General features: G+C 40.2%; 5 protein-coding genes across 9 annotated transcripts; 2 read left to right on the forward strand and 3 right to left on the reverse strand.

Moving 5' to 3' along the window:
- Positions 1 to 1,998: 1,998 nt before the first annotated feature.
- TIMM8A (translocase of inner mitochondrial membrane 8A) lies at positions 1,999 to 4,838 on the reverse strand. Its single transcript, XM_004000710.6, has 2 exons — positions 4,620 to 4,838; positions 1,999 to 3,075 (listed from the first exon to the last, which is right to left on the reverse strand). Exons 1-2 carry the CDS (start codon positions 4,749 to 4,751, stop codon positions 2,914 to 2,916), a joined length of 294 nt encoding a protein of 97 aa, XP_004000759.1. The 5' UTR covers positions 4,752 to 4,838; the 3' UTR covers positions 1,999 to 2,913.
- A 620-nt stretch (positions 4,839 to 5,458) lies between these two features.
- Positions 5,459 to 37,965, reverse strand: BTK (Bruton tyrosine kinase). Of its 2 annotated transcripts, none has more exons than XM_045050819.1 (19): positions 37,813 to 37,965; positions 29,109 to 29,279; positions 28,463 to 28,561; positions 25,141 to 25,209; positions 23,501 to 23,582; positions 17,373 to 17,501; positions 16,993 to 17,060; positions 15,868 to 16,055; positions 15,379 to 15,441; positions 14,749 to 14,803; positions 14,391 to 14,470; positions 14,105 to 14,232; positions 13,233 to 13,307; positions 12,351 to 12,522; positions 11,614 to 11,830; positions 10,286 to 10,350; positions 9,358 to 9,476; positions 8,683 to 8,840; positions 5,459 to 5,958 (listed from the first exon to the last, which is right to left on the reverse strand). In XM_045050819.1, exons 2-19 carry the CDS (start codon positions 29,247 to 29,249, stop codon positions 5,887 to 5,889), a joined length of 1,980 nt encoding a protein of 659 aa, XP_044906754.1. In that variant the 5' UTR covers positions 29,250 to 29,279; positions 37,813 to 37,965; the 3' UTR covers positions 5,459 to 5,886. The 2 variants fall into 2 exon arrangements, with proteins under 2 accessions (XP_044906754.1, XP_044906755.1); XM_045050820.1 differs by having other exon boundaries at positions 29,109 to 29,354; positions 37,813 to 37,962.
- Positions 37,966 to 43,005: 5,040 nt separating this feature from the next.
- LOC111559192 (60S ribosomal protein L36a-like) lies at positions 43,006 to 45,489 on the forward strand. The gene is made up of 5 exons (XM_023249779.2): positions 43,006 to 43,158; positions 43,569 to 43,674; positions 43,863 to 43,930; positions 45,017 to 45,139; positions 45,417 to 45,489. The coding sequence occupies exons 1-5, from the start codon at positions 43,048 to 43,050 to the stop codon at positions 45,435 to 45,437; spliced, it is 429 nt and encodes a 142-aa protein (XP_023105547.1). The 5' UTR covers positions 43,006 to 43,047; the 3' UTR covers positions 45,438 to 45,489.
- Positions 45,490 to 46,974: 1,485 nt separating this feature from the next.
- On the reverse strand, positions 46,975 to 54,663 carry GLA (galactosidase alpha). Its single transcript, XM_004000723.5, has 7 exons — positions 54,361 to 54,663; positions 51,749 to 51,923; positions 50,531 to 50,708; positions 49,837 to 49,928; positions 48,191 to 48,352; positions 47,785 to 47,982; positions 46,975 to 47,383 (listed from the first exon to the last, which is right to left on the reverse strand). The coding sequence occupies exons 1-7, from the start codon at positions 54,552 to 54,554 to the stop codon at positions 47,120 to 47,122; spliced, it is 1,263 nt and encodes a 420-aa protein (XP_004000772.2). The 5' UTR covers positions 54,555 to 54,663; the 3' UTR covers positions 46,975 to 47,119.
- A 136-nt stretch (positions 54,664 to 54,799) lies between these two features.
- On the forward strand, positions 54,800 to 60,580 carry HNRNPH2 (heterogeneous nuclear ribonucleoprotein H2). 4 transcript variants are annotated; one of them, XM_019824075.3, is made up of 3 exons: positions 54,852 to 54,966; positions 57,780 to 57,849; positions 58,324 to 60,580. In XM_019824075.3, exon 3 carries the CDS (start codon positions 58,377 to 58,379, stop codon positions 59,724 to 59,726), a length of 1,350 nt encoding a protein of 449 aa, XP_019679634.1. In that variant the 5' UTR covers positions 54,852 to 54,966; positions 57,780 to 57,849; positions 58,324 to 58,376; the 3' UTR covers positions 59,727 to 60,580. The 4 variants fall into 4 exon arrangements, with proteins under 4 accessions (XP_006943929.1, XP_006943928.1, XP_019679634.1 ...); XM_006943867.5 differs by lacking the exon at positions 57,780 to 57,849 and having other exon boundaries at positions 54,800 to 54,954; XM_006943866.5 differs by lacking the exon at positions 57,780 to 57,849 and having other exon boundaries at positions 54,809 to 54,966.
- The last annotated feature ends 54,911 nt before the right edge of the window (positions 60,581 to 115,491 follow it).

Below are 115,491 nucleotides of genomic sequence, written 5' to 3' on the forward strand. Positions count from 1 at the left end.
ATCCTAAGACAGTGCCTTAGGCACCACAGGGGTGGGTGAAGTGGGGGTGGGGGTGACAACAGCAGGCCTCCAGATATCCCCATCACTGTTGGAGCAGCTTTGCTTCTCTGTTTTATACATTAGGCTTCCAAGTAAGATTGCATTTCGGGAACAGCCTGCTAATTCATTCCTTGTATTTCTTTATGTCTTAAGCATTGTACCCTGAATATTGAAATGAGAACTTTGAATGTTATTAGGGCTGACACTACCACCTTTCTATCAAGATCCTGAAAATAAATTCTGGAGACTGACAAAGCAAACAAAAGCTTAAATTGTTGCTCTGGTATACTTAACTTCCTCGCAGATGGGGACAAATGTTCGACCTTTTCTTTCCTATTATCTTGTACCTAGCAGTGTCACACATATACTTGGTGCTCAAGCATGTTGTATCAATCTGACAGACTCTTTCTCATTATGTACACTAGCTGAGCAAGCAGTAACACTGTAAAACAAAATGGTTAACTTTGTGTCTAAATGTGAGAATATTTTAATACTAAGTGAAGCAAGAGTAACAATGAATGAAATAGCTAATAAATAATGACATAATAATATATAAGAAAAAGAGTAAGGAAGAATTAATAAGAAGGCAAAGACTAAAAGACCCTCCCTTTATGACTTGAGGTTTTATGAGAACACACTAAACTCGGGGGGGGGGGGTGGAAAACAATAGGGATATATAGATACAAAGTATATGCTAGATACCTACCCTAAGAGCCTGAGTTCTCCTGGACTTCAAAATGACATTATTATTACTTCTCTACATGTACATGTTCTCCAAACAGCAGCCAGATCCCCATAAAACTTAAGCGATATCACATCACTCATCTGCTAAAAACCCTCAAATGGCTCCCCATCTTGCTTGGTAAAAACCAAGTACTTGCAATGGCCTACAAAGCCCTGTATGATCAGTGCACATCCCTGCCTCCCAGCCCCAGTCCCTCTCATGCATAGGTCTCTGACTTTATTTCTTAGCATTCTCCTTATTCATTTCACCCCAGTCATACTGACCTTTTGACTAGTCTACTTTAGCATCACAGCATGCTGCTCTGACCTTGGGGCCTTTGGACTTTCTGTAACCTCTGCTTGAAATATTCTTCCCAGATACCAACATGACTTGGTCACTTAATTCTTTCAGGTCTCTGCTAAAATGCCATGTTCCCAAAGAGGCCTTCTCTAACCATCTTATGTCAAATCACAATACCCCCACAAACATTCCCTGCTTTTTCTACATGGCACTCCTTTATTTTTTATGTACTCCTGAGTCTCTGGCAAGAAAGTATCTGGCACAGAGTAATCACTTAAAACTTTTGTTGGGGGTGCCTGGGTGGCTCAGTCTGTGAAGCATCCAACTGTTGATTTCGGCTCAGATCATGATCTCAGTTTGTGAGATTGAGCCCCATGTCAGGCTCTGCGGAGCCTGCTTGGGATTCTCTTTCTCTCTCTCTCCCTGCTCCTCTCCTGCTCATGCTCTCAAAATAAATAAATAAAACTTAAAAGAAAAACTTTTGTTGAATTTTTTCATCAGGATTTTTAAAAATTTCCTTATAGTACATATATGGTGGAAAGCTAAAAGGACTTGAGGCTTCTAGAAATGTGTATTTCCCCAACCTTCGTGGACTTGAACCAAAGACTCCCAACAGGCAGTTCCACTTTAGGTCTACACTCCAGTATACTACTAGGATTTGAAGTTGGGGGGGGGGGTGTGGAATCCATTCAATATAACCTCTTCTACTACACTCAAGGAATGGACTGTCAACAGTGAAATTTCCCCCATCTCATCTCATCTCATCTGAAGGTTCTCTTTTTGTCACATAAAGGTCAGAGATTCCTGGAATACCATGCTGTTCCTTGCACAGAGGAGGTACCTGGACTGATTAACCTTCAGTCTTGGAACCAGACTACACCAAATCTCTCCAGGGTGCAGGTGATAACCAGAATAGAAAGCCTTCTCAATCAGAGTTTAATTTTGTAGAAGCTTTTATTTCAGTGATTAAAAAGATGCAACCAATGGAACCTATACTGATTAACATTAGACATGCACCTCTACCTGAAACTGCTGTTAGTTCTTGACTGGCCTAAATCTTTACAACATACTTAGGCACATCTTTGAATTTTTTCAACCCTGATATACAGCGTCAATAAGCTTCTTCCTTGTGGCAGTTTAGTAATGAGTATTATGCTCACTGGCTACATTCCTTTATAACCAAAGGCCTCTAGACACTCAAGCTACCTGTACTACCTTGAGACCATACCTTTATATATTTAAGTAAATCACAGCATAGGGGAGATTATCTAGAAAGCTGAAGTGTATTGTATGAATATCCCATCGATTTTTTTCCAACACTGATAGTCAAAACACTAGATAAGGAGGCCTACAGTTAAGTAGCAAATTACCCTTTACTCATTGCTGCCCTTTCTGAGAGACACAAAGATGTATAACAATCTCCCCAGAAATCCTAAATGAATCCATGCAAATGACAGGTTGTACCTATGTGGTCCCACTATCAAATTAGAGAAAGCAGTTCCACTGTCAAAATTATAGAGAGCAATTAATGGGACTTTGAGAAAGCACAGTCCCACATACAGTAATATGCATCTAGTAGAGTTTTCCATTCATCTGTCAATTGTTTTCACAAGATTAGCATTAAAAAACACAAATACACATGTCCCTCAAAGCGCGCACGCGCGCGCGCACACACACACACACACATACACACACACACAAAACTGGTCTTTGTTCATTCTCAGATGACAGGATGTCCCAAGAGTGACAAAGGTGGGAGCCAATCCCCCCATAGCCTTTTCTTCAACTATCCCATCAACAGCTCTTCATTTCTTGGACTACCTTCCTTTTCCAAAGAGGTAATGCTGAGATCAGTCAGAAAGGCTTTCTGAGAAAACTGGCTTGGTTTTCTGGGTCTGTTCCAGTCGATTCAAGATGAACTGGCTTGTATCAATGAAGCGCTCAACGCAGTTCACAAAACAGGCCTCAGCCCGACTATCCAACTTTGGCCCAGGCTTGTCCATGCACTTTTCCTGCTCGGGACAAGATACAGAATCACAAACAGGACAAGATACAGAATCACAAAGAGAACTTGGGGTAAAAAAAGGGGGGGGGGGTAACTTCTTGTTATTTATAGGAAAAATTTCACCTAAACCCAGTATCTGTTATGTTAATATTTCTCATTTGGTGTATGGCAAGCAGTTATCTACAGCCTTACATTAAATTCTCACAACAATCCTACCTAATAGATACTATTATTAATCCTCATTTTACAAACAGGGAAGCAGTGGGAGAGATACTTTGCCCAAAATTATTGGGCCAGAAAATGGTGGAGCTATTACAGAGCAAAAAGGGGGGGGGGAGGGGCAAAATACAAGTGAAGTAACCCTTGGCTGAATTTGGCTGTAACTCCACAATGCTGCCACCATTAAATGCCTTTAGACTAACTGCCAGGGGGAAAAAAGGGGGGTGAAAGCATAAATCACAGCAGTGACACCCTGAAACCTATCAAACAAAAAAAAGACATCTATTACCCAAGATGCTGTAACCTTGTATACTTAAGCCAGAAGTTCTTGAATCCTCTCAAGATGAATGGAAAGTTGTATGAATTTTCCTAAAGGGCCCACAAATTACAGATTCTTAGAGGAATCCTCAACCACACCTCCTCCTGGCCCAAATGTAATGAATTACAGTTGTTGTTGTTGTTGTTTTTAAAGAATGAAAATACCAAGTAGTACAGGACTTAAGTAAGCATTTGTTAGGGGTCAGAGTCCCACAATAACATAAGTTTATGTGAAAGGGACTATGGAACCAATAACTGTATATAGTTCAAGTTATTTCAAATGAATTTTATTAGTTATTCTCTGCTGTGTACACAAGCGTCAGACTCTCCACTTCCAAGGAAAATTATCCTTGACCTCTGAATTCTATGAGATTTTTTTTCTCAAGGCAGGGCAGTTATGCTGTCCTTGGCAGGTAGAGAACACTTTGATCCTAAGCTGCAAATGCCTTTCACCCTTTTGCCAAGTCCCCTCACAAGGCATATTCAATTCCTCAACATTGAGACCCGAAACAGCTTGGTATTACACAACAACCCAACAAAAAAGCAAATTTAAGTGTGTGGGGGGGTGGGGGGAGACGCTACTTTTACAGTTAGTGGGCTACAGCGACTCATTTGTCACAGACAACGGTTAAAGCAACTGGGAAATCCAGGTTAACCCCGAGGAGTCCAGGAATGGGAGACTCGCTTCCTGGGAATCGGGGCTCCAAAAATAAGAGCTCAGTATTGGTGACCAGCACCAGGCAGCGTCAACCTCAGGTGCCTAAAAGTGCTGCTCGGGACAAGTGTGATCCCCAGTCCTCTGCACCAACAAAGCCGAGGTCTGGCGTGAGAATTCCCCGAGAAGCGGGGTCACCCTCTCACCCCTCCCGCTTGGTGTGAGAAACCGAAGGAAACCAAGGCAAGATGCTACCGGGTCCTCCCCGTCCCCGAATCCTGGACGTCCTGACAAGTCCCGCCCGGAAGGGGCAGGGGGAAAGCAGGGACAGTGGCTAGGTCCCAGCCCCAGCTCCTCACCCAACAAAGTTCCGTCATCTGGTGCACCAGCTGCTGGAAGCGCTGCTTCTGAGTCTCCACCTCGATGAAATGTTGCAGCTGTGGGTCCACCGAGCCCAAACCCGCCGCGGACGAAGACGAGGAGGCATCCATCCCAGCGCCGCCACGCGTGCCGAGAGGAACTCCGCAGCAACTCACCGACCTTCACATGTCTCCGCGACGGAACCGGAACCACAATCCACCGCCTCCAGACCCGCCCCGTGACTGCAATGCGCCGGCGTGTGGCCCCCTACCCCCGCCCGCCGCTCCTCCCAGCCGCTTGCGCTCCCCGCTCTAGCTCGCGACCCAGCGGCCGCTCCCTACGTCAGCTGGGAGGCCTCCGGCCTTGTAGCCGGGTGTTGCGATGCGGTCGAAATGCTATTCCAAAGAGAAACGGCCAAAAGTGAAAAAGGAAGTTACTTCACACCAGGTGGCCGGTTCAGTCTGCCCAACAATCCCTGGCCCTGCCCACTTCCAAATTGGCCCGCGCTTTTCCTGCCGCTGTGACTGCTAGGCCCGTCTCTTAGCGATCCTGGAGCCCCAGTTCTTTGATGGTGTTTTGAAAGAGGCTCCTGCAGAATTTGTCCCCAACTTTCAGAATCATTCCGGTAATGCTGCATGCACTGCTGCTTTGCTTGTGAGTTTATCTCTGATTTAGAGCCAGAATTTTCCAAGAGCCAGAGGAGTTAATTGCCGTGGATCTTGCCGAGTTCTCAAAGTAGGAATATGGCAAACCAATGCCACACAACAGTTCTCTGCAACACTGAGATAGGGCGCTTCAGGGAGGTTGTGTGATTAATCGACGTAGCAAGAAACCTTCGTGCTTTCCAGTAATTTTATTTTATCAAAACACCCTGCCCTCCCATTTTTATGACACCATTTTATTCTTGCCAAATTGTGCCTCCCGCCCCCCAAGCTCTAATGCCTACCCAAAGAGCTGTTGGATCCCTTGTCAGGCTATTTACATCCCTCCCTCCTCCAAACTTTCCATCCCAAATTCAGTCCTGTCTTAATACTCCTGGAAATTATTTTCTCTGAGAACAATACCAGGCACAAGAATTCCTTGGCTTTTGCTCAGAAGGTACTATCCCAGAGAATCATAGAAGAGTCATTCCTAGATGTAGAGAGGGGCCTTTGTGTATTCAGCAAGAGCACAAAGGACCCAGTGCCTGTAAACCTGGGATTTCCTCAGAAATGAAATTGGGGCTTGTGGAGGAGAGGGGTAGAACCAAGAAGCTTATTGGTGAGCTCAGGATTCTTCATCCATGACATCTAGGATGTTGCTCAGAAGAATTTTGAAAGTAGGACGTTCCTCTGCTTTCTAAAACCAAACAGAAAGTAGAGTATAACAGCAGGCTAAAATCCAAAATTCAAGGGAAATGCACTGAGTAAGCAGCAAATGTTTATCAAGTGTATACTATATTCCCTATAGCATAACCTGTCAATTACACATGAAAGAAAGAAAGAAAGAAAGAAAGAAAGAAGAAAAGAAATGGAAGTGCTCCATAATGTCTTTGTGCACTTTTCATCTTTAGTAACTCAGGTTATTAATGTGATGGGACAATTCACAAATTAAACTCACAAACACTGATTAAACTGAGGGTAAATTCATTACAAAATTGTACATCAATGCATCCTTATTGTGGATCCTCAAGTGAAAAATGGCTACTGAACAAGTTTAAATGTTTGACAGAACTGAAATTGTAAGCTTTCAAATACAGTTTCTATCATCCCACAAAGTTCTACAAAGAAATTAACATTTCAAGATCATGGGCTGCATCAGTGGGCAGAGATCCTCAGCACCTAGGACATTTTTATTACCACTGTCTGGCCTCTAGACTAAGACCCTTTGTGACCACCATGGTCCATAAACCCCTGAGGTATTTCGTGATTCAGGGCATATTCATGCCAGAAAGGTCTCAATCCATCAGAACCAAAAAGTCATCAATTTCTTGTCCCTTTGAATCAGTGGTTCTTAAACCTAGCTGAGTATCAGAATTTCCAGGGATGTTTAAAAAGACTTTTCTGGGTGGGGGGGTACCTGGGTGGCTCAGTCGGTTCAGTGTCCAACTTCGGCTCAGGTCATGATCTCATGGCTCATGAGTTTGAGCCCCTCATAGGGCACTGTGCTAATAGCTCAGAGCCTGGAGCCTGCTTCAGATTCTGTGTCTCCCTCTCTGCTCCTCCCCCACTCGTGATCTGTCTCTCTCTCTCAAAAATAAAATAAACATTAAAAAAAGTTTTTTTGGAAGACTTTCTGAGTTCTGCTTCAGACATACCTAATTGGAATCTCTGAAAGTAAGGCCCAGTTATCTGCAGTTTTAAGAGTTCTCCAGGGATTCTGATATGCCAATTTCATGAGTATTACTTTTCTTTAAATGTTTATTTATTTTGGTAAAAAGACAGAAAGAGAGACAGAGAAAGACAGCGACAGGGCATGAGCAGGGGTGGGGGGTGGGGAGCAGAGAGAGGGAGAGAAAGAATCCCAAATAGGCTCCACGATGTCAGCACAGAGCCCAATGTGGGGCTTGCTCCAAGGAACCATGAGATCATGACCTGAGCCAAAATCAGGAGTCAGACGCTTAACTGACTGAGCCACCCAGGTGCCCCTCATGAGTACTACTTTAAACAGGCTCTGCAGAAAGCACCTGTATGAAACAGTTAACTAGCAGAATGAGGATGTCCTAGTTGGGAAGGAGCATTGTCAATCTCCCTTAAACCTGCATGGCGCAGGAGAGAGAAGGGAAATGGTGTCCCTTTCTCCATACATCCTTTGTGACTTCAGTCATTTGTTGAAGGGAAAGGAACCATGCTTTTATCCAGATACCCACTTTTCACCCCACCAAGAGGACTCCAGATTCACATATATGCTTGTTGGACACTGTCCTTTCCTGTTTCTAGTGGCACAGAACTAAGCCGAGCATTCATTTCCTACTAGAGATTTAGGGTGCCAAATTAAAGTTGCCAAGGATCTACTGAAAAGTGGAGAAAGCACCTCTGAAAAAACTCCAGGTGAGAGCAGCAACACATTTTATTTTATTTTATTTTTATTTTTGAGACAGAGAGAGACAGAGCATGAGCAGGGAAGGGGCAGAGAGAGAGGGAGACACAGAATCTGAAGCAGGCTCCAGGCTCTCAGCTGTCAGCACAGAGCCCGATGCGGGGCTGGAACTCACATACCACGAGATCATGACCTGAGCTGAAATTGGACGCTTAACCAACTGAGCCACCCAGGTGCCCCCAAAACATTTTAGTAATAGTGGGACAGGCTCCTTATTTTCAAAATACCACTACTATCCACATACCCCATGATGCATTATATTTAAAAAAAAAAAAAAATGACCACTACTGGGGCACCTGGGTGGCTCAGTTGGTTCAGCATCCGACTTCATCTTAGGTCAGTGGTTCTTGAGTTCGAGCCCCACATTGGGCTCTCTGCTGTCAGCATGGAGGCTGCTTCAGATTCTCTGCCCCCTCCCCCCCTCCCCTGCTTTGCTCGCTCTCTCTCTCTCGTGCTCTCTCTCTCTCTCTCTCTCGCTCTCTCAAAACACTAAATAAACATTTAAAAAATTAAAAATGACCACTGCCTATTTTAGTTCCTTTCAGGATTTTTTTTTAATGCCATTTAGGACCACAGCCAGAAAAGGTTGGCAGTTAGTAAAGTAGAAGAAAAAGCCAATGACTTCCAAAGGAATCAACACAAATTTTAATGACTTTTCTCTTCATTGTAAGAGTCCATACATTTGCCTGAGTACCGTTAACTGCCTGCTTATGCTAGGTGACATGGGCCCACAATATCCCCTCTCCCTAAAGCTGAGTTGGTAATGGAGTCTGTTAATGATACCCTAGGGAAAACTGGATGAGCCTGGGAAAGCCTCTAGCCATCAAAGGACTGGGGTACAGGCTGGGTCCAAGAATGTGTATAGCTATCGGTGTGTGCCCAGCCGCCATGTGGCCAGGGAGCATGGGGGCTGGGTGCCTGGCTGGCTAAATGGGAAAGTACAGCTTGAGGAAATCACTTAAGAGGTCCCAACAAAACACTTACCTCATGCCAGCAGCTGTACATGATGCTATATACCCTCTCTGAAGCTAGATGAGGCCTATAGAGACGTAGACCTTGGGCAATGTGTTCAGCTGTTTCACTGTTAGTAAATCTTTCATATGGCATCTTCCCCAGAGAGTAAATTTCCCACATCAAAACCCCTAGAAAATGAAAAAATGTATTAAGTCGATTTGCAGTCTTTTCAGGTAGTTGGGACACTAGTCTTCCTAGATCAATGTCAAATATTAGATGGAGCTGATTCCCCACACTTTGAATTTTGCATTTGGTCCATACTTCTCCTGTAGTACTGACCACACTAGAGGGTAAACAGGGTCTTACTGGACTATTAGCTCCTCTAGGAAAGAGACAGATTCTTATTTGTAATTATAGGGTCTGGTAGAGTCCCTTGGTACATAATCAGTATTCAGAAGCTGTGGAATACTGAATAAATTGTTCCTCTCAATATATTGTGAGTTCTAAGAAGGCAGGAATCATGTCTATTTTACTGTTTTTAGCCCCAGGAACCCCTGTGGTGCCTGACAATAGTAAGCACGCCCGAAGGATTAGAAGAATGAAAACAACAAATAGTAACCTCTGTGTGCAGGTTACAAAGTGGCAATTTCCCCACTGCTTTCCCTTCCTTTGAGCTATATAATCTGTACAATTTTATCCACTCACCAAAAGCCCAAATGTCAGATTTGCTGCTGAACTTGCTATACATAAGGACTTCTGGTGGAGACCACCGGACTGGAAATTTGGAGCCTACTGAGCTTGTGTATTCATCATCCAGGACATACCTGTGGATGGTTCAAGACTTGTTACTGTTAGGATTTGGAGAGCTTGACATGTGCTTAAACTTTCTTGGCACAGTCATATGAACTGCACAAATGCATGCCTATGGGCCAATCAGTATGTTTTTAAAAAGTTATTTTTAATGTAATCCTGTTTTCTTATCTGAATTAGCTTTCTTAATTAATAATATGGTTACAGAAAGTATGAAGTGAAATAATACTCCCTTCTTCTTCTCTGTCCTTCTTTGTCTTTTCTCCTTCCTTCTAGTCTGTAGTTGCCCGTGGGAATTAGACTAATTAGTAAAGAAGGAGGCTCAGGAGTAGAGACAACAGGATTAACAAATCAAAAAAAACATATTTGGAGAAATTGGCTAAAGAAAGAGGGAATGACAAAATAGAGGAGAGGGATACAAAGGACAAAAGAAGTGACTTAAATAATTCAGAGAAAGAAAAGGAACAGGAAGACTAGAATGAGGGGGATAAAAGAAAGGGAGAGGGTGAAAAACAATAATGCTGCCTCATGTTTGTGCTGTGCTATTTTTACTTTTACTTTTTTTAATGTTAATTCATTTTTTGAGAGAGAGAGAGAGAGAGAGAGAGAGAGAGAGAGACGAACAGGGGAGGGGGCAGAGACAGGGAGACAGAATCTGAAGCAGGTTCCAGGCTCCGAGGTGTCAGCACAGAGCCCAACGCGGGGCTTGAACTCACGAACTTCAAGATCATGACCTGAGCCAGTGTCAGACACTTTGAATGATTGAGTCACCCAAGCACCCTTATTTTACTTGTAGAGGGAAAGATGAAAAAGATACACTTACCTGGACAGGCCGAAGTCAGATACTTTAACAACTCCTTGATCATTTACCAAACAGTTTCGGGCTGCCTGTAGTACAACAATTACCAGTGAGACTCTGGCCCTGACATACAGGTCACAAAGGTACAAAGCTTCTGCCCACCAGGGGAATGAAGCCAGGGAAGCTTCATCTCTTTCACTCCAGAGACACTTTCCCACCCAGCAGGAGTCAGCTGTTGCCACTGAGAAACTTGGATACATTTCCCATATATCTAAAGCAACCTGCTATGTAGACATAAGTAAAACATTGAGGGCATGCAGAATGATTCCATTCACAGTGATGATTCCATGACATCCCTTCCTCTACCAAAATGTTGAGAGAATTAGGGAAAACAGAAGGCAAGTTTGTTTTGTTTGGTTTGCTTTTCTGCCAGTGGGCTAAGACAATTTGAGCCTTGGCCTCCCTGAAATAAGCAGTGGCACAAACTCTGATGCCTCTAGAGGCCAGGCAGGCACAGGCAAAATGAGAGAGTGAAGTGGGGAGGGTAGATTGCAGGAAAATGCAAGGCATGCAGTTGGTCTGAAGGAGGCAGCTGTTCCTCAGCACCAGTTGACTGTTAGCATGGTCTGTGAGAATGGGCCTGGTGTTTCAAGATGGTCAAGATTTTCAAGACAAGCTGGAAATTCAGTTTTTATTTTTAATGAAAACACTTTTTATGTTTATTTATTTATTTTGAGAGAGAGAGAGCGAGAGAGCGCGAGCACAAGCAGGGTAGGGGCAGGGGGCGGGGAGAGAATCCCAAAAAGGCTCCGCGCTCTCAGCACAGAGCCTGATGTGGGGTTTGAACGCCCAAGCCGTGAAATCATGACCTGAGATGCAATCAAGAGTCAGATGCTTAATCCATTGAGCCACCCAGGTGTCCTCAGTTTTTTTTTAAATGTGTTTTTAAGTGTTTGCTAAGTAACATACAACATTTTTTTTATAAAAGAACAAATGCACCCAAATGTACAAATGTACTCTGATGTAACCAAATGAGGTTCTGTGCCAGGAACAGCCCCAATGGGAAGCAGGGTTGCCCTTCTGTCCTGAAGGACCCCACCATTTTTACTTGCTGCGGTAGGGGATGCGAGTGAGTGACAGCTCTAGCTACCACCATGGCAGAACTTGTGTTGGGGCTAGAGATCCTTGACTGGTTGACCACTGGAGCATAGGTTCACCTAACTCTTAATGCCTTCTAGATAAAACTGAAATGATGATTCCAGCAACCCTCCTCATCCATGTACTATATATATTCCTCTGCTACTTTCACCCCCTCGGTCCTTGGTCCCAGGCCAATCCTTCTGAGGTCCTACCAGGTCTCGGTGAAGAAATTGCTTTGACTCCAGGTATTCCATGGCTTCACAGACATCCTTGCACATCTCCAGCAGCTGCTGAGTCTGGAGGCGGTGGCGCATTTCCCTCAGGTAGTTCAGGAGGCAGCCATTGGCCATGTACTCAGTGATGATGAAGATGGGGCGCTGCTTGGTACAGACGCCATACAACTGTACCAGCTTCTCATGGGAAAGATTCCTACAGGAGAGGCAACAAACCAGTCCTCCCTTTCTGGCTCTGCATACTAATCAGAAAGGGGCTGGAGAGGAAAAGAGTTGGCCTGGAAGTAGAGTATCAGGTAAGGGACCATGATAACAAGTTGACTTTCCTCCTTCCCACCCTAAACCACAAATATGCCTAATATGTGAGAGTAGAGAGGGATTTGAAGCCTGTCAATAGAACAGAAAATAAGCCCAGGGCTAACTGAATAATAAGGGTAATCAGAATCAGTCTTCCTTTTGAAATTTTCATTTTTCACATTTATCCTTAAATGCTACTGAGATGGTACAACCCTGTGATCAACACTATTATCAACCAATATCTAAGATAAATAAATGATTACCTCAGCAGTTAGTATTCCCACCAATCAAAGATTGACCTCAGGCCCAGGTCCCAAATCTCTCCTACTCTAAGTCACCTTAAGCCACAGTGGAAACAGTCCTGGTAATTCCTAGACTCCAGCAACTGGATTGAGAGTTGAGTTTGGGCTGTAACTCACATCATGACTTTGGCTTCTTCAATGAACTCATCCTCGGACATGGAGCCTTCTTTGATCATCTTGATGGCCACATCATACTGGCCTCTCCATTTCCCATATTTCACTACCCCAAATTGTCCAGTCCCCAGCTCCTTTAAGAAGGTCAGGTCCTTTGGATCGATTTCCCATGATCCTATAACAACAAAGCCTTGATACGATTCTTTGGGAGTCATGTATGTATAATTCCTACAATAGATAAGAATCTCTACTAGGGGTAGTAATAGGCAAGTGGTAAAAAGGAAATGTTCAGGAGTACTAATGTCTCTTTGCCTGGGAAAATCTCAGGGACAGGGTGGTTACTGGTTGAAGGAATTGGAATTTTAGGTGCCAATTAGCCATAAAGGAAGGAGAAACTAGACAATCTGTTAAAATTCCTTTATGGTTATTTTTTTAACCACAATTAAAAAATAATCCCTTTATGGGGCGCCTGGGTGGCGCAGTCGGTTAAGCGTCCGACTTCAGCCAGGTCACGATCTCGTGGTCCGTGAGTTCGAGCCCCGCGTCAGGCTCTGGGCTGATGGCTCGGAGCCTGGAGCCTGTTTCCGATTCTGTGTCTCCCTTTCTCTCTGCCCCTCCCCCGTTCATGCTCTGTTTCTCTCTGTCCCAAAAATAAATAAACGTTGAAAAAAAAATTTTAAAAATAATCCCTTTATGAATCTGTTTTTGCAGTCCCAGTAGGAGCCACCAGGGCAAGAAGAATTATTAAATAACTTGTTTGGCTTTGTTTTAATCTTCCTTGAGGCAGCTGGTGCAGAACAATGTGCTGCAAGGTCTAATTGGGTCTGCCAAAGGTGGTCCTTGCAACTGATCAGTCCACCCTACCCTAGAGAAATAAGAAGTTACCGTAGCCCAGGCCTGCAGTGGAAGGTGCATTCTTGTTTTGTTGAGACACTGGATATTTGAGCCTAGATATGAGTCCTGGAACATACAAAGAGGGTCATGCTGCTGGTGCAGTGTAGGAGGTGGGATGTCATACACACCCTCGCTTAAAGCCTTACACTTCTGATATTTATCTTTCTGGTACATTTTGAATCCCAGAATATCTTCACGAGCCCAAATTTTTCTGGAAGTTTCTCCTTTCACAAAAGGATTTTCAGAAAAAAAGAGATAAATACTAATTGAAATACACTCCCCAACTAAATATATCCCCACCTCCAAGCCCAGGCTTAGCTCACATTCTACTTCTGCTTTTGATACTGAAAAGTGTAATTGGGACCCCATAAAATTATAGCCTTGACACTGCCTTGCATGGGGATAGCAGACAGCAACAAGTCTTCTCAATGTATTCATGCCCTCATCAATCTCCCAGTTTTTCAAATGCCTACCAGACTTAGAAACTATCTTCTGATATTTTCTAATCTGTATGTTCTTTGAGGGCAAGGACCTTGACTAATTACTGTGTTCTCCTCCAGTATCAAGAAAACTGCTGAGGACACAATAGGAACTCAATGAATACTTGCTGATTTATTAGTTACCAGTATCTTCTATGTCTTTCCTTACCACTGAGATTCAGTCACCAAATAAGAAGTCAGTCTGTACTGGGTGTAAAGTCTGCCTCTGCCTCTTTACTTGACCTCTACCCAGCATCATAAGGGTTTTCTTTCACAGCTAATTTGCACTGCTTTGTGAGGCTTTTTGTCCCCTCACCACTTTGTCCTGAATTGCTTCTACTGGTTCTTGTCACACCCTTCTTCTCTGGTACCCCTGATACTCACCTGCAGAGTTATGCTGATGGTAGTTAATGAGTTCAGGGATGGTGCTGAAAAGGTGCTTCTCAGCCAGGTAATACTGGCTCTGAGGTGTGGAACACACAACATAATGGCGTATCACCCCTTGAGAGTCCCTAAGGAAGTGGGTGCTGAGTCAGCAACTTGAGAACAAAGGTCAGCAGGACCCAAAGTAAAGTGAATTTTGAGTTTAAGGCACACAGGTAGTAGGAGAGGCACACTATTAAAGAACCTCTCCCCTTTGTCCCCAGGGCCTTGGAACAGTAATGCTCACCCTGTAGATTTAGCAAACACAGACACAGTATATTTTCCTGCTTTGCTGGAGTCTCTGACAATGAAGCCTCCTTCTTTCCCCTGAAACAATGAAAAAGAAGCTGACTTTAAGGAGGAAGTGGTGCTCACACCTGCATCCCACCTGCCCAAACCTGAGAGAAAACTGAAGCCTTGATTTTACTGCCAAGTTCCATGTTTGAGCTGCAGCCTCATTGCTTTTGATACTGAAAAGTGTAATTGAGACCCCCCCCCAAATAAAATGACAGCCTTGACACTGCCTTGCCTTGAGGTGACAGATAGAAGCAAGCCCTCACTTGTTGTGCAAGGAGAATGCCATTTGCCTGTGGTCACACACTTACCTCTTGCTTTAGCAGTTGCTCAGCTTGACTCCGAGTCATGTGTTTAGAATACCACCTGTAAAGGGAGAATGCTTCAGTGGCTCTTAGGCCACAGGGTTAGCAGCTTAGAGGTTAGAGCACTTTTCACGGCTCGTCTATGCCAGTGGTTCAGTCAGTTCAATCAACTCCTATTTATTGAGTACCTATCATGTGCATAGCACACAGCATCCCTTTCCCAAAGACTGGTTGGAAATGAAGAGCACAGGACAAAAGGCAAAGGGGTTCAAGGAAGGGATTAGGGACAGGACATTCAAGGATAATCCATTTACATGATTAGGGAGAAAGGAAAACAACAGAAGTTTGACGTTTTCACCCTTTCTTATCAAATTGTCAAATACTTTTCTTTGAATGGTTCTTCTGAATTTGGGTAGGTGAGGTTGTGTGATGACCTCTCCAGCTCTCATAAGAAAAGAGTGTTTGGGGTGAGGGTAAGACATACCCACTGACTTAGGGTGGTGGCATCATTTGACCCAGTTGGCAGTGGCTTTAGTAAGTATCTTAAAATAAAAATTTTACTGAAAGTATAAGAATGTATACATTATATTCCATTCGTCTGGGAAGACTGTGTGCTGGGAACATAAGCATACTCACTCATACATTTCTATGGAGTCTTCTGCTTCGGTGACATAGTTACTAGGGATGTAGCCTTCTTGCCTGTAGAGGAGACAGTGTGGTATATCATCCAGTACTTCCCATCCTGGCAGGGGCAGGGGATACAGATTCATATGCCTGTATCCCCTGGCTCAGAACAGATCTCAAATGGAGGTATATAAACCACATTCCTCCCTCAAAGAGGATCATGTCACTGATGCATGGCTAAGCCAGTGAAGTGTGTAGCTTCTGCACGTGCAGCGCTGATTATATGCGCATGACAACATATGGGCCATACCTTGTAGGCTCCAAGAGGTGGCCACAAGTAGAGCTGCACTCTGGGAAGTACTTGGCAGGACAGCATAGTCACTTTGGTGTGGGAAGAACAACTTCTGATTGGGATACTGAACGGGGGAATCATGCTGCAAGATTTTGCATGTGTGTGGAGAAGGTGGGCACAAGGCTCCAGAAGGGCTGGAGTGGACTCACCCATTTTTATCCCGCGCTCTCCACCAGGGTAAGTTGCTCTCCTCCAGGATAAAATACTCATCACCCTTTCGTAGCTGTAGATCATTTGCATTCATTGGCATATAATCATAAAGGGCTACAACCTTTTTCAGCTCACTTGTAGAGGCAGGTGCTGCTGTTGGCTCAGGGGGCAGAGGCTTTTTCAAGATCTGTGTAGTTGAGGAGGAAAAAGTAGGGGATTTTGGCTAGATATCAAGCCCTCTCCTCTTCTCCCCCAACTCTCAGGCTTACTAGAGACACCAGTCTAACCTAAATCAGGAATAAAAAAAATGTTTATTCAGCATTTATTCAACCAGTTTTCAAGTATCTATGCTGGCTTCTCAGCCTGGAGTGCACATCAGAATCATCTAGAGAGTGGCTAATAATCATAGGCTGTTTCCTATATCAATAGTGTCAACATATCTGGGGATGGGACCCAGGCACCAGTATTTTTAAAACTTCCCAGACAAAAACCATGAACAGTCATGATCTAGAAACCTTGGCATTAAACAAGTACATGGATCTACTAAGTGGCTCCAAATCTTAGTTTCCTTGTTTGTAAAATGAGCGTAATAACTCCAGCCCTGCTTACTCATAAAATATGAGAAAGAGGTTTTTAGATTTCAAAAAGTAACCAAAAAATCAATAATAATATACTAGTGGTAGGATCAAGTATTGGGTATATGGGTTTTCACTGTTAAATTCTTACAACTCTATGTTTGAAAATATTTTTCACTTAAAAATATCAGGCTTTGTTTTGTTTTAAAGAGGTGATTGGATTAAATCATTGCCAAGAGCTTTGCAATAGCCCTCTATCTTACCACTGAATAGGAAGTCCTAATTAGGACAAATCCCATGTTTCCTCAAGAACACCAATTAACATTGCTAAGTCCCCTGGGAGTTCTAAGACTAGTGTGCTTTTAGGGTGTGACTGTAAGTTTCTCTTTTTTTAATTTTTAATTTTATTTTTAAATTAATCTCTACACCCAACATGGGGCTTGAACTCATGACCCCAAGATCAAGAGTCACATGCTCTACCAACTGAGCTACCCAGGTGCCCCTGTAAGTTTCTATTTAAACAGTAGCAGCACCAATTTCCCTGTATACCTGGTCCTCCTCAGGTGTGGGAGGAAGGGGCTTTTTCGTCTTTCGGTGAGAACTCCCAGGTTTTAAACCTACAAAGTAAGAAACCAGTTTTGATATAGAATGCATCTTAGGAAAGGGCCCAGGGACAGATTTGATTAGGAACTTAGCTTTTGTATACATTACCTTTAGGAAAGTTATAAAAAGTCTAAGTGCGTACAGCCCTGTACCAGGTTGCACAGCTTGGACAGCAGAGTGCCAGCAGGATTTCGGCCCCAGCTAAACCCCTCTCCCAGGCCCCTTTGTGCAGTGGGCAAAATGTACAAACCTGGGTTTGACAGACCCTTGAAAGGGTGGTGGATAGGGTCAAAAGAGGGAGAAGTTATATTGATCAGATCTCTTACTTCCATTCCTATTCTCCAAAATTTGGCAGCCCATAGCATTTTTGGCTGTCTGAGAGCAGCAGAGATACTGCCCATCGATCCAGAAGCAAGGATGGTATTTCTGTGCCAGATCACTGTTGTACCGGATTACTGTAATGGGAGAGAGAGAGAAAGAGATCACATCTGAAATTCCAAAGAATCCACCATTTGCATGTTTTCCTCTTTGACTAAGGTCAGTGGTGAGCTCCAAACAACTGCCCCTTCCTCAGGACCAGTTGGCTCATATCCCTGTCCCTGGAGAGTTCTTGTGCAGTCCTCTTCAGTGGTCTCTCATGATGACTATCTCCTGACTACTGTGGTAAGAATATCTATGTGTCCAGAGCCCAAGAACAACAACAACAAAATATATATGTTCTCTGTTTTCCCAGTAACCATTACAATATTCCTGTAAGGCAACGTGTTGATTATGGTGTTCTTTTCCAGATACAGGAAACAATAAGCCCATGCCAAACTCACTCCAGTTCTCAATATGCCAATGTCCCAGCTACCTGAGTGGTCTTTTAGAGATACCTACTTTAGTGAGATTATCTGCATCAGGCTTTCCATGTTCATAGAATAGACAATAGAATGGAGCTCAGGAGCAAATGAAGTGATTCTGCCTCTAAGAATAAACATGGTTCCAGTCTTCCTAGGGCCACCAAGGTGGGTTCAGCTCATTGTGGGAGATAAACACAGCACCTCCATTTCCTTCACAGAGTCATGAGGTTCAAAATGTCTCCCAGAAGCCAAAGTACTTTGCAAAGAATAGAGTGGTTTGCAGATAGGAGGAATTGGTATTACTGTTTTTAATACTGTGGCATCTCAAGAACCTGAGCATGAAGTCAATTAGATAAGTCATCCATGGGATCAAGTTGTCAGATAACAGATAGAGCCAAGACAACTGAAATAATTGACAATAGCTATCATTGGGACAAAAAGACTTTGGCTGGTCTAAAAATATGCACATTTGAGGACTTGCACATTTCAGCCTTTACTGCTAAGGAAAAGCCCATGTAACTTTTTTTTTTTAAGATAAAAACAAGGCAGGGGTGCCTGGGTGGCTCAGCTGGTTGAATGTCCAACTTCGGCTCAGGTCATGATCTTGCAGTTGACGAGTTCGAGCCCCGCGTCAGGCTCTGTGCTGACAGCTCAGAGCCTGGAGCCTGCTTCAGATTCTGTGTCTCCCTCTCTCTCTGCCCCTCACCTGCTCATGCTCTGTCTCTCTCTGTCTCAAAAATATATAAATATTAAAAAATTTTTAAAAAACAAGGGAAATTTTTCCTCTGTAGAGACCAACTCAAGTCCTTAAGAGCTTGCTAGTCTCACTCCATTCATTCACTTAAGACTTTGAGGGAAGCCTAGAAGCTTCTGGTGGCCAGGTGCATTTCACAGGCAAATTAACAAAAGTGCTGGTTTTTTTAAAGTACTATTGTGATGCTTTTCTAAACATGGATTGGAGGACTTCTAACCACTGTTCCCTGCTTAACCTCATCCTTTACTTTCTCAGCACTCCCCTTCACCATCGTACAAGGTACAGGGTGGTGGGACCTAGTCATATGGAGGTGAAAGCTAAGGGGCTGCATTGTCTCTAGAGAATTTTAAAACACTAGTAAAACCAACCAAAAGTCTGTCTTTTATTATTACCAGGCATTGGCAATTCTGAACAACATTCCAGATGTCAGCCAGGACTGATCACTCTCACTACCTCCATTCTCTGCCCCTCTCTCCTCCCACCATTAGTCTTCACCCAGGGATTTGAAGGCCCTCTGGTGCAGGCCTGCACACTGGCAGACCAGAATTCTTAACCAATAACTGGCTGCTCTACAAAACGAAGCTATGCTAATATGCGGATGAAGGCACATAATGCTTTCTGCCCTCTCTCCCTACAGAAGACTCAATAAGAACTCACCCTACATTGCTAAATAATGCCTGCCTCTTACAGGGTCCCTTGAAGATGACACCCTTTCTCTTGCTGGCTAATCCAGAACTGGTATTTCCAGCTACCTAGGAGGGAATTTCAAAAACATTCATCTGTTATGGACTAAATGTTTATGTCCCCCCTGCCTTGAAATTCATATGATGAAGCCACTCAATGCGATAGTATTAGGAGATGGAGGCTTAGGGAGGTAATTAGGTCATAAGAATGGAGTCCTCATGATGGGATTAGTGCCCTTATGAGAAGAGACGAGAGAGAGATTCTGTCTCTCTCTGCCATAGGAAAACAGAGGGAGAAAGTGGCCATTCTGCAAGCCAGGCAGAGGGTTCTCACCAGAAACCAAATCCACTGGCATATTGATCTTGGACTCCCCAGATTCCTGAATGGTGATAAATCAACGTTTTTTGTTTAAGCCACCTGGTCTATGGTATTTTTTATTACAGATGAACTAAGGCAGTGTCCAAGTGAGAGGGCCAGGAAAGACTACTTCACCAATGCATAGGGCCAACTCTGTCTGGGAAGCACTAATGGTTGGTGCACTTTTTCCAAGTACTTGATGGGCTGGTCTCTCGTGTTCATATTTATCAGGATAATGTCTAAAATTCTGTTTCATTATGAATGAGTTCTTCCTCCCTATATTAGTTGTCGCAGTTTTGTCAATGCCACTCTTTCTTTCATTTTTGGTGAGGTCAGGAATTTTGCTTATTTTTGAAGTTGCAATTAGGAGAGGATCTATTAAGCTTGTCCAAACCAATATTCTAGAGTGAATGTAGACACATATCTGTGGTACTATAACATTAAAGTGCCCACTGTTGTGTTCAAGGAAATGGAAGGAGAGAGCCCAAGTCCTCAGGGATACAACCTCTGCATGGAAAGTGCCACTGAAAAAAGAAGGCAGCTGGATATGGGGTACCTGAAGCCCTACTTTTAAATGGAGGTATAACTTACACATAATGAAGTGTGCAATCTAAGATATACAACTAGCCACATTTGTCTACAACCATTTAACCACCACTCTGATCCAGGACCTCAGAAGGCTCCCTCAGGCACTTTAATAGCCAATAACCCTGCAGAGGTAGCCAGTACTCAAATGAAGTCTCCTTCTCATGCCTGTGATTTTCAACTGCTGCATTTTATCCTACAGTGGGATAACTTATCCCTAGAGTAGGACTTTATGCCTCCTAGATTATCTCACAATTGGCATTGAAGAACCTGGGGCTGTCTTGGTATTGTTACGACTTGCACCTAAATCCCCCAGCAACTATGGTATTTTGTTGCAAGTTGCCTACTTTTTTGGGTCATATTGTCAGCCCAAGCAGGTTCAAGAAGACATACACCCAGGTGTAGAACAACTGGAAATGAAATGCCTTCAGAAACACAAGAGAAGAAAAGGCAAAATTGTACCTTCCCACACTACCTATCCACACTAATAACCCAACTCAAATGGTAGTGTTTTCTATTTGTTTTGGCTTTATTTTTACTGTTGTTGTAGTTTTACTTACCTAATGAACTTTAATAGTAGTGCATAATCAGCATTATAAGTTTGCCATTTGAGTTAATAAGCCAAGTTTACAAGCTGGATATTCTTTTTTTTATTTTCTTAATGATTATTTATTTATTTTGAGAGAGAGACAGAGAGGAGAGAGAAAGAGAGAGAGAGAGCTCAAACAGGAGATGGGCAGAGAGAGAGGGAGAGAGAAACAATCCCAAACAGACTCTGCAGTGCCAGTGTAGAGCCCAACACCAGGCTCAATCTCGCAAACTGTGAGATCATGACCTGAGCCAAAATCAAGAGTCAGACCCTTAACGGACTGAGCTACTCAGGCGCTCCACACACTGGATATTCAGTCGTTGCTAATACCTTGAATATAGTGGACACTCAGTAAATATTTGTTAGGCTAACTTATGACTGGTTTTGAAATTAGTAGTTTAAGTGTAAGGGAGTTACTAACTTGCATGTGTCACTTTTTTTTCTCTTCTGGTTCTTGCTCAGTATGTCCCACTTTCCCCTATTTCCAAACTAACTCCTAGCTGTCCATCAACATGGAGCCCTAGTTAGTGGTGGCTGTATACTCTTACAGAAAAATCAGTGAGCATAACCATTGGTCCCTTTCTGCATTCAAGTCACTGTATTAGGCACTGTGGAGAGAAACCAAAGAAATACAAACATATATGCCTTCTGTGTGCTCATTTTGTACCCCTAGGGCTAAAGCAGGCCTCTTACCTCAAAACATGCCCCCCCAAAAAATCCCAAGAACTGGACTTTGTGGTATAAGATATCACCAATTTGCCGTCTCAACATGGCCTTACTCTAGAATATCTTGCAGCTAACTACAGGTATAACTTCTGGGCTTGAGAACAAACCAGCATGAAACTATGTACTAAACTTAGGCTCTGGAATCATTCAGACCTAGGGATATGGTAAAAATCCAGGCTTTACCATCAAGTGTGCCCATGAATGTGACCATGAGCAGGTTACTGAACCTCTTTGAACCTCAGTTCCCTCATCTATAAATAGGGGAATAATACATACTTCATAAACTTATCATGAGAATTAAAAGCTAGTACATTTGAAGCACTTGGCACAGAGCCTGGTACATAATAAGTGCTTATTAAGCGTTATTATTTTTTTTATTTTTAAAGTTTATTTATTTAGTTATTTGTTTTGAGAGAGAGAGAGAGACAGCACATGCCAGGGAGGGGCAGAGAAAGGGAGGGAGAGAAAGATTCCTAAGCAGGCTCTGAGCTGCCAGCACAGAGCCCAATTCAGGGCTCAAACTTATGAACTGCAAAATCATGACCTGAGCCGAAACCAAGAGTTGGACACTTAACCGACTGAGCCACCCAGGCACCCCTATTATTGTTGTTTTAACCCACGGTTGCTGTGAGAATTAAATGAGACAATAAATATAAGGTACCTAGCTTGGTGTATGGCACATAGCAAGAATACAATAAATGACCCCTTTCTTCCTTTCTCCTCTCCTCTTTCAGCTTGAAAGATTTGGTGATTTTTATTTTGGCCAATCAGACTTGCACTCAAGGGAGTGAATAAGGGTGGTATGGTGAGCCACCGAATATCAGAATCTACATGTTAACAAAAAGGGCTGTCGTGCAATAACCCAACCATGCTGTTATCAGTCTGCCATCCTTCCTGTTTCTCTAGGCAGCCTTTCCTGATGTCAACTCAACCAGTTAATCTCTCAGTCACTTGACATGTGGCTATATATACACACAAATATGTGTGCATGCATCCTGTGCTGCAAGACTTTAGAGTCAAGTTTATCTGAGCATGTTGTATGGTCTTTGTGAAATGCTGAAACTATGCAAGTTTAAGTCCTCACAAAACAAGGAACATGAAATAGTTCCTTAGAAAATATTTACCCATGAAAGAGATGTACCATGCTTTCCTATACAGTGTTTTATAGTTTTCCATGTGTTTTCATAAACATTATATCATTTGATCATTAAGACAACCCTGGAGGTAGGTATGGCAGGTACCATTATTATTTCTATTCCAGAAGAAGAAACTAAGCTTCAAAAGGAGCTTGTTGGCCTACTTGCTAGAGGTCACCCAGTTTATTAATGGCAGAAGAGGGCTTGGAAGAAGCTTCTCTGCTCTGACTTCAAGCATTCTCATAATCATCTAAGTTTTGGGAACTAGATATTTTATAGTTAGGATTTGAAATATTGCAATAACCATTGAATGCCATACCACCCTTATAGTTGGTGGAAAGAGTGGGACTATTTTATAGATAGGGAAATAGAGGTGCCTACAACTACAGAATTGCACTAGAGAGATAATGGTGGAACTGCATTGAAACTCTTTGTCTTGTACGTTATCTTTTATTCATATAATGGAAGGAAACGAGTTTAATAACTCAATTGTATCACTAATATTGGATAAAATACAATTTATCGTCTTCTTTCCTTCCTCCCTCCCTGTCTTCCTCCTTCCCGCCTCCCTCCTCTCTTTCCTTTTGTCTCTTCCACCTCTTCTCTTTTTTCTCTGTCACCTCCCTCCTTCCATCCATTCTTCTTTAGTCTCTCCTTTTCTCCCTCCCTCCATCTCTCTTTCCCTGTCCCCCTGCTCCTTTCTCTCTTCTTTCTCTCCCTTTCCCTCTCCTTTTTTCCCTTCTTTCTTTAAAAACTAGTTTATTTTCAAAATAATTCTCACCATTTTTGAGCTGATGAATCCAACGCTTCCTCAGTTCTTCAGTTGGGGAGAAGACATAAAGAGGCCCTTCATCATATACAACCTGAGGCAATGGACACACAGACTTCAGCAGTTAGGATTCAGAAAAAAGAAGAAAATTTTTGAAAGAAATAATCTTAAGCTACAACTTTGTATATTCATAGTGGAAAACAAAGAAAGTTAGGGTCTTCAGTCAGCAGTGGAGCTGGGGTCATGTGAGCTGTCTGATAAATTCCTGAACAAATTAATATCCAGGGTAGTAGGACTTAGGGGCTCTTAGCTTTTTAAATGGTCCTAGATCCTCTTGACCTGTGTTTCAATTTGTGTGTAAACATAGTTCATAATATTTCCCTCTACTCATGATGGAGACAGGATTTGTGTTTATCCAACAAAAAATATGTTATGATCTTATTAAACTTTGTGTTTGTATAGGAGAGAATTGAAGTAATGATTTGCATAACTTAAGTCTTCATCGGTACATATGGATTATAATATGTAACAAAATTTTAACTCAGAGCTAATTTTCCTCCCATGCCCTAGTGGCCTCCCATTGCCAAAATAAACCAAGTTTGGAACCACAAAAGAGTAAAGTATATATTTACTTCAAAAAGAGTAAAGTATATATTAAGCATTGTCATCAAATCAAACAGTATTTTTTAAAAACTTCACATGTACAAGGCATTGTGTTTGGTATTGTAGAGGTGCATGAAACATGTGGTTCCAATCCTCACAGACATTACATATTGGATTCTGAAATCAAATGTAAATTAATTTGAATTAATTAATGGTATTATCCACTAGCCCAGCCAAACAACATCATCTTGTTGAAAAACAACAGTAGTAAAAATGATGTCTAAAACACTCCTCCTTCATAGGTTTTGTAAATTTTGATACAGTCAAGGATGTGAACAAGATCCTTGCAAATTTTTCTTTTTGCTTGTTAGTCTTGCTGTGCTCATAAATCCATGACAGAAAGCCCCCTCCCCTGAGACTTTCCACTTCCTTTTCTGGCTTTCACTGTTTGCAGAGGCTGCTATATTCACAACATATGACCTACGGAGTTTTCAGGATGTAAGCAAGCCAAACTGAAGGTTGAATCTGAAGCTCTTGCTCTCCCTCATGGATTAAAATGCACCTATGAAACAGATATCTATGTGGCTTTTCAGTTATTTCAGACTTGAATAGAATTTAGGTTTATGCATAAGTCTATTAAGCCTTCCCCATACTGAACTTCCTAATACTACTCCTTCCCTCCCCTTTTTTGTCTTTTCAACCCACATGACCACCATTAGACAGATAGGCAGAACCAGAAGGAAGTGAAATGCTCACTCAACAGAGCATCTTTCTTAATGTAGTTACCATAGACAAGACACGCCATAATACAATTACTGCCATTATGGATTCTCTTTGAGGTGTAGGAACTAAAAGGTACTGTGTTAAATTGGGAAAATAGAAAAAAAAAAACACTCTTAGCCCATGTCAGTGTCATTTCTCACTTGAGTGTCCTTATCCACCTCAACTTCTGTTCACTGGGACCTAGTATTTTTCACTGTGCCCTGCACCCCATCCCTAATTATTACATTACAGGTACCTTTGAGAGCTGGTGAGAGAAAATACCTTACCTGGAAGGGATAAGGGAACCTTTCAATGATAGAAATCTGCTCCATTTCACTGGATTCTTCACCCCTTCTCTGCAATGAAAGAAGAAAGCACATGCCACTGTGGAAAACAGTATGGAAGTTCCTTAAAAAGTTAAAAATAGAACTACCTTATGATCCAGCAATTGCACTACTTGTCATTTACCCAAAGAATACAAAAACGCTAATTCAAAGGGACACATGCACCCCTATGTTTATAGCAGTATTACTTAAATAGCTGAGATATGGAAGCAGCTGAAGTGTCCATCCATTAATAAATGGTTAAAGAAGATGTGATATATAGATATATAGATATAGATATAGACATATAGATGTGTGTGTGTGTATACACACACATACAATGGAATATTATTCATCCATTAAAAAGAGTGAAATCTTGCCATTTGAAGCATGGATGGAACTAGAGAGTATAATGCCAAGTAAAGTAAGTTGGACAGAGAAGGACAAAAAACATATGATTTCACTCAATATGGAATTTAAGAAACAAAATAAACAAGCAAAGGAAAAAATGAGAGAGAGAGAGAGAGAGAGAGAGAGAGAGAGAGAGGGAGAGAGAGAGAGAGATTCAAAGCAAGAAACAGATAAGTATAGAGAACAATTTGGTGGTTACCAGAGGGGAGGTGGGTGGGTGTTGGGTTAAACCGGTGATGGAAATTAAGGAGTGCACTTGTGATGAGCTCAGGGAAAGTATGGAACTATTGAATTACTATACTGTACACCTGAAACTAATATAACACTGTCTGTTAGCTAACTAGTATTAAAATAACAACTTAAGGGTGCCTGGGTGGCTCAGTCGGTTGGGCATCCGACTTCGGCTCAGGTCGTGATCTCATGCCTTGTGAGTTTGAGCCCCACGTCGGGCTCTGTGATGACAGCTCAGAGCCTGGAGCCTGCTTTGGATTCTCTCTCTCTGCCTCTCCCCTGCTCATTCTCTGTCTCTCAAAAATAAACATTAAAAAAAAAACAACTTAAAAAAGAAGAGAGCATGGTTGTTAATTGATACATTGCTGTCTTTTGGATTTCCTTGGGTACTGGGAGTCCTTTGCAGTGGCTCCAGAAGACATTCCTGCACAGACAATTCTTATTAGAGATTGCTTCCTTTAACCCAATAGGGACACATATCCATAAGAACCAGCACATACGTGTTCAAAACAAAAAAAAAAACACATTTCAAACCATCAAGGAAAAGGAGGTCACTCAATCAGTGGTGCTGGGACAAACATTTTACCACTAATATTGGTATGTGTGTTGAGGGAGAGTTAGGTGGCTATTTCACACCATACACCAAAGTAAATTCTGGATGGATTCAAGAGGTTAATATAAAAATGGAATTATGAATGACTGAGAAAAAAAACATATTGACTGTATGTATAATCTTGTGGGAGACAAGGCCTTTCCAATATAATGCTAAAGGTTAGAAACATTAGGAAAAAGATGAAGTAATTTGATGGCATAGACTTTAAAACCCAGTATGGTAAAAATGAACAAGTAAAAAACACCATAAAATTAAAATATAAATGAAAAACTGGGAAAAATATTTTCAACACATATTACAGTTAAAGGATTAATACTCTTTTTTAAAAAAAATGTTTATTTTGACAGAGAGAAAATGAGCAGAGGAGGAGTAGAGAGAGAAGGAGACAGAGAATCCCAAGCAGGCTCTGCACTGTCAGCACAGAGCCTGACATGGGGCTTGAACTCACGAACTGATCAAATCAAGAGTCAGACACAACTGACTGAAGCACCCAGGCACTCTAAGCATTAATACTCTTAATATATCAAGATCTCTTAAAAAGTACTAAGAATAAGGTAAACATTTGGGCAGAAAATTGGGCAAAAAAAATGAGCAGGCAATTCACAGATGGAAAAATATAAATAAGCTGTAAGACATAAACATTCAACCTTATGAGTAACAAAAAATTGCAAAATAAGTCAGAAATGAAATATCACTTTTCTTGGCTGCCAAATTAACAAATATTTAAAATGTCTGATACTGGAAAGAATGTAGAGAAATAGAGATACTCTCATACATAGCTTGTAGGAGTGCATGAAATTTAAATTCCACTTCTAGAAAATAGAATATAAAGATAAACATAACCAAATTGTACAAATTTAATAAAGGGAAGAACAATATTTTACTTCTAGGAAGTTATTTTAAGGAAATAAATAGCAAATGTACATAAAGATGTATGCAAGGATATTCTTAACATGGTTATAATATAAAGTTGGAAACAAATGTGTAGTAATAGTTCAGTTAAACAAATTGCAATATATTCATAATAGAGAAAACCACATAGTCATTAAAATCACGTTATTAAAAAGTATCTATTGTCATGGGAAAATATTCCATATATTGTTAAATTGAAAACGTTACAAAGCAAGATGTTTAGTATGATTCTATGTTTTCAATACCTAACATATGGGTGCCTGGCACACTTAGGCAGAAAAGCATGTGGGTCTTGATGTTGGGGGTGTGAGTTTGAGGTCCATGTTTGTTGTAGAGATTACTTAAATAAATAGGCTTAAAAAATAAATGTATAACATACATATTAGTATGAATATGTGTGTTGCTAGTGGAGAAAAACATCTGAAACTCTGTATACCAACATACAATAACTGTTTTACCTGGATAATGGGATTATGCATGGTTTTATCTTCTTTATTGTGCTTTTTATTTTATAGAGTTTCTATAATAAGGAAAAATAATAAATGATATTTTTTTAAAAAAATTCAATCTGAAATCTGTAAGTGTTATGCCTTAGAGAGCCTCTGGGAAATGAGAGGAGACTAAACCTTGAGTTATTAAAGAATCTCATGACTCAGAGCCCTAGATTCTGGCCTTCAGACTAACTCAAACCTATAAATCCGATCCTGGTATCTGAGACAGTAAAACTAATAATCTCTGATCAGTTTGAAAATTTTAAATATTGGGGCCTCTCTCTGGCTGGCTCAGTTGGTGGAGCATGTGACTCTTGGTCTCAGGGTTGTGAGTTCAAACCCCACCTTGGGTGTAGAGATTATTTTTAAAAAATAAAATCTTTACAACAAAAAGAAAATTTGATATGTCGTCTTAAAATTGGTGTTAGGAGCTTTCAAGGTTAAGTGAGCTGTTCTGCATCTGGGTGGAAAATGCTGAGACTCAATATAACCAATATGTGGCAGAGTGAAGAATTTTATAAGGGAGATTTACCATATTGCACAGCATCACCATTTTATTTGCAGAGAACTGAAGTGTTCCAAGTTTCTTAACCACTACACTCCTGCTCTGACAATGGCCTCTACTTACCGGAATCTGTCTTTCAGGGGGAGGATTTTTTTCAGGAACCACTGTTTCAACGCAGGTGATCTTCTCAACATCTATTGAACCCTTCTTACTGCCTCTTCTCTGAGAAAGAGAATGAGGAAGAAAATGGAGAAAGGTTAAGACTGATTAAGCAACTAGATGATTAGATTTTGTTATCTAATCATTCAACATAGTGAGGTGACACCCACAGTCTACATCAGTAGGACCTGTCATTTTGAAAAAAAAAAAAAAAAAAAAACTTCCAGATCTATTAATCTAATATTTTTTGACTATCAGATAAAGGAACATACTACAGAAGTGTGGATGACTGTGTGTGGCTTTACCATAAAAAGTAAGAAAGTAATTTTCTAGACTTGGATTTCATTCTCAACATTTAATGAATGATCACCAATTACAAGATTCCATGGTAAGATTTCATCCCTCCCACCCCTGCCAGCTTCTTAGCACCTTTGAATTTTTGCGCCAGCATGGCTGTAGTTAGTTCAAGGATAGGAAACATTTTCCTTACTTTGAAATGTACCCAGGTCCCTACCACCTCCCTCCTCCAAACAGAAAGGATCTACTTCCTTCTCAAGGAAGATCTAAGGCCAGGTCCTTGAAACTCAAGTTTCACAGCAGAGAAACTTACCCCACGTTCAAAGTCATACTCATAATAGGAAAGTTTATTCACAGTCAAGAGAAAGAGGCGCTTCTTGAAGTTTAAAGGTGATGTTTTCTTTTTCTGTTGGGATCGCTTGAGAAAGATGCTCTCCAGTATCACTGTAGCCATCGCTTCTTCTTTCTGAAACTCACTTGGGTGCTGTTGATAATGAAAGTTCTTGAGGACCCAGATCTTTAATCCTCATCCTTCCTGGTTTCCCCTCAGCCTGGCCATCTAGTTTCAAATGGAACAGAAATGTGCAAAGCTAACAAAGATCCTTCTTCCTACCTTGACATCTTCCTTCCACAGCCCCCACCTCTGTCAGTTTTCAGGTTTAATGAATGCACATTGAACTGGAGGACTGGTTCGACGTTGTGAGTTCACATACACTGGCTTTTTGTATAAGGCAATGGAATGCTCTGGATGTCAAATGACATGTACTTGTGTGCTTGGTAATGTCTAGAGGCAGCTTTATACTAACCACCCTTTTATGATATCTGTTAACAGCAAAAGCCTCTGTGCAGCTGTTGACTCTGATATTCCCAGAAGGGATAATGCAGGTGCCAGAACTCCACTGAGGCAGATATTGGACTTTCAGTTCCCAGTTTCCTAGACAGCGAATGTAATTTTTTCAAACACTGTCCCACTGGGGTCTGTAACCGAGGGGTCTAATAAGGATATGGAGGCTGCACCTGCAGGTATGGACATGTACTAACTGCCGCCCAACTGATTTTGCCCATCGGCCACTGGCTGAGCTACAAAGGATAGAATCTTTGTTCTAAAATTGAAAACCAATTTCTGGGGAGGAAGTTGTTTTTGTTTTTTGGTTTTTCCTCCCTCCTTTTTTTTTTTTCTTAGATTGGTTCTTTTAGACAGTGTCATACAAAAGTGATGCAACTTAGTCTTATGGATGCCATCTCTGTTTATAAAAAGTAACTTATTTCACCCTCTCCAAACTTATAATACTCCAGAAAGATTCAGTTTAGGTAACTGAAGTATGGAAATGCAAAGACAGTTACAAAAAGTCACCATTTTTTTATTTGCACAAAACACGTTTTTATATAAGTTATTTGCTTGGTTTATGCACAACTGTATACTACTAATTCCATACCTTCCTTAGACAAAGTGAAACTATAAATACTGCCACAAAACAGAGCACAAATAAGTGCTGAAAAAATCACCAACCCCTCTCAAATTTGTTGCAGGTGGGTTTTTTCCTTAAGGGGGGGTGGCATTTTAAAAAATTAAAGTCCTTAATGATTTTGGTGGCACCATGGATGCAAAATAAAGTCAGCATTTTTTTATACCTGTGAAGCACAGATTATTGCTCACATCAGGAGAGCAAGGGAGTGGTTTTTATCAAAGTCTGAGGCTATCCACACCATTGTTCTGCTCTTTCCTGTGGTGGAGAAGGTTCTATTATCATACTGGGGACACAAAAATAGGTTAAAGGAACACCACAGATGTTCAGAATGATCACTTATCCACCATGTCAATGCTACTGTCTTTTCGTGGTAGACTAATTCAATGGTTCATAACTCAATTGTTTATAAATTGTGAATGGTTCACAATTCAATGGTTTATAAATGATCTTTTGAGAAAAATTAGGCAAAGGAGCAAACTTTTTCCCATATCATGTCACACAGCTCCCTGACTCCCTGGTTTACATGGTCTCTCACAGGAGTGACAAAGTTTACAACCAGAGTCCTCTTTAACACAGATTCAGCTCAAAGCCCACAGAAATTTCCTTCAACATTAAAACTATTCACTTTCCCAGAAGTAGCGGTAGCCCAGTAATAATTCTATATTCTCAAGAATTGTCACTCATCAAGATCCTTGTAACAATATTACTTTTTTTTCCATGGTGAATTCCAATTAAGTACCTTTTCACAATCAAAAAGATTCAAATTACAGAAGATAAAATAAAAGAAAGTGAGCAGCATGACCAGTAAATTGGATCAGAAGCACCCCAACAAACTGCAGCCAATTTTGCTTCTTTTAGCTGAGTAAAGCACACCCATCATTTTACCTTTAGCTTTGTTGCAAGCTCTTGATGGACACATTCCCTGCTCTGACCTGGCATCCATCCACTTCAGTCTTGGCGTCTGCTCTTACTTCCTATAAGATAGGTCCTTCTGGAAGCTGCCTCTGCTCTTTTTCTTTTCAGAACAAATCCAATTTGTACAAGAGGAAGCCTTCTTCTCTTTCAAATGTCTGTGTTTGGTTAGGGTTTAGTGCTGGTCTAAGTATGAGGAAGTAAGCAAGCTTCTCACTAGCCATCACCCCTTCAAGCAAGGGGTGAAATGGCCTCTACCTCTAGATCATTGACCTAAAGGATTACCAGGATTTCCAAGGGCTAGCTGCACCCTCTTTGGCAGATTTCCTCCTATTCCTTGTGATCCAGTCCCTGCACACACAGCCTGAAAATGTGGTAGTTCTTCCTTAGTCATCACTGATCCATCCACCAATAATGTGAAAGAAGGTGCATCTGTCCTTTATGTCTTCCTGAATGTTGCTTCTTTAGGTACTTATTGTGGAAGGTTCTAACTTTTTTTTTCTAACTATTTCTGAAGCTGACAATTTGACCACAAAAGATGCACAGTGAGGGCTGACCCTCCAGTTCACTCAGGGAGTGGGGGTGGGGGTGGAAACCGGAAGTGACATGAATATTACACACACGCAAACACACATACATACTGCTGTTCATATAAAGAAAGAGGAGGAAAAGTAAAAGAAAGACACAGAGCTCTTCATTTAAAATTTGGAATTCCAGTATTATGTTCTCTTTTTTTTTTTTATTTTTTTTTCAACGTTTATTTATTTTTGGGACAGAAAGAGACAGAGCATGAACGGGGGAGGGGCAGAGAGAGAGGGAGACACAGAATCGGAAACAGGCTCCAGGCTCTGAGCCATCAGCCCAGAGCCTGACGCGGGGCTCGAACTCCCGGACCGCGAGATCGTGACCTGGCTGAAGTCGGACGCTTAACCGACTGCGCCACCCAGGCGCCCCTGTTCTCTTTATTAAACTACAAATGCAAGGATTTTCACGTGGACACCTTTTGCAGCCTCCCAGCTCCCTATGGAGCAGCAGAATTCAAAAAGTGGGTGCTTGTTAGTAAGAGTTCAGCCATCTTACAAACTGCACTATCCTAAAGAACTAATATGAAAAGCTCCTACAGGATGGGTACACTAAACCACCTTTGGTCCTATTATCGCTCAGGCTGAGGTAAACACTATTATAAACAACACCAGAGCAATGTTCAGAAGACTACACAGCCTGCCTATGATTGGGAAGAGTCCAAGATATGCTAGTTAGAAATACCCAGTCAGTCATAGTTCAAATAGCTACTTAGCCAGAGTATCCAAGAAATATCATTCTGTCTTTATTTCTCCTTTAAAGCATTAATTGCCCCAAGAGTCTGTCTATTCCCTTTTCCTCCCAGGGGAATGGAAGGGAACTCCTGTTTCTCTCAATGCAGTCTACCTATCAGGCATTTTATACTCATTATTTCATTTATTTCTCACAACAAACTGATGAGGAAAGTGAGACTCATGGAGGTTGTGTGACTTGCCCAACCTCATCCATCTGTGAATCCACAGCCCTTATTGTTTCTGTGACACCGACCTCACTCCTCCCAGAGGCATTTTTTTTTTTTTTTTTTGGCCTTCAATGAATTGTGGTGCTATCCACCTCAGCACCTTGTCATCCCCCCTGGCTATCATCAAAGAGTAGTTGGGACAGACCCCTCTGCATCTTATAGGAACATTTGGCAAAAGAGGAAATGGTGGTAATTTCAGGGGATAAGAGAGAGTACAGGACCCTGGGGAAATTTTCCTCTGCAATAATCCTCCAAGCTAGAAAGGATGATTTATCCCTATTAACTTTCAACTGTACTTTTTCCCACATGTGGACTCTTCTTAGTCCTACCAGATTTTCTTACATTTTAAATCTTTCACAAGGAGATCCTAACTAGTTCAAGATTTTTCATTGTTGAGATAAAAACACAAGATTTAAGTTGAACCCCCATCCACTCTTTGTCCCTAGGGTTGTTACTGCACACTGTGAATACAAAATTTTGATTGAATGTACTTTCTTTTATATTATGAAATGTTGCAAATAGACAGTACAGAGAATAACACTATACTTAGAAATGCACCACTTAGCTCTATAAAATCCCAACATTGTGCCATAATTGCTTCTGATGTTTTTCACAAATAAAATACCATCCATAGAGTCAAAACCTCCTTGTATACTCCTCTACAATCAATCCCCTCCTTCCTCAGAGGTTACCAATATCTTGAATTTTGTGTTCATCATTCCTAGGCATGGGTCTATATTATTACTGCATATGTAAATATCCATAAAAGATATTTAGTATTGGTTTGCATGTTTTACATTTCTATATAAGTGTTACACATTCTTCAGCAACTTGCATTTTTCTCAGCTTAATGTTTTATGATTTATTTTCCTTGGTAGTTCTAGCTCACACATTTTTATCTATTTTTATATGCATAAAGTATTCTATATCATGAGTACATCACACTTTATTTATCCGTTCTCCTACTGATGGATATTTAGGTTGATTGTTTTCAATTATAAACAATGCTGCCATGGACATCCTTGTACATGTGATCATAGTTTTCCACTCTAAGAATGAATTCCCAGTTACTCAAAGTGGCAAACCCAGGTCTGGCTTATCTGTTGGCCTATGTGCTTTGCGTTATCCCTTCTTTCCATTTCAGCCCTATCTTCCTGATGTTTTACTATGAAATCTGGTAGAATTATCAACTGTCTGAAATTAGAGTAGAGTTTCATGGGCTAAATTTAGCTCACCAAAAATCTCTTCTCAGTTCCAAGAAGCATATCATAGGTTCTGATTGAGATTTTCACTGAGAATTTCCTGGAACCAGAAGAGAAGTCTTCTTTACAATATAACTGTAGCAACAAAGAAACCTAATTGCTCTTGCTAAGTTCCCAAGAAGCTCTATTCAAGCACCAAAGAAACGTAATTATTTGATAAGCTTCATGCTCAGCACTATAAGGGGTGAACTTTGTGATGAAGTCCTCTAGCCAAAATCAGTTTTCTGGCTGCATGTTAACCAGGGAAATTCTCATCTGCTATAGTCCTCTCCAAGAGGCCTCAGGTTTCTGGTTCTTCTGGTTCTTCATGTTAATATTTTACATGAGAGCCAGGTAGATAATCTGTAAGTCTGCACTCAACATCAGATTGGTGGTAATACTTTCAGCACTGTCCCTCAGCTCTCAGGGTGACTACTGGGGTCTTTCCATCTTTCACTCCAGACTTGAGTGGCCCTTTGGCCTTCTTTTTCGGTTTAGTTTTTGTTTTCCCTGGTTTAAATATTTTATTTATTTTATCCTTCAATATCAAAATAACACATGCTCATTATAAAAAATGTTTCAAGGGGTGGCTGGGTGACTCAGTCGGTTAAACCTCTGACTTCGGCTCAGGTCATGATCTTGTGGCTCGTGAGTTTGAGCCCCATGTCGAGCTCTGTGCTGACAGCTTGGAGCCTGGAGCCTGCTTCAGAGTCTGTGTGTGTCTCCCTCTCTCTCTCTGCCCCTCCCATGATCACCCTCTCTCTGCCTCAAAAATAAACATTAAATTTTTTTAATTTTACAAGAATATTAAAAAAGAAAACATCATTGGGGCGCCTGGGTGGCGCAGTCGGTTAAGCGTCCGACTTCAGCCAGGTCACGATCTCGCGGTCCGGGAGTTCGAGCCCCGCGTCAGGCTCTGGGCTGATGGCTCGGAGCCTGGAGCCTGTTTCCGATTCTGTGTCTCCCTCTCTCTCTGCCCCTCCCCCGTTCATGCTCTGTCTCTCTCTGTCCCAAAAATAAAAATAAACGTTGGAAAAAAAAATAAAAAAGAAAACATCAATTATAAGTTCACTATCCAGAGGTATTAATATTTGGGCATATTAACTTCCATTTTTCCTGTGCATTTTTCTTATATTTGAGATCATACTGCACATGCAATTTGTAGTTTACTTATATTTCTTAACATTATCTAGCTATCCATCCGACCAACACACGTTTTCCCCAAAATATCCAAAGGTTTTGTTTAACAGTATTCCTGATTATCTTTCCATGATATTAGGATCTCTATATAAGCATCATTCACCAAGTTAAAAAGTATATGCATTTTGCATTTTGAAATACATTGACAAAATAGTTTCCAGAAACATTTTACCAATTTCCACTCCAGATATTAGTTTTTGAGAGCCTGCTTCCCCAATCCTTTATTTATTTTCTGCTCCATTTCTAGTCAGTTTTATACTCTGTTTTTGTTGCAGACTAATCTGTGTTTTTCATTGAGCCAGTGATCTTGAACTCCAGTGTATTCCAACCTCCAACTTGTGTACAGTTTAACTTATCTTGACTCTCCAGAATTTCCTTCTTCTAGGAATCAACTATATTGACAATCGTTTATTTTTCTTTTAGGGAAGAAAGGCAGTGATCTTTCTGAGGTTCAGATAACCAACAATAACTCTCAGGGTCTCTGATGATGGCTCTCAGAGAGTGAGAAGAAAAGCCTGCAATTAAGGCTTTTGTATTTCCAACACCCTCCCTCAGTGCACATGAACCTCTGTAGAAACTGAAAGTCACACGTGGCCCATTTGTTTCAGGGTCCTCAGAGGAGTTCTCTCACCCCATCCCCTGATGGCTTCATTTGCATAACCAAGAGGCTTTGGGATGAATTAAGTCAAGGTCTTGTCTCTAGCTTCTTGTTGAGCACTGACTTACTGAAAATTATAGCTCTCCCTTATTCCCAGGAATTATCGATCTGATCTCAATACAGCATCTTTGGTCAAAAAGCAGCAAGTATCTGATGACTCTTTGGAGAACATCCAAACTGGTTTTCAAAAGGCATATCTTCCCCTTATACTAAGTCACTTCCTGGTATGGGTCTAGTCCACTGAAAGGAAAATCTCTATAGGAAATTTGCTCAAATGGAAATAGTAAATCATAGTGCTGATAATTTCAAATTGCACTGAGACCCTAGAAGCAGACGGGAAATTGCATCAGTTCTCACCATAAAGAGTTTACAAAGGATTCTAGCCAAACACATCACTGGTCAAGAACAACAGGAATTTGTACTTTAATGCAGTTTAAATATCTGAATATAAAGGGGGTCAGAATAGAGCACACAGGGCTAGCCTTAAGAGATACTGTTTCGGTATAATGCTTTACGTTCCATGAGTATTTGCATTTTGTGGCTTTTTTGGAGGGTGACATTGTTTTATCAAATAACTGAGGCTCCAGAGAGGCTATAGCACCCTTAGTTCCAGGGCTTGGCATGCAAAATGAGGGAAAGAGTAGAACTAGCACACAACTAACAGCACAGAGGACAGTCCCACAGCTTTATAGACCCCTGCCTCTAGGCTTTGCTGCTGGCCTGCCTCTGGAAATGCACAGCATGGCATTGAGATTTTGAGCTTGGAGAAATGAGTGACCAGGATATGGGACCAGGATTCCCTTTGGAGTCTAATAGCCCACCCAAGGATGTCTTGATCAGGGTCAGCAATCCATTTTATTCTAAATGTCACACCATTTGCTCTAGGCAGGCCCTCTGGGGACACTAGCAGGTCTCAGGCAGAATAAAAATAATAGCAAACCTGGAGATGCTAGTACTTACTATTGCCAGGCTTTGTTTTAACTGTTTTATATATATTAACATGGTTCCTACTCATAACAATCCTATGGGGAAGGTAGTAAAAAAGTAGTGGGAGAGAAAAAATGGAAAAAAGCAGGGGAAGAAAAGGGCAAGAAGAATCCAATGCAATTCAACAATTATTTATTAAGCACAACTCTGTTCTGGGGATATGGTAATGAACAAGATAAAGGGGGGTGTAAAGGGGAGTACAGGTAGAGAGAGGAGGAGGAGAGAAAGGAGAAGGGGGGTGGAAAGGAGGAGAGAAGAGAAAAGGAGAGGAGAAATAATGACAAGAGAAAGGAAAGCTGTGCACATGGCAGGCAATGGTAATAGGAAAAACCTTCCCCATGACCTCAGGGGTTGGCCACACTTTCTGGGCTGAGGCTGAGGCTGTTTTCTTCTGGCCCAGGCTCTTACCCTCATTACCATGAGGTTGGTGCACACATAATCATTCCAATAATCCAGCCCACTCCAGACAACATGGGCCCGATGCAGCCCAAGGCAGGTAGTTTACACCCTGGTTTAGACGGTGCTTTTCCCCAGTTTACACAGGTTGATGACCTATTGTGGCACGTGAACTTTTACTGTTTTCTCAATCTGCCTCCTACTTTTTCTTCTTCTAAGGGCCTCAGTGACACAAGTATACATTTTGGGCCTTCAAACAATATTTTACCAAATGGTTTATTTTTATCCTACTACCATCGACAATATTACTTTCCTGCCAAGTTTTGCCAAGGTGCCCGTTTCCAACATTTGCTACCTGTTCAGATGATCACTTCATGCCACTTTTTTCTCTTCTTGTTCCCCCCGCAACCCTACTCGGAAAGGACCCTTACATCCCATTCTGATCATTGGAAAGGACCACCAGGGCCTTGTGCTGATGACACTCCCACCCTCTGTCAGCCTTCTCTGTCAGCAGAGGATATGGCACCAGCCACGCTTTCTCGCCAGCCTTTAGGGATCCCATGAAAAATAATTGTTGCTGCTGCCCAGCCTCTGCCATGCCCCAGACCCACCTCAGTCCTGACTTAATGCAGGTAGCTTTCCAGATGCATTGAGATGCCAGGACTTTGAAGGTGTGACTCGATCTCAGAAGACACTGGCCCTGGAGACATATTCTTACAGTCCAGAGAGGAAGGACAGTCTGAGCAAACCCCACCCTTTCACAGCCACCCAGTTCCCTTTTTTTGTTTCCTGACTTAAACCGATGTCTTTTTTTTTCTTCTCAGCAGCATGGTATCTGGTTCCCTGCCTCTGTTCCTATACCACCTCCCCCTCCCCGAGCCCCCAGCTGTCCCCGCCCTTCATTTGCTTGGGACCTCTGACACTACTATCTTAAGTCTGCTCTGAAAGAAACCTCAACATTACTCGGGACAGTGAGACTCTAGATGGGTCTGGGTTGAGCAGACAGGTCATCAGGCTGACCTCCCCAAGGTGAAGGGACGACATGCCTAAAAAACTGTGGGGATATTCAGCAGAGAGAGTGGAGACTTACAGGAAAGAGGAGAAATGCAGACCTTCAAAGATGTATCAAAGGGTCTAATGAGGAAGAGTCTTTACAGTCTCATGTCCTTGAAGGCAGAGGTTCAAGGTCACACAGTTAAACTTGATAACGAAAGATGGAGACTGCTCACAAGGGGACCCCCAAAGTGCAGAGCCTGAGAGAGGTAGAGACAAGACTTCCCCCTGCTGAGTCATTTTCTAAGAAAGCATGTTTTTCTACAGATAAAAATGTACAAATGTAAGCCCTCACAAAGACCTGTGCCCTTCCCCATTTTCTGCGGATGTTGATTTTCTCCATTTCAGATTCTGCCTCAGGGATTAACTCTTTTTTTTAAATTTTTTTTCAACATTTATTTATTATTGAGAGACAGAAACAGAGCACGAGCATGGGAGGGGCAGAGATAGGAGGAGACACAGAATCCGAAGCAGGCTCAAGGCTCTGAGCTATCAGCATAGAGCCTGACTTGGGGCTCGAACTCACAAACCACGAGATCATGACCTGAGCCAAAATCGTACACTCAACCGACTGAGCCACCCAGGTGCCCCTCAGGGATTAACTCTTAATTTACACCTTTTTCTTTAATTCTGTAAGTCTATAAACCAGACTAAGTGTGTTAATTGAAGCCTGAATGTTTCAACTACTTCTTAGCCTGTGTTCTGGCCACAATCATCTCTTGGAGGATTCTCCTAGGAAATGAAGACAGTACTGGCTGCAGACCAGGATGGCAGCAGAGCCCCTGCTGACTGGTTGGCTTTCCCACCTTGACACATCAGGCACTGTCATGTTTCCTTGCCCTACATGCTGTATCCTAAGATCACAGATCTCACTAGAAGTCTGTCAGAAGTCTTAAGGCAACAAAACTTTTTAAAACACATTTTGTAGGGATGGTAGAGTGGATAATAGTCACATCTGCAGAAGATAAATATATCCTTTCACTAGTCACTTCTGAACAGCTGCTCTGGTCCTCTGCCTGAGAGTTGGTCACAGACATTCTCCTCCCCTCCCCTTTTCGTCAGTCAGATGCTACCTGTTGTCACATGGCCTATCCCTTCTCGAGGGCCATCTTGGGGTGGAGACCGGAAATTGATAGGCATACAATGGGGGATCTGGAAAAGGGAGAGTGAGACAAGGGGATAGGGTAAAATAAACCTATGCACTTGTTTACCATCTGCCCATGAGCCTTTCCCTAACACACTTCTCTAGATGACAGAAGGGCTGCACCCAAATAGTGCAAATAAATGGCCTAGTGTCGCCTCAGAAGATTCCCGATGTAATGTAAGGATTTTTTGGGTGATATCCTGTTGAACATTTTTTAATGAACTTTGAGGAAGATATAGGAAGTAGCCTAGCTAGTCTGGGAATGGTGCAAGGCTATTATGAGTTAGATTGGATGACAGAACTGGAGCAATCAGTTTGCAAAAAAGGTCTTGGTCACCTGGTGTGATAAGCCAACTTCAACCAAGTGTATTTTACCAAAGCTAAGGGATGTGTCCCATAATTGGGCACCAAATTAAACTTCAAAGGACTCCAGGTGAAAGTGGGATTGCAGTAGCATTTGTGAAAATGGTTCATAGGTTTTTGCTGATAATGATCAAGAGAAATGTCAGGTCAGTAACATGGCTGCCAGAAAATCCAAGGTCATATTAGGCTTCCTTGTATAAGTAAAATATCTAGACAGAGGAAAGTGAATAGGTCACCTACTCTGCAAGGTGAGGCCATATCTAGACTCTTGTGTTAAGTTCTGAGTGCCTTGTCTTAAGAAAAATTAAGCAGGAGTATGTCCAAAACAGAGACCAGGATTAGTGAAGGAAATCAAAACCAAAGCCATGTTACACAAGGTGTAATAGAAAGAACTAAGGTTGATTAGACTAACAGGGGCCATGTTCATTGTCTTCATTTTTCCATTTGACTAATGTCAAAACCCTGTAGAAACTCTTCAAATGTCAGTAAGACTGCCTAAGAGCCCAAAGAGAAGAAGAAAATGTCAAGACTATGGGCTGGCTGTTTGGCAAAGAAAGTTTTAGGAAATGTAGCAGGTAGTGGTAATGTTTTTATTGTCTCCTTCCCAGAGACCATCCAACAAAAAGAGGATGATCAGAGAATCAACTCTGTACTCATGGGTATTCCTGGAGAGTTATGCAAGCATGAGATCCTAGGCTTTCATAGTTCCTTAGCCCTTAGTCACTGGTACCCCTTCCAGAGTCCCTGATCAATTCTCTCACTTCATCATCCTCTACCCTGCAGATGCCCCTGCTTCCCCCATGTGATGTTGTGGTTAGGTGCAAGGCTGTGGTGTTAGAACTACCTGGGTTGAGATTTCAGCTCCACAAAATAATCACTTGTATTGTGCCTGAGTTTCCTTACCTGTGACATGTTCATAACAGTACACAATACATGGATTGTTAGGATTACAAGAGGTAGTATATAAGGTGTTTAGGAAAATGCCTGGTATATAAGAAGTCCTCAATAATTGTTAGCTATTATAATTACCAGGCCACAACAGCCATATTGTATAATGTTAAAGAAACCCAGAATCTGGAGTCAGATCACCTGTGTTTATATCCTGGCTCCACTAAATACTATTAACATTGGGCAAAATGTTGAATATACTATTTGACTAGCTTATGGCCTCAACTTTCTCATGTGTAAAATGGGAATAATAGTACTCCCTACCTCTTAAAATTACTGTGAGAATTTTATGAAACAATCAACTTTAACTTTTTTATTAAATTTTTTAAATATTTATTTTTGAAAGAGAAATCACAAGCTGGGGAGGGGCAGGGGGAGAGAGAGAGAGAGAGAGAGAGAGAGAGAGAGAGAGAGAACCCCAAGCAGGATCGATGTTGTCAGCACAGAGCCCCATGCATGGCTTGAACTCGCAACCTGGGATCATGATCTGAGCCTAAGTTGGAGACTTAATGGACTGAGCCATTCAATTTAAATTTTTAAAAATTTTTAATTTATTTTTGATACACACACACACAGACAGAGCATGAGTGGGAGAGGGGCAGAGAGAGAGAGGGAGACACAGAATTTGAAGCAGGCTCCAGGCTCCGAGCTGTCAGCACAAAGCCTGACATGGGGCTTGAACTCACGGACTGAGAGATCATGGCCTGAGCGGAAGTCGGACGCTCAACCGACTGAGCCACACAGGCGCCTCTGAGCCATCCAATTTTATTTATTTATTTATTTATTTTTAATTTTTTTTTTTTTATTTATTTTTGGGACAGAGAGAGACAGAGCATGAACGGGGGAGGGGCAGAGAGAGAGGGAGACACAGAATCAGAAACAGGCTCCAGGCTCCGAGCCATCAGCCCAGAGCCTGACGCGGGGCTCGAACTCACGGACCGCGAGATCGTGACCTGGCTGAAGTCGGACGCCTAACCGACTGCGCCACCCAGGCGCCCCTTAATTTTTTTTTTTTTAACATTTATTTAGTTTTGAGACAGGGAGAGACAGAGCATGAACAGGGGAGGGTCAGAGAGAGGGAGACACAGAATCTGAAACAGGCTCCAGGCTCTGAACTGTCAGCACAGAGCCTGACGCGGGGCTCAAACTCACGGACCGCGAGATCATGACCCGAGCCAAAGTCGGCCGCTCAACCGACTGAGCCACTCAGGCGCCCCAAGCCATCCAATTTTAAATTATTTTTTCAACGTTTTTTATTTATTTTTGGGAAAGAGAGAGACAGAGCATGAACGGGGGAGGGGCAGAGAGAGAGGGAGACACAGAATCGGAAACAGGCTCCAGGCTCTGAGTCATCAGCCCAGAGCCCGACGCGGGGCTCGAACTCACGGACCGCGAGATCGTGACCTGGCTGAAGTCAGACGCTCAACCGACTGCGCCACCCAGGCGCCCCTCCAAGCCATCCAATTTTAAATACTCAGTGCACTGAAGTCTTTCTCTGCTAGACTCTTTTTTTAATTTAATATTTATTTTTGAGAGAGAGAGCAAGCGAGCAGGGGAGGAGCAAAGAGAGAATCTGAAGCAGGCTCAGATTCAGTCACTCAGCCGGAAACAGGCCCAGGCACCCCTCTGTTGGACTCTTGAAACCTATCACATGCCTTCTGCCAGATACACAGGAAGGGAAGAGCGGTGGATACTTTCTATCTCTGCCTGTTTATTGCTATTGCGGTAAGTGAAAAGTTTCATTGTCTCTTCGGAACAGCAGCCAGCTTGCTCCTTCAACAAACGGGTACTTTTTTTTTTTTTTTTTTTGCAAAGTACAGTACTTTGTAATTATATATTTATGAGAGTGTATTTGATTATTTTATTGTTGTGTCACTCTCCTAGAAGAGTGCCCAACACAGAATAGGAATTCAATAAACATTTGTTGAATGGACCAAACAGCCATGTGATAAATGAAATAGGGCACTGGCTCCCTCCAAGCCAATCCCTCCACCAGCAGTTCACTGTCAAAAGACATTCCCAGTGTCCTTGAAGTGGGACAGTAATGTTACATAGGTGAGTAGGGCCGTTCCATTTGGCCCTAGTCCTTTTTTTCCTTGGAGATAGGGACAGGGAAGCCCAAGGGTCTAGAATGAGCACTGCTTCCTTCATTTAACGCTGCTACCTAGCGGCGTCCACTGAAAGTGATGAAGTGAGGAAACATTGCAAAGCGGGAAGACCGGAGGAAGTCAAAGACAGGATCCGCCTCCGGCCGAACCCTTTCTTAAACTCCCGCCCACGGCTACCAAGCAGGTCATCTCAGTCGCCAGGGGGCGGTGCTCACAGAGCCTTAGACTCTATGGTCATTCTCGCCCACTCCCATGAGCAAGAGCGACCAGAAGCCTCCTATATACTTCCGTTTCCGGCCTGGCCTCTCTCTTTCCGTGCCGATAGCCTTCTCGCAGCCATGGTAGGACCTTGGGGAGGGTCCCTGTAACATCCAGTTTAATCTTCTCATACCCTTTGACGGTGCCGTCCCAGGATGGCTCTGGGCCCGCGCGTGGACTCGATGTACCAAAGAAACCCAGTGTTGCTGGGGTCGACCCCGGAGGCACTGGGCTTTGGGGCCAGGAAATGAAGCGATGGGATCAAAGAGGTAGTTAGGTGGGGGTGGAAGGAATGTGCTGACTTTGGGGCTCACAGGAGGCCGCTGTATGGGAAGCACTTGCGGCTGTACCACCTTCTAGTCGAGTGTTGTGTGCTAGCGAGGAATCTTGAGAGTCGAGCTCTCATGGGATGTCTTAGCTTCAGCTGGGTAGGTCAAGGCATTGTGCAATTTTATCTGATAACCCTGCTCATTCTAAACTGTGTGCTTACTAGGTGAACGTTCCTAAAACCCGCCGGACTTTCTGCAAGAAGTGTGGCAAGCACCAACCCCACAAAGTGACACAGTACAAGAAAGGCAAAGATTCTCTTTATGCCCAGGGTAAGACAGTCTGTACGTAATTTGGTTTTAATGCATCATTCGTATACTAGTATAAGAAATGAGCGGTCCCGTGCGCCCTCTCCCCTAATTTGAGTATTGATAATTATGCTGGTAAGAAAAGAAGACTTTACCATGTGGCAGTTGTGATTATCTTTGGTATACCATAACAAATAACTTTATTCTCCCAGGAAAGCGGCGTTATGACAGGAAGCAGAGTGGCTATGGTGGGCAAACTAAGCCGATTTTCCGGAAAAAGGTTAGTAGTAATTACTGTTTGACATGCTGCCCACCTACTGTGGTAAAGACATTGCATTTTTCTATGGCCCACATTTCTCCAGTACAGGTGTGTGTCAGTGAAGTTCTCTGTTAACCTTCAGTGACCTGTCCAGTAGGCAGTGGAGCTGGGAATGCAACCCAGGGCTGACCCTAGTCTGCAATACTGTATCATCTCAGTGTTTTATTCTTTTTGTCCTTCCCTTACTGAAAAGGCAAACAGCAAGTTAAATGAATGTGTCCTGCCTTCCTAAGAACTGAAGTTTGAGTACATCACTAAATCTTTTCCTTTGCCCTGTTTCCTGTCATGCGTTAGTGAATCCTCAGTCTTTGCTTGCAGTAAGAATTACTTGCTTACTTTGTTTTTCAGCTCAGAAGCCTGCAGTCAGCTACCTATCTCATGAACTTGTAAAGCTCTTTAAAATTGTCATTTAGGCCTTCCACTGGTCTGAATTCTCTGTCATTCTCATCCAGGCCAAATGAGTTTCTTTTCTGCCCCAGGTGATTGGCTACCCCTTAAAGTACACAGTGCCTGGAACAGCATTCTTACGAACACAGCATTTCTTTTGGTGCTTTGCTCATTCAGCCTAGTTTCAGAAAATATCAAGGAATAACTAGCATTCATTTAGGTGCTGTAAATGGTTTGATCTCGAGGTGGTAAAAGGAATACCTGATAGCCTTTTCACATTCAGCTAATTTGTTTAAGATGGGGAGATTCTGCCTAGGTTTTGGCTTTTTTGTGAACTGTGAACTGGTAGCAGTAGGATTCTTGTTATAGGAGTAGGCTTAAAAAGTTTATTAGTGGACCTTGAGTTAAATGATACAGCTGAATGCACATAAATTGTATACATAGTTTTATGTAGTCTCCAGAGAATTAATAGATTAAGTAACAATTATTAGCCCTATTCAATGAGAAAGTTGGGTTTATTTCATAGTTTCATGCACTTGGTTGATCCATTTCTGTCATTTGAAAAAGCTTTCCTTTAAGTAGTACTTAACCCAACAGTGCTATTTTTGAAGAAAGATTTTCTCTAGTGATTTATGAAGGGTTTGACTTAATTTTTTCCAGGCTAAAACCACAAAGAAGATTGTTCTGAGGCTTGAATGTGTTGAGCCCAACTGCAGATCTAAGAGAATGCTGGCTATTAAGAGATGCAAGCATTTTGAACTGGGAGGAGATAAGAAGAGAAAGGTATATAATTATGGGTGGAGGGTGCAATCTTTTCTACTGGAAGAGGTGAACATTTCTCCCCACTTACTGATTGTGGAATCAAGAATTGGGCAATCCTCTTAAAATACCTAGATCCATTAGCTGAAGGTATGAGGTTTTTGGTGTTGGTTTTGGCATGAGTAGTAGAAAGATAATGAAAAGTGACTTAAAAGATGGTGATCACTTTAGGGACAGAGGGTCTACTTGGAGTAAAGGTTCTTTGCAACATTAAAAAAACTTATTTTCTGTTCCATTACAGGGCCAAGTGATCCAGTTCTAAGCTTCATATTTTGTTATGAAGACAATAAAATCTTGAAGTTATGTTCACTTCATTTGGTTGCAGTTGGTCTTTTGAGCATGAAATAAACTAGCACCCTCAACAAAATTCCGTTCGTGGGGAAATTTATGGTTGATGGTTCTTTTGGGTACTGTGCTCATTTTGGATTGAATCTAAACTGGTTGAACTCACATGAGACATGATTTCTCAGTTTTCACCTCAATTACTTGGGGTTCATGGGATTCTGTTTGCTGTTAAAGGTTATTGGTTACCATGGGACATAAGTAGAGATCTGTATTCACTAACATGGTGAGATCAGTAACGATTACACAGTGAATGTAAGTTTACTAAGAGTGAAATTCTCATATACCCTTGCTACTGCAATAATTTAATGAGGAAATTAGGCCCAGTTTTTTTGGCATAGTATACTATATTGTGTCTTCAGACTTACTCTCAACATTTTGATGTGCCCTGTCAAATTTTGAAGTAGACCTAAATTCTCATGTACAAACCACTGCAGAAGATAAAGTTTCTAGTGAATTGAGCTGCTCAGTGGAATTTAACAGGTATCTGTCAATTAAAGATGTCTAATAGTTGTAAGTTTTACATTCTTTTCCTTTTTGTATACTATTGTATACTTGATTCTTCCTGATGTTAAGCTTTTCATACTTGTGTAGCAAAACTGGAGACAAAGTATATAAGCAATATATTTTGGTAACTAAGTACATCTCAATGAGATGGGAGTTTTCTTACAGATTACCTTGTTTCCATGAGTGAGGAAGCCTGGGCTTGCCAGTTTTAGCAACTGATGATTATTCCTCCAGTTTTATTGAAAATGATTGGTAATCACCTGACAGGCAAAGGAATTAACATGTACTTTGTGGGCCTTTTGTGCCCTGCTAGTTTTGTGCTGTTGTGCATTAGGATGGGTGAGCTGCATGCCTTTGGTCATGTTGGAGAAGGGGGATTGTAAAAGGGGAGGTGGTGAGGCTGGCTGGAAGCTTTAAGGTTTGGTAATCAGGCAAATGAACTGTAGGAAAGGGAGGGAATTGTAATGTCTGGAAATTCCTTTCAAATGATTCACTCCCACATACCCAAGTCTGAAGGTCATTGCCTCATCACATTCTTTAGAGGAGGTGACTTAAAGGGGGGAGGGTGTTCTGGCCAAAGGCCTGGTACTTTAGGTCACAATGTATCAACTATTGCTGGCGAAAGTAAGTCATATGCATTTGTTGGATCTAGACTGCAAACCACCTTGGGATTTGGAAACCTAAGTGGTGGGGTGTTTCTTGACAAGATTATTCCAAGCAACTCAGTACGTAGTAGTGCAAGAGTTAAAAGTCTGGGCCGAAATCCTGGCTGAAGTTTATAGTGGGTAAGTACCTGCCTCAGGGTTGTTGGTGAGGATTAAAATGAGTCCATATACTTTATGCATCTAGAAGAGTGCCTGGCAAATAGAGTGTGCCCAATAAATTACAGCTATTATTTCTCATCTGTTAACATTTGTTCAAAAGCTTTTTCACAAAATGTTCTCTAAAGATACATTTGGAAGTTCTTAAACTCCACTGGAAAATTTTATTCAAGGAAATGATGGCTGAAGTGGGAATGGAAGAAAAAGGAGACACCAATGGGGTAGTCCCTTTGGCAACAAGATACACATTTAAAAGAAAGCTTTGTAATGTGGTCTAATTTGCTGCCAGCCGAAGTAAAACCGTGCCTGTGGGATTTATCTGAATTTTTAAATCTGAAGTCCACTGATAAAACCCAAGTTTTCTCTTCACAGGCAGGAGCTGTGTGATTATGCAGTCAGGAATACAGGCCATCCCTTGTCCCAGGGAAGCAATAGAGATGGTATAGAAACGAGGTCCACCGATCTCCTGCAGGTTTACCATTGCCACAGCCCAAGCTAAATCTGATAGTGGGCGTTCCCACACTTCAATGTTGTCTTCCTGAAAAGTAAGCCAAGAAATTAGGTGTGATAAGCTTGGTACCTAGCAGTAAGCTGCCTTGTTAGTAGTGGCATTCAGTATTATTGTCAGAACTATTGAGCACTTCTAGAAAAACTTAAAATCCTACAGCATGTTTTGGAAATAAAGTAATGGTTAGCAAAAAAAAAAAAAAAAAGGAGCCTCATTGCTGATTATAATATGAAGATTAAAAGCAAATATTCTTAAAAGATCAGTGCACATCCTCTTATATAACATATTTAGGCCCAGGACAGACATGGTACTTAGGCATAAAGCCATTCCATCTTTAAACAAAAACATTTGGATGAAATGTAAACTAGAAGGCAAGAGAATATGATCCTGGCCAATTCGGGTTTTCTCCCATAGAACATTATTTACTGTACCTTTCTAAGCCGGTACCCCTGCTTGCCTAAGGGGTCTTGATTGATGGCAATTACATCCTTATCCTGAAGGAGGGCTTTGGCCTGAGGGCTGATGTGTCGGAGGTCATTGGACATGAGTAATGGAGCTGCCATGATAGCCCACAGGGCCATCTGAGTTACCTGCTGATCCCAGCTAAGGCCAAAGTTACCGATCACTAACTGGGACAAAGAAGAACAAGAATTTAAGAAAATGAAACAGTCTTAGTCGCCTAGACACAGAGATGCCACTTTCTATGGCACCCTGCTCTGAGTAGTACTCTCAGGTAAGGCCTGCTTCCAGGAATTTTCCCTTCTGATTTACCTTGAAAGTCAAGTAGGCAAACAGGCCCACTGCAGGGGCTTGAACAAGGAGGGCTCAGATTCTTACCATATCTGGGTCATTCCAACCCCCTGGTCCTGCGACATCGATAATTCTCTTCTGGTTAGAAGATGTCCAGTCTAAGATATTCTTTATACTTTGCCAAGAATCATAAACATCATCAAAATTTCTCCAGTGATTGCAGTACTGTCGGATTTCTGTGTAATTGGGCTATGGAAACAAACAACTCTTCTGTTTACTTCTACTAACATTGTTGCAAGATGAAAATAGTCAAGTTTAAAGGAGGCACCTGTAGTGTTCTTTAGTTTACAGATTAAAGGTCTCTATGAGGAGAGCTAAATCCCTATTATAATGGAATTTTATTGTAAGAAATTTGCTTCAGAAACAGGACATATAACTTGAAATCCCTACTTAAAATGGCTTTAACACTTTATACTGGAAATATACCAAATAGTAACTAAATATTGGGATTATGGAAAGCTTTTAATTTTTTTTCACAACTTACTGTATTTTCACACTTTCCTAAAATGGAAATGCATCCCTTTTGTCATCAGAAGTAACTAAAATCTTTATAAGTAAAAAGCTGAAAAATTACGTAGGACATACAAGCTCAGGATTAGGCAATCTGAATCCTAGGCATATAATTTGTTAAAGGAATGAATAAAAGTTTGTAGATAGGGAGGTAGAATATCAGGTTTACAGTGTTAAAAAGAGGTGAGAGAGTATTTTGCAGGATTAGAAGAAAATAACAGGGATTCATTCTGTAAGTAATTATTCAACACTTACCATGAACTAGGGATACAGTGATAAAGTCAGACAAGGTCCCTGCCCTCCTGGAGCTTACATTCTAGTGGGGAAGACAGACAATAAACCAGTCAACAAATAATTCCATACAGTGCTAAGCTCTTAGAAGGAAATTCACAGATCAGTGTGATAAAGAATAAATGGATAGAGGGCTATTTTAGAGTAGAGAAGAGGTGTCTGAATATGTGCCATTTGGTTTGAGACTTCAATGTTAAGAAGGAGCCAGCAATTTAAAAATCTTGGAGAAAGAATGTATCAAGCAGAAAGCAAAATTCAAGTGTAGAGTCTCTGAGGCAGGAGTAGGGTTGGGTGTTTGAGGGACAGGACAAAAGCCCAGTGCAGTCATGGAAAGACTGATGGGAGGTTGGAGACAGGCTAGGGCCAGATCAATAAAGTCTGATTTTATTCCAAATGCAATGGGAAGCCAGTTAAGGGTTTTAAGCAGGGGAGTGGTATGATTTACATTTTAACAAGATCACTGTGGTGCTGCTTGGAAAATCGATAGGAGTAGGACAGTGGAAGTAGATCAGGCTGATGATGCAGTCTGGGTAGAGATGATGGTGGCTTGGAGGACCAGGGTGGATGCAAGAGAGATAGAAAGAAGTGGGCTGATTCAGGATGAATTTTATAGACAGTACTGATAGGATTACTGGTGGACAGGTGTGAACTGTGAGGCAATGGGAAGAATCAAAGATGACTGATTTCCTAGGTAATGGTAGCTTAGACTCCAATTACAGCAGTAGAGATGGTGAGAAGTGGTGGATCCTGAGAGAGATGGTAAGATAAGACTGTTAAGGTTGGACTTTGAAGGAGACCCTTTGTCTCCTTTGTTCTCAAGTTCTGAAAATCTATCGGCAAGGCTCTATTGGATTCTGGGCTCACTAGCTCACCTTACGAAAAGGCCACATATAAAGGGGCCACTCACAGGAATACACAATGCTTCTGCCAGTCCTGTTCAGGGCCAAGGACATGTGCTTATAACCTGTATATGAGAAAACAACGGGTAAAATAAGGGAATGAAGGGAATTTCCAGCTGGCACGGTGTTACTTTTTAAAAGGGGACTGCCTGAAAAAAAAATAAATAAAAAGAGGCTGCCTGGAATGTCTGTGGTTATATTTTAAACTAGCAGCAGAGACATGTGGCTGCTCTGTGCTTAAAATTGTGTTTAGTACCTCCCAGACTGCTGGGATTGTTGAGGAGGTAGTGTGGGATGGTGCATATACTAAGGAAAGGTGGGAATGAAGATGTTCTTCTCTGTGACGGACAATTCTGGATGCTTTCCCCCAAGTGATGTTATGCAGAGTTACAATTATATTTGTAACGAACTCAGAGCCCTCTTGAATGAAATGTGCACAATATTAGCCATGATTAGGCATGCATGGATTTTACACACATGCATGAATGAATGCATGGACAAACTGAAATAAGAGAAGAGGTAGGAGCTCTGGCACATTAAGAATAATTGTTTCCAGTATTGTGATAGGGCATTTAAAATGTGAAGATTAGCTCTTTGGATGTTCCAGTTACCCTGGCCTCCAAGTTCCTCCCTTTGCTCATGGCTAAATCTCTTTAATGAAACATACCATTTTCCAAATGTTCCATGCTGTCACAGTGACAACCATCAAATTTTAGTAGATCTACTCCCCAGTCAGCAAAGGTCTGGGCATCAATGTCATAGTATCCAAAACTCCCAGGAAAGCCTGCACAGGTTTTATTTCCAACATCTGCATAAATTCCGAGCTTCAGTCCTTTGCTATGGACCTGAAATGAGAGAAAAGGATCACCACAGTAGAAGGGCAATTATGAAGCAGAGAGAATCACTCCAGGCTGGGGGCAGAGACAAGTATACTTCACTATGTATCAGGGACTTTTTTTTTTTTTTTACAAGCCCCCAAAATTATCCAGGTGAGTTAGTTGGGAGACAAAGTCTCCAATTCTGCTGAGTTCAAACTATATATGTAAGCTATAACGTAGAACTAAAGGGAAAGCTGTCAGTCACTTTAATCTCTCTCTGATGGGATCCTAAAAGTTACCTTTCCAGGGCAATGATACAATTATCTGGACAAAGTTTCTCACCATGACCATACCTTAGGTTCTTCTGTGCCCTCTTCTCAAGTAGGCCTCATGTTGTTTCAGCAAGAATTCTGCTAAGTCATTCCCCTACCCTTGATATCTGATAAAGTTCCTCATCCCCCACCCCTGATATCTAAGTTCTTGGCCTGCCTTTAGCATGAATCCTCTTGCCCTTGATGTCTCCTCTTGGTAATTTTCCTTCCACTGACACTTTCAAGTCTGCTCACGGACTATAAAACCCCACTTGTCTTTGTTGTATTAGGAATTGAGCTTGACTATTACAATCTTTGTTGTATTAGGAATTGAGTTCGACTATTACAATAGTACTGAATAAATCTATCTTCATTGCCTTTAACTGTTGTCCAACTCTATTACACCTTAATTTTCAGAATATAGTCCTTCTATCTTGTAAAATTCTAGTTTATAGTACAATTGCAATAGCTCCGCAAAGCTTAACATGGAAATATATGCACACATGTCAAGAGCCAAGTTCCTTTTTTCCTCTAAGAGAATTCAGTGGTTTTGGCAAAAGGAGAACTTCTTCAAGATAGGCCTCAAGAGCTATTGCAAAACAAGGATCTGCTGATGGAATGAAAATTCCACCTGATAAGTCTTACAATTTGATATTCACATGATGGCAGCTATTTTACCTTCTAAGTCTTTGTGAACAAGTTTCAGTACAGAAGTGCTTTGGGTCTCTTTAATGAAAGAATTATCTATAAACTCACATAATTAGCAAGGCCTTGGATCCCACCAGGAAAGCGTTTAGGGTCTGCCTGAAGTCTGCCTTTTGAATCTCTTTTGGGAGCCATCCAACAGTCATCAATACAGAGGTACTCATAACCTACATCCTTCCACCCATCTGAGTCCATGAGTTCTGCCATCTGCATGAAGAGCTTCTCGCTGAAAAAGAAATGCCAAGAATCATTGAAATTCATTAAACAAATGATTAGTCATCTTAGGGTTTTGCAATTTTTTTCAACCCAGTAATAGTTCAGTAGTAATTACACTCAGTGCAAGGTAAAATGGACTGTGCTTCTTTCCTCCTCGCCGCCCAAGTACTTCCACCCAAGAACCTCAAACAATTAGGAATGAGAAATACATGACATTGAAAAGGCTATTAGAATTAAGAAAAGGGGCGTGTGGATGGCTCAGGTTAAGCCTCTGGCTCAGGTCATGATCTCACAGTTCATGAGTTCAAGCCCCATGCTGGGCTCTTTGCTGACAAACATGAAGCAGAGTGTGCTAGGGATTCTCTCTCTCCCTCTCTCTCTGCCCCTCCCTGCTGGATCTTTCTCTCTCTCTCAAAAAAGGAAAAAAACCCAAACATTTAGAACTAAGAAGAAGGTTCAGTAAAGTAAGAAACTACAAAGTTAATATAATCAACAGCTTTATTAACAATAACCTATTTGGAGAAAAAGATACCGTTCACAAGACCAACCAAAAAAAAAAAAAAAACAAAACAAAAAACAGAAAAACCTAAAATACCTAGAGATAAAATTAACACATGTGCAGGATCCATATGAATAAAACTATGATGTTCCCAAACGACTTAAGTGGAGAGATGTTATTTTGCTCTGGGATAAGAAAACTCAACTTTAAAACACACCTTTATACATCGAACAAACTCTGAACAAACCCCAAAAGGAGTTTTTAAGGAACTTGGCAACATGATCCAAAAGTTCACCTAAGAGATTAAACACATAAACATTCTACAAAAGATAAATGAAGCTGCAATATACCAGTAGCATTAGAATACACAAACCAATGGAATTAAAGACAAAGTTCAGAAGAAGATCCTTCTGGCCATTTGGTACCATGGAATTTAGTACGTATTAAATGTGGCATTCCTTATAGTAAAATAAAGTCCAGATGGATTAAAGATTTAAATATTTTAAAAATCCATAAAAAATACTACTAGAAAATGTAGGTGACTCCTATTATCTCCAGGTAGGTAAAGACTTTCTCAGCATGATACCAGAGCCAGAAATAATAAAAGAAAAAATTGATGTTTGATACATTCATAGCAAAACCAACCTAAGCCAGAACCACCACATTATTCATAATGTATTGACAGACCACACACACACAAAACCCCAAAGCCAAACCCAAAATATTTCAATTAAAAATAATAAATGGAAATAAAAACGATTGGCAATGTTTTAAAAGAATCAGAAAAATGGAGTGCTGGCCACAGTGTGGGGAAACAGGCATTCATCATACACTGTTCTTGGGAATGTGCATTTGTTAACTTCTGGGGAGGACAGTTTAGTACATAACAAAATGGGCATACATTTGGGTCCAGTAATTACACTTCTAAGAAAAGAATCATATGATGTACAGGAATGGTTAACACAGTTTCACAACAATAAAAAAAATTGAAGAGCCTGAATAGATATCAACAGGAGATTGCTTAAATAAATCATCGTACATACATACAGTTTGCATTTGTGAAGCGCTTATTCTGTGCCAGGAAAACTTTATTTTCATTATACTCTACTATGTACATTTTTTGCAATGATTATGCATTAGTTTTATTATCATGTAAAAATAAGACAATCACTACTTCGAAAAAAAGGAAAAGACAAAAAGAAATATATGATGGTAACTGCATTCAGCATCTCAGTATTAAGCCACCATGGCTTTGAACTGTGTGAGCATCTGTGATTTATCTCCATTTATTTTGTGCATCAAAGCCAATAGAGGTTATTTTTTGGGTTTGGGAACGCTCAAAATTTTTTCCATATAAATTAATGGTAATTGCTTCATTAAGCCATTTCGGCTTACAGAACACGTTACTTTCGGATAGTGGGGGAAACCTTTATAAAGTTCCTCCAGGTCAACCTCCCAGCTGGATCCCACATTCTAGGGCGAGGGGGGGAGGAGATCCGTGACTCCACGGTTCCTCTAAATTCCCTCCAGTTACAGCCAAGGAACTCCTGACCCAAAAAAGGAGAAGTTGCACGTGTTAGTCCTCTGTCTCGCCTACTCGCCCCAGCTGTGCTCACTACTAGTACCTGGCAGAGGCAGAGCGGCAGTTCACAAGAAGGATCTGAACAGAACTGGATGGTGAATGGATAAAGTCCCCAGTTGGGTGATGAGGCACAGAGACACGAGAAGCAGGGGCTGCTGACCAGACTCCCACCACAGGAGGGGTCACGCAGCAAAAGTTTAGGGCTAGTTTCCATCCAGGGAAGCTTGCTGGAGACGACGACAACAACAACAACAACGCAGCAGCAGTAAGGGAACTCTCACTCGGGCTCAGATGTTCCCTCTATCTCGCCAAAGAGACAAACACATTGAAAGGCGAACGCAAGTGGGTGCTCAATATCTCTGATACCTGATACAAGAATCTGGCTCTTCTTGGCAATCAACATTGCACATGAAGCGCTCCCAGTGCAGCCAGCCCATGGTGGGGGTCATCGCCAAGCCATTGTCCAGGGCCCTGGCCCCAGGGAAGCTCCAGAGAACCAGGGCCAGGAAGCGAAGCGCCAGCAGGAAGCCCGGCTGCTGAATTCCGTTCTCCAGCTTCATCGCCACTGTAATGCAGTACAAATTTCCATCGGTAACCTGGGTTTTTAAGCTTAACTTTAGGGGCGGACCAATCACCTGTGAGTTATTAAATAATGACGTTATTGTTTCTCAGGCAACTGGGACGGTTATCCCCAGAGGCGGACCAATGATCAGTCACGTAAGACACACCACAACCAGTCACACTCTTCGTTTCTTGATATTGGCCCGCCCCATTTCCATACCGGAAGGAAGTGCGGCACTTTAGAGATCCCGAGTTTAAGCCGAGAGTTGCTCACGTGACCGAGATCTCACATGACGTAGGTGATCACGTGATCACTCGCTTACGTGAGCAGAAGTAGTTCTGGTCGTCGTCTACCGTCTCGCTATAGCCGTTTGAGGGAAGAAGGAGGAAAATTATCCGGTATCGTTAGAGGTTGGTGTGTGGGTGGGAACTGGGGACCCGAGGGTGGTGATGATGAAGACCAAAGCAGGATCCGCGGGCCACCTCCGCCTTTTTCGTTCCGTGCTTTCCCCTCCCCCGCTCCCCCCTCCCCCCTTCTCAGTGCCGGGAAGCCGCCTTTGCTGCGCCTGGTGGGGAAATGGTGGACGTTCGTGACTGTATGTGTTTTTGTATATCTGTCTGGGCGGGTCTCAGGGGACCCTTACGAGAAACCGTAAGGTGAAAACGCTTGAAAACCATGTCCCTGGATTAAGAAAAACAAATATTCAGACCAGTGGCCGGAGTGCTGGTCCATCCATTCAGGCACTCAGTCCCCACTGATTGTCTGTAGGGGGAGGCACCAAGTGAATTATATCTGTAGAGTCACACCTAGGCAAATGCTGCATGCCTTACAGAGGCGCCCAATAAATGTTTTTACTGTATTGAATATTTAAATAACGTTTGTTTTTCTACTTATAACAACAATCTACATGTTCAGTTTTGGACGTTCTGAAAATAAGAGTATACTATAAATTTAAAAAAACACAAGTAATTCATCACCAGGAAATAACTACTCAGCATTCGGGTGTATAAAAAGTATGTGTATAACACGCATATAAATACACAATTTCTTAACCCACAAATGGAATCCTGGTTCCTACTTCAGCAGCAGAGTCCTGGTGGCCTTCCCAGGAAATACAGTAATGAAGCGGAATCTCCCTGCCACTACAGAGGGATATTAATGTCTAGAGTGCTGCAGGGACATGACATGGGATTGTACAACCAAGAGATAAGGCATGCAAAAAACCAGTGCATAAATATGTCACTCAAACCTGAAGATGGCTTATAGGGAGAGTGTTATTTGCAGATGCAGTGTGCCAGGCCTATGACAGGCAACTAGTAAATGTTTGTTGAATCTTCAGTGTAGTTTTATGGCAGTTATTACACTTTGTACTTTCTTTCCAAGAGGCCCAGTGTTTCCAGACCATGTCAGATAAGCCATGCACATATACAAAATTAGAAAATTTTATAATATTGCTATAGAGCAAATCCCAGAAAAGCAAACATTTAAATTTATTTTTTTTGCTAAAATAAAATTACTGTCCACAGAAAACTAAGAATGCACAAGAGATTGAAAAAATAACATTGAAAAAGTCATAAGCCTGCCACTGAGAGCAATCACTATTAACATTTGACATATTCCCCATGCATATATTTTTTTCTAACACTTTTTGTTCCAGTTACAGTGATTTTTAAAAATTAAAACTATATAGAAGTAAATTGGGTAAAAAAGTGAAAAACTACTTCACTCTAACCTCCAGTTCCTATTTTCTCAAAAAACAGATTTGTATCCTATGCTTTCAGATTTTCTATGCATTTACATACATATATACCTGCATGCTTATATTTTAAAATAGGATCATACTATGCATATTCTTTTATTTAATACATTTTGGAAATCTAGGTCAGAAGCTGTTTTTTGTTAATAGCTGCATAGGATTCCATTTTAAGGATAAAGTATATACTGTAATTCATTCAGCCATTCCCCTATTGATGAATAGTTAGGTTTCTAATTTTCTGCCATTACTAACAGTGCTGCAGTGAACATTTGTGAGTATTTCTGTTGACCAGGTTCCTGGAAGGAATTTTAGCAGGGTCAAAGGATATATGAACATACATGTTTTTTTACATAGTTGAGATTATAAAGCAGCTGTGATCTTGGTTTAAGATTATAGAATATGTAGTTCCTCATGTTATTAAATATTTGTATCATTTTAAAATTAAGTAATAGTCTTTCTTAATAAAGTACCTTTTGAAGAATACGTAGCTCCATAAATCTTTGTCTGAAACTTCAGATCATCTCTTTAGGGCACATACTCTGAAGTGGATTTACTATATCAAAAGGCATGATACATGTTTACAAGTTGCTTTCCAGAAATACTGTGTATACTTTTCACTCCTTAGGAGTGTTTGCAGACCCTGAATATTAGCATTGACTTACCCTGTTTTTCACTGTCTTAGTGGGTGAACAATGTTGATTAATTCTGGTTTTAACTTGCATTTCTGATGATTGGTGAGATTTGAACATTTCCCAAATAACTCCTCTGTATCCTCACATCTGTATTCTCCCTGTATTTAATCTGTTATCAAGTCCTGCAGAGTCCACTGCTTTGAATGCGTAGATCACCTCTTTCCTTTCTTTTTTAAAAGTGCTATTGCATTAGGTGAATCCCTTATGCCTTGAAGAGACTGGGATTCTAACTGATCTTGCTAGTGTCACCCCAACCCCCCTCTGTTTGAGTTCCACACTGTTGCTAGCGTGATCTGTTTGAAAGGGCTTTGATGACGTCACTCCCCTCCCCTTCCGTCACTCCCCTGTTTAAAACCTTTTGAAGGCCTTTCTCATTTGTCCATCACATAAGGCCTTTAAGATATGATTTCTACCTTCCAGCCTTAATGTCTTGCCTGGCCTCATCCTATTTTATGCTCCATCGTAACTTTTAAAATTCATTTATGGATCCATGAACTGGTTAGTCTGTTTTATTTAACAATTCTGTGCTGTTAGAATTGACCAAGCGTCCCTGCTTTGTGTATCTTTTTACCCTGAACAGGATTCTGTCATAGCAAGGATAATGTTTATTTGCACTTTTGTCTTTAGTAAAGATGTATAATGCTCCTGGACCATAAATCCTTTCTGGGCTTACTGACTTTTGTATCCTGAAGCCAAGTACTGGAGTTGGCAACTGAAAAATAGAAAATGAATGTATGAACTACCCATAATGTCTTTTTTTCCATTTATCTCTTAGGCCTTAATATTTCCCTGATTTTATTAATTGGCATGAATTCTTTATATAATAAGGATATTCATGTATTGGTGTAAGTATCTTCTCAAAGTGTATTGTTTGTCTTTTAATTCTGTTTTATTTTACCTTTGATGTAATTAAGTTTTTCATTTTTATGTAATCGGGTATAGCCATCTTGTATTTGTTCATATCTTCCACTGATATTGTTGCTGTTAATTTTTTACGCCTTTCATTTTCTGACTATGATGTTAATATATGCTGAATATAGAAAACTTAGAACATACAGAAATGTCCAAAGAAAACAGTCCTTTAAATAAAAAGTTCCCATAATCCTACTGCCCAGAAATAACCACTATTAATGGTATCTAACAAATAAATAGGTATTGAGTAACGGTTGGATGAATGAATTAAAAATTTGGTGCGGTCTTATTATTTATACAAATGTTTTGGAAAAAAATCAGTGTAATTGAGTTTTATATTAGTTTGCTTTTTTCCTACTTGTATTGTGAACATTTTTCCATGACAATAGTCTTCTAATTTTTTTCAGCTACATCAAAATCATAGTGAGCCAAGCTTGCCACCAAGAGCCCAACAGTCACCATGATGCTGAGCACGGAAGGCAGGGAGGGGTTCGTGGTGAAGGTCAGGGGCCTACCCTGGTCCTGCTCAGCTGATGAAGTGATGCGCTTCTTCTCTGATTGTAAAATCCAAAATGGCACATCAGGTATTCGTTTCATCTACACCAGAGAAGGCAGACCAAGTGGTGAAGCATTTGTCGAACTTGAATCCGAAGATGAAGTGAAATTGGCTTTGAAGAAGGACAGAGAAACCATGGGACACAGATATGTTGAAGTATTCAAGTCCAACAGTGTTGAAATGGATTGGGTGTTGAAGCATACAGGTCCAAATAGTCCTGATACTGCCAACGATGGCTTCGTCCGGCTTAGAGGACTCCCATTTGGCTGTAGCAAGGAAGAGATTGTTCAGTTCTTTTCAGGGTTGGAAATTGTGCCAAATGGGATGACACTGCCGGTGGACTTTCAGGGGAGGAGCACAGGGGAGGCCTTTGTGCAGTTTGCTTCACAGGAGATAGCTGAAAAGGCCTTAAAGAAACACAAGGAAAGAATAGGGCACAGGTACATTGAAATCTTCAAGAGTAGCAGAGCTGAAGTCCGAACCCACTATGATCCCCCTCGAAAGCTCATGGCTATGCAGCGGCCAGGTCCCTATGATAGGCCAGGGGCTGGCAGAGGGTATAATAGCATTGGCAGAGGGGCTGGGTTTGAAAGGATGAGACGTGGTGCCTATGGTGGAGGGTATGGAGGCTATGATGACTATGGTGGCTATAATGATGGATATGGCTTTGGGTCCGATAGGTTTGGAAGAGACCTCAATTACTGTTTTTCAGGAATGTCTGATCATAGATATGGAGATGGTGGGTCCAGTTTCCAGAGTACCACAGGGCACTGTGTACACATGAGGGGATTACCTTACAGAGCCACTGAGAATGATATTTACAATTTTTTCTCACCTCTTAACCCCATGAGAGTGCACATTGAAATTGGACCTGATGGCCGAGTTACTGGTGAGGCAGATGTTGAATTTGCTACTCATGAAGATGCTGTGGCAGCTATGGCAAAAGACAAAGCTAATATGCAACACAGATATGTGGAGCTCTTCTTGAATTCTACTGCAGGAACGAGTGGGGGTGCTTATGATCACAGCTATGTAGAACTCTTTTTGAATTCTACAGCAGGGGCAAGTGGTGGTGCTTATGGTAGTCAAATGATGGGAGGGATGGGCTTATCCAACCAGTCTAGTTATGGGGGTCCTACTAGCCAGCAGCTAAGTGGTGGCTATGGAGGTGGTTATGGTGGTCAGAGCAGTATGAGTGGATACGACCAAGTTCTGCAGGAAAACTCCAGTGACTATCAGTCAAACCTTGCTTAAGTAAAGAAGGAACACTAAACAGCTGTTACAGAAATAAAAGCTGTGCATTTATGGGAGTTGTAGAATGGGAGGGATGTCTAGCCTATCCAGTGTGATTGGTAATTGGGAAATATCATTGATTCTGATCACTCTTGGACAACTTCTTTTTCTTTCTTTCTTTCTTTCTTTCTTTCTTTCTTTCTTTCTTTCTTTCTTTCTTTCTTTCTCTTTCTTTCTTTCTTTCCTTTTTTTAAAGAAAACAAAAATTAAGTTTAACAGTTTCGCATTACAGGCTTGTGATTCATGCTTACTGTAAAGTGGAAGTCAAGGTTTTAAAACTTCAAGCTCAGTAATTTTGAACACTGAAGCATTCACTTAGGATGTAATAACAGCGTTCAGTATTGACCATAACTGTTAAAACAACTTTCAGCTTTCCTCAAGTTAGTTATGTTGTAGGAGTGTACCTAAGCAGTAAGCGTATTTAGGTTAAAGCAGTTTCACTTATGTTAAATGTTGCTCTTATACCACAATACACTGAAAACTTTGGATGCATGTTGAGAAACATGCTTTTCTGTAAAACTCAAATATAGGAGCTGTGTCTACGATTCAAAGTGAAAACATTTGGCATGTTTGTTAATTCTAGCTTTTTGGTTTAATATGCTGTAAGGCACGTGACTGTACACTTTTACTTTTTTTTTTTTTAAGATCTGGGACAATTTTGAGATGTAATACCAATACTTTAGGAGTTTGGTCATGTCGTTTGTATGAGATTCTGAGGCTTTGATTTAAATCTTTCCTTGTATTGTGATTTCCATTAGATGTATTGTACTAAGTGAAACTTGTTAAATAAATCTTCCTTTTAAAAACTGGAAAAATAATCTTGTACAGCTTGATTTTTTTAAAGAAAATTTATTTAAGTAGTCTCTATACCCAAAGTGGGACTTGAACTCTCGGCCCCAACATCAAGAGTCACATGGCCTCTGACTGAGCCAGCAGGGTGCTCCTAGCTTGATTTTTTTAATGCTTTATCATATGAAAATTTTCTTTTATTCAAGTCTTCTGCACTTGAAATTTAAATTGTTTTTAATTTTTAAATTTTTATAAACTTGCATTAGCATTTTATACATACATTGTTGTATATATCACAAATTATTTATTTCTAGGATATATTCCTAAAAGTGGAATTGCTGAGTCAAAGGTACAAACATTTTTAAGGCTTTTGATTTGCATTATCAGAAAGATTATGGTACTTTGTGTTTGTACCAGGACTGTATGTCCCCCTCACCCCATAGACTTCTCAATGATACATATTGTTATTGATCTTGGCTAATTTGTTAGTTGAAAAATGATATCCCATTGCTATTTTATTTTTTTAAGTTTTATTTTCGAGAGAGTGCAAGCAGGGGAGGGACAGAGAGGGAGACTGAGGTGAAGCAGGGTCTGCACTGACAGCTGAGAGCCTGATGCAGGGTTCCAACTCATGAATTGAGATCATGACCTGAGCTGAGATCAAGACCTGAGTTGAAGTCGGATGCTTAACCAGGTGTCCCTCTCATTGCTATTTTAATTTCTATTTAATTACTTTTGGGGTGGAGTATTTTTCTGTTTGTTTTTAAATGTCTCACCTCCATGTCCACAGGACTAGAGCTACTCTGGAATCTATCAAGACAGCATTCTCCAGAATCCAAGAAGTGAAAGCAAATAAATCCCATTCCTTTTGTTTAATCATATAGAAGATCTAAGGCCAATTTATATATTTTAAAAAAGAATTAAGTATATGTTATTAAATAATACAGTCTCCACCATGAATTTATTAATAGCATCTCTAAACACCTTTAAGGTTTTTTGGGGCATTTAAAACTTGTTCTTAACCATTGGTTCTCAAACTTTAGCATGTACCAGAGAATCCTCTGCAGGGCTTGTTAATACATTGATTACTGGGCCTCACTCTTACAGTTTTCGAAATTTGGTAATATTGGGGTGGTGCTTAAGAATCTCCTGATGCTGCTGGTCTCGTGGCCACATTTTGTGACCCATCACAGCTCTCTGATTACTAAATGCCCTAAAATAGCTTTAAGAAGCAGCTTCCTTCATGATTCCTGATTGTCTCCCCTTACATTCCTATGAGAAGTAATTTAAACTTTATGTTAAAATACAGATTGCATATGATTGTTTATAGTATCTTGCACCTCCTATGAGGACTTCAAAGGCCCATGACACCAGAGGCTTTCTTACATTTCTGTATATGTAGTAGCTGTTAACAATTACACCTTTCAATGACATTCAGGCCTGGATGCCCTCGGGTCACTATCAGCTGCACCTGAACTACAAATCTTTTTGTGGATCTTGTGACTAGCCTGGAAATGGATTGTTACCCTTGCTCTGCTTATAGCTTAGGGTCCGGAGAAATGCTCTGAGATGGGAAGCAAATACCAAATTGGTATAACCTGACAATTTTATTCAAGAACACTTTTTATTGAGTATCATTTCTACAAAATCATTCACACTGAGGATACAGTGAGAGGGGAATTCTTTGATACTTCTAATTTCTGTAACAGTTGCTAAGAGAGCAAGAAATTCATTTTGACTCGTGCTACTGAGCCAGTCATTACCTTGCCCTCCTGAGCTCCTTCAGGAAGCCTTTCTCAGGGGGTTCACGAGTACATGTTTTTGCTTTCCAGACTGCTCAGTTAATTTTCCAGAAGGTTCTATAAGTGTGAGCGAAGATTCTTCAGTTAGCCACTAGATGTCACCAAATGCCAGGAAAGAATTGGCTGAGACCTGAGATCAAAGGTGTCTGTTGCTTCTTGCTGGGTAAGAAAACTCCCAAGGCCAAAGGAAGCAGTGAAAAGAGACCCTGGAGAAGGTCAGCAGTCAGAGGTGTGGAAACGGACAGTAGTACCTGTCAGGGAAGCAGCACAGATGTGCACACATACACACCCCTGTAACTCTCAAATCTAATTGTGTAACACTACCAAGGAGAGTTTGCTGGGAGGTAAAGTGTGAAACCCACCGATAGACCTCCTGAGCACCAAGCCAGGGGATTCATTTTAGACTGTACCTGTAAGCTACTTGGCAGGATCAGGCTGAAAGTTTTCAATCACAAAAATCATACCCTAAGGGGGTCTCCACTGATGGCTTATGCCAGTGGTTTTCAGAGTGTGCTTCCAGGACCAGCAGCGTGACCTGGAACTTGTTAGAAATGAAAAGTCTCATACCCCTCCCAGAATGACTGAATGAGAAACTCTGGGGTGAGGCCACAAATCTGTGTTTTAATAAGCCCTGCAGGTGATTCTGATGCACAGAACCATTGGCTTATGTAGGCATTCTGTTTTCCACCCATTTATTTCTGCATTTATTTTTTGAAAAGCTTCTAAATATTTTATTTACTTTGAGAGAGGGTGCACGAGCAGGGGAGTGGCAGAGAGAGAGGGAGAGAATCCCAGGCAGGCTCTGCACAATAAGCTCAATCATGAACCATGAGGTCATGACCTAAGCTGAAATCAAGAGTCAGATGCTCAAATGACTGAGCCATCCAGGCACCCCTATTTCTGCATTTATTCATCCATCCATAAAGGTCTCTATTCCAGAGACAATCTTACCTGTCAGCATGACACAGCTTCTGTATCCTCCTTCCCAAACTGATAGGGAAAAGCATTGAGAATTCACTTACAAATCAAGGTCCTTTTTCTTTAGGGAGAATTCCTAAAATGTCAGCAAAAAGGAAGATTTCTTCAAGATGTGCCTCGAGGGCTATTGCAAAACCAGATTGCAACTGGTGAAATGGGATTCCACTCACCGCACCTGACACTAAGCTGGGACGGAATGGTCACAGGGACCATTTCACAACCTGCTCTCACAGTGACTGAAAGTCAGCTTTTCTGAATGCAAAGCAAGCATGTGTGTGGGGTCACCAGGTTAGTGCGGTGCAGGGCCCCATTCAGAAGGTTAGCTAGTGTTGGGAGCCTGTCTGTGGGAGCAGCCCTCCTCCCGGCCCCGCCGCCAGCAGTGATCTGCAGATGCACAGAATGCACTTCCGCCAGCATCTGAGAATGACTGCACTTTATCCAGTAATTATTTTCTAAACTATTTACCTATTCCAATGCTCTGTCTGACCAACATACTAATTAGGACATCTACCTGCATATTGCGAGGGCCGTTTTCCAGGGTTCTTTTTCTCATTCCAGCACTTGCTCCTCCTGCCTCCCCTTGTTTGCGCGGGGCTTTTTTCTCATACACGCGATGCTATTACGTGTCAATGCCACCACCATTATAGAGATGCGGAAATTGAGTCTCAGGCAGGGTGAAAACCAATCTTGTGTTTGGGAAAGAACCAGAATGCTGGAGGGGAGAAGGAAATGATGTCTAACATGGGCAAGAGGACACGGCTCAGGTCCGAATGGGATAGAATTAAGAGTAGCGGCGCTCTGGGCCGCGTGTGGTAAGGGTAGCGGGGACCCGCGCTAGGTCTAGTTCCTCCTCTCTGGCTCCTCAGCGGGTAGTCCCGTTTTCCTCCTGCAAGCCCGCCCAGAGGTGAGTAAAGTCGGGCGGAGGGCGTGAAGCTCAGGGGGGCGGAGAGAGATAGTTAGACATGAATCAATTCCTTCCTTTCCCCTCTCGCTTATCAGAGACCATCAATTCTCCTCCCCCCCACCACACCTACAGTGTTTTTCCTGTGTAGGGATCAGGAAGAGGATGCCCGCGTAATGGCGGCCGGCTGGGCGGGGACTGGTGCGGGCCTTGACGCAGGGGGCGTGGTTAGCGCGGCTGTGGGCGGAAGGGAGCCTGGGGAGGGGAGTCAGTTGCGTGTCAGTGGATCTCTGAGAGGGGAGACCACCACCCCGATAAGCGGGGTCCAACAAGTTAAGGCTGGTCCAGGAACCTCGCTCCCCCTCCCAGCCCCCTCTCACTTCTTCGGGTTCAGTTGGGCGCTGGGAGCGGGAAGCCAAGGCCGAACCGGACCACGGGGTCGAAAAGGAACAGCCCTGGAACTTCCTGGGCGCCCCTTCCGTCGATTAGCTCTGGTCTGTTCCTCCGGGAAGTCATGCTTCCTGTGCCCACAGCACCTTGGCTCCAGGGCAGCCTTGAGAACAGGCGCCAGGGATCCTCTGGTGGGTCGAGGGAAGCCAGTTTCCCCTGCGTGTAGCCCCATGCCTGGCACAGAGTAGGCGCTCAATACATGTTTATTTCAGTTGAGTGTTGATTCAGCTTTTATGGCTTGTGATGAATCCTTTTCTTTCCATTCTCTAAACTCCCAGTGCTGACTGGATCATGGATAATTACCCTCTATCACAACATCATATTAGAACTTTAAAAAGTTGTGAAAACATGTTGGTCCTCTTGTTTGGTTTTTTTCTCAACTCATATAATTTTGCTATTTGCGGCGCTCGGGGCGGGGAGATGATTTCTCTGCAGCAAAGCCTTAAAATGTTCTACCCCTTCCTTCAAACTTCCTCCCACTCATCACTTGACACCAATTTGTCTCCTGTTAAATCTTTGTCAGCAGGGGCACCTGGGTGGCTCACTTAGTTAAGCGTTGGACTTCAGTTCAGATCATGATCTCACCGTCTGTGAGCTGAACCCCGCATCAGGCTCTGTGCTTTCAGCTTGGAGCCTGGAGCCCGCTTCGGATTCTGTGTGTCTCTCTCTGCCCCTTCCCTGTTCAGTCTGTCTCTCTCTCTCTCTCTCCCTCTCTCAAATATAAACATCAAAATCTTTTTCAGAAAATAATCACACTGAACAGTTGTTACTTGGAGATTCTCAAATTATTTCAGGTGTGGTAGTTTTGAGTTTTGCTTGTCTGGTTAGTCTGTACCTTTTGTCCTTAGGCAAATATGAGGGTATTCAAAAGTTCCTCTGGGTTGGGAACACGGGGGTTAACTGCAAATGGGCACTAAGGTCTTTTGGAGATAATGAGAATGTCCTCAGTGTAGATTTTGCTAATGGCTTGCACAACTCTAAATTTACTAAAAACCATGCAATTGTAGACTTAAAATGGGAGAACTTTATGAATATAAATTATATTTCAAAGAAACTTAAAATGCCTATGGAGTAATAAGTACAAAATAGTGGAGATACGATATATTCTGTGGGGAGACTACTGGGAAAGGTAGGGCAAAATGATAAGAATACAATACAATAGCCTAAGGAAATGACAGACTCCTTAAACTTTAGACACGTTTTTCTAACACCGCATTTCAAGTAGGCCTCATCCTAGGGCCCTATCCTGGGCCCTAAAAGTCCATGGTTAAAGGATGATTCCTGAAAATGAACATTTTTTACTCTTCCCATATGCTTGGACTACATATGCATTTTTGGGCCCTCACAGTTCATGGGTTCAAGTTCCACATCATGCTTGCTGCTGTCAGCACAGAGCCTGCTTCAGATCCTCTGTCCCTGTCTCTCTCTGCCCCTGCTTCAGATCCTCTGCCCCTGTTTTTCTTTGCCCCTCCCCTGCTCTCTCTCTCTCTCAAAAAAAGGCTTATTTATGTATTTTGAGAGAGAGAAAGTGTGCAAGTGGGGGAGGGGAAAAGACAGAGAAATAATCCCAACCAGGCTCCATGCTGTCAGTGCAGAGCCCCATGCGGGGTTCGGTTCCACAAATCATGAGATCATAACTTGAACTAAAATAAAAAATTGTATGCTTAACTGGGTGAGCCACCCAGGTCCCCCTCCAAAGGTCGTGGTCTTAACCACTACAGGAAGATATGTCCTCTAAATGGTCTTGAGCACACTTCACTATTGCTAAATATACAACTATGCAATCATATTTAATGACTATGCTATATTCCATTGTATGGATATAGCATGTTAGGATGTGATCTACACATTTTTCTCTTAATAGGCAAAAGTTCAGTTACCAGGACAGGAAGGAACTGTGTTGTGTGTTCCTTTGTCCCCAGCACCATGTAGTAAGAAAGTTCAGGAAGGCAGGCAGAGAATATGGATGGTTTTTTGTTGTTGTTCTTTGTTGTTTGTTGTTTTTTGTTTTACTTTCTGGGCCTGACCAGAGGCTCTGTCCAAACTAATCATCACAATCTGGGCCCTGACTCTCATAGAGGGAGACTCCATGGATTTGTAAACTGGTTTTATGCTTGACAGTCTGCTTAGTTAATTTTCCAGGAACTCTCCAACTATGTTTCTTAATTCTCAAGCCAGCCAGTAGTTGACACTGAATTCCAGAAACAAGATAGCTTATTTGAGTCTGAGTTACATGAGTAATTCCCCCCTTTCTGCTTTGCTATATTTTCCAATTTTCTATAGAGAGTACATGTAGCTTTCATTTTGTGGGGAAAAAAGGAAGTTAACTTCCCTAAATAAAAAAACCAAGCTATGCAGAGAATAGAGATCTAAGATTCAGTGCTTTTGAGTCTACTATAGCTAAACATATGCTTACTCTGTGATCCAACAATTCCATCCCTAGGTATATACCCAAGAAAAATAAAAGCATATGTGTATATAGACTTGTACATGAATGTTCATAGCAACTCTTTCTGTAATTGCCCTAAACCAGATACAATCTTTTTTTTTTAATGTTTTATTTATTTTTTGAGAGAGAGCGTAAGTGGGGGAGGGGCAGACAGAGAGGGGGACAGAGGATCTGAAGCAGGTTCTGCACTGACAGCACAGAGCCCCATGTGGGGCTTGAAATCATGAACTGTGAGATCATGACCTGAGCTGAAGTCAGATGCTCAACCAACTGAGCTACCCAGGTGCCCCCAGATACAATCTTAATATGCATAAATAAATGAGTAGATAAACAAAATGTAGTACTTCCATACAATGAGATTCTGCTTAACAATAAAATGAATAAATCCCAAAATAATAATGCTAAGTGAAAGAAGCCAAACCAAAAAAAAAATAGTATGTACTGTATTTTTCCATTTATATAACATTCTAGGACATGCAAATTAATGTATATTTAAAGTAGTCAGATCTGTGGTTATTTCTGGAGGTGGAGATTAACTCAGAAGAGGCCCAAGAGAGCCTTATGAGGTGATGGAACTGTTCTATACCTTGGTCTGCTTACACAGGTGGATATGTATGTAAAGTTCATTGGGCTGTACATTTAAGATTTGTGCACTTTACTGCGTAATTGTTATACCTCAATAAAAACGTTAAAAGAGGATACAACTGCTTTTGCCAGTCTCTTTCCTTCTCTCTTTGACCCTTTCTTCTCTTTCTCCTTCTCTCCATCCCTCTCTCTTCTTTATTTTTTGTATCCTTTTGGGAGAGAGTTGATGGAGCATCAAGGCACTGATGCCAATTCTACCCATAATCGTGCCTATCAAATGTTCACATCTCCATTAAGTGGGAAATATAGAAGACAGTTTATTCAGGGAGTAGGATTTTAAAAGTCCATGGTTAAAGGATGATTCCTGGAAATGGACATTTTTTACTCTTCCCATATGCTTGGACTACATATGCATTTTTGGGCCCTCACTTCTGTTGTGGTCTTTCTCTAAGAGCTAACATCTTTGGAGTCAGACATACTTGCCTTTGATTCCCTGCTGCACTAACTACTAGCTGTTTGACTCTGGGGAAATGACTTAAGTTCTGTGATTCTTAGTTTTTTCATTCATAAAATGGGTATAATAATCCCTATTCCCTAACCTTAAGAATTCAGTGATGATAACTACACTTACCGTGGTCAGCATTGTATGACATATAGAATTGTCAAATCACTATGTTGTACATGTGAAACTAATATAACATTGCATGCCAACAATGCTTCAACTTAAAAAAATCAATGAGATGATACAATTCAGGTAAAGCACATTGTCTGCCACAGAGAAACTTCTTGATTTTGGAAGGCTCTCTGATTTCCTTACACGGTTATGAACTTGTACCCTTTGAATTTCTGGTGACATGTGGCCCTGCTCCATTAGGACATTAAATAACCTTTCCTCTTGTTACTACTACAACAACTAGGAGGAAGATTTATATTTTAGTATGATTCTTAAACCTGTCCTTGGCCTCACATAGCCTCTTTCTTACTAAATAACAATGGGGGCACCTGGGTGATTTAGTTGGTTAAGCGTCTGACTCTTGGTTCTGGCTCAGGTTATGATCTCACGGAGCCCCATGTCAACTCTGCACTCACAGCCAAGAACCCTCTTGGGATTTTTCTCTCTCCCTCTCTCTCTGCCCCTCTCCTGCTGGTGCGTTTATGCATGCACTCTCTCCCTCTCTTTCAAAATAAATAAACTATATATTTAAAAAAACAATGGAAATGGCTTTTTCATTGGCTTCCACAACATTCCTGGGTGGTTGATTCATGAAAGCTACTTGTTGCTATCCTGTTACAGAAGTGAAGAGAGGCATCTTGACCTCAATAAGATCCTATAGTTAGAGATAGGTCTAGCACTGACAAGTGTTGTGTATCTTGCCTTGTGGGAGCATGATAAGACATTGCAGATGCCAAAGTGAATTATTTAAAAATACAGTTAGGATTTTTCTTCCTACCCCAGACCCTGCTAGACTCCACGAGCTGATTCCTACCACATGACCATGAAAGTCAACCATAACACGCACACATATTTATTTCCCTCCGTGCTGACCCATTTTAGAGAGCTTTTTATGGTAGTTATGCTATTTAGTTGATCTCAAGATTGTCTCTTTTAAAGGAAGATTCAGTGGAAAGAGAAAGGATGTTTGTTGAATGACTGCTCTGTGTCAAGCATGGAGCTACAGGAGGTTTTACAGGAGGTCTAAACAACCCTGTGAGATAAGTACCACAATTAGATTTTGGAGATGAGGAAACTTAATTTTGGAAACGAAAATTACTTTCTAGACAGTCACTCAGCTTATATGTGGCAGAGGCAGTATTCCATATCTCCATCCGTTGATTTTATTTCTTTTTGCTTTATATTTGAATAAAGAGCATGTGAAAAATAGACCAGCCTTTCTTTCTCTCTCTCAGCCCCATTGCAGTCACCATCAGTCAAAGTATCTGCCTGAAACCAAACCATTCAGCTTAACCATAGAAACAAATCAAACACTGATGGCCCATAATTTCCAGACAAAGATTTTGGCCAAATATTCATCAACATATCCATCCCTTTATTTATGCATTCAACAAATATTTATTGACCAGTGACATATACTAGGCCTCCTAGGAGGGTGACTATTAACCCCAGAGTGGAATCATTTCTATTCCACAAATGAAGCATGGCCCTTACAGGAACCTGTGTTAGCAGTGGGCAGCTTTGGGGTTAGGGTAAAAAGTGGGGATAGAGTTTCAGAAAGAAGCAATTCCTTGCTGGGCATGGACTGTGTCAGATCCCTGGGATTCTGGGAAACTTATTAACCCCAAGAGGACTCCTGGTTCTCAGCTTCAGGCAGCAGCACTTTGGATGGCTTCCTTGGAGGTGGGGTTCTGAAGGGTCTGAGGCTCATATTTACCCTTTTCACTTCCCTCCTCTCCCATTCCCTGTATTCCTGGGTCTCAGATGGTCATGCTTGTCTTTTATCCAAACCTTACTTTTTACTAGCTGTATATTTCCTCCCATGCTGTAAGGATATCTTATTCACTTGGGATGGTCAGACTTGAAACTGAAAATCCTCCCCACTTTAGAGGGGCTGTCAGGATATAGAGTGTATCTGGGAGAATGAATGAGTTGGGTCTCCCTCCCCTGGGTAAAGCAAACCAAAATGAGTACAGAAATCTATAGCTATGATCAAGGTTTGGATTAAATATTAACTGCCTTGCACAAAGGTATCCCTCAATACATATTTTCTGTATGCAGTCTTGAGCATAGTTTTATGGCTCTGTTGTACTCTGTACTTCCTTTCCAGAAGTACACAATGTTTATTAAACCACTGATAAGTTAAGGAATTCCCCCACACTTAGTCTCATAACACTTTATATACGAAAATCCTTAAAGGCAGATATAGTGACTACTTTTTTCCTCGTTTTGTGAATAGTTTATATTTGCTGATCATACGGTAGTAACAATGTTCTCTATAGGAACTTATGAAAGTATAGAAATATATATGCCAAAGGAAATTACTGTTGATTTTCTGGCATATTTTCCTCCAGTTTAAAAAAATTAATGTTTATTTATTTATTTATTTATTTATTTATTTATTTATTTGAGAGAGAGAGAAAGAGAGAGAGCGAATGAGCGCACGAGTGGGGGAGGAGCAGAGACAGACACACACACAGAATCTGAAGCAGGATCCAGGCTCTGAGCTGTCAGCACAGAGCCCAATGCAGGCTCGAATCCCCGAAACATGAGAGAGTGACCTGAGCCGAAGTCGGACGCTTAACTGACTGAGCCACCTGGGCACCCCACCTCCAGTTTTTAAAAAAACAAATCTTGTATATAATCTTCCTTCCTTTCCCTCACCTTTATTGAGGCAACATTGTGTAAGTTTAAAGTGTATAACATACTGATCTGATACATTCACAAATTGCAAAATAACTCTTGAGACCACCTTAGAGAACATTTTATCCTAGAGTCTTCTTAGAAAACATCAAAACGAAAAGAGTGGAGCAGAGGGTAGGAAGGGAACTTATGTGGGCATCCCGTCCTTCACCCATTCATTTATTTCTGCATTTATTTTTTAAATTTTTAAGTGTTTATTTTATTTATTTTGAGAGAGAGAGAGAGAGAGAGAGAGCGCATGGGAGGGGCAGAGAGAGAATCCAAAGCAGGCTCCGCACTGTAAGCACAGAGCCCCATGTGGGGCTTGATCCCATGAACCATGAGATCATGACCTGAACTGAAATCAGAAGTCTGATGCTCAACAAAATGAGCCACCCAGGCACTCATATTTCTGCATTTATCCAACCATAAAGGAGGTCTCTATTCCAGAGACAATCTTATCTGTCAGCATGACACAACTTCTGTATCCTCCCTCCCAAACTGATATGGAAAAGCATTGCGAATTCACTTACAAATCAAGGTCCTTTTTCCTTAGGGAGAATTCCTAAAATGTCAGCAAAAAGGAAGATTTCTTCAAGATGTGCCTCGAGGGCTATTGCAAAACCAGATTGCAACTGGTGAAATGGGATTCCACTCACCGCACCTGACACTAAGCTGGGACGGAATGGTCACAGGGACCATTTCACAACCTGCTCTCACAGTGACTGAAAGTCAGCTTTTCTGAATGCAAAGCAAGCATGTGTGTGGGGTCACCAGGTTAGTGCGGTGCAGGGCCCCATTCAGAAGGTTAGCTAGTGTTGGGAGCCTGTCTGTGGGAGCCCCCTTCCCCCTTCCCCCCCCCTCCCCCGCCGCCAGCAGTGATCTGCACAGACAGATGCACAGAATGCACCTCTCTCCAGCTGTCAGCCGCCAGCTGCTGAAAAGAGACTGTTAGGCTTCTGACAAAAGCCTGAGAGACAACATCTGAGAATCATTGTGATTTCTTCAGTAATTATTTTTGAATCATCTACCTACACTAGACTATGGGTTGTTGGAACAGGTATTACCAGGAGTCCCAGTCCCAGTGCTGTCATTGGAATAGCTCTACCTCCCTAATGACAAGATTTTGTTTCCAGGATGACATGATTGTATCTGGCTCTGTTCTCCCTCAGTATGAATTTCCTTTTGCACCAGACCTCTCTTTTTTTCAATATTTATTTATTTTTGAAAGAGAGAGGGAGAGAGCACTCATGTGAGCAGGGGTGGGGCAGACAGAGAGAGGGGGACAGAGGACCCAAAGCAGGCACTGTGATGACAGCAGAGAGCCCAGTGCAGGACTGGAACTCAGAAACCACAAGATCATGACCTGAACCAAAGTTGGACACTTAACTGACTGAGCCACCCAGATGCCCCTGCATCAGACCTCTCTACCCCCACTGTGACCTGAAATAGTTTTGTGTCAGGCCTCCCCACCAGTTCTTCAGTTGTGGCTTGCCTGAAGCAGTAGACACAGCTTGAATCATTTCCTTGAGGCTCCTGAGCCTCTACTACAAGTTGATTTTGATTGGGCCCATTTTATCACCAACAGCCACCAACAACCTCTTAGGCTTCCTCCAAATATACGAATCATGAGTACCTTCCAAGTAGTCTTCTCAGCCCACATACAGATGGCCTTGTGCAAGTATTTTCTGCAGTCTTTCAAATATGCCCAGTTCAAGTAGGTTCCTGAGTAGGGGCATATAAGTCATTCCCTGAAGATGAGATAGATTCATGTTGCAAAGCAGGTTTCTGACCTCTGCCATGCTGAAAACTTGGTAAATTCAGCAAATGAATGACTCCCTGGGTGTCAGACTGTTAGCCTTCCCTGGGCCATGCCCCCTCTTGTGTAACTTTTTCATCCCTGACCACCTGACCTGCTGGTTCCTGACTGTGGGAGACTTGTGTAAAGTTTGAACAACTCAGGGATGGGAAAAGGCATATGTTCTAACAATACACAGGATCTGATTTGAACATGACCAAAAGGCAGGTTTACCTAAGGCACATGAAGGACAGAAGAGAGCCAAGTTAAGCTAAATGGGCAAAACCAGGTTTGTGTCCACAAGACTGAGAAGGACAAGAGGAGATCATGGATGCTGCACAGACAAGGGATACACCATTGTGAAAGCTCGCATGCATGTTTGTAGGAGGTGGGGGTGAGGCTGGGAGTGGGGCAAAGCTGTAGTTACAATGAATCAGCCTGTATCCCAGGCTTAATGCTTGGGGGTTGTTTGGTTCTGAAATCTAGATTTTGGGGCAAGTCAAGGTTACACAGGTGGTAGTGGATGCCCTGGGGAGTGAAACCATGGCTACTGCAATCTGTTAGACCAGAATCCATTCTTAATATAAAATAAATAGTGCTTAGCAGCCAGACAGATGTAGGTTAGCATCCTGCTTCAATCTTTTATTTGATCTGTGACTTTGGACATGAAGCCCTATTTGAGTTATTTTCCTCACCTGAGACATGGAGATATTAATAATGTGGCAGCATGATATTGTTACAGCTTGTGATTTGGAACAGTACTTGTCACTTATTAAATAAATTCCAAGCTCACCTGAAAACATTCATCAACTTGCAGTAGATCCATTTGCAAGTCAGCTGTAAACCTTGTGCCAGTTCTGGCACCCCCAGAATTGCCAGGTGCCAGTTCAGATAAAGTTTCCTACATCCTATAAACTTTCAGACTTATACCTGAATTTAGAAAGATAAGAAAGGGACCAGGAAGGAAAGGCAGGCATGACTTTGCAGAAAGAAAGAATAGGATCAACGCAGAGCAGGGGCAAGGCAGGGGCAGCTGCAGAGCCCATTAAGACCCAGTATCCCTTACTGAAAGGAGGAAGAAATGGTTTGGAGGCCAGTAGGACAGTGACCACAGTCCAGCTGCACCCATCTCTGGCCATGCACAGCTGCAATACATCATAGTGTCCAGCTTTCATTTTTATTACAGCAAAGAGCCTCTGCTGAGGTCCTAAGCCATCATACCCACAGTAAGCAGCAGTGGAGCAATGTTCTGGGAGATCACTCCACCTTCTCAAGATTTTAGTATCTGTGCCATTATCAGCAAAGGCTGATCATGCCTTACATGTAAGTACATATTTATGATCAGGTTCTATTTCATCCAGCCCAAATCAGTGATTATCAGCAAAAGGGGGCTTTCTTCAAGATGGGCCTATTAAGTCTCTCACACTACAATGAGAGACTAGAGAGATCTCTACATTATGGGCATTTTTCATCGTATTCCTGACAGCCATTTACCAAAAGGCCTCAATACAGAGAAACCCAATTTAATGCTCAGGATTGGAGGCAGGGTTGTGATTAGACTCCTGTAGGGGGGTTTGCTCAGGGTTTACATGGGAGAAAGGTTAGGGTCTCCTGAATATGCTGCATTTTGACTCTGGAGGACATAGCATACAGTGGTCATGGGTCAGAGATACTCAGACCCTGCTTTTGCAATCTCCTGCATGAGGATGCATGTGCTTAACCAGAGATTGAGCCCAGTAGTCACCTCCATTCATTCATGACCACATACTGAGTGGCTGGTGTGTAACAGGCAGCCACTCAGATGACAATACTGATGTTAACCCTGTGGTTGCTTTGCCTGACTGTATTAGTTTCCTGAGACAGCTGTAACAAATTGTAACCAAACTGCTGGCTTAGAACAGAAACTTATTAATTCTTACATAATTCTGGAGGCAAGACATTCAACATCAGTTTCACTGAGCCAAAACTAAGGTGTTGGCAGTACTGTACCCACTCCAGAGGTTCTAGGGAAGAATCTATTCTTTGCCTCTTCTCAGCTTCTGGTGGCTGTCAGCATTTCTTGGCTTGTGGCCACATCACTCTAATTTCTGTTTCCATGGTCACATTGTGTCCTCTTCTTCTGTATGCAAACCTCCCTCTGCTTTCCTGCTTCTTATAAATTAATTTGTACTGTCATTTAGGGCTTGCCCAGATAATTCAGGATAATGTCCCCATGTCAAAATCCTTAATTTAATTACATGTGCAAATTCTCATTTTCCAAATAAGGTTTTTACAGGTTTTGGGGATTGGGACGTGAACATATCTTTGGGAGCCATTTTTAGACTACCTTACTGACCAATGCCTTGTGACTAGATACCTAGAGATCATTGAGAGGACACTCTCCCAGGTGATCTGCTTCTTTCCCATCCAATATCAAGGGACCTTTCCACACAGTAGGGAGGGCCCACCAGAGAAAGCAACACATCTACACTCCCAGTATTCTACCTCTATAGAGGCTACCCACATTTCTCCTTACCTCTGTCATACTCTTTCTGGGTAACCATGCCCCGGCAAAGATATTCTTCTTGACCAAACTTTAGTCAAACTCCTCTTCTGAGACCTCTTCAGAGACCTTTTCTAAACTAGGCCATGACTTTGGCTTGCTACCTTTGGCCTGTCTTTAGCAAGAATCCTGCCAAGATCAGTTTATTAGGAATCCCCCATCCTTGATATATGATCAAGTTCCTTATCCTACACCTTTCATATCTAAGCCCTTGGCCTGCCTTTAGCAAGAATCTCCCTCACCTTGATGTGTCCTCTTAATAATTTTCCATCCACTGACCCTTTTCACTTTACTCACTGCTGTAAGTCCCTAGCTGTCTTTGCTGTATTTGGAGTTGAGTTCAATCTCTCTCCCTTACTGCAATAGTGTTGAATGAAGTCTTCCTTATTGTTTTAGCAAATGTCAGAATAATTTCTCTTTAATAGCTCACAGTTGCCTAGATCAGTTTTCTCGAAGCTGGATATAATCTCCTTACCTAGACACTTTCAGAGGCATACTACTGCCTATCAACAGAAGGACATACTGCTTGCACTGGCTGTCACCTCCTTCCATCCCCATCTCCTAAGGTCTTGAAATAGTATTGCTGCCAGAAAGTTGTGAGTAAAATGCAAGTGTTACATATGTACACAGCTTTATTTGGGATTCAATTTAGGAGTCAGAATTCTAGAAAATAAGACATGATGTATATTAACCACAATAAATAAGATCTTGAATAAGTAGAAGGAAATAAAATATAACATTTGTATGTCATTATCACTTGAAATCATATTCTTCACATTCTTATACCAAACTACCCCTACTCCTGCCCCAGGCAACAGTATATTTACCAAGTTGGATTTTCTGACATTATTTATAAAGTCCTCAGTTGACATTCAATGCACCCCACCCCACGGATTCAGAGTACATTTCCAGTCCTCTCTCCCAAGCCCTCTGTGCTCTTGGCAAACTGGACCATTTTCTGCTCCCTGAAAATGCTTCTCCTGCATCTTCCATAACCCTTTAACATGCTAAGGTTCAATTTTCATAGGGCTTGGCCCTCACACACACACATGATGTCATTACATGTTCAGATCAACCCCATAAGAAGCATTGTTATCCTCATTTTAGGGAAGAAATCAAATCTCAAGGAAGGAGAAAACCAGCCTTATCTTTGGTAAAGAAGCAGGTTTCTTGAGATTAGAGAGGAGTGGAGGAAATGAAGTTATTTTGGGTTCAATGACAAGATGAATACAAATCTTCAGTATATATTGAAGTTACATAAATGATATTTATTATTATAAAGTCCCATTAGCAGCAGCGGCAGGAATTTCCCCTCCCCTTCTAGCTCTATTTTTAGATCCCCTGCCCTTACCCTTACCTGTTTTGTGGAGGAAGAGTGTTGAAGAAGGAGATGAGGGGTAGACCTGAGGAGAAGGGGTCTGTATTTGGGCTCCAGCTACCAAGTAGAGGGTTGTTAAAGTAAGCCACCTTTCCCCCACAGAGTCCCTTGCCTGAGCACAATAGGTGCTCAATACATTTATTTCCAATTGACAGTTGCCTTTAATGTTTGGGGATTTAGATGACATGCTTGTGTTCTATTCTAGAAGCTCTTATCTCTGAGCATATCAAAGACAAATAGTTCACCCACAGTTACAGCACTGTTTTCAAATTTATAGAAGAGTACATGAACTGGATAGGAAAATTTGCTATATATGATCTTGGCTTTTCCATTTCTTTCCAATTCAGTAGTTTTCAATTATATCAGTTTATTTTTTGTTGGCTAGGAAAAATAATTTTATTCTCTGCAGAATATACTGCAAATGATTTACCTCCTCTTTGAAACCATTTTTAAATTTTGTAGTCACCTTGATTTCTTGTCTCTTGGTTATTTTTAAGCAGATTTTCAGTCCCTCTTGGTTGGTCTCTTATAGTTTCCAATGTGCTAATTTTGCCCATTCAGTTTTACCCCGAAACAAACGGTATAGCCTCCACAAAAGCTGATTGAGAAGAGCAGATATGTGATATCTCTTATGGAAAGAATTGTTAAGCAAAACCAGGGTAATAGAATAGCAGCTTCATACATTGCTGCTAGTAATATATGTAAGTCTGCTTTTTTGAGGGGAGTAAATTATTTGAAAAATGTCTTATTAGTTATCTATTGTTGCAAAAATACTTACCTGCAAATTTAGCAGCTTAAAACAACAAACCTTTATTATCTCACGTGTTCTGAAGGTCAGCTGGAAGTGGCTAAGTTGGGCGATTATGGCTCTGGGTCACTCATGAGGTTGCAGTTAAGATGGCCAGGACTGACTGCAGTCATTTAAAGGTTTGACTAGTGTTAAAGGACCCACTTCTGAGATATTTCACAGAGCTGTTTGCAAGATTTTCATTTTTAAAAATGTTTATTTATTTTGAGAGAGATAGAGCAGGAGAGGGGCAGAGAGAGAATCCCAAGCAGGCTCTGCACTGTCACCACGGAGCCTGATGTGGGGCTCGAACCCATGAACCATGAGATCATGACCTGAGCTGAAACCGAGTGTCAGACGCTTAACCTACTAAGCCACCCAGATGCCCCTGCACAGTTATTTTAGAGTGGCTCTCTTCTGCATCAGAGCTCTGCTCATGATACCATTTCTATCTCTTGTAGATAAGTGGATTTGGAAATATTTTATGCCAAGAATTACTGGATCTGTATGCAGACGCTTGCAGGCCTTTGATGTTAACTGTAAGCAGTGGCTGATGAACAATAGCAGCCAAGAGCAGCATGAATCAGAGAGGCAAATACTACAGTCTGTTCTGTTGCTTTATAGGAAAGAGAGGTAAGGAGCCCTGGACCATATATAGCATGGTCTATTCTGTAGGGCAGACCTAAAACTTGTGGTGTAGATGAAATACCTACATCAAGTCACAGCTTAATGGCACAGGTGATAGAAAGTATCTAACTCACTCCCTGTTGCTCTGATTGCTTGTTTTCCAGGTGAATATGTGGTTACTGCAGATGGCAGCCAGGAACTGTCTTCTCTGCTAATGTTTCTCCCAGGATTTGCAAGTGTTTGTCAAGGCATGCATTCTGACAGTAATTCATTCAGATGACCAGTATGTCCAAGAGCACTAGTACTAATTAGTACCTTCTGTGAGCCAGATAGATAAGATTCTAGAGATATAGTATCTCTACCCTCAAGAAAATTTCAGTCTGGAGGGTGAGACACACATATAACCTACAGTACATAGTGATGGGTTTTAGGGAATCATCAGAACTCATAGCAGAGCCATCTGACACAAATTTGGGATAGGTGAGGAGGAGGCAGGGCAGCAGTGTGCTGGTAAATGTTTAAAAATCAGTTCTCTGAAAAAAGAAAAGTCCTGACTTGTAACTTTTGCTGATTTTCATGTTGTAAGTGCTTTCCTCATGGCCAATTTCAAAGCTATCAACTTGATGTCACTGAACACAGAGTTGGAAAGAGATGTGCATAGTAGGTTTGTGAAAAGGCAAGCTAAAGCTAGGACACCATTGGGGTAAAGAAGGCTTCCCAAAGTAAATTATGTCTAAGAAAAGATTTGAAAAAAAAAAAGCAGAAATTAGTCCATTAAATGTGGAGGACAGACAACAGGATTCCAGGTAGAAGGAATAGCAGATACAAATGACTCAATGTGGTAGGAAACATGGTGCTTTGGCAATAAGTGATGATAGTCTGAATTAAAGAGTGGGAGTGTATGGTGTTAGAAATCTAACAAAGGATGCAGATTAAGCACATACCATACAGCATGAGCAAATGGGGATTTATAGCCAAGGAGCCGGATGGAGGTCAGTGGATGACAAATTAAGGGGAAGTGTCAAGGTTAAGGGGAATTTTGGCGAAAGCAACCTGACAGGAGTTTTTGCTGAAGACATTTTAGGGTGATCAGATATTACCCAGGGGGTGGTAAAAAACGAGAAACCCAATCAGATATCAAGGGTGGAGTGTTTTGGTTAAACTTAGCAGGTTTCTTGCTGCAAGCGGATTTTACAAGGAAGTGCACACATGGGCCTAGGAGAAGGTTCAGGAGCGTAACTAAAGTTTGGTCACACAAAGAGTCTTTATTAATTACACTTCTTGTTCAAGGAAGGAAGGGACATTTTTCTTTGCCTGGAACAATATAAGTTCAGTTCTTGGATGATTGCCTTTTGTTCATTAGGGACCAGCTGAATCATCTACTGGGACTTGGTAGTAGGGGATATTTTCTGGATGGTGCTCACAGTCAAGCATTTAATGAGACAAATTTCTATGAAAATAAAAGAAAAACAAATATTAATAATTTGAAACCCAGTTTCTGGGTCCAGAAGGTGGCTTTAGTTGAGAAGATTTCTGGATGTTGGACTCAAACTATTTTTAAATGGTGGAGTGAGGACAGCAGTGGTAATCCAATGTATTTCCTGGTTTACAGGTTGAATGTCCATGGTGATGGCATCATATTTCAGTGAACTTTCTGAGTAACCCATACAGGGACAGGAACAAAGGTTGCTTATTCATGATCTGTTATGCTGATTTTCTTGAAGCTTTTACCAAGTCATCCAGCTTCACCTTGTAGGGCTTTGGGAAAAGGAAAGTTTTTGTTCTCAATGATTTCTGTCAGAAGGGAGAAAAATTGGAAATGTTAATTTGGAGAATTGTAGTCAGACAATGGAGAAAACTAAAAAGAATTCAGGACCCAATCCAATTTACAGGTACATAACAAAACTTTAAAGACAATGAACAGGACTAGAATTTAACACCTACAAGGGTATACTATAATTTTCTATTAAACATAATTTTTCTCTCAATACCCACATTTCTATCAAAGATCATCACAATAAGAATAATTAGTTTGCAGAATAAACCTAGTCTTATTAAACTTGGCCTGATTATTTACATAAGTGCTGCAAGAATAGTGATTGACCATGTAAACTCTTTTTAAGTCTTCTTTGCTGGAACTTTTCAAAAGTATTTCAGATTGGACTTTAAAAATTTTTAATGTTTATTTATTTTTGAGAGAGACAGAGACAGAGTGTGGGTGAGGGAGGAGCATAGAGAAAGGGAGACAGAATCCGGAACAGGCTCCAGGCTCAGCTGTCAGCACAGAGCCTGACACAGAGCTTGAACTCATCAACTGTGAGATCATGACCCGAGCCGCAGTCGGACGCTTAATCTACTGAGCCACCCAGGCCCCTCAGATTGGACTTTTAAAAGACTCTCAAGGCAAATAAAACAAGCCAAGGAATAGTCATCAGACTTTGCCTGAAATATCTATAGATCAGGTGAATTCCTCTCTTTTTGAGGTCTCCCAAATATTCAGAGGTTCCTGAGTCTGCCAGGAATTGACCTTCCTGATTCACATTGTAAGGCTGGAAGCCCTGTAAGCAGGATACCAGGTGGCTTTGCCAAGGGGCTTTATTGGCTCCATAAAGTCAACCATAGTTCCTTAAGGCTATCTTATCATATCTAATTCTATGCATATTCTCAAATATGATATTCCAGCCAAATATATATATTTATATAAACTTTTCTATAACCAACGTTTCCAACGTTTCCAATTTTGTCCTGTTTCAAGGAGAACAGATTCTTATTGAACTTATTCAACTAACTATACTGCCATAAAAATGAGAGTTTCCAAATTTTGTAGGGATCAGTAAGAGAGTAAAAGTAATTGTTTTATCTTTGTTCACAAAAAATACTTTATCAAATTGCTGTAAATTATAGATAGCTTAAGAGAAAAGAGAAAAAAGTTTCCTTAGATCTGGAAAACAAGACATTAAAGAACTAGCAAAGTTTCAAACAAAGAGTCACCAAAAAATTATAATCATCCTCATCTGTTTATTCAGTCCCATGTAATTAATTCAGTTCTGGTTCTGCTTACTCTTGAGTTAGCAATTTTACGAATATATCAGCTTCTTCAATAGTTCTAGAAATTCTCACTCAGTCCAGTCGCATGGCCCCAAAGTTATTCAAGTAGTGCCATCACAGAGCATTCTTGCTGTAGCTGATTGTAAATGCTTTCAGAGAAGAATCAAATGCTTTCAGAGAAGAATAACTGTGAATCACAAATGACTTAAAATGGTCATGGTTATAGATCTCATGAGAGTTTCTCTGCTAAGGAAATTTAGTTATTTCTGTGAAATATATTTTAACATAAATAACTGGACAAAGAAGGCATTGATAAATTTCTGAGGACTTCAAACAATTTCTGGAGTATCTATATTTGTAACATATATCCATTCACATATAACCTAAGAAGGTTTATAATCACTTATTTGACAATGCTTCCCATGTAATTTAACATACCAAATAAATCTAATTGGTTTAATAGTTCTCTTTTACAATGTAAGAGACAAATTCTTTTGAGAATTTCTAGGGACATTATGGGAAAACTCAAAATTAATTTGAGCTCAAAAGTACTCCATCTAAAATTTTATTTGGGGGAAATGTCAAAATGTTTGTACACAGGTAAATAGGGTCAGAGATAATTGTGAAACAATACTTAGTTATCCATTTAAACAAAGTGGCAAAAGATATCTTTAAAAAAATTTTAATGTGTATTTATTTTTGAAAAAGAGAGAGAGAGTGCAAGCAAGGGAAGTGCAGAAAGAGGGGAAGATACAGAATCTAAAGCAGGCTCTGAGCTGTCAGCACAGAGCCCAACTAGGAGCTTGAACTCATGAACCCCCAAGACCTGAACTGAAGTTGGATGCTCACTGACTGAGCCACCCAGGCACCCTGACAATTAAAAGATTCAAAAGGCCAATGCAGAAAGTTACATAGCTGTAAAAAAATCTTAGCTCTTAATATGAGAAATTCAGTTTTCTTGAGTAATCAAAGACCCAATAAAGACAACATGAAGCACAGGAAATTATTTTGATAAGACAAAATCTTGATTTCCCAGGCAGATTAGTTAAAAGGTAAAGAAAAACCTTTATATAATTTATTTTCAAAGAGAAGACTAATCGGGGTGCCTGGGTGGCTCAGGTCATAATCTTGGGGGCTTGTGAGTTCACGTTATCAAAAAGATGATCTCACCGCTTGTGGGTTCGAGCCCCACATCAGGCTCTGTGCTGACAGCTCAGAGCCTGGAGCCTGCTTCGGATTCTATGTCTCCCTCTCTCTCTGCCCCTCCCTGGCTCACACTGTTTCTCTCTCTCTCAAAAATGTATAAACATTAAAAAAATAAAGAGAAGTCCAATAATCTAAGAAAACATTGTAATTTTTAATAGAAAACCAAATAATAGTTTTGCACAAGTGTGCTTTGTATATTACAACTCATTTTTAAAAAACTTAAAAATTTGCTCGATCTTAGCAACTTGATCACACATATACTTTTCCACAAACTTTCTACAACTTATGTTTTAGATATCCATTTGGCTTTTGTCCTACTTTTTCCTCTTTTTCGTTCTGGAACAATCAGTCATTCTACTTTAGGACAAAACTACTTTTTTTTTCCTTATAAAACACATCTTATTACTTGCATACAGCGTTTTTTCTTTACTTTTATTACTCTTAGTAGTTTCATTTACATCTATTGATTAAACATTTTTAAGCATTAGTAACAGCCCACCCCCCTTTGAAAAAATTATTTATCTTGAGAGAGAGTGAGAGAGACAGCATGTGTGTGCACACAAGCAGGGGAGGGGCAGAGAGAGAGGGAGAGGGAGAATTCCAAGCAGGCTTCGGTAGCCTGATGCTGGGCTAGATGTGGGGCTCCAACTCATGAACCTTGAGAACATGACCTGAGCCAAAATCACGAGTTGGAAGCTTAACCAACTGAGCCACCCAGGTGCCCCAACAGCACCCCCTTTTTTACAGAGAAAACTGGAAAGTAAGCAGTTGTGAACTGTCTGCCACAAAGTACCATTCTGTAGCAAATATAAGACTATATCATTTCAGGGGTGTCTGGTTCAGCAATTAATGTTTCAATATTTTATCTTATTTAGAAATGACCTTGATATTTAATGAACATCCATCATTTAAGTTAACATAGTATAGCTTTAGGGTTGCAAGTTATCAAAAAGATTTTTGAACCTACTTTTAAGTAGATATAAAACATAATTATTGTTGAAAAGTTCATTGATAAACTGTTATCCCGCTTATATTTAATTTACTTGTTTTTAACAATTATGGCATGAACTGGTTATGAAAATTTCATGAGGGGGCTCCTGAGTAGCTCAGTGGGTTGAGCATCTGAATCTTGGTTTCTGGTCAGGTCATGATCTCATGGTTTGTGAGTTCGAGGCCTGTGTTGGGCTCTGTGCTGACAGCATGGAGCCTGCTTGGGATTCTCTCTCTTGACCTCTCTCTCTGACCCTCCCCTACTCGCATTCACTCTTTCTCTCTCTCAAAATAAATTAAAAAAATAAAAATAAAAAAATAAAAAGTTCATGAGACATTAAACAAAATTAGCCATCATATTCAGTTATTTTTCTCATTGAAAAGTATCAAAAAATATAGAATCAAAGATCCTGAAAAGTTAAACATATGGTTCTTCCATTCTTTTTTCTTTTTTTTTACTGGCATGCTTGACATGTATCAAGTGATTGATATTTATTTTACATTTTGTTGTTAGTTTGGGTTTGTAGTTTTATAATTTTTAACATTCAGTAATGATAACATAAGCTTGTTTGAGGAGTAAACCTAGGTAGAAAAATTTTTATGTCTGCATTATATTTAATGCTGACAATTCTTAAGACATACTTATTTTGATTCTACCAATAATTGTATTTTAAAAATTTTTTATTATTTTTTTATTTTAGAGAGAGAGTGAGAGTATGAGTGAGGGAAAGAGGCGGTGGAGAGAGAAAGAGAATCTTAAGCAGGAATCATGCTCAGTGCAGAGCCTGACACAGAGCTCAATCCCACGACCTTGGAATCATGACCTAAGCCAAAATCAAGAGTCGGATGCTCAAACAACTGAGACACCCTTGTGCCTGTGATTTTACCAATAATTTTAAAACTAGCTTTATTTACCAAAGATTATCTTAGGTCATGTGAACTTTAAAAACACATTTGGGTTAGTTTCTATATTTCAGAGAGTTTGGAGAATACTTAATTTATATAAATGCTCATTTATCACTAAGCCAATTTGAATAGAAGTCCTTTAAGTGATTTTATAAATTATTTTGGTGATATCATTCAGATGTAGAAAAATAACACTTATACACAACATTATATACATACATACATACATACATACATACATACACAGACACAAATAGAGACCTTATATCTTTCACTCTAAAATTTTAGCCGTCAGTTAAATATAGGAATACAAACTCATTGGTTTATATAAAATAATTACCTCTCATCTTTTCTCCACATTGTGTTTTTATTTAAATAGTGTTTCTGGGTGCCCTGGGTGTCTCAGTCAGTTGAGCATCTGACTTCAGTTCAGGTCATGATATCATTCATGGTTTGTGCAATTGAGCCCCCCCTCGAACTCACTTCTGTCAGCACAGAGCCTTCTTCAGATCATCTGTTCCCCCTGCCATCTCTCTGCCTCTCCCTGCTCATGCTCTCTCTCTCAGAAATAAAGAAAAAAAATTAAAAAAAATAGTGTTTCTGGCAAATGGGACAAGTTAAGGTCACCCATTTACTAATATTTTGGAGCAGAGACTTATGATTTTCTTTTGCCCTTATGTGTAACCTTTGGAGGCTGTGGACCAAATTTTAGGCAAGTGACTGAGGAGACATCTAGTACCTGTCTAGATGTCTCTACAGCCATCTGAGTAGATAAAACACCTAGTTATGTTTCCAAATAATCTTTTTTTCCCTTTCAGCTTCAGGTGGTTGCTTTTGGGGGTCCTTGAATTCCTTGGGAGACCTCAATAGAGTTAGCGCCCTAAAGTTCAGGTGACTGTGGGGAGCCAAAGTGGGAAAGTAAAAAGTAAAAGTCTGATAGAGAGGACACAGGGATGGAGGAGGTAAGAGTTTAAGGAAGACATAACAAAGGATTCAAGGGAACTAGAAGAAAGATCAAAAGTGAAATCAGGAAGGAAGAGCAGAGGTGATAGGAAGGAAAAGGTTTTAGAGGAGGCAATTTGGAGGAGATCTTAAGTTTCTCAAAGAGCCTTTGCAGTTTCAAATTATCTTAATAAAAGCATGCCAATAAGAAAAGAAGCAGACAGAGTTGGAAGAGCATATTGTGAGCAGGGTTTCAAGAAGCGAGTTTTCAGTCAGCTGAGAAGCTCCAATATTTTTAACTAGTGATAACTCACAAAGAAGCTTGGGTTTTTAACCCCACCTCTATATAGTCTGTAACTCCAACCCAGCTTCTGGAGCATATCCAGAATCTTAAGTTTCAAAATTTGTCCTTACTGTGCTTTAATGGGTTAAAAATGCCTAATGTGTTTCTGCCCACTGAATCAGGAGTCAGACTCACCAATGGATCCCTAATTAATCATTCAGGAGTGAAGACAAAGGCATAAAATGTATGTACCTGGATTTGTGAGTGAGAAATCCGTGGGTACAATGATGAATCTGGTTCTATGTAAGTCTTGGCACCAGATTGGTAAAAAAAAAAAAATTATTGTGATACTTGTTAAAATTGCAAACAGGACTTTATTTAAGACTATTGCAACAGGGAGAAACAATTGCTATAGGAAAGACAGACTGAACTCAACTCTGAATATGGCAAATACAGCTGGGGATTTATAGGCAACGAGCAGAGTGAGGGGGTCAGTGGATGAAAAATTATTCAGAGAAGTCACCAAGGTGAGAGATATTCCTGCTTGACTATCTTAACAGGATTCTACAGACAGGACAATGTTGAAGCCTAGTCAATGAGAGGGCTCACAGGAGCTTAACTAAAGTTTGGCCAAGGAGAGTGTTTTTGTCAGTAGCAATTTTAATTTTAACACACATGTGAGTTTAGTATTATTGAATTATAGTAGGAATGAGAACACCATGTTCTTAGGGCTTCTGGTCTTGGGAAGAGGGAAAAGAGATATGGAGAGAGTCAAAAGATATTAATGCTGTAGAAATAGTAAGATTTCACAAATGATTAGGGATAAAGGAGAGGGATAAATGAAGAATTACTCCAGTTTTCTAGCTTCTGCAAATGATTGGATGGTAGTGGTCATGAGATAGGTAACATTGGCATAGGAGTACATTTGGAAATAAGATGATGACTCTACTATCAGACATGTCAAGTTTAAGCACCCAAAAGACACCAATTCAAGATGATAAGTAATCAGTCAGTTTTTGAATTTAAAGCTCAGGAGAGAGGACTGGGCTGCAGTTATAGGTTTGGGAGTCACTAGTGTATAGAATGTAATTATAAGCCTCAGAGAAAGGGTATACAGTAGCAAAAGAGAAGAGTGTCAAGACAAGAGACCCAAGGAACCCCAACACAGGGAACAATCCAGCAAAGGAGACTGAGAAGGAGTGGTTAGTGGGGCAAAAGGAACATTAGTGGCAGTGATATCCCAGAATTCAAGAGACGTAACTGTTTCAGAAAAGGAATTTTCAAGTAAGGTGATAACACAAGTAAGGTGTCCACTAGATTTGGCAAAATGGAAGTCTTCAGTGGACTTCACAGAGGTAGTTTCAGTGGCATAATGAAGATGGGTGCTATTTCGGAGTGCACTGAAGAGTGAATGGAATATTAGGAAGATGAGTCAATGAGAATAGATCATTCTTTTTTTAAATAATTGTATTTATTTGATAGAGAGAAAGAGAGAGAGAGAGAGAGAGAGAGAGAGAGAGAGAGAGAGAGAGAATGGGCGGGGGAGGGGCAGAGAGAGAGGGGGACGGACAGAGTATCAAAAGCGCACTCTGCCCTGAGAACAGAGAGCCAGATGCAAAGCTCAAACTCACGAACCGAGCGATCATGATCTGAGCTGAAGTTGGACGCTCAACCGACCTAGCCACCCGAGTACCCCGAGAATAGATAATTCTTTGGAAAAACTTCAGTCTCAAGAACTGTTGAGAGATTGGGTCGTGGGTAAGTGAACAGGAATATGGATCAAAAGAGGACTTTTCAAAATGAGTGATACTAGAGCAGGCTTACTATAATCTATTAGAATGATCTAATAGAGATGGAGAAATTAACAAGGTAGGCAAAGTCCCTGAGATATTGGACAGGAATGGATGCAGAGTACAGTTAGAGAATTGACTTTAACAGCAGGCATTCATAATGTGTAACCTCACTTGTAGGTGTAAGTCTTATTGATAGACTGTCTCACAATCTGTGGTTAAGTGGAGCATCAGGACAGAAAAACATTGTAACATTTAGACTTCTGATGTTTGTTGAACCAGTATCCTATCTCTTCACTAGTAAAGCAGTTATGTCACCTTCAGACCAGGGAACGCACCAAAACAACAAGGAGATTATTTGTCTTTTGTTTTAACAACTATTTTTTGAGTACTTACATTATGTCATGCAATGTGCTAAATCCTGGAAATAAAATATTGAACATACATGGTTATTTATCTTATGGAGCTTAGAGACTAATGAGAGAAAAATATATTAAACAAATAATTATAATGCAGTGTGATAAGGGCTACAGTGGGAGAAGTAGTACTCTGTCAACACATAGGAAAGGCATTTTACCTTATGTGGGATTGGAGGAGTGAGGGTCAGAGGACCCCTTGAGAGATTTATTAGGGTGGTGCTTGAAGGATAAATATTGAGGATAAATAAAGGATAAATAGGAGGATAAATAGAGGAATGTGGTTAAGAAATAGGGCCTGAAGAAATGCTCCAGGCAGAGGTTTTTGGCTTGAGCAACTGGTTGGATGGGATGATGGTAGCCTTTACTGAGATTAGAAAAGTGGGAGAGGAGGAGGCTGAGGGTAATGTAGAGGCTTCAGATGATGAAAGTTTTAAAAATATTTTTATTTATTTATTTTTGAGAGACAAAGAGAGAGAGAGAGAGAACGGAGGAGGGCACAAACAGGGAGACAGAGAATCTGAAGCAGGCTTCCAGCTGCCAGCACAGAGTTCTATGTGGGGCTCAAACTCATGAACTGGGAGATCATGACCTGAGCCAAAGTCAGATGCTTAACTGACTGAGCCATTCAGGTGCCCTCAATTTTTTTTTTAAAGCACAAAGTCATTGTCATCATTCTCTAACCAGGTGCATAGACTCCAATCCAATAAAATACCACGAATATCTAAAAAGACCTATTACTACTTTTAATATCTAAAAAGATCTATTACTACTTTTACTTTCTTAATATCTTGAGTGCCTATGGATGATTTATGGGTTTAGCTTAATTTTTTTGACTTGCTATGCTTGACCTTTATAATTTAGTTATACTTCCTTTTCCAACGCCATTAATGCCTTTCAGAATCATTTCCACCAAACTAGACCAATGGTACATTTATGTCCATGGTGAGTTTAACTCTTACTAGGGACATGAATGTCCATGGTGAGATTAACTCTTACTAAGGACATGAATTTATAGTGTATGCCTCTTACTTTTTATTATGGACTTTTCCAAACATACATATATAAAATGAGAATGGTAATGAATTACCACATTCTCACCAAGCAACTTGAACAATTATCAACATCCCTGTAAACTGGTAGACCTAGAGTCTCCATCTGATTCAGGATTGATTTTTTTGGTAAGAATATTTCATAAGTGTTGTGTGTATTTCCATTTAGAGATACAGAATATCTGGATGAATTGTTTTTTTGTAATATTAGTGGCCATTTATAATCATTACCTAGATTCATTATTTTTTAGGGGTTTATAAGATGATAATATTCAAATTCTTTAATTAATTCTTTATTAATTGAAATACTTCTATAAAGGGAAAATTCTTCTAAAAAATTATTTAGTCACTGTGAGATGCAGTTTGGATTCCCTCAGCACTATCCTCCAAAAGTGACCAATGAGATTTTGTTTCAATATCTTGAACTCATGGATTTTTAACATATTTGATGTGTTTCAATCAGTTCATTGCAGTTATTAAACTTTTTTTCATAGAGTTCTCAGAAATTTTGATATATTGATGCAAGTTTTTTAAAAAGTTTTTATTTTAATTCCAGTTAGTTAACATACAGTGCTACATTAGTTTCAGGTGTCTAATACAGTGATTCAACAATTCATCACCCAGTGCTCATCACTACAAGTTACTCCTTAATCCGCATCACCTGTTTAACCCATCCACCCCCCCCCCATCTCCCCTCTGGTAACCATTAGTTTTTTCTCTCTAATTAAGAGTCTGTTTCTTGGTTTCTCTGTCTCTCTCTCTCATTTTTCTCTTTGCACATTTGTTTTGTTTCTTAAATTCCACATATGAGTGAAATCATATGGTATTTGTCTTTCTCTGACTGGAATTATTTCACTTAGAATTATACTCTCTAGCTCCATCCATGTTGTTGCAAATAGCAAGATTTCATTCGTTTTTATGGCTGAATAATATTTCATTGTATATATACCACTTCTTTTTTCTTTTTTTATTATTTTTTAACTTTATTTTTTAAAATTTACATCCAAATTAATTAGCATATAGTGCAACAACGATTTCAGGAGTAGATTCCTTAATGCCCCTTACCCATTTAGCCTATCCCCCCTCCCACAACCCCTCCAGTAACCCTCTGTTTGTTCTCCATATTTAAGAGTCTCTTATGCATTGTCCCCCTCCCTGTTTTTATATTATTTTTTCTTCCCTTACCTTATGTTCATCTGTTTTGTCCCTTAAAGTCCTCATATGAATCAAGTCATAGGATTTTTGTCTTTGACTAATTTCACTTAGCATAATACCCTCTAGTTCCATTCACATAGTTGCAAATGGCAAGATTTCATTCTTTTTGATTCCCAAGTAATACTCCATTGTATATATATACCACATCTTTATCCATTCATCCATCGATGGACATTTGGGCTCTTTCCATACTTTGGCTATTGTTGATAATGCTGTTATAAACATGGGGGTGCATGTGTCCCTTCGAAACAGCACACCTGTATCCCGTGGATAAATGCCTAGTAGTGCAATTGCTGGGTCGTAGGGTAGTTCTATTTTTAGTTTCTTGAGGAACCTCCATACTGTTTTCCAGAGTGGCTGCACCAGCTTGCATTCCCACCAGCAGTGCAAAAGAGTTCCTCTTTCTCCACATCTTTGCCAACATCTGTTGCCTGAGTTGTTAATGTTAGCCATTCTGACAGGTGTAAGGTAGTATCTCATTGTGGTTTTGATTTGTTTCCCTGATGATGAGTGATGTTGAGCATTTTTTCATGTGTCGGTTGGCCATCTGGATGTCTTCTTTGGAGAAGTGACTATTCATGTCTTTTGTCCGTTTCTTCATTGGATTATTTGTTTTTTGGGTGTTGAGTTTGATAAGTTCTTTATAGATTTTGGATACTAACCCTTTATCTCATATGTCATTTGAAAATATCTTCTCCCATTCTGTCAGCTGCTTTTTAGTTTTGCTGATTGTTTCCTTTGCTGTGCAGAAGGTTTTTATTTTGATGAAGTCCCTGTAGTTCATTTTTGTTTTGTTTCCCTTGCCTCTGGAGACATGTTGAGTATGAAGTTGCTGCGGCCAAGGTCAAAGAGGTTTTTGCCTGCTTTCTCCTCGAGGATTTTGATGGTTTCCTGTTTTACATTTAGGTCTTTCATCCATTTTGAGTTTATTTTTGTGTATGGTGTAAGAAAGTGGCCCAGGTTCATTCTTCTGCATGTCGCTGTCCAGTTTTCCCAGCACCACTTGCTGAAGAGACTGTCTTTATTCTATTGGATATTCTTTCCTGCTTTGTCAAAGATTAGTTGGCCATACATTTGTGGGTCCATTTCTGGGTTCTCTATTCTGTTCCATTGATCTGAGTATCTGTTCTTGTGCCAGTACCATACTGTCTTGATGATTACAGCTTTGTAGTATAGCTTGAAGTCAGGGATTGTGATGCTTCCTGCTTTGGTTTTCTTTTTCAAGATTGCTTTGGCTATTTGGGGTCTTTTCTGGTTCCATACAAATTTTAGGATTATTTTTTCTAGCTCTGTGAAGAATGCTGGTGTTACTTTGATAGGGATTGCATTGAATATGTAGATTGCTTTGGGTAGTATTGACATTTTAACAATATTTGTTCTTCCCTCCAGAAGCATGGAATCTTTTTCCATTTTTTTGTGTCTTCTTCAATTTCTTTCATAAGCTTTCTATAGTTTTCAGTGTATAGATTTTTCACCTCTTTGGTTAGATTTATTCCTAGGTATTTTATGGTTTTTTTGTGCAACTGTAAATAGGAAGTTATTATTCTTAATGACACTAAAATTGGCCATTTTAAAACTGGTTCCTGAATTCTTTTGACACAATCCCAATTATCCTTCATAGCTTTCCTGATTTCTCATATGATAATAAATACAACAGCATGAATAAATGATTTGAAATATTTGTGACATGTTAACTGTATGACTGTAAACTACAATTTAGTTATGCTTCATGTAACAGGATATAAAAACTACCCTTGTTTCCAGTCTATGAAATGCAGTCAAAGCCTCTTTCAATTCAATATCCCACTAATTTCTGGCTTAACAGAAAAACAAGCAGCCAGCACATGATCTCACCTCCTAAACAAAGCATTTACACTTATCTAAATATATATTTTAGTTTCATAATATAAGGTTGTATTTAATCCTTTAAAAATGTGTTTCTGGAGGTACCAAGAAATTTAAAATTTCAAAATGGGTGATAAAAACCATTCATCTGTACTGTAAAAGAAGGGGCATACTGGGACAGCTGATCAGACTTGGAATAACTATGCCAGATTCAACTTCTTTCTCTCTTGATGAATCAGAGACCATGCTTTCCTTTTTTTTTGTTTCTTCTTTCCTGAGTCTTTAGTGTTTTTGTTAGCTGCTCCAGTGAATTTCCCTTTTTTCTCCTCCTTTTTCTCATGTTTGCACATTTTTCCTAAAGGTTTACCTTTTTTGTTGCATTTTGTTTTTGACTTAGTTTCAACTTTTGCAGAAATGGGCTTGGCAACAACCTGTGGATCTCCTCTTGGGCTCTTTCTTTACTGTCTCTTCAGCTGAACTGACCTTCTTCGTAAAAATCTGGGTGGTGGCCTCATTGGGGAAGATGGGTGTCTAGATGCCTGTGGATCTTTGCCAAGCTGGGCCACCTGGCTATTGCCACTCTCACAGCTTGAATTCCAGATGGAAGTGGATTGGGAGTCTGCCTATTATCTTGATTTGATATAAAGGATCTATCTATCTGTCTTTCCATGTATCTATCATCTGTCAGTCATCTATTTATCTATCTATCATCTATCTAAATATATTATCTTCTACCTCTGTCATCTATGTACTCATCCCTCCCTCTCTCCCTTTTCAGATAAATGGTAACATACTATTTACACATCTCTCCACCTTGACAATACCTCAGTAGATCACTTCAAAGTAGTGTATAGAGTACATATTCCTCATTCTTTTTACAGCTGCATAATACCCCAACATGTGAATATATAGCAGGTGATCCAACTAGTCCATTATTGATCACTGTTTTTTTTTTATCTTCTGCTATTTCATATAAAACTGTGTATGTCTTAAATTTTACCAATGTACTCTTGGGATAGACTCCTCAAAGTGGGAATACTCATGTAATTTTGCTAGATTTGACCATTTTCCTTCCACTGGGTGGTACTATTTTACATTCTCATGGTCAAAACATAAGAATTCCTGTTCATAACCTCACCAAAGGACTATGTGATCAAACCTTTGAATCTTTGCCAGGCTGGTAAGTGAGAAAGTGTATCTCATTTTAGTTTTAACTTATATTCCTTTTATTATGAGTAAGGTTGAATATTTTTTCACATTATGCAAATGTGTGCATCTTTTACTTCTTGCTTACATTTTCAGATGCTATGATAGCTATGTTCCATGTAGTTTATTTCAAAGTCATCTCTTTTACGTAAGAGAAAAACTAAAATAGGCCAAGACTAGTATTTGTTGAAGTGCTATTGTGTGCCAGACATTATAAAATAGTTTTCTCACTATATTTTCTATTATAGTCAGCTAGAAGAAAAAGTAAGGACAAGAAAGCACATTTTTAAAATAATTTATTTTTTAGGGTAGTTTTGACACGTTAAAAAAAGGAAGTGGATGGGTACCTGGGTGGCTCAGTCGGTTAAGTATCTGGCTCTTGATTTCAGCTCAGATCATGATTCCAGAGTCATAAGATCGAGCCCCACGTTGGGCTCTGCACTGGGCATGTAGATTATCTCTCCCTCTCTCCCTCTTCCTCTGCCTGTTCCCAGCTTGTGTGTGCATGCATGCTCACTGTCTCTCTCTCTCTCTCAAAAAAAAAAACCTTAACATAAAAGTAAATGGTATAAGGATTTTTTATTCTTTTCCCAGCTCCAGGAGGTAATTCATCTTACAACACGGAAGTATCAACAGATACCATTTGCAACGGATTTCCCATTTATTCCTCTCACCACTGTGGTGAAGTGGGGGGTATTTTTCACATTAACTGAGGAGACTGAGGATCAGAGAGGTGATAACATATAATAAGAGTCTGTCAGTCATTTCTGGACCAGAACAGAGGATTTCAAACATTGCTTTTTATCACCTGTAGGACATTAAATACTAATTACTTGACTGAAACTGGGAAAGGCCCAAGGATATGCATTTCTAACAAGTTCCCAGGTACTGCTGATGCTGCTGGTCCAAGGACGACCGTTTGAGAACCACTGATGTGGCTAATAGAAAAATAAACAAAAGCATCAATTAGCCAGGCTCATTATTTGGGCCATACACTCAGGCAGTGGGTGATAGTATGTAATGCCTTTAAAGTGTGAGGGGACCAATCACTGGTCTACAAAGTAGCTCATGTGACATTGTGATGTCATCATGTCTCCCACTCTGGAAAGCCCTGTGTGTGAAGGACTAAGCACCAGGCTTCCAAGATCTCTTTTGATCTTAACAGCTATTCAAGCTACTTGTTATGAAATCACCAATTCAGATCAGGCTACAGGAAATTAGGGGAGTTGAAGTAAATCAGGGAACTGCCCTTGTAAATTCTTGGTTAGTAGTGAAACCTGGAATTATGCTAAAATTTTCCTACTGTGTCTTGAATCTGCCAGGGCTTTGAATGCTCTAATCTCCTTGGGCAATTGATGCTGGCCTGGGTATTGCTTTTTTATTTTCTTAATAGGGAGTTGTATTGCTTTTAAATTACAATATTACTGAAAACTTTAATTTTTTTACATTTATTCATTTTTGAGAGACAGAGAGAGACAGAGCACAAGCGGGGGGCGGGCATACAGAGAGGGAGACACAGAATCTGAAGCAGGCTCCAGGCTCCCAGCTATCAGCACAGAGCCTGATGCGGGGCTCGAACTCACAAACTGCGAGATCATGACCTGAGCCAAAGTCGGATGCACAACCTACTGAGCCACCCAGGCGCCCCAAAACTTTAAAATGCTGTATGTCAAAGGGGCACCTGGGTGGCTCAGTTGGTTGAGCAGCTGACTGTTGATTTCAGCTCAGGTCATGATCTCAAGGTTTGTGAGATTGAGCCCTGCATCAGGCTGGGTGCTGGATTCTCTCTCCCTCTCTCTCTCTGTTCCTTCCCTGCTTGCTCTCTCTCTCTCTCTCTCAAAAATAAAACAATAAATAAACTTAAAATGCTGTCTGGCAAAGAAACAAGCCACGCTTGTCTGAAATGGTTAGAGTAAATATTTGCAAATTACCTGGGGCTAATTTTCACGATATGTGAAAACATTCCCAGTGATCAATATAAAGAGATTGGGAAAATTTGTAGTAGGCAGTCCCTAAAATGGACCCAGTGAGCCATGCCTCCTAGTATTCATGCATGTGAGTAATGTGCAATCCCTATCACTGAGTGTGGGCTGAGTTAGCAGAGATAAGTAGTTAAAGCTGGAATTACTCTAAGGCCTTTCCCTTTGTGTCCTGAATCCTCCAGGTTCTGAGTGCTCTAATCTCCCTGGGGGCTAGCATTTGATGCTTGGCAGAGAATTGTTCAGTTTCTGTTAAATGGACTGTAATATGTACTTATATATGTATGTATTTATAAAATAGACATTACATAAATTTACCATTTGAATCTTTTTTTTTTTCTGTATATGGTTCAGTGGCATTAAATACATCTATTTTGCTGTAGAGCCATCACCACCATCCATCTCCAGAACTTGTTTCATCTTGCTCCATATCCTCTATATAGCAATTTCCTATTCTTCCCTCCTCTCAGCCCCTGGAAACCACCATTAAGCTTGCTATCTCTATGAATTTCACTATTTGAGGTACCTCATATGTGGAATTATATGGTATTTATCTTTTTGTCTCTGGCTTCTTTCACTTGGGATAATGTTTTCAAGGTTCATCCATATTGTAGCATGTATCAGAATTTTATGTTTCGTTGTACCAATGTGCCATATTTTGTTTATACATGTATCCATCAATGGGCATTTGGATCATTTCTATCTTTTGGCTACTGTTGTTAAAGAAAAACAGCTGTATAGTAGTTAAAGTGGTAACAACAGATTTTATTCAGGAATGATTGTGATGATAGAAAGAGACCTCAGTATAGAATGGGGCTCAACTGTGAATGCGGTTATAAATCTTCCTTGGAGATTTATAGCCAAGGAGCAGGGTAGAGATCAGGGTGGAAAATAGAAGAGGAAACCTCAGGATTATGGTAGGGATTCTGTTTAAACTGACACAACTAGAATCCTTGCTGAAGGCAGGCTTGGGGTGATGCATTGATTGTAGGGATTTGTGCTGAATTGACTTAGCAAGATTTTTTGCTAAAATTAGGCTATGCAAAAATGAACATGGAAGTCCAAAGGTTGGGAAAGGGGTTCAGAGATGCATGACTAAAGTTTGGTCCAGGAGATAGTCTTGTCAGTGTGAATAATACTGTTATGAACATTGGTGCAGAAATATCTGTTTGAGTCCCTGCTTTCCACATCCTCACCAACACTTGTTATTTTCTATTTTTTAAAAAACAATATCCATCCTAATGGATGTGATGATTTATTTTTTTAAGTTTATTTATTTATTTTGACAGAGAGAGAAAGCACGAGTGGAAGAGGAGCACAGAGAGGGGGAAAGAGACTGAATCCCAAGCAGGCTCCACACCATCAGCACAGAGCCCGATGTGGGGTTCATACCCACAAACCATGAGATCATGACCTGAGCTGAAACCAAGAGTCTGATGCTCAACTGGCTGAGCCACCCAGGCACCCCTTATTATTTATTTTTAACATAAACTTTATTTTGTAATAATTTTAGATTTACAAAACTGTATAATTTTAATTAATAATATTCAAAATTTAAAACACTGTGTATGGCAGGAAAAATGTAAAAATTATATAAAAAACAGAAATAATATTTGCACACTCTATGGAGTTCACATATGTGGTATATTAGGCAGATAGGTAGGTTGATGATATGGACAGAATATTCACCTAAAGGGCAATATTGTGCACAATAAACACTAGTTAATGAAATATTAGTGAAAATCAGAGATTTTCATATTAAGTGAAATAGGAAAATTGCAGAAGAATATGTATAACATGATTACAATTTTGAAGAACAGGTGTACTTCAGGATATTTTATGAATTTTTGCTTATATGTAACTACATTAATAAACTATATACAGAGAAACACACCTGGAGAACATTCACCTGTTTATTTTCAGTGCATATCTTTGGGTCAGGGACTGAGGGTTAGGCAAAAGAGATGTTCAAGATAATTTAATTTACACATACATATTTTTGTCATGCTTAAAATTTGTAGTCAGGAAAATTTATTAATATAAAAATTATAAAGAGTAAAAATATGTAGCCCAACTGACAAAATTTATGTACACATATGTTTTGGGAATGTGTTCACAATATACTGGTTTGTTGAGAAAAGAACAGATTAAACTAACTGATTTGACACTGTATCTGTGAATGTGTTTCTATGTTTCAAACTTCTTCACTCCAAGTAATAATACACTCATATATGCAGCTTTCTCTTCAACTCAGGGAGGAGACAAATGTCCAATTTTAGAGATTAGAGACCACAGAAGGTCCTATATTCAGAGAGATTGCTACCAGTGGATGGTAAATTCTAGGAAGACCTGGACAAGGCCACATGCAAGTCCCTCCCTTTATTTCTTCCTTCCCTTGAAAAGCCTCTTGTCCTGAATCTTTTAGTACTGCAATTCTGATTCTGATCACCAGGGGGCATCCGTCTCCATTTTTTTCTATTTTTAAATATTTTTTTTTTTTTCCCAACATTTATTTATTTTTGGGACAGAGAGAGACAGAGCATGAACGGGGGAGTGGCAGAGAGAGAGGGAGACACAGTTTCGGAAACAGGCTCCAGGCTCTGAGCCATCAGCCCAGAGCCCGACGCGGGGCTCGAACTCAAGGACCGCGAGATCGTGACCTGGCTGAAGTCGGACGCTTAACCGACTGCGCCACCCAGGCGCCCCTTTTTTCTATTTTTAAATGAAGCGACATTAATTTTTTTATTGAAGAATAATTGACATACAATGCTATATTAGTTTTAAATATACAACCTAGTGATTCCACAATTCTATATATTATGCATGCTCACCATGATAAATGTAGTTACTATTTGTCAACATACAGCTTTATTACAATATTATTGACTATATTCCCTGAGCTGTACTTTCATCCCCATGACTTATTTATTTTATAACTACAGATTTGTACCCTTAATCACCTTCATCTATTTCACCCATCCCTCCAAGATGTAGTGTACACACACACACACACACACACAGACAGGAGTATTACTCTGTTATAAAAAGGCATTTTTAAAGAAACAAAATGTTATTTTTAAAGCCTTTTTATTAAATATTAAATAGTATATATAGGATGGTACAGATTGTGCTTGAAAATGTTTTTTCAATCTATGAAGAGCTCACCAAACTCCACACCCGAAAAACAAATAACCCAGTGAAGAAATGGGCAGAAAACATGAATAGACACTTCTCTAAAGAAGACATCCGGATGGCCAACAGGCACATGAAAAGACATTCAAAGTCGCTCCTTATCAGGGAAATACAAATCAAAACCACACTCAGGTATCACCTCAGGCCAGTCAGAGTGGCCAAAATGAACAAATCAGGAGACTATAGATGCTGGAGAGGATGTGGAGAAATGGGAACCCTCTTGCACTGTTGGTGGGAATGCAAATTGGTGCAGCCGCTCTGGAAAGCAGTGTGGAGGTTCCTCAGAAAATTAAAAATAAACCTACCCTATGACCCAGCAATAGCACTGCTAGGAATTTACCCAAGGGATACAGGAGTGCTGATGCAAAAGGGCACTTGTACCCCAATGTTTATAGCAGCATGTTCAACAATAGCCAAATCATGGAAAGAGCCTAAATGTCCATCAACTCATGAATGGATCAAGAAATTGTGGTTTATATACACAATGGAGTACTACGTGGCAATGAGAAAGAATGAAATATGGCCCTTTGTAGCAACGTGGATGGAACTGGAGAGTGTGATGCTAAGTGAAATAAGCCATACAGAGAAAGACAGATACCATATGGTTTCACTCTTAGGTGGATCCTGAGAAACTTAACAGAAACCCATGGGGGAGGGGAAGGAAAAAAAAAAGGAGGTTAGAGTGGGAGAGAGCCAAAGCATAAGAGACTCTTAAAACTGAGAACAAACTGAGGGTTGATGGGGGGTGGGAGGGAGGGGAGGGTGGGTGATGGGTATTGAGGAGGGCACATTTTGGGATGAGCACTGGGTGTTGTATGGAAACCAATTTGACAATAAATTTCATATATTAAAAAAAAAGAAAATGTTTTTTCATATACAAAGACTTAAAAAGGCTATCCATTCACTTTCATATATTCTTTATTCTTTGATATTTCTCTCTCCTCTCTTTCCTTTCCCTCCCCCTTCTCTCTCTCTCTCTCTCTCTCTCTCTCTCTCTCTCTCTCTCTCTCTCTTCATCAAGGTTTGCTAACCTTTCCACATTCTAGAGAGGGCCCTCTGGGAAAAAAGCAGGTGGCTTAAGCTCCAAATACCAACCCCCTGTGATGGCTTCCCAAATCTTGTACCTGCCTCTTTCCAGGTCATTATGCACAGATGCCAAGAACAGTTTCTTTTAAAAAAATTTTATTTATTTATTTATTTATTTATTTATTTATTTATTTATTTATATATATGAAATTTATTGACAAATTGGTTTCCATACAACACCAGTGCTCATCCCAAAAGGTGCCCTCCTCAATACCCATCACCCACCCTCCCCTCCCTCCCACCCCCCATCAACCCTCAGTTTGTTCTCAGTTTTTAACAGTCTCTTATGCTTTGGCTCTCTCCCACTCTAACCTCTTTTTTTTTTCCTTCCCCTCCCATATGGGTTCCTGTTAAGTTTCTCAGGATCCACATAAGAGTGAAACCATATGGTATCTGTCTTTCTCTGTATGGCTTATTTCACTTAGCATCACACTCTCCAGTTCCATCTACGTTGCTACAAAAGGCCATATTTCGTTTTTTCTCATTGCCACGTAGTATTCCATTGTGTATATTAACCACAATTTCTTTATCCATTCATCAGTTGATGGACATTTAGGCTCTTTCCATAATTTGGCTATTGTTGAGAGTGCTGCTATGAACATTGGGGTACAAGTGGCCCTATGCAACAGCACTCCTGTATCCCTTGGATAAATTCCTAGCAGGGCTATTGCTGGGTCATAGGGTAGGTCTATTTTTAATTTTCTGAGGAACCTCCACACTGCTTTCCAGAGCGGCTGCACCAATTTGCATTCCCACCAACAGTGCAAGAGGGTTCCCGTGTCTCCACATCCTCTCCAGCATCTATAGTCTCCTGATTTGTTCATTTTGGCCACTCTGACTGGCATGAGGTGATACCTGAGTGTGGTTTTGATTTGTATTTCCCTGATAAGGAGCGACGCTGAACATCTTTTCATGTGCCTGTTGGCCATCCGCATGTCTTCTTTAGAGAAGTGTCTATTCATGTTTTCTGCCCATTTCTTCACTGGGTTGTTTTTCGGGTATGGAGTTTGGTGAGCTCTTTATAGATTTTGGATACTAGCCCTTTGTCCGATATGTCATTTGCGAATATCTTTTCCCATTCCGTTGGTTGCCTTTTAGTTTTGCTGGTTGTTTCCTTTGCTGTGCAGAAGCTTTTTATCTTCATAAAGTCCCAGTAATTCACTTTTGCTTTTAATTCCCTTGCCTTTGGGGATGTGTCGAGTAAGAGATTGCTACGGCTGAGGTCAGAGATGTCTTTTCCTGCTTTCTCCTCTAAGGTTTTGATGGTTTCCTGTCTCACATTTAGGTCCTTTATCCATTTTGAGTTTATTTTTGTGAATGGTGTGAGAAAGTGGTCTAGTTTCAACCTTCTGCATGTTGCTGCCCAGTTCTCCCAGCACCATTTGTTAAAGAGGCTGTCTTTTTTCCATTGGAAGTTCTTTCTTGCTTTGTCAAAGATGAGTTGGCCATACGTTTGTGGGTCTAGTTCTGGGGTTTCTATTCTATTCCATTGGTCTATGTGTCTGTTTTTGTGCCAATACCATGCTGTCTTGATGATGACAGCTTTGTAGTAGAGGCTAAAGTCTGGAATTGTGATGCCTCCTGCTTTGGTCTTCTTCTTCAAAATTCCTTTGGCTATTCGGGGCCTTTTGTGGTTCCATATGAATTTTAGGATTGCTTCTTCTAGTTTCGAGAAGAATGCTGGTGCAATTTTGATTGGGATTGCATTGAATGTGTAGATAGCTTTGGGTAGTATTGACATTTTGACAATATTTATTTTTCCAATCCATGAGCAGGGAATGTCTTTCCATTTCTTTAACTCTTCTTCAATTACCTTCATAAGCTTTCTATAGTTTTCAGCATACAGATCCTTTACATCTTTGGTTAGATTTATTCCTAGGAATTTTATGCTTCTTGGTGCAATTGTGAATGGGATCAGTTTCTTTATTTGTCTCTCTGTTGCTTCATTGTTAGTGTATAAGAATGCAACTGATTTCTGTACATTGATTTTGTATCCTGCAACTTTGCTGAATTCCTGTATCAGTTCTAGCAGACTTTTGGTGGAGTCTATCGGATTTTCCATGTATAATATCATGTCATCTGCAAAAAGCGAAAGCTTGACTTCATCTTTGCCAATTTTGATGCCTTTGATTTCCTTTTGTTGTCTGATTGCTGATGCTAGAACTTCCAGCACTATGTTAAACAGCAGCGGTGAGAGTGGGCATCCTTGTCGTGTTCCTGATCTCAGGGAAAAAGCTCTCAGTTTTTCCCTGTTGAGGATGATGTTAGCTGTGGGCTTTTCATAAATGGCTTTTATGATCTTTAAGTATGTTCCTTCTATCCCGACTTTCTCAAGGGTTTTTATTAAGAAAGGGTGCTGGATTTTGTCAAAGGCCTTTTCTGCATCGATTGACAGGATCATATGGTTCTTCTCTTTTTTTTTGTTAATGTGATGTATCACGTTGATTGATTTGCGAATGTTGAACCAGCCCTGCAGCCCAGGAATGGATCCCACTTGATCATGGTGAATAATTCTTTTTATATGCCGTTGAATTCGATTTGCTAGTATCTTATTGAGAATTTTTGCATCCATATTCATCAGGGATATTGGCCTGTAGTTCTCTTTTTTTTACTGAATCTCTGTCTGGTTTAGGAATCAAAGTAATACTGCCTTCATAGAATGAGACTGGAAGTTTTCCTTCCCTTTCTATTTCTTGGAATAGCTTGAGAAGGATAGGTATTATCTCTGCTTTAAACGTCTGGTAGAACTCCCCTGGGAAGCCATCTGGTCCTGGACTCTTATTTGTTGGGAGATTTTTGATAACCGATTCAATTTCTTCGCTGGTTATGGGTCTGTTCAAGCTTTCTATTTCCTCCTGGTTGAGTTTTTGAAGAGTGTGGGTGTTCAGGAATTTGTCCATTTCTTCCAGGTTGTCCAATTTGTTGGCATATAATTTTTCATAGTATTCCCTGATAATTGTTGTATCTCTGAGGGATTGGTTGTAATAATTCCATTTTCATTCATGATTTTATCTATTTGGGTCATTTCCCTTTTCTTTTTGAGAAGCCTGGCTAGAGGTTTGTCAATTTTGTTTATTTTTTCAAAAAACCAACTCTTGGTTTCGTTGATCTGCTCGACAGTTTTTTTTAGATTCTATATTGTTTATTTCTGCTCTGATCTTTATTATTTCTCTTCTTCTGCTGGGTTTAGGCTGCCTTTGCTGTTCTGCTTCTAGTTCCTTTAGGTGTGCTGTTAGATTTTGTATTTGGGATTTTTCTTGTTTCTTGAGATAGGCCTGGATTGCAATGTATTTTCCTCTCAGGACTGCCTTCGCTGCGTCCCAAAGCGTTTGGATTGTTGTATTTTCATTTTCGTTTGTTTCCATATATTTTTTAATTTCTTCTCTAATTGCCTGGTTGACCCACTCATTCGTTAGTAGGGTGTTCTTTAACCTCCATGCTTTTGGAGGTTTTCCAGACTTTTTTCTGTGGTTGATTTCAAGCTTCATAGCATTGTGGTCTGAAAGTATGCATGGTATAATTTCAATTCTTGTAAACTTATGAAGGGTTGTTTTATGACCCAGTATATGATCTATCTTGGAGAATGTTCCATGTGCACTCGAGAAGAAAGTATATTTTGTTGCTTTGGGATGTAGAGTTCTAAATATATCTGTCAAGTCCATCTGATCCAATGTCTCATTCAGGGCCCTTGTTTCTTTACTGACCATGTGTCTAGATGATCTATCCATTTCTGTAAGTGGGGTGTTAAAGTCCCCTGCAATTACCACATTCTTATCAATAATGTTGCTTATGTTTATGAGTAATTGTTTTATATATTTGGGGGCTCCGGTATTCGGCGCATAGACATTTATAATTGTTAGCTCTTCCTGATGGATAGACCCTGTAACTATTATATAATGTCCTTCTTCATCTCTTGTTACAGCCTTTCATTTAAAGTCTAGTTTGTGTGATATAAGTATGGCTACTCCAGCTTTCTTTTGGCTTCCAGTAGCATGATAAATAGTTCTCCATCCCCTCACTCTCAATCTAAAGGTGTCCTCAGGTCTAAAATGAGTCTCTTGTAGACAGCAAATAGATGGGTCTTGTTTTTTTTATCCATTCTGATACCCTATGTCTTTTGGTTGGCGCATTTAATCCATTTACATTCAGTGTTATTATAGAAAGATACGGGTTTAGAGTCATTGTGATGTCTGTATGTTTTATGCTTGTAGTGATGTCTCTGGTACTTTGTCTCACAGGATCCCCCTTAGGATCTCTTGTAGGGCTGGTTTAGTGGTGACAAATTCCTTCAGTTTTTGTTTGTTTGGGAAGACCTTTATCTCTCCTTCTATTCTAAATGACAGACTTGCTGGATAAAGGATTTTCGGCTGCATATTTTTTCTGTCTAGCACCCTGAAAATCTCGTGCCAATTCTTTCTGGCCTGCCAAGTTTCAAAAGAGATCAGTCACGAGTCTTATAGGTCTCCCTTTATATGTGAGGGCACGTTTACCCCTTGCTGCTTTCAGAATTTTCTCTTTATCCTTGTATTTTGCCAGTTTCACTATGGTATGTCGTGCAGAAGATTGATTCAAGTTATGTCTGAAGGGAGTTCTCTGTGCCTCTTGGATTTCAATGCCTTTTTCCTTCCCCAGTTCAGCGAAGCTCTCAGCTATAATTTCTTCAAGTACCCCTTCAGCACCTTTCCCTCTCTCTTCCTCCTCTGGGATACCAATTATGCGTATATTATTTCTTTTTAGTGTATCACTTAGTTCTCTAATTTTCCCCTCATACTCCTGGATTTTTTTATCTCTCTTTTTCTCAGCTTCCTCTTTTTCCATAACTTTATCTTCTAGTTCACCTATTCTCTCCTCTGCCTCTTCAATCCGAGCTGTGGTGGTTTCCATTTTGTTATGCATTTCCATTATGTTATGTTAAAGCATTTTTCAGCTCCTCGTGACTGTTCCTTAGTCCCTTGATCTCTGTAGCAAGAGATTCTCTGCTGTCCTCTATACTGTTTTCAAGCCCAGCGATTAATTTTATGGCTATTATTCTAAATTCACTTTCTGTTATATTATTTAAATCCTTTTTGATCAGCTCGTTAGCTGTTGTTATTTCCTGGAGATTCTTCTGAGGGGAATTCTTCCGCTTGGTCATTTTGGATAGTCCCTGGCGTGGTGAGGACCTGCAGGGCACTTCCCCTGTGCTGTGGTGTATAACTGGAGTTGGTGGGCGGGGCCGCAGTCTGACCTGATGTCTGCCCCCAGCCCACCGCTGGGGCCACAGTCCGACTGGTGTGTGCCTTCTCTTCCCCTCTTCTAGGGGCGGGATTCACTGTGGGGTGGTGTGGCCCGTCTGGGCTACTTGCACACTGCCAGGCTTGTGTGCTGGGGATCTGGCGTATTAGCTGGGGTGGGTAGGCAAGGTGCACAGGGGCAGGAGAGACAGGCTTAGATCGCTTCTCCTTAGGTGATTCACTTCAGGAGGGGCCCTGTGGCAGCGGGAGGGAGTCAGATCCGCTGCCGGAGGTTTGGCTCTGCAGAAGCACAGAGTTGGGTGTTTGCGCGGAACGAGCAAGTTCCCTGGCAGGAACTGGTTCTCTTTGGGATTTTGGCTGGGGGATGGGCGGGGGAGATGGCGCTGGCGAGCGCCTTTGTTCCCCACCAAACTGAGCTCTGTCATCCGGGGGCTCAGCAGCTCTCCCTTCCTTTGTCCTCCAGCCTTCCTGCTTTCCAAGCAGAGCTGCTAACTTATGTCCTCCCAGACGCTAAGTCGTGCTTGTTGTTGGAACACAGTCCGTCAGGCCCCTCCGCTTTTGCAAGCCAGACTCGGGGGCTCTGCTTGGCCAGCGAGCTGCCCCTTCGCCTGGCTCCCTCCCGCCAGTCCGTGGAGCGCGCACCGCCTGGCCGCCCTTCCTACCCTCTTCCGTGGGCCTCTCGTCTGCGTTTCGCTCAGGCGACTCCGTTCTGCTAATCCTCTGGCGGTTTTCTGGGTTATTTAGGCAGGTGTAGGTGGAATCTAAGTGATCAGCAGGACGTGCGGTGAGCCCAGCGTCCTCCTAATCCGCCATCTTGCCGGAACCTGGACTTAAAAAATTTTTTTAAACATTTATTCACTTTTCAGAGACACAGAGAGACAGACGATGACTGGGGGAGGAGCAGAGAGAGAGAGAGACGGAGACACAGCACCCAAAGCAGGCTCCACGCTCCAAGCTGTCAGCACAGAGCCTGATGTGGGGCTCAAACCCACGAACCGTGAGATCATGACCTGAGCCAAAGTCGGGTGCTTAATCAACTGAACCACCCAGGCGGTCCCAGAACAGTTCCTTTGAAACTGACTCTATAATTCCCACAGAAACACCCTTAGAAGCAATCCACGAAGAGAATTGCAAACTCCTTTCCCCTGCTGATATTCCTTACCTGGTAGATCCAGACTACATATCCAGCCTTGTCTACCAAATGTTATGTGGTCTGAGCAGCCTGAACCATGGGCTGTTTCCTCAAGGGACTCCTGTGTTTTCTGTGTGTGCCTCTTTAATTGGGTGGGGAGTAATTTGCACAGAGCTTGGCCCTTGCACACAGATGGTGGCATTACATACTCAGATCAACCCTTTGAAGGAAGACTGTTATCCACATATTAAAGGTGTAGAAACTTGAGTCCCAAAGAAGGTGAGAACCAGCCTTGTGTTTGGAAAAGATATTGGGGTTACAGAAGGTATCCAGTGATAGCTTAGTAGTGATAATGAACTATATTATTTTGCTCTATAACAAGAATAGGTATGGTGCTCACCACTATTAAGTGTCTGCTATGGGTGATAGTAATTTTATTTTTCCTAGAATTTAAGTGATACATGTTCTTTGTAAACATTTGGAACGTACAATAAGACAAAAAGAGAAGAGGGATAAACACCCACAATCCCACAACACAAACAGCCCATCCTTTTCTAGAATTTGCTGACATCTAGTGGTAGAGTCAAGAATATCAAATTGTGCCTATAAATGAAGATAGGATAAAAACATATCTAGGTTACATCCAGACTGGGTTCTTACCTTGTCTTTGATACGCATATTTTTGCAATTTTATCACATTGCTTCCCTTTTTGGATGATGAACTTATAGGGATCAGGATTTGGCTGTGTTACAGCTGATTGGAATGGTGCACATATATCATGAGATGACACGTACATATGGGTACTAGTTGATCAACTTCTCTTGAGATGAGAAAGGGAGATAAAAATCCTTTCCTTGTGCTAAAGGGCAAAGTATAGAACCAACATCATTTGGTTTCCAAGGCAGTGATGTATGGAGGAAAAAGCACAGGCTTTGGAATCACAGAGGGGACTGAGGAATACAGCCAAGGGATCTAAAACTTATTTAGGAGTGCTCTATACCAGACAGAGGAAAATGGACTTCTAAAAAAGTCAAGCAATCCAAAAGAGGGAAAGAGAAAAGAGAAAAAGCAATACAGCATAGGCAGAGCAAATAGAAAACAAGTTAGTAAAATGGAAGATTTAAGCCCAAATATTCCAATAATTACATCATGGATGAACAGCCTAAACATTCCAATTAAAAGACAAAACTTGTCAGACTGGATTAAAAAAATAACTACATGGTGCCTAAAAAAAGATCTGCCTTCAATACAAAGCCACTATCCATTTCTCTACTTCTACACAAATATTAAGAATTATATTTCTGGTAAGAAAATACAATATTTCACTGTCATTTGATGTTGAAGATTTTTGATCATTAGTGAGATTGAATTCGCTTTTAGAGTAAGCCTATGAAAATATAACAGAAAGTGCAGAAACCATAAATGTACACCTTGATAAATTTTCACAAAATGGACATATTTGTGTGGCCAGAACCCAGATCAAGAAAGATAACATTATCAGCACCCTAGAAGCTCTAGTGGTGTCCCCATCCAGTAACAAAACTCTCTCCCCCTAGCAAGAATAACCATTATTCAGACTTCTAGAAACATATATTACTTTTGCCTGTTTTTGAACTTTATCTAAATAGAATCATCCACTCTGTGCTATTTTGTATCTGCCTTCTTTCATTAAATATTGCATTTGTGAGATTTATCCATTTGGTTGCATGCAGTTACAGTTTGTTCATATTGTGGAATAATATTTCATGGTAAAAATAATGGGAGATTTTTAGCAGGTCTCTCTCCGTATTGATGAAATTATAATAAAGACAAAAACCCCAGTAAGAATACATATTTGAATAGCAAAATTAATAATATTAACATAATCAACAAATGTAGAACCCTGTACTCTAATCATAAACATGGAGAACAAACTGAGGGTTACTGGAGGGGTTGTGTGAGGGGGGATGAGCTAAATGGGTAAGGGGTATTAAGGAATCTACTCCTGAAATCATTGTTGCACTATATGCTAACTAATTTGGATGTAAATTTAAAAAAAATAAAATTAAACAAACAAAACAAAACAAAACAAAAAAGTATTAGTGGAGCATCTTGGTAGCTCAGTTGAAGTGTCTCACTCTTCATTTCGGTTAAGGTCATGATCTCACAGGCAGTTCATGGGATCAACCCGCTTGGGGCTCTGCCCACACAGAAACTTGGGATTCTCTCTCTCCCTTTCTCCCCCCTCCCTTGGTTTTGCTCTAAATAAACAAACTGAAGAAAAGAATTGGTTTGAGTACATAGTGCTAAATTTTTAAATTAATTAAATAATACTAACCTATACATTTTCATATAGATCCAAATATATATTGGAATTAAATATATGGTAAAGTTTGTACTTCAAATCAGTGGGAGATGACAAATACCATATGATTTCACTTATATGTGGAATCGAAAAAAAACAAATGAGGGGCATCTGGTTGGCTCAGTCGGTTAGGTATCTGGATCTTGATTTCGGTTCGGGTCATGATCTCATGCATGGCTCATGAGATTGAGCCTTCTTGGGCCTCTCCGTGCTGACAGCACGGAGACTGTTTGGGATTCTCTCTCTCCAGTCTCTTTGTCCCTCCCCCACTGGCACATTCTTTCTCTGTCTCTCTCTCTCTCTTTCTCTCTCTTTCTGTCAAAATAAATAAATAAAAATTTTAAAAGAATGAATAAACAAACACAAAGCAGAAACCATCCATAAATAGAATAAAATGACGGTTGCCAGATTGGAGGGGGTGGTTGAAAGGTGCAGAATATATAGGCTTCCAGTTATGGAATAAATAAGTCACGGGGATGAAAGGTAGAGCATAGGGAACATAGAACATAGTCATTGATATTGTAATACCATTGTATAGTGACAGTTGGTAGCTACACTTGTGTTGAGCATAGCATAACATATTTACTTGATGGATCACTATGTTGTACATGTGGAACTAATGTAGCACTGTGTTTAAACTATACTTCAATAAAAAAATTAGTGGGAGAAAGGGTAAACTCTTCAATACATGCTTTTGGGAAGATGGATATCTATTTGGAAAAAATGACATCAGAGACTATCTCATGTCTCTTATTACATTCTAAGTTGATTTTTAAAACTTATAATAGTATCATAAAAATATGTGAGAGTATTTTTATGGGTTTCAGCTGGGGAAGAAAAAATCTATAAATTAAAACATGAATTTGATTACATCAAAATTGAGAAATTTCAGTATGTGGAAGACAACATAATATCAAAAGAAGCTATATACTAATAATATCAAAATAAGCTGTATACTAGAAAAAAACATTTCCAACATACAAAACATAGAAACAAGTGCTATCTGCACTAAGTGCAGGTCTTCTGAAAAAAGATAAAAATAATGCAACAAAAAAATATGAAAAAGATGTGAGCAAGCAATTTGTGGAGCTACAAATGACTAACAAACATGTGAATAGATGTGCAATATCACTACTTAATAGCAAAATGTAATCTACAACAATGGTATAACACTTCTCAGTTTTCTGATTGGCAAAATTTTCAAATATAATTTTTGTAACTTGTTTGTTATGAAAACAAAATTAAAAAATTAAAGAAAACCTAAATGTCTATTAGTAAAACAATGGCTAAATAAACCAAACTATAACCACACTATGCAATACAATATAAGAGTTAAAAAGATCCACATTTACTGACATGGAAAGAGCTCCAAGATATGTTGATGAGTGAAAACTATCAATTTGTGAAACATATGTACAATATGATGTCCCCTAACAATATTTCTATAGGTACATACGTGTGTATGAAATTCACAGAAAAAAGTTTAGTTTACCCAAACTAATGAAGCAACTCTTTCTGGGGATAAAATTGGGATGTATTGAGATAATAATTTACATGCAATATATCACACATATCTTAAATGTTTAGTTTGAAGAGCTTTAACAATTGCATATAACCATGTAAACACCACACAAAATAAGATATAGAACATTTCCATCATTCCAGAAAGGTCCCTTATATATTTTTCCAGTTATTTCCCTCTATTCCCCAGATAACCACTTACTGGTTTTTATCATCACAGATAGTTTTTGTTTGTTCTTGGGTTTCATTTAAATAGAATCCTACAGTATTCCTTTGTGTCTGACTTCTTTCATTCAGCATACCGCTTTTGAGATTTATCCATGTTGTTGCATTTATCATGATCTTATTGCTTGTTATTGCTGAGTAGTATTTTATTGTATGTATATAAATATACATATAAATATAAATAAATATATGTCAAAAAGTAATTTAAGATCTACTACTTTAAAAACATACAAAAAGAAAAAAATACAATTATCATCCTCAGAATGTTTTCTAGCAAAGTTTTTCCAACTTTCAAGGAGTAGAAAATTTTCTTGTTATATAAATTATTTCCAGAACATAGACAACTTTCCAGTTCATTTTACAAGGCTAGTATAATCTTAGTACCCAAACTGGAAAAGGATGGTGCACAAAAACAAAATTGTAAACTGATCTCATCAACAAACATGTACAAAAAATATAAAATCAAATATTAACAGTATTTTAAAAACAGTTGCTACCATGTGAGATTTATTGTAAGAATTCAAGTGCAATTTATTATTTGAACAGTTTTGTTGCAAACCACTGTGGTAAAATAATATGTAAAAAAACATGTAAAATATTATTAAATAGTAAAATTATATTAAAATATTAAAATATGATTATCCCAATAGGTACAGAAGATCATCTGTTGAAATTAAATCTCCATTCTTGATAACAACTTTTAGCATTCTAGGAATAGAGGAGGTTTCTTTAATTTGCAAAAGGTTTGTGCCAGAGATGTACAGAAACATTGTATTTAATGATAAAAGACTAAGCATTCCTATTATAGTCAGTAGCTAGACTCTGACTATTCTGAAGTTCAGAATTCAACACTATTTTTGAACACTTTTCTGAAGTTCTTGTTCTGTCCATAAACTAAAAAGAAGAAAAGAGCAGTACAAAATATTAGAAAGGAAAAATACCAAATTGTCATTTACAGACAATTTAATTGTCTTTTTAAAAAATCAGAGAGAATCAACTGACAAACTTTTGGAACTAATAATATTCACTAGGGTGGCCTGATATAAGAGCAACATACAAAAACTGTAGCCTCATCTTGCATCAGTAATGACCAACTAGAACATTAGATTAGAAGAAGCTTCAGTGTTAGAATAAAGACACTGCCTTACGGAATCTGTCCCAAAACTTGAAAAAATGCAAACCAAAAAGAATGAAAAAACAGCAGGGGTGAAGTCGGAGTCATCGGCAAAGAAAGGGGCACATCCCAATTACACAATCTTCAAAAAGTCACAGGCAAGTAAAGAAAGAGAAGAGTGCAGAGCTAAGCCCAGTGGGGGTGTGCAGCCAGGTCCTTAACCTTGCCCCTCAGGAGCTATATAAAATATGGCATATGAAAGGCAAAGAATGTAAATGTGAAAAGACATACCTCAAAGTACAGAAGGAAATGTCTATTTTAAACTATGGAAAGGGGCGCCTGGGTGGCTCAGTCGGTTGAGTGTCCGACTTCGGCTCAGGTCATGATCTCACAGTCTGTGAGTTTGAGCCCACATCAGGCTCTGTGCTGATGGCTCAGAGCCTGGAGCCTGCTTCGGATTCTGTGTCTCCCTCTCTCTCTGCCCCTCCCCTGCTCATGCTCTGTCTCTCTCTGTCTCAAAAATAAATAAAAACATTAAGAAAAAAAATTTAAAAAAAAACCTATGGAGAACTTACGAAGAATATAGGTTTAATAAAAAAAAAAAACCCAAGAGCTCAAAGATGAGATGATAAGACTGCAGAATTAGATAAAAAGGAAGATTGCAAACTAAGGAACAAGTTAGGCCCAAATAACATTATCATAGAAGTAATAAATTATAAACAGCTGAAATGGAAAGACATGGCTAAAAATTGAATTGCGGACAAATGAAGAGCTTGAGATTATCACATGACTAGAGATGAGAAAGACAGAATAAATTAAAGGAAATAAGGAGATATATGTACACAGATATTAATAATATATTCCTTAAGGATGAAATGTTCAGATCTAAAGAACATATCACGTTCCAGGACATTTGATTGTTCTTTGAAAGTTTGATGGTTATTTCACAGTGTTGGAATCTGAGTGATAGTTTACCTTTCTTCTTTGTACTTTACTGCATTGCATCGCTTATAGTTAGCATGCATAATTTTTATAAAAACTGAAAATATTTTCCTAAAAAGCAAAAAAGAATATCATGTGCATAAAACTACCATTCATAATGTTAACAAAAACTATGAAATATGTGAGAATACAGCAAAGAAGAGATATGTACAATCTACATGAAGAAAACTATACAATTTTACTAAAGGGCACAAAAGCTATAAATAAATTTAAAGAATACTACATGGCCCTGGATGAAAATAATTTATTATTATGCTTTTAATTATGCCCCAAGTTAATCTGCAAATCCAATGCAATTGTAATAGAAGCCCAACAGGGTTTTTAAAAAAATGAAACTTGGAACTTGAAATGTCCAAGCATATCCAAACACAGTTTTGGATCCAAACACAGTTCATTGCAGAGCAATGAATGCTTTGTCCTCCCAGACACCTAAACTTGCTGCAAAGCTATACCAATTCAAAATGTGCTATTGAGGCAGTTATATATATATGTGTGTGTGTGTGTGTGTGTGTGTGTGTGTGTGATATTATATATGTATATGTATATACACATATATTAAATATGTATATTATATATATATATATCTCAGTGGAACAGAAAAGTCAATTCATGAAACATATCTGAGTAGAAATGAGAATTTACCACTAGTCATTTTAAATTGGTTGAGGAGTAATGGACTATTATATGAATGGTACTGGGATTTGGCCATACATTTTAATATATATGGACACATACATATCATACATGTAGATATAAACACATGTATATGATATATATGCATATATGTATTTGTGTATGTGTGTATGTATTCAAATATACATGGATTACATACCCCAGAAGCCAAAGGAAAAATTTAATATATTTGACTACATCAAAATATAAAAATTCTGATATAAAAAAATACCATAAAATTAAGATGTCAGCGACAGATTGGTAGAATATATGTCCAACTTATATAACAGAAAAACAACTAATGTATAGGTATGCACAAGGAACTACAAATCAGTGAGAAAAATACTAAATGAAAAAATACTCAAAGGATATTTTGGAGAAGAAATGCAAATGACCAATAAGCATATGCAATGATGCTCAAGCTTATAGATATTTAGGAAAATGTGAATTAAAAGGACAACCTCATACCTTTTTTTTGCCTCTTATATTGGTACTAATTGCTAATTTACAGTGTGCATGAGAGCATGGGGGAAAGGGTCCTGTCATGTGCTTGGCAAGGGTATAAATTACCTGGTGTCTTTGGAGAGCAGTTTGGTGGCATACCCATTAAATATATAAAATCTCATATCCTTCATTGGGCAGCACTGAATGTATAACTTAACTTAGCAATTCTATTTATATGAGAATATCCTGAAGAAATTCTTCCACCTGTGGGCAAAGGTGTATGCACCAGATTGATCATTGTAGCCTTGTTTTTATTAGCCCCAGACCGAGAACAATTTTATGTTCATTAATTAGTGTGGGGGAATGAAATTAGATACACAATAGTGTAGCCAAGCTGTGGAATGGTATGTAGCAATTAAAAATAATAAAACAGATATAAATGTACTAGAACTTAGAGCTTTCTGAGATACAATGTTAAATGGGAAAAAAAGTTGCAAAACAGTATGTTAAATATGATACAATTTGTATATTTCAATAAGATATTTGTATATAATGTATAGAAAAGCATTTAACACAGCATTTTTTAAATTTAATTTATTTTTTAAAATTTACATCCAAGGTAGTTAGCACATAGTGCAATAATGATTTCAGGAGTAGATTCCTTAATGCCCCTTACCCATCCCCCCTCTCACAACCCCTCCAGCAACCCTCTGTTCTCCATATTTAAGAGTCTCTTATGTTTTGTCCCCCTCCCTGTTTTTATATTATTTTTGCTTCCCTTTCCTTATGTTCATCTGTTTTGTATCTTAAAGTCCTCATATGGGTGAAGTCATATATTTGTCTTTCTCTGACTAATTTTGTTTAGCATAATACACTCGAGTTCCATCCATGTAGTTACAAATGCCAAGATTTCATTCTTTTTGATTGCCAAGTAATACTCCATTGTGTGTGTATATATATATATATATATATATATATATATATACTACATCTTCTTTATCCATTCGTTGGTCAATGGACATTTGTGCTCTTTCCATACTTTGGCTATTGTTGATAGTGCTGCTATAAACATGGGGGTGCATGTGTCCCTTTGAAACAGCATACCTGTATCCCTTGGATAAATACCTAGTAGTGCCATTGCTGGGTCATAGGGTAGTTCTATTTTTAATTTTTTGAGGAATCTCCATACTGTTTTCCAGAGTGGCTGCACCAGTTTGCATTCCCACCAGCAGTTAACACAGCAAATTTATAACATTGGGGAGGTAACTGCACTTTGGGTGAAGACACTGGATTTAAAGTGATACTAGTGTTTTTCTGGGTTTGACTCTTATACCAGAATATATTCTTGTGGAATTTGCATGTAATTACAGAAAAGAAACAGCAAATAATAAGATACCCTAAGTATATTTACATCAGAATACACACAACTAAATCTTTTTATTAGCCATATTGTACAATTTTTGTAAAGTTTATTTATTATTTTTTGTGTGTGTGTGAGAGAAGGAGAGGGGAGAGAGAAAAAGCACAGAGGAGGGACAGAGGGAGAGGGAGGAATAGTATCTTAAGCAGGCCCCACACTGTCAGTGCTGAGCCTGACATGGGGCTCAAACTCACAAACTGTGAGATCACGACCTGAGCCAAAATCAAGAAATCAAGAGTCAGATGCTTAACTGACTAAGCCACCCAGGCGTCCCCATATCGTATAAATTTAACATGATGTATTTAATTTTTTCCTTATTGATGGACATTGTATGTTTCTTCAGCTTTTTTAACCTTTATAGGTACTGCAATAGATATCCAATAGATATTCTTTACTAGATATACATATATATATGTGTATATATATATATACACACAGACACACACATATATATAAATACAATGTATATACAATACATATATACAATGTATATATAATACATAATACAATGTTTATACATTACATATATAAAATGTATTTATAATACATATATACAATACATATACATTGCTTTGTGAAACTTTGTAGGTATATGGGCTGGTTAAATTCCTAGTAAAAGCATTGCTGGGTCAAAGAATTTATGGGATATTGTATTTATCATTTAATAGATTTTGTCAAATTGCTCTCTGAAGAAAGTTTGCATCACAATATGTGGCCCAACAGTGTGGGAGTGCCCATTTCCCCACAAACCAATCGACAACATTATCAAATTTCTATATTTTGACAAACTTCTAGCTGAAACACGTAAGACACAGTTGTTTGGATTTGCATTTCTTTCAAATTGAGCATCTTTTCATATATTTATCAGTTATTTGTATTTCTTTTCTGAGAACAAATCTGTTCATGTCTTTGGTTCATTTTTCTATTGAGTTCTCATTTTACTAATGATTTGTAAGTTTTTAGATTATCACAAATTAGCCATTTGTCATCCTATGCTTGTGGGGTTTGTATTTTACTTTA

Source organism: Felis catus, chromosome X (genome assembly GCF_018350175.1).
Source record: "Felis catus isolate Fca126 chromosome X, F.catus_Fca126_mat1.0, whole genome shotgun sequence".
NCBI classification, from domain to species: Eukaryota; Metazoa; Chordata; class Mammalia; order Carnivora; family Felidae; genus Felis; species Felis catus.

Bases quoted from the DNA above. Each gene is read 5' to 3' on its own strand.
- BTK (XM_045050819.1), bottom strand. From the start codon at position 29,249: ATGGCTACAGTGATACTGGAGAGCATCTTTCTCAAGCGATCCCAACAG. The intron at 28,562-29,108 runs GTAAGTTTCTCT...TCTCTTTCTCAG, and splicing joins AGTATGACTTTGAACGTGGG to AGAAGAGGCAGTAAGAAGGG. The intron at 5,959-8,682 runs GTAAGTGTTTTG...GTTTGGTTTTAG, and splicing joins TGTACAGCTGCTGGCATGAG to AAAGCAGAGGAACGTCCTAC.
- HNRNPH2 (XM_006943867.5), top strand. From the start codon at position 58,377: ATGATGCTGAGCACGGAAGGCAGGGAGGGGTTCGTGGTGAAGGTCAGG.
- GLA (XM_004000723.5), bottom strand. From the start codon at position 54,554: ATGAAGCTGGAGAACGGAATTCAGCAGCCGGGCTTCCTGCTGGCGCTT. The intron at 51,924-54,360 runs GTATCAGAGATA...TTTCTTTTTCAG, and splicing joins GAGCCAGATTCTTGTATCAG to CGAGAAGCTCTTCATGCAGA. The intron at 50,709-51,748 runs GTGAGTTTATAG...CTCTCATTTCAG, and splicing joins TCCAAGGCCTTGCTAATTAT to GTCCATAGCAAAGGACTGAA.
- TIMM8A (XM_004000710.6), bottom strand. From the start codon at position 4,751: ATGGATGCCTCCTCGTCTTCGTCCGCGGCGGGTTTGGGCTCGGTGGAC. The intron at 3,076-4,619 runs GTGAGGAGCTGG...TGTCCCGAGCAG, and splicing joins AGATGACGGAACTTTGTTGG to GAAAAGTGCATGGACAAGCC.
- LOC111559192 (XM_023249779.2), top strand. From the start codon at position 43,048: ATGGTCATTCTCGCCCACTCCCATGAGCAAGAGCGACCAGAAGCCTCC. The intron at 43,159-43,568 runs GTAGGACCTTGG...TGTGCTTACTAG, and splicing joins ATAGCCTTCTCGCAGCCATG to GTGAACGTTCCTAAAACCCG. The intron at 43,675-43,862 runs GTAAGACAGTCT...TTATTCTCCCAG, and splicing joins AGATTCTCTTTATGCCCAGG to GAAAGCGGCGTTATGACAGG.